Source organism: Oscarella lobularis, chromosome 1 (assembly GCF_947507565.1).
Source record: "Oscarella lobularis chromosome 1, ooOscLobu1.1, whole genome shotgun sequence".
In the NCBI taxonomy this organism is placed as follows: domain Eukaryota; kingdom Metazoa; phylum Porifera; class Homoscleromorpha; order Homosclerophorida; family Oscarellidae; genus Oscarella; species Oscarella lobularis.
The window spans coordinates 5,275,850-5,399,526 of NC_089175.1; the positions used below are offsets into that span (position 1 = coordinate 5,275,850).

A 123,677-nucleotide genomic window follows, 5' to 3' on the forward strand; every position below is an offset into this window, starting at 1 on the left:
GCGTGGTGCCGTATGACGTCATAATGAAGACAAAAGCACCAGACATTGTGCACCCCATAAGGGAGCGCCCGATGTCGTCTGAGAAAAAAGAGATGGCCAGTCATCTCCGCGCGGATCGTCGGAGATGTTTGCGCCGCAAGAGAGTGCGGTAGAAGGCGCAGCGAATAAGCCTTAGTGTTTTTAACGAAAGGTTCTGACGTCATCCAAGATGGCCGCCGCTCTTAGTAGTATAGATGTGACTGGATACTTTTGATTGTGACGTCAGAGCGTGACAATAAAAACTGTTGTTTCGGTTTCTCAGCGCATTTATAACACGGAAAATAGCACAGATCAATTGGAAATAAGGGTTTCTAAGCATTTTTTCGTTTCTGAAAGAAAAAACGCTTTATTCGCGCCGTAAATCGCCTTTTTCGGGTCACCGTTTTCGGCCCTATGTCACGCATGCGCTTTACAAAGTGAGGGTTTTTCTTATGTGACGTCACAATGCCGAGCGTGACGAACAGACAGACAGACAGACAGACAGACAGACAGACAGACAGACAGACATACAGACACTTCCGGCCCTAAGATCACGTTTGAAAGAGCCTCCCTCCGTCGTTATACGGGCTCCACCCGTACAACTGTGGTGGTCGGCTCCAATATACGTACAGGTTTATGGGATCAAGGGCAAGACAACATTATCTATTCTTGATTATTAATCGATTAGGTATGGGCTTAGGTTATGTAATTCAATACTAACTAGAGAATGATGGCCCGGTGTTCACCGTGTTGCCATCATGCAGAGCCTCCCATCGCTTACCGTACGCGAGTGCATAACATAGTGTGACGTCAAAAAGTATTACATCACACTATGTTATGACAACATAAGTTATGTTGTCACATATTCACGTGGTCATTACAGCCGTTTTAGCTACTACAGCTCAGTCCTACCTACAGACTGTAAATACTTGCAAGATTGCAATGTTTTCCTAATTAGGCGCTTTCCTGACGTACTGTATAGGGCTTGTGCACAGTGACGTCAGAGTCAACGTCACAGCTTTTTGCTTGGGCATGACGCGCGTTAGGCTTTCAGAAAATGTCCTCTATTTGCGCGATACTACCTTTCTACCGCGTAACCACCATAAGATATGTAGAAGCATGATTTAGACGTCGTTCGGCGCCTATTCCGTGACATTTCTCCGTGATATCGGCGAGTTATATCGATGAATGGGCGGGGACTTCCGACGAAATGGGCGTTTTCGATGTGCTCTCATTCCTCACCAAAGCATCCGATTGCACCGAGACTTTACCACGTTATAGGCACATCATTGATCTTCACATTCATGGCCAAGACCAGGGAAGAAGAGGTTTAGTTTCGCACTTTGGGCCCTGTTTGTAGCACCACTTAGCGCACGTGTTTCAACGCTTTTTTTCGCTTTTTTTTCGTTTCAGTGGTTCTAACTCCCTGTGCCATGGATTTCGTATGTCGCGCATGTCAAGAGAAGGCATAACTTTGTATCCCGCCGCGCAATCTCAAATGTTCGCACACAATTTCGCGCCGTATCACGCACCACAGCCCAAGGACGCACTGCACATTATGCAGAAAAGAACGCCGTTGGTTAATTATGTGCATGAATTAGCGTAGCTGCATTCTCAGCAGAAGCGCTGCGTCCTTGAGCTGTGGTGCCTGATTAGGGCGCGAAATAGTGTGTTCACATTCGCGATTTCGTGGCGAGGTACAAACTAATACCTTCTCTCAACATTCCATCGACGACACAGGGAGTTAGAACTACAGAAACGAGAAAGAAGGAGTTGAAGCGCGTGCGCTAAGTGGTGTTACAAACAGGACCCAAAGTGCGAAACTAAACCTCTTCTTGCCAGATCTTGGCCATGAATGTGAAGATCAATGATGTGCCTATAACGTGGTAAAGTCTCGGTGCAATCGGATGCTTTGGTGAGGAATGAGAGCACATCGAAAACGCCCATTTCGTCGGAAGTCCCCGCCCATTCATCGATATAACTCGCCGAAAACACGGAGAAATACCACGGAATAGGCGCCGAACGACGCCTATAGCATGCTTCTATATATCTTATGGTGGTTACGCGGAAGAAAGGTAGTATCGCGCAGATAGAGGACAATTTCTGAAACCCTAACGCGCGTCATGCCCAAACAAAAGACTGTGACGTCGCCTGTGACGTCACGTGCACAAGCCCTATTTGATAATGTGCTCTGTGTTATTGAGGAGGACCTATGCATGTGTACGGGTCATATTTCCTGTTACCCGTACGTACGTACCCACCCACATACTGTACATGAGAGGATACTTTTGATTGTGACGTCAGAGCGTAACAATCAAAACCGTCGTTTCGGTTTCTCAGAGCATTTATAACACGGAAAATAGCACAGATCAATTGGAAATAAGGGTTTCTAAGCATTTTTTTCGTTTATGAAAGAAAAAAGCTTTATCCGCGCCGTAAATCGCCTTTTTCGGGTCACCGTTTTGGGCCCTATGTCGCGCATGCGCTGTACGAAAAAACGGGTTTTTAAGTTACGTCACAATACCGAGCGTGACGCACAGACATACATACATACAGACAGACAGACAGACAGACAGACACTTCCGGCCCTAAGATCACGTTTGAGAGAGCCTCCCTCCGCCGTTATACGGGCTCCACCCGTACAACTCTGGTGGTCGGCTCCATTAAATATTTCTGACTATTTTTATGTCTAGACTGTTTGTATTGATTTTAAACTCATAGCAGAGAATTTGTTCACTGTAGCAGCTAATACGCTCTCAGGGAAATGTATAAATAAACTAGATAATGATGGCTTGGATAGCCATCATGAGGAGCCTCCCACCGCTGTTACCGTTTTAAATAAATAAATAAAACACGTGCTCACCCTTTTCATTGTTACGTCACTCACACACAGCGCGCAATGTCTTCGACAGCTGAGCAAGGAACGGGCGGCGCTGGCCGTGGCCGTGGCGGCGGCAAAAGCGATCGCGTCGACCGCGGTCGCGGCCGTGGCCGTGGCCAAGGTCGACGTGGTCGCAATCGCCGCGGAAGCGGTCGCGGTCGGCGTCGCTCCGAAAAGTAAGATCGCTCGCGAAAGAATTATTTTAATATTTTTTCTTTAGTGACTTTGTGATGCGATCGAGCAGCCATGGTGGATCACTTGAAGTAGTGATCGCACCATGGCGGTTTCTCCGCCCGAGCGGCGGAGGCGAAGAAATGCTGGCCGCCGCCCTCAATGTGATTCGGGGCGGCGGCCAGCGCAGTGGCCAGCGCAAGCCACCAGAGGAAAAGAAGGAGGAGGTACAGAAGCAGGAAGAGGAAGACAAGAAGGAAGAGAAGAAGGAGGAGGTGGAAGAGAAGAAGGAAGAGGAAAAGAAAGAGGAAGAGAAGAAGGAGGAGGTGGAGGAGGAAAAGATGGAGGAAGGGGAGAAGGAGGAGGAGGAGGAGATGGACGAAGTGAAACTTTTAGATAGGGATGACTAATTATCTATGTGTTTAGCAAGTATATATATATATATATACATTTCTTATTTGTCTTTTAATTTTATGTCTGTAATAATTATGTCTTGAATAGACATGCTGTAAACGGCTCACTTGGCTCACTTCGCTAATCTTTTCCCATAGGAGGTAACTTGCTATCGTCATGTCCCCAGCATGATGTAATACATTGATTGATTAATCGATTTTTGACTAATTGATTAATTGATTTTTTGAATGATATTTTGATTGATTGATTGATTTACTGTAAAAAAGATGTCTCATATTACTACGTATTTTATATATTTTCCTAACCTTGATTTGCAGTTTTAAAAAAGCTTTAGTCATTGACTTTGACTATTCTTTTTTCCTTTCATTTGTCGCAAAGATTTGTTGAAGTTTTTGAGGTATAAAAAATTTTCCAAAATTTTGTGTTATTGTAGGAGACATTCCATTGGAATGCCTCCAAGAAGGCATTTCATTGGAATGCCTTCTCTTACCTGCCGACGTAACTATTGTTCATTGGCCATCAGCAGGTCAGCTTCATTAGCTGCTAAAGAAGAGCACAACAGCTTTGGGTTGTCGCACGCTTTTGCACTTTTGCGTGGAGAAGCCAAAGCCAACTCACTTTGATCGATGGGTACAATCAGATCAAAGTGGTTTCTATAATGTTGTATCTCTATTCTATTGACGGGCAGCCTAATTAGCGCCGGAACAGTTATATCAAACCTCGGTTTGTATGTATTCCACGTCCACTCTTTACCCATCCATGTAAATATACTGACGTCAATTTGAAAAAGTGTTGCAGTTGCGTGGATTTCAGCTTGGGTTGCCCAAGCTCCTTCTTGTCGTAGTTTTGAAATGTGAGCTTCATATTCCGTGTTGCAGCAGAACATTTCAAAGACAGACTGGTATTCTGCCATGAAATTAACAATCTGTAACCGAAGTGCCAAATGGTGATCTTCGGTTCCAAATGCTGCTTTCGACACTGTTCGAAAGTAGCAGTTTCCGTCTCCTACTATCGATTCTCGCTTGCGCCCCATTTGAAGCAGAAACGGATTCGGAGACGGTGGAGTAGTGGTCCGGCGTTTCTTTGCAGCCGGTGGTAACGGCACACTTGTGCGGGCACGACTCGCACGTTTGCCTTTAGGTTTGGGAACAGGGGCTTTTTTAGCCGCTGTCTTAGTCACTTTGACCACACCAGTATCAATTTTTTCCGTGTCTTTGTCATTGTCTGCGATCATTTTTTTGCTGTATGTGTGATCGCTATGCTCTTCTTTGTCAATTACTGATTCTTCATTTTCCAGATGTTTAAAAAACTCTTTAATATCATCTGGAACAGTATCGTTGCTATTTCCGGCCAACGATTGAAACGTTTTTTCAGTGCGCCTAGCTAGACCGTCTAGGCGCTTGTCTTCGTTCAATCGCTGTTTATAGCTTTTTGATTTGCTCAAATTAGAAATTCGAGCGTAATCAAAGCCTTGAATTAGGCAATGATTAATATGACGCACTCTGGAAAATCCCACGTATGTTATTCCAGGTGCAAATTCGCGCTTGCCTATGTCAATAACCGCACGATCTAGTGTGAGACCTTGCGATTTGTGCACGGTGACAGCCCATGCCAATTGAATTGGTAGCTGTCGCCGCTTGCATGAACTCTTTCTATTGCCCGTTGAACTGGGCCATGTGCGCTCGATTGGGCATATGGGAACGCAGCGTTCTCCGCCCCATGTCGGGCCGTCGTATTTGTCCATTTGAACAACGACAGCTGTTGGAAGTGCTGGCGGTTTTGCACCGGGTTGGTACAAAATTGCCACTACATATCCCATCGATCCGTTGACCAAGCCCATCTCGGTCCAGAGATTCGATGTGAGCATAACACGCGCGCCTTCGCAAAGACGAACGCGTGCGTAAAGTCCGCCAGCGTCTTCTTCATTGGCATTTTTCGCCTCGGTGCAGTTGTGATCGGCGTTAATCACAGCCACCGGTTTGTTTGAATTCTTCAAGCAATTGAAGTTGAACTCAGCTACATTCTCTCTGCACGCAAATAGCCGAACTGCATCGCGGAAAGACGTCTTTACGTCTCCCAGCTGATCGTGCCGTGCAAAGTTACGTGACATATACAGATCGTTCCAGTCCTCGTACGACGGGCAACCGTCGCGAAGCCTTTGCAAGGCGTCGCGAAACTTTATCTGTAGCTCGTCGTTACCGGACTGGCGAATGATTTTCGTCAGCTGTACGACAACGTCAAACGTCATATACAGCTGACGGCCTTGATTAGTCGCGGATCCTTCGGTTGCCGCGCTTCGGTACAAAGGAGAGTCACCAACAGGTGGCAACTGTCCCATGTCTCCGAAAAATATTAGAGATATTCCACCGAACGACTCGCAAGCTCTCTGCGGCAGCGCTTGACAGAGGCGCCGGTGGATAAGTGACAGCTGATGCCGTCCCACCATCGACATTTCGTCGATGATCAAATATCGTACGTCTTCGAACCTCTCTTGCAGGTCTCTAAGAGAAGGTCCTTGAACGTCAGAAAATGACGTCTTCTGCGAAGGAATGCGTAGAAGCGAGTGGAGCGTTTGTCCACCAATATTAAATGCTGCAACACCAGTAGGTGCTGCAAGTATGCATTCGCTTCCGAGCATTTCCTTTATGCAATTTATTAGATATGACTTTCCGGTTCCAGCGGAACCGCAAACAATCATTCGAAGCGGCTTGCATTCGAAGCCGCTTTTTGTCAACTCGTTGTGGCTGCGAACAATATCGTACGCTAATTTCTGATTGCCTTGAAGAAGGCTTGAATCGGCAGCCGCAACGAGATCCTTTTTAGATGAAGTGCTTTTTTTACGCGCTTCCGTCACAAATTTTGGAGCCTCTGACAACGGTGGAAACTGCGCAAGTTTTTCCGACCAGTTGTAGTGAGCGAGATCTCCTTGATTAAACTCGGAATCTCTTGTGTCGTCCTCGTCAAAGTCATCGGCTGAATTGGGAGGACGGCACAATTTCATCCAGTCATCTTGATCTCGGATCTTTTTCTGCCCAAGATCTTTCTCTTCGTCTTTCTGTGCCTTATTTGGATCTTCCTCTGTCTCTTCAAAAGGCATTTGAATATTGACTATTGATTCAATATCTTCCATCAGTTCAATTCTATTGACCAACTTCTTGCTGGCCGTTCGAATGAACTTTTTGAAAGCTTTTGTGGAAGGCAGAGGAATGGTTTCACCGTCTGTATCGGTAATCTCATTCTCTGCTTCCTCTTCTTCAATAGTCAAATGGTCCAGCTTACGAAAAGGTTTGAATTTCATCAACTGATAGTAACAGTACTTTTCGTACTGTTCCTTGTTTGACTTATTGCAAAGGATTCGCGGGGCTACACGAACGACTACAGACTTGTGTCTGCGCACTGTTTTACCCTTTGCGTTTATATAGTAGTCAGAGACGTAGTCCAGTAGACAAACGTCTTCAATTTCTACCGGACGTCTCATGTACTCTTCTATTACTGTTGGAAGCGTTGCAGTTCGCCCTGGCTTTGCAGCCGGATCGACTTCCCGCTTATTCTCTAAAAAGAGCGTTTTGAATTCGCGAGTAGACGTCACCAGCTTTTCGCCCATAATTAGATGGCAAGTTTCCTGTGCTGAATAGTCGCGCTCGCCAACGGTTTTCATAAGCAATTTGGAAACGACCTTTCGAGCCGGATCAGCCGTTGACATTGTCTCTGTAATCATCTTAAACGTTTCCTTCAGCGTTGCTGATTGCGGCTCGCTTTTTGTTGCATATTTTGCGATATACTTACCGACAGCGTATGGGCTGACGATAACTTGCATGTCAACATTCGCTCGCCAACCTTCCAGCTGGAAGCGATTGTGACTGTTTACGCGAGGATCGTTGCGCTTGTGTTCTATCTCCGCCTCGGTATGTTGCTCCGGCTTTCCGAAAGGAGAAATTTCCAGTGTCGTTTCTTTTCTCAGCGTTTTTGGAAACCCGAAACGACACACGGACTCTCCAATTAAATTTGTTTTAAGGCAAGTCGTTTGCTTGCACTCTGTGTGGCGCTCAACAGTGGCTATCAGGCGCTTGTAATCAGCGTCATGATCGCTAATGTCGGCCCACTTTTCATGGCACGGATGATTGCCTTTCTTTGTTTGCGGCATTTCTCCTTTGCCTTCTTCGTCGAAAGAAGGATTCATTGTCGACACAAGCCAATCGGCAAAGTCGACAATTTCTTGGCCTTCTTCCCTTAGAATCTCTTTCATTCTCTCTTCGTTTGGTTCATCGTCTTTGCCAAGTTGAAACTCGGGGTAATCCTTTATGCGACGAGTTATCTCTTCGCAATCAGGAGCATCCCGAATCCAACCGACGCCGTGCATGTGAGCACTGCCACGATGCTGGTATTCTATGCGAGCCCAATAGTCTGTAAAGCAGTAGACGTTTGCCATAATATTATGCAAATAGTCAGTGGCTCGTTTAGTAAATAGCCAATCGGCTAGCATGGGATTGCTGTTCAGAGTTTCGTTTCGATCTCTATACTCTGCATGCAATTCCTCTGCCGTTTTATCCGGACTATAATGCGCTGCCAAATTGAAAAAGTCGGGCCAATGCAAATCAGCTGCGCTCAGAGTAAAAAAGCAGCTTGGCGAACCGAGCTTTTCCATCATAGCAAAAAGATTTTTCTTCTGCATGTTCCAATACTGTTTTGTACCGTGCAGACTTTTGCCAAAGTGGACAATTTTGTTAGCAAAATGAGGAATTTTCTCCGACGTTTTTGTCATCTCTCGGAGTTCCTCAACGGTGAGGGCTGCATCGCTCGGATTTTGTTTGACAAAAACCCGAGCTGTTTCTAAGGCCCGCCACCTCATCATGGTATTCAGAGCAAAATACCTGAAACGCGGATGCCGAGCAAAACGCCCGTCTTTATACCGCATTATGTGTTTCAGGTATTCGCCCAACGTAACAGACCTTAATCGGGGACTACGGAAGTCTCCTGCTCCCGTTGGAAATAACGCCGGAAAGGCTTGCGTAAAGTAGCCTTCCGTCGTAAACTCACTAATAGGATTACTACCGTATGTGGGCCAGCTCATATGGTCCTGCTGGTCACCATTTTCCTTGGAGCTATCTCCTTTCTCTTCCACCTGTTCATCGGCAGACTTGTTTCCAAGACTGTCGATAAACTTATCAAGCTTTTGTCTTTCTGTTAGGTTTAATGCTGCGGAAGGCAAGACAGAATGCGAAAAGTGGACTGCATCGTCCTCGTCTTCATTCGTGTCTTTTGCCTCGTCAGCATTAGCACCAACAGGAGAAATATCTTCAAAGGAGGCATCGTCATTATCCGCTCTAATCACATGGAGATCTTCAAGTTCTCCATCTTCAGGAAGAGCTTCTAATGCCTCGGAATCTATCTCTATGTTCTCGTAATACTTGTTGTTTCTTTTCAAGTTTACGAGTGCCTCGAGAACTCGTTGTCGCCTTACGCGGAAGTCATTGACCTTACCGGAAGTGCGCGTCTGGCGAACAACGACCATACCCAAATTACTCTTTGTTCTAGGCAGACGGGTCAAAACCGACTGCACATTTTGGGGCAAATTTAGCACGTGACCACGGTATCCAAATTGCCTTCCGGCCGGCAATCTGAAAATGTGCATCATTGGTGCTATTTGCGCTATGAGCATTTCTTCGACAACTGATAAATCCTTAAGAGGCGGTGGAACACGCCCAGGATTCATGTTGTTGTCGGATGTAAGAAGGCCTACACAACCGTTTCCTTGGTCAGTTGTGCACTGCTTGCACATTTGTGTGCTGTACCTTATGTCTAAAGTGGGCCACGACTCCTCGCACGAAACACACGTATGGAAGGTTAGACCTTCCATGCGTTTGTGAAATGTGTCTAGGCGAGGATAATGTGCAGATGCAAATTCATCTTGCGTCGCCCACTCTTTCCAAAAAGGGACCCTTTCCTCGCCCATTTCACCTGATTTTTCACGAAGAGCAGCTTCCTGCCTCTTTCGTCGCTTTCTTTGCGCTTCCATATCGTTTCGAAACTGCTTTTCATTCGCAGTCACTTCTCGTCTTTTAGCCGACTTGCGCTTTGAATCAGCTAAAAGACGCTTTTGGCGTTCTTCCGGCGTTTCATTTTCTCTTCGAAGAGACTTCACCATAGCGCCACGTGACAGACGCTCTTTGCGCTCTTCTGGCGTTTCATTATCTCTTTGAAGAGACTTGCTAATGACGTCACGTGACAGACGCTCTTTGCGTTCTTCTGGCGTTTCAATATCTCTTTGAAGAGACTTGCTAATGGCATCACGTGACAGACGCTCTTTGCGTTCTTCTGGCGTTTCAATATCTCTTTGAAGAGACTTGCTAATGGCGTCACGTGACAGACGCTCTTTGCGTTCTTCTGGCGTTTCAATATCTCTTTGAAGAGACTTGCTAATGGCATCACGTGACAGACGCTCTTTGCGTTCTTCTGGCGTTTCAATATCTCTTTGAAGAGACTTGCTAATGGCGTCACGTGACAGACGCTCTTTGCGTTCTTCTGGCGTTTCAATATCTCTCCGAAAAGACTTGCTCATAGCGTCACGTGACAGACGCTCTTTGCGTTCTTCCGGCGTTTCACTATCTCTTTGCACGGAATTTCTAGCCGCGTTACGCGACAGACGCTCTTTGCGTTCTTCTGGCGTTTCATTATCTCTTTGGAGGGAATTTCTAGCAGCGGTACGCGACAGACGCTCTTGACGTTCTTCTGGCGTTTCTGCTCTTCTTTCTGCCTGGTGGCTTTCGGCGTCCTTCCTTCTGCGATCCAATGTCTCCTCGGACCTTTCGGAAGACCTCTTGCGACGCATTCTAAAGAGAGAATTGCATTTTTCGGTCTCGTTCTGCGCGTCAGACTGATTTAGACGATTAGATCGCCTTCGTTCGCGAGCGAGTCGACTTTGTCTTGAAGAGGGGGATTCCCCTGAAGCGCCTTCGTATTTGTGCGACTTTTCATTCGTAAGCGGCAGCAAAGCCTGCCGCATTGAAAAGTCGCATGCATTATTTGCCGAATAGGGCAAAAAAATCGGCGCGTGCCCACTCAAAGTGGGCGCGACGACCGATATCCCGTGAGGTGATTCAACCGCAAACGCATCATCAACGCGGAGCGGGATCAAGCCCACGCGATCGTTCGCACTTCGCGAAGCGATCGATTTGATGGTATCTTCATCGGAGACAGGAGGAGAAAAGCTGGTGTCATTCATTGATAAGCTGCGTGACGTCACAATGTAGAGGAGTTCGATGTTGCAAATTACAACGGCCCATGCAGCCATCTCTATTATCTATCTATGGTGCAGCTACGGCTCTTTGATAATCGATCCTTCAGATCGCTTTTCGTTCGAGCGATCCTTCGGATCGTTTTTCGAGCGATCCTTCGGATCGCTTTTCCAGCGATCCTTTGGATCGCTCTTCGAGCGATCCTTTGGATCGCTTTTCCAGCGATCCTTCGAATCGCTTTTCGACCGCTTTTCGATCGCTTTTCGCATCGCTCCAGTGTGACAGGGCGTTGATCCGGGTGTTCGACAGTCCGCTTGCGTCACAGATGCGGTTTTGATTGTGACGTCAGAGCTGGACAATCAATACCTTCGTTTTGTTTTGCCAACGCATTTATAGAAATAAAAATAGCACAGTGCAATTTAAAATAAGGTTTTTTAAACATTTTTTCTGTTTGTCATAGAAAAAACGCTTTTTTCGCGCCGTAAATCGCCTTTTTCGGGTCACCGTTTCGAGCCCTATGTCGCGCATGCGCTGTACGAAAAAACGGGTTTTTATGTTACGTCACAATACCGAGCGTGACGAACAGACATACATACAGACGGCAGGACAGGACGGACTTCCAAACGCGCATGCTCTAAGAACAATCGAGTATTGGCCAATAGCAGCCGATCCATGTTACAACTCGCGTTCGACGACGCCCCTTTGAAAGAAAGGGGCGTCGGCTAAGGTGAGTTCGAGCGGGCTAAGCTCGAACTCCCACAAAATGAACACTTCTATGCATTAGCTTTCATATAGGCTTCACGCGTTTTTTTTTCGAGGGTACGCGTTTTGAGAAAAACGGGTTCGAAAATTATCGGTACGCGATCTTCAGCTGTCGAACTGAGAAACGCTAGAAATAAATGAAAACATTCAAATTTCGCGCCTGCCAACGGTCGAAAACTGCGTAAATAGCAGCTGAAACCGATCACACTGCGCATTTTTGCTCGTATCTCGCTCGCTTGCTCGATATTTTCTCGCTCGCTCGCTCGATCTCTCGCTATGGCTCAAAACAACACTTACTCGTGCTTTTACGACCTTCCGCTAACTCGCTCTCGCTCTCGCCGTGCTTGTTTCAGACGGATCACGTCTTTTTCAGGACGAAAAGCTCGAGAACGCGGCTTCTTCGACGACGTCACCCTATGCGTTGAACACGCCCGGGTTGCCCTCGATAAATCCTCGAAGTGCTGCGTACTTTTTGATTCTTCTAGGTGTGATGGAAGTCTGCGGACGTGTTCTGAGAGGCTACTGCCCGTTCTCGACGATATTAGCGGCATCCCGGCGGCGTTCATCTGTCGACGTCACCACGACTCCATTGACTCACTACCGGAAGTTTCAACACACCCCCTGTATCGACCTCCACCAAAGCGGCAATCTGGAACGATTCAGGTCTGTGGCATACCTATTCATTTTTAGCTCATTTTAAGTACAAATCCAGACTGATACCGAAAGTTCATCTGAAACCGCTGAGCTGCCGTGCGTTCAGGACCAGTTGTCAGCTGCGTGCCTCCAAGTACAGCAGCTGCTGTTTGAGAAAGAACAGCTGGCTCTAGAGGCGGCTGCAGAGAACGCACTTTCAGGTCAGAAAAAATCATGTATTTTGTACTCGAGGCATCTAATAAATACTATTTTATATAGAAACAACTAGCCTGCAGCTCAATGACGCCCGCTGTGATATAAAACGACTTGAAGCAGAAAACGGTATAACAAAAATTATTGCATATAACGTTAGTGCATGCATATGCACTAACTATATATGCAGTAGAAATAAATTATTTGCGGCTGTAAGCTAATTTTCACATTAGCTGTGCTTCGAAGTCAGATTGCTTCATCTGCTGCTATTAACAGCAGTTTGACAGCAGAACTACATGCCACGAAGGCAGACAGAGGTAAAGACATTAATAATTAATTATGTCGCATAAATTGAAGCAAAAGTGATCTAGATGAAAAGACTCGTCAAATCCAACGCTTGAAAGAAGAAAGTGAACGAATAAAAACCGGTAAACTTTGTTTGATTGTCTTTCTCCGTTCTTCACTGCACCCATTAGAGTCGTTCCTTGGCTTAGTCAAATCATTCCAGGAAGCTTTTCGTCAGCACGTACCTAAAGAAGGAAAACTCTACAGTGCAACGGAAATGGAAGCCTTTTGCGAAGAGCATTCCCCTGGATTGTTCAGCCTCCTTGAAAAAGCAATTACAAGCGACTATTCGCTTCAGATAGACTCCGAGAGACGAGCAGCTCTCCGGCAATCTCGAGTTGTTGGAGAGTTGCATCGCCTGGCGTATCTCGGCAACCAGGTATACCGAAAAATAAATGATTGTTAAAATGAAAATATTATTGATTTATTGGCAGCTTAATACAACCTTTGTAAACGACGTTGGTCTTCATTTGTCCCTATCTGGTTGCTCTGAAGCTGCTCTGGAATTCGGAAGGAGGCTTGGATTCTGTGGTCACCCTAAGACCATAAGAAGATTTCGAAGATCCCTAGCAGATGATAATAGGCGTCTTGTCAACGCTCGCTTGAAAACGGCCTTGGACAATGACCATCTAGCACTGCTTGTTGTGGACGACTTTCATAGTATCCACTCAGTGCAACGTCCAACATCGTCAGAAACGTCTCGGGCGTTCCACTTTGCTACAGCAATAACTGATATCCATTCAACTATACCCGGTCTTACTGTGCAAGGCAATGCTTCTGCTATCCATTATTGTCCTTCGGAAAATTTCCCAAGAGGGGGGATAGCAATCGCTCATGTCGGAGAACATTTTCTTGAAAATCTTCCTGACCTCATGGCAAGCACGTGGCTATCAGTATTGCCATCGTCATTCAGGCATCTAAACACAAGGGACATACAGTCATCGCTTGAAGACCAAAGGTTTTAAAACTGTTCAGGTTAAGAATTTGATTTGACTTCTTGTTCAGGTGCTATGTGACTCCTTCTCAGAGGGAGCTCGATAGCCTCAAAAGCTGCTGCTTGCTGAGCGAAACTGAGCAAAATCTCAAAAGTCTAGGTGACTACAAGGCGGCTGTAGAAAATGCTATCGATTTATACCCAGCATTAAAAAGGTATTACAGAATAGAACTAAATCAATAAATTAAAATGTTTATAGAGGATTTATAGGTACCTAGACAATAAGGTGATGCCATCTCTGGGAGACTATCCAACTTTCTATTTCCTAAAAAAGATGGTAGCTCAGGTAAGCTAAAGCAAACATTTAAATAATTTTTTACATGCTTGTAACTAATTAATTAAACCCGCATAATTTAATAACTATAATAAAAAGATCTGACAGCGTCTTACTTTAGTGCAAAGAAGAAGCTTCAATCCTTTCTCTTTTGCCAATGCTGGGTCCGTTCCATATTTATATCAATAGCATGGAAAATCTGATAAGCCTTTATCACCCTATATTTTCCGGTAAACCAATCATTAGCAAGGTAGAATATTGTAGAATTTAATGTGTCTCATAATATAGCACTTTATAAACATCTTTTTGGCGAAAGAAAAATACTTCCTCGCAAACCGCAATTTCACAGGATGACAACACTCATTGCATCTCTATTTGGCGGTTGGTTGATGGTGCGAGAGGATGTCATCGGTGTTTTCGGTATTTGCAAGGATATTGAGTACCTTTTACTGAGGTACTTGCTCGACGACCTGGTGCCTCTTGTTTTCTACTTCTACGCCACAATACACAAAGGATCGCGCTATGAATTGTGGCAGAAAGCTACATTACGGCTGGCTATAATGTTTATCGGACAACAGAGGCACAACTACAATAAGGCTATGCTAGCGACATTGAGTGATCATCTTTACCATGAAATGATCATACCTGAATACAAGAGCACCTTCTCGTCGTATATGAATATTTTTTCGGAAAAAAAGGTGGAAACCTTTCACTCGTTGTTGCGAATGCAATGTCCTTCTTGGACATCTGCAGAACAGATAACTGAAATCGCCAACGTCCTAGGCGCCAGGAGCTTCGATCACGAATTCACCTTAAATTTTCTGTCGGAACATCCTAAAAAGAGTCACAAGCACAATGTGGAATTGTTAGCAGGAAGAGCTGCTGAATTTCTTACTAACAAACTGATCAAGCTTTATAATCAGCCAGGGCAGTCAAAAGAAACAACTGGCAGTCGGCAACGACGAAGGAACTTTCAGTTAAATACGTTCAGCTGCACTTTAGACCAGCGAAGTCTTCCTCTCGGCTTCTCGACGCCAAAATTGCCTAATGCAGATCTCCTTTGTGACTTGGAAAGTTGCACTTCGGAAAACGATGACGTCATTCTACTTAGCTGCGGGCACTCTCTCCATTCGACATGCACAAAGGATGAATCATGCGTCTACTGCCAGCCGTTTTTGCTCGACTCTATAAAGAAACTCTCTGAAGCCTTCAACAAGAGCATCGCAAAAGACCATCATGATGCAGATGAAGGCCACGTCCAGGAAGAGGACGACGATGGAGAGGAAGACTTCGAAGACAGAGAGGAAGACTGGTATACTACGACGGAGTTCCAGCAGCATCTAAAGGCATCCTTCAGAAATCTTCCGCCTTCTGCAGTGAGACCGGAATACATTTCTGCACTACAGAAAGAAAAACGCCGCGAAACTGTACTCTGTGATCACAGCTATGCTGGCAATTAGAGCAGTGACGAGTACAAGCGACGTAAGGGCTTTCCACGAAAGAAATTCTACATCAAACGGCTAAGAAAAATCCACAAGCCACGTGGGAATTAAGCCCGGCTTTTTTAAAAGCCGAAAATCAAAGCAAAGAAAGAAGGCCCTTTTTATCATTTAGAGTGCTTCTTTCGCTTAAACAGTCAACTTCACAGGTAAGTATGACCGCAATGGCAATACACTATAGTGTATGCAGTGCACGCGACAGCGCGATTTTGCCATTGTGATGCAAGTTTCGTTCGAGAGGGTCCCGCTCTAAATCCGCCCATGACCTAGTGATTAATAACTTATCTTCTCGTTTTTATCAAAGAAAACAGTCGAAATCCTTCGCTAGAGGGCCAAATCGGCTCGATTTAGGAACATTCTACGCCGCGTAAAAGCCCTAGCGACGGAGCATGCGCGTTTGGAAGTCCGTCCTGCCCATACAGACAGACAGACAGACAGACAGACAGACAGACACTTCCGGCCCTAAGATCACGTTTGAGAGAGCCTCCCTCCGCCGTTATACGGGCTCCACCCGTACAACTCTTGTGGTCGGCTCCATAAAACCTAATTATACATATGTATATGGTGACGTTAATTTTCCCTTGAAGGTTTCTCACGAAAATTGGTCCTGATAACGTAGTAGTCCTTGCGGGACTCCGATTGACCTAAAACTGACAGAATGCCAAAAGGGCGAAAGACGGAATTTTTATGGAAAAAACCACGATCACGTCGAAGTGACGAAAACGACGGGAGGATTGTTCCCTGTTTCAATTTCTTATTGATTTTTATTAATCTCGTCGATTTGACCGGAAGTGAAAGAGTCGCGCATTTCGTTGCCCATTTCTCCGAAAGAAGCGACAATCTCTGAAGATGGCGCGGTGCATTGCTTACTACCGCATGTTTACGTATCGCGTCAGTCACCTTAGCTGAACTGGGCAGTAATGCAAAGAGCTGAAGACGTCTTGTACAAATACATACCATATAAAGATTTACCCAATTTCCTACAGTACATTGCAAAAATTTGGCGCTAATTGTTTTGGTGATCACTATAATCCTCCTCAATTCTCCGAACCTATTTTTACGCGCTAGAAGGAGGAAGAGCGGGCAAGGCGTGGGAGAGTGCTGGTAGTGAGTGCAAACTAGCTAGCATGGTGCAAAGTCGTGAGGAACACGTGGGGGATGAGTCGGAGCGTGATTGCTTTGCACGCGCGGAGGCTCAAAGCCACGTGTCTAGCACGGCTTTTTTCATGCTAGCCAGACTAACAATTGCGCGTACTGACGCCTTCGTAGCTTTCCCCATAAGGAAGGAGGTAAACCTCGAAAAATTACGTGAGAGAAGCGCTGGCGATCGAGAAGTTGCGTTTGCGACGCTACGCATTAAATATGACGGACTGAGCTTCCCGAGCGTTGAAAACTAAGTCGCTTCATCGCTAAAGCGCTTTTCGCAAGCCCTGAAATTAATCTGAAGCGCATTAAACAATCACGTGGCCTTCATTGTCTTCATAGCTATACGTATAAGAAGCAATGCATAATTGGCCGAAGTACGACAGAAATAGCAGATGGCCGCCGATAATCGTTGTCCTGGCCGGTGCAACATTGCATTTGACTTTTGGAACGTTGTATACCTTTGGTTAGAAATATGGAACAAAGTCTACACTTCTAGTTCTTCTAATACAGGAAACATGAGCCCATATATAGTTTCTTACATACGACAAAACGGTCACCCAACATCAACAACTGCTGAAGTAAAAATTGAATCTCCTTAATTCTGATTAAAAACGTGTTTATTTAGACTGTCACGTGGATTTTTGCTTTAGCAGTATTGGGTCAGAGCCTTTCAATGTATTTTGGCGGAGTGATTGAGCTTAAGTTGGGAACCCGGCTTACAGCACTCCTAGGATCATTGATGATGAGGTGAATGAAAGTGAATTCGCTATGAATACTGAACAACGATTTTTAGCGCGGGTGTTGCTCTGAGCTACTTTACAATAGCCTCATTCTGGTTCTTACTAATAACATACGGCTTTTTGTTTGGCTTTGGTGTGGGCATTGCTTATCCCATTCCAATGGCCTGTGCAATTCGGGTAGGGAGTGTTGAAAATGTGGTTCTAAAAAGCTGATAAATTTTATAGTGGCTTCCTAAGCAAAGAGGCTTTGCCACCGGCTTTATCGTAGCTGGTTTTGGTCTAGGTGCTTTTATTTTTAATCAGGTCCAAACGGCCTTTATTAATCCAAACGGCATAGAACCGGCAGGAGATGCTGATGAAACTGAAAGGTACCTCTAGAAAATTTGTGCTATCCTTCATGACTTTCTAACCCTTTAGATATTTTGAGGATCCCGAAGTTTTGAAGAAAACAAAGCAATGTTTTCTTTTCCTTGCGGCGCTTTATGCGATTTTGCAAGTGATCAGCGCTTTTTTCTTAGTTAATCCTAAGTCTCATAACGTGACGGAAGAATCGCATAGCAGTAGGGAGATGACATCGATTACCTTATCTAAGAATCCTCCCAAGGCCGACAAAGTTTCAAGCTTAGTTCTACAAAGTAAATCAAAAGCGTCGAACACGTCTATCAAGATTGAACGCGAAAAGCCAGTCCATTTTAAACCAAAGCAGCTATTATTTCAGAAAAATTTCTACCTATTATGGGTCATGTTTCTTTTCTCGGGACAAGGCGTTGTAACAGTATCAACTCTCTATAAAGCGTACGGATTCGGATTCATAACGAGCGACCGGTTCTTGGCTGTTACTGGGGCAATTGGTTCTCTTTCAAACGCTCTTGGCCGAATACTATGGAGCTCTCTGGCGGATAGACTTTCTTTTAGGGTTTGTTGTACCCGAGTAAAGCTATCAATCAAAAATTTATTGTTACCCCGTATTTAGTTAACAGCGATGGCTATGATGACTATGATGACGGCTTTGCTTTTGAGTTTCAGTGCCACGTCCTTAGTCGGAAAAGAAATGTTTCTTACTTGGATCATTTTGTTATTTTTTTGCATTGGTGGCGTCTATTCACTTTTTCCTATAGCGACCGTGAGGCACGTATTTTGCGCGTTTCTCCTAAGTATGGTCGCACCGATGTATAATTGTTTTTACAGAGCTTTCGGATCCAAGTACTTTGCCTCTAACTACGGTCTTGTCTTCAGTAGTCAGGTAGAGCGAGCAAACGATTTTTTCATCTGTTCTACGAGAATTTTCTGTAGGCTATTGGGGCTCTCGTAGGAGCTTTTGTGCCAACTATTTTAGCCAAATCTCTTGGCTACATTGGTGTATGGTATATCTCTGCTGGTCTCGTCTACATAGGTATAGTCTCTGTTGACTGTCAGCACGCACAAGATGTTTATCTGTGTTTCCGCATTAGCTGTTCTTGTGACTTACTGCTGCTCCATGCGAGTTCCTGAACAATCTTTAGAAAAGACAATAGACGCTGCTCATTTTCCGCGACAAGCCTCCTCTACGCGTCTCGGACTCACTGTTAGGGGCAGTCCGTCTCTTTTTGTCAAAACGTCCGTCTAACCGAGTGCCCTTATAATTCAGCTAAAACCTACAGTGTCAAGTTCTACTCTTATAAAACAAAACTGGTAAACTCACCGGTGCTTGCCCTCATGCGCACCCGGGTTGACTCAGTTACCGTACGCACATAAATCCTACTGTATGGCGTTTTAGTTTCTACATCACTTTGTAACACAAACTATTGAATATATATGGATTGTGCAAGATTCGGGGCGGGGTAGCCGCTTCGCAAAGTCCCGGCTAACAACTTCTGTAGAACTTTTCTGCTTTAGCTGTTCTTGTCTGTCCAGTTTCTATCGGCGACGAGTGATTGGAATGGCACACACGCCGACATCAACGTGTCACTTGTCCGTCGAAGGCATGACGTGCTCGTCGTGCACCAAGGCAATCGTTTCAGCTCTATCCGACGTCAAAGGGGTGACAAATGTGATAGTATCGCTCGAAACGGCAAGTGCTTCAATTTCACACGACCAAGCCGCTATCCAGCCGGAAAAAATTCGAGAAGTGATCGAAGACTGCGGTTTCGAGGTGCGAATCGTCGAAACAGTAACGAATCACCAATCGACGTACGACATCGACGGCATGGTTTGCGAATCGTGCGTGAAAAGCATAGCGGCGGCCCTCGACGACGAAGCAGGTGTCGTCGAGTGTCACGTGTCTCTCGCCAACAAATCAGCGCTTGTCGTCTTCGATCCCGGTCGAGTCGACTCCGATCGCATACGAAACGTAATCGAAGATGCCGGGTTCGAAGCGAAAGAGTCTTCGATTGTCGGTGACGTCAAGAGGAGCGCGGAGGCGTTGAATGACCACTCGGACTCCATGGTTACAGTTCCGGTCCGTGCTGCCACTAAACGCGTTCGCTTCGCCGATGTTTCTCTGAGTGAAATTGACGCCGATGACTGTCCAAGAGAGGCGGAGTCGTTGGAATTGACGGTACAGTTGAGTTTGGACGACGTCCATATGGCTCTAAGTACTGTATTGCTTTTCGTTAGATTATTGGCATGTCCTGTGCCTCTTGTGTAAATTTGATCGAGCGAACTTTGAAGAAGAAAAGTGGGGTGACTAAAGCTTCTGTTGCATTAGCAACGAGCACGGGAAAGTTTGAATTTGACTCAAACAAAATCAAGTCGAAAGAAATAGTATCTGCAATAAATGTGCGGGGGGGGGGGGGGGGGGGGGGATTTTAGGAGACGATGAGAATGAGCTCTTTTTAGGATTTAGGTTTTCGAGCGTCATTAGCAACAGAAGTCCTTCAGAAGTCAGCAAAAGAGCGCTTGACTCATTCAGCTGAAATAAAAAAGTCAGTCGTCTTTTTTTTCCAAACTAGTGATTTTATTTAATTAAATTATAGGTGGAAACGGGCCTTTTTTATGTCCTTTCTATTTACTCTTCCTACTCTACTCGTTTCTATCCTGTTAAAAAATCATTGCAAGCCTGTGCTCATCATCAATGGCTTATCTCTTCACAATTTCTTTTTATTTCTTTTGTGTACAACAGTTCAGGTCATGAAACGTGCCTCTTTTTTTCTCATGAAGTCATGGTTTTTTATAGATATTCTCTGGTCGATACTTTTACGTGTCCGCCTTCAAATCTCTGCGACACGGTGCGGCTAATATGGACGTGCTCATTGCAATGGCAACTACTACAGCATATGTTTACTCCGTAAATCGATTATTAATTAATTATTTAATGCATTTTCTTGATTGGAAATGGGACCCTTCCCTGCTGTGCCTGCTCAGACTCTTCGCTGCTGTAAAGCGTTTCTATCCAATCAAGAAAATGCCATGTTCTACTAATAAGAAAGCACTTGCTGTACTTTAGGTCGTTATTGTTTTGTACGCCATGAGCGTTCAGAAGCCACTTAGTCCTGTGACCTTTTTTGAAACGCCTGCAATGCTCTTCTCTTTTGTCTCATTTGGTCGATGGCTTGAACACATAGCGAAAGTAAGTTGTATGATCTCGCTTCTGGTGAATTGTCACAACACTTTCCTCATTTTCAAGAGCAAAACGTCGGCTGCTCTAACAAAGCTCATGGAATTGCAAGCTACTGAAGCAGCTGTTGTTACCATAAGTGCAGACAACGAAATACTAAGGTGATTGATTGATTGATTGATTGATTAATTAATTCTGACAAAATATGGCGCCAAACCTAAAGTAGTCTTTTGCATTTCTTTGAATAGTGATTGAGTTCCTCGAAAGTGCACGTTTATACGTAGAAGAATCTATGGGTTTTTTGTTTAGTGAAAAAGTGGTCAGTGTTGACCACCTGAGGGAAGACGACATCTTGAAAGTCATTCCAGGTGACAAGGTTCCCGTTGATGGAATTGTTATTCACGGTTCATCGAGCGTGGACGAATCTATGATAACCGGCGAGTCAATGCCTGTAGCAAAGGCGACAGGCAATCGCGTGATTGGAGCAACAATGAACCTTGACGGAATGTTTCTGATGAGAGCCACGCAGGTGGGCGGCAAGACGATGCTCTCGCAGATTTTTCGGCTTATTGAAGAAGCTCAGATATCAAAGGTTTGGTCATTTTTTTGCTCAACGTTACTCAGACTTTCTCCTTCCCCTAGGCGCCTATACAAAGGTATGCGGATAAAATTGCTGGATATTTTGTGCCAGGAATTGTCACGCTTTCTCTCATCGCATTTACTGTTTGGGTTCTTATTGGCAGAGCCAATCACGGCGTCATTAGCCACATGGTACGGTAGGACCTTTCTCTACGGCTTGTTGGCCACCCTAGGGTAAATTTGTAAGGCGTTGTCTTTATACAAAGCCCTAGGGCTCCGCATGCATAGAAAGTTTTCCCTGTTTGCCCGCTTTAATGAATTTTTACATGCACTTTCTTATAAACGCGCCTCCTTTTTAGGTACCGAACTGCACCAAGCAATTGTTCAATGGCACCTACCATTCGAGTGATGTCGCTTTTGTTCAAATTGCCTTTCTCGTCGCTATATCAGTTCTTTGCATGGCCTGCCCTTGCGCGCTCGGTCTCGCAACCCCGACTGCAGTTATGGTCGGCACAGGAGTGGGTGCTCAAAACGGAATTCTCATCAAGGGCGGCGAAGCGCTTGAAACGCTGCACAAAGTCAAAGCGATCGTTTTTGATAAAACGGGTACGTTGACTCTCGGCAAAGCGCGCGTCTCCCACTGTCGGATGTTTGTGGATGGCGTCGTTTGCTCGAAGAGCATTGCCGTGGCTGCGGCGGCGACGGCCGAGCAAAACAGCGAACATCCGGTTGCATCGGCCATAGTGGACTATGGCAAGGAGTTGTTGCGTTGCAATGCATTTGGAGTGGGAAGAGATTTTCGTGCGGAACCTGGACTGGGGATTAGTTGCTGTGTCAGCCAATTGAAACGCGTCGTCGTGATGAATCGGCGGAGTTCGTCGCCAGCGTCACCGGTAAATGGAAAACTCATAGAAGGTAAAGTTTACGGGGGGATAGAGTTCCAAGTGTACGAAGGAGAACGTTTTTTGTGTGTGAGTAGTTGCTGGAGATCATGATGTTTTTGTTGGAAATCGAACTTACATGACACGGAAGGGGGTGGAGGTTACTGCTGAAGTGAGCTCCATTATGAAAGGATTTGAAGAGGATGGAAATACCGTTGTCCTCATTGCAATTGACAGTACGTGCATCTTGCCTTTTTTTTCCGTTGAGAGAATTTTTGCTTAGATCTGCTTGTGGGAATGCTTGCTGTGAGTGATAGCGTGAAGCCGGAAGCGGGAGAAGTCGTCGACGTATTGCATTCCATGGGCATCAAAGTCGCAATGCTGACGGGCGATAACGAGAGAACGGCAAAAGCAATAGCAGAAGAGGTATGGCTATGGCCGCAAAGTAGAGCTAGTTTCGTGTGTGAAACCCTACCTACCTACCTACCTACATATGTATCTACTATACAATTTCTGTTACCCCCGTGTAGACTCTGCGCAGTTCTCTCGTGTCTTTTGCCCCAGTTTTGCTAGCACCGCCGGTATTCATTAATTCATTAGGTCGGGATTTCAAACGTTTATGCTGGCGTTCTTCCTGGCGAAAAAGCGTCTCGAATCAAGCATCTTCAACGCGCCCATGGCGTTGTAGCAATGGTTGGAGACGGAATCAACGACTCGCCCGCTCTCGCCCAGTCAGACGTCGGCATTGCGATAGGCAGAGGCTCGGACATCGCAATCGAAGCCGCCGGAGTCGTTTTAGTTCGAGTAAGATTCTGCACACGTTCCCAAATTTCGTATCCTCACTCATTGGCGCAGAACGATCTCATGGACGTCGTCGTAGCAATGGACTTATCACGGAAGACGGTCAAACGAATTTATTTCAACTTCATCTGGGCCACAATTTATAACATTGTTGGAATTCCAATAGCAGCAGGCGTATTAATTCCCGTAGGCGTGTCCCTCCAACCGTGGATGGCCTCCGCGGCAATGGCCGTCTCGTCCGTTTCTGTCGTCGCCTCGTCGCTTCTGCTAAAGCTGTGCGGTTACGTCACTATTTGATCTAATTTTCTATCTCTAATTTCTTGGTGTCATAGCTATAGAAGGCCAGATCCGTCACTGCGTTTGCGCATTGGTGACGGCATCAAAATGAAATTACGACGGCTTGCCGCCCCTCGGGGATACACCGCACTCACTCTCGAGGATTCCTTGTGATGCTAGAAAGCGGCAAGCTAAATTTGGACTGTACACGCTAAGATGACTATGTAAATTAAATTGTTACTGTAAGGGCCGGGGATTTCCGTCGGGAATTTCCGCCCTGCCCCAAAACACGGATATCAGAATAGACAAACATACGGGCTGTATTTGGCTCTAATTTGGCTTGGCTTTGTTCCCTCGTCATTTTCGTCCTTGCGCTTTGAATGGCGGTCGCATCGCGGAGCCAGTACGGTGCTCGACTCAAGGAGGGCCAAGTGATGAAGTTTCCGCCGATGGATCAAGCGAGGCGCCGGCGGGTACGTGAAAATTCTCACTCGCGCAAGAAGAAACCGCAGAGAGCACGCGCATTCGCTCTGCGTAGAACCTGAAGAAGCGCTGGATCATCTTGTGGGAATCCTGTCACGTGTCATACTACGCCGACAGCGGCGCCGAAACGTGCCGTGGCGTAATCAACTTGGCCCAGTGCGAGCGCGTCGAGCCTGATTTCAAGCACTTTCTCGTCACGTCGACGGAAAGCGCTTTCGCGCTCCACTGCAAGGATAGCAGCGGCAAGGAGCGCACCTACGCTTTCATCGTCGGCACAAACGCCGACGACGCGATGCATCAATGGGCCGATGAGATAGAACGCAAAAGAAAACGTAAGACTGCCTTCTGGTATGCGCCGGAAGTGGAATGCGAGGGCGTGGTTATTAAAATGATTTGTATCTTTTAGACGTCCAAGGCGAACCCGAATTCGTTCGACGCTACTCGCAACACGGCGAAGCTCTCTACGCGTCGATCAAAAGAACGAAGAAGAAAGTCGAGTCTCGTCCACTTCCGGAACTCCCGCCGCCTTTGAGTCCTCGCAAGGCAGCGATGACGATGGCCGGCGCCGATTTGCGTCCCGAGGTTTCTCATCGACCGACCGCATCGCCGATGCCTGCAAAGGGCTTCTCGCTGCCGCGACATCTTCCTTCGCGATCGTGGGCGGGATCGTTCGAAGAGGATGAGGACGCTCGCCGCTCGGCCAGTCCGCAGGTGCCCAAGCCGCATCGCAAATTGTCGAGAGGGTGGGAGAGCGCTCTGAACATGACCCCTCTTCTCTCGCCGCCGCCGGTCACGATGCCGAGAAGAACGAGCGGAGAGTTGACGGATGACGATCCTGAAAGGCTCCGCCGCACCTCGGCTACCGCCAACGAAGACAAGTCATTGTATGCGGATATGAGCGGCGTTCTGAGCACCAAGATCTGCGAAGAGGAAGGTCCGTATGCAGATATGGGTAGCAGGCGCAAGCTGTCATCGAGGGCGGCATCAGTGAATGACGAGGATCTTTATACGGATATGAGCGGCGGCGTTTTAAGTCAGCGCTCGCGTCGCGGTTCTCGTCTTCTTCTGCCGTCGGTTGCGTCCGGACGCGAGCTCTTTGACGGCGTTGGCGGATCGGTCAACGCCGGCAGCGTGTCGCTCTTCGTGCCGCCGAACACTGTCGCCAAAGAGACGACGTTCGCCATCGACATTTATTTTGATTCAAGTGTTATGCCGCCGATCCACTCTGCGGCAGACGATATCGACGACGTCAACGAAGTCATCTTGAGTCCCGTTGTCTTTGTGGAGCCCCACGATCAACAGTTAAACGGGACGGTATTTCTCCGTCTTCCCCACGCTGCGCCGTCGCTTGCCGGCTGGTCTCTTCACGTGCTTCGCTGCAACGCCAGTGCAAATGACTTCCCTTCAAAGTGGGAAGTGTTTGCGACGTATCCGGCGTCGAACAGCAGCGGCAGAGGAAGTTTCTCCGATCCCCAAAACGGTTTAATTGGTTTGAATCATTGCTGCTGGTTGTGCATCAAGGGACTAGCCGATCCTCGTCTCGATCCCGAGCTCGCTTTACGCGTCGTTCTCTATGGGAAACCGCTCGTAGCGAACGGCTCGAATTGGGTGGTGAACGTGCTTGCGTTTCGCGATAGCGGCGACGCCGACGGCAAGTTACGCGTTCAGGCAAAAGTCGGTAGCGACTCCTACATACTGGCGTCGAGTCGCGTACCACTTCCGCACGGTGCTCGCGTCGCATTCGTCCTGCACGATCCGAGTGGCACGTGGGCCTGCGGACGATCGGCGTCGACGACGCGTCGCGTTGTCGACGGATCAACATTTTGGACGGGATTGTTTGAGGAAGAGGTGTCGTACAAGTTCGATTTTGTCGCTCTCAACCGGGGCGACGACGTCAACGAATTCACTTGCCAGTGCGAAGTCGAAGTTAAAAAGGTCGGTGATGACGACGACGACGGCGAGGCGGATTTTTCCACGTCGTTGCAAGTGAGAGAGCCGCTCGGTGAAACGGGCCCGCTTACGCCGCCCGTGTCACCTCAGTCGTATTTCGTCTAAGGCGGAAGGTCAGCGAGCGAACGATGCGCACTCTCTTTTGCGTTTGCAATATCTCGGACTTTAGCTTTAGCATGCAGGAGCTTGTACAAACTGGACTTGCGTTTTAGGACTGCAGCAGGTGTGCAGTTGATTTAGTGACCGGTCTGTCTTCCGCAGTCCATGCGTTACCCCCGTGCATTAGACTTTTTAGACTTGACGTGGGCGGTAAGTGCTCGCTGGTGCATTTACTCGAGCTGTAGGCTATTTATATGAGCCTGTGCAAACACATCTACCCCTGGCACGATGACTCTGCATGAACGCCTCCGCGGTAGAATGGCGTTTCATCGAGGTCAACGAAAGAGGCGGTGCATGCGCTGATTAATGGAAATGCAGTGGTGCAGTCATTAGCCACAAACAACTAAGACATACCGGCAGAGTTTAGTCAGCTATGGCCATGTCGACGTCGTCGGTTGACGAATCCGCGTTTCCTGATTCGCGAATTCCTCTTAAACAGGGCTACATCCGGAAACTTCCTCCTCTCCACAAAGCAAAAAAAGTTCACGAAAACGTGAGCACACGACATGCTCGTGACAGCGGTGTATATGCCAGAGAAAAAAATAGCCCTTCTAATTTTAGGCCTTCCGCAAGCGCTTTCTCGTTCTCTGGACAGACAGCTTCGACTACTACACGGACTCGTCGCGTCGAACGCGAAAAAAAGGGATAAAGCTGACCGATTGCCAGCAAATCGACTCCTCATTCAGGCACAAGCTGATAGGTGAAACAGACCATGCGTTCGCAGTTATCACTGCCAAACGCACTTTCCTGTTTTTCGTTGACAACGAACAAGAAAAGGCGTCTTGGTGCCAGCAATTAGAAAGGGCCATCAAACGTAAGCAGAACCGAAAAAGACTTAGGCGCGGGGAACGGTAAAGGTTTCCCCCGGGCCCTGTGTGAGTTCGATTCGATTACTGTAGCTAATATCAATATTTTTCCAGACGCAAAGGATCCCGTTTACGCAGAAATCGGCGGAATTAGCGATATCCCTCCCGCCCTCCGAAAAACCCGCTCTTTGACGTCGTTGGCGGTTTCCGAATTCAGCTCGGTGACCGCGGTCATTCAGCAAAAGCATCACGCCGTCAAGAGTGCAGGCGAAGAACGAGGCTCACTGACAGATCTACCGAGCCAACGCCAATCACTCGACACGAATCGCGACCGCCATGCCGCCTCTAGAAGAACGGTGGCAGGCGGCATTCGCGGGGACAGAGATTCCGGTCTATCGGTCGAGTCGACTTCCAGTCGCCGTCACACGTCGCTCCTTCTGGATCCGGTCGCTCGTCGATCCGACCTGATAAAACCAATTAGCGGAGGCAGCATAGCCGCCGGCAATGCAAACACGACGCTTTGGCTCACGCCTAACGCCGTCAAGGAGCCGCGTCTTTGTTCGTTGAGTGTTTACGTCGACTCGGGTCTCATGCCCGTCGTCGACGAAAACGAACGCGTTCTCAGTCCCGTCGTCTACATCGACACGGACGATCGACCGCTTGAGGGACCCGGCTTTCTCTACCTGCCCCACTGCGGTTCCGTCGGCGACGGATGGACACTGAAAGCGATGACGTGCGGGATCGACGAGCGGCACATTCCTCTAGATTGGAACTGTCACGGGCAGCAATCGGCGTCGCAAGGACAGGCGATGATATCGGTGTTGGACAGCGGATGGTACTGCCTTGTCGGTCAAGAAGCGATGGCTAAAAATCAACGTACTCTGCGACGACGACAAGTTGTCGGCGAAGCGAAACTCAACGTGCGAGTCGTCGTGTTCGGACGTCGGGTTATTCCGACGGGCACGCGCTGGAGCGTCGTCGTTGTAGCGCTTGCCGATTCCGACGACTTGTTTGCGAAAGTGAAACGGCAGTACGTAGCCATGCAGCTGCTCGGCGATGCAAGGGGAATCCCAGTGGGTAAGTCAAGCGCTGTGGCGGTGAATGTCGTCGATCCGAACGGTGTCTGGGAGTCGACGGGTTCGATCAAACTCAGAGGCAGCACTCCGTCCAAACCGTTGTGGGACGCGCTCGAATCGTTCGATTCGAAGCAGGTGTTCAAGTTCACGCTGCAGATGCGGGAGGACGTCGAAGCGGAGTCGTTTTCCGTAGGATGCGAAATTCGAATTGTCGATCTCGAATCGGAGAAAAGCGAGAACGAGCTGTTCTCGTGTCGACACGAAGTGACGGACAGAACTCTTTGGAACGTTATCGAAATCGATCGACCTTTGGCGGAAGGAAGTCCGAAAAGAAATAAGCGACTTTCTTGGATTGTTTAGTTACACCTTAGCTTAGCCTCTACACTTTTAGTAGACTTGATGTACCCTTCGCTCCTTGTCTGAAATAAATGCCTCAACGTATCAGGCTCGCCGAAAGTCCGCGATTCAGCCGATTCAGCCGATTCAGAAACGGGATTTTGATCTTAGCGCGCGCTAGAGCAAAAATTGTTTATTCGCAGTCCGTTTTACTGTATTTATGCTTCGCTCTAGATGTAGCGGCCAGTGGAATGCAGTCGAGGTCGTCTTCGCCAACGTAATTCCTTTTTCCTTCCGCTCCCTAACTGGTTCTAACAGACGGAAAGAAGTTGCAGCATCTACTTTAAAGTGCGTCACTCATGCATACTGTACGAATTCAGTTTGCAGGCTGAGTGATGTTACTTTGGCTTCAGGATTTGCATGCATTGAAAGTATAATCAGATTGCCGCCATCGCTACTTGCTGACGCACCCCGGGTTGTAAGCCATAAATTATAAAGAGGGGCGACCCGTCAGACTCGTCACTTTCGGTAAGAAGCCTCGGAGAGACTGATCGACATTATGAGCTCCGACGAGACTTTGCCGGACAGCGAAACGTCGTTGACGGAAAGCTTTTTTCCTATCAAAGAAGGCTACATAAGGAAGCTGCCACCGCTTTCGAAAAATCCCTCTCACAAAGTAAAGAAAGAACGCGCGATCGCGAGGGTAAATCGTCATTTCGTGTGTCTTAGGATTTTCGCTTGAGATACCTCGTCTTGCTTGCCGCACCGCTGCGACTCGAATACTACACTGATAAGACGCGCAAGCATCGTCGAGGAGTGATTCATCTGGGCGAAGGAGATACCCTTATACGGTCGTACCATGAGCATCCTGTTGGCACAAATGAGAACGCATTTGCATTGGATCACCTGGATTCGAAGCGCCTTTACGTTTTCGCTACCGAGAGCGACGAGGAAGCTTTCTCTTGGTACATGAACATTAAATCAAGTAAGAAGCGGTTTTCGTCCTTCGCGCGCATGCACCTGCCCGACTCACGCTCTCCTAATCTAATTTTCTTAACTAAACCCGGTGGAAAGAAAGCAATTTCCACGTGATGGCTTCCCTATTGTAAATGACATATTTGTTTGCAGGCATGGGCGGTTTCCCTCGAGTCACCCGACGGCCTTCGCTCAAACTCTGTCGATCACGATCACTGCCGCCTATTCCCGAAAATCCGCCTCATGACTACTACCCTGGGAGAAACAGTGTAACATCACTGGCCGACTACAACAAAGACTCAGAGCCGTTCAACTCTTTTGATTCCGGCTTGGGGACAGACTCAACAGAGTCGCTCTTGGTAAAGCCAGAATGTTCAAATGAATCCGACATTGATTGCTTGCGCGGCGGAATGATTAGCGCGGGTAGCGCATGCGTTTTTGTGCCGCCGAATTCGGTGCGTCATCGCTGCATCGCTCACGTTCGCCTGTATCTCAGTTCGTTGCTGATGCCGCAGCTCAAATACGACGAACGCATACTCGCTCCGATCGTCTCATTTCACGTGACCGGAAAAGATCGGCTGAATCTTACGGGACCCTCGTTTCTTTACGCGCCCAATTTCGCTCACTGGCATGACGGTCCCGGCTGCGAATGGAAGATACGGGTCATGACGAGCGAGTCAAAACCGAATGAAATTCCGGAAGATTGGAAAGTGCACTCATACATTCGTCGTGGCGAAGCGTCGAGCGCGATCGCGATCAATCCCGACACGCATTGGATCGCGCTGTGCGGAGAAGCGGAGTCGGGCTCGCTCATTCGTGCGCGCCTCCTCGTTTTCGGGCAGCGCAGCGTGAGAGCGGGCACCGCCTGGGACGTCGTCGTGAAAGTGTGCCTCAATTGCGACGAAATCGCCCGTCGCATCAAAATGGAAATGAAACGCGAGGGAAAAGAGGTTCTGAAGGAGTTGCCCAACGTGCCGGTGGAACGAAATGCCTGCGTCGAGATATCGGCTTTCGATCCGGAGCAGAAGTGGGTTGCGCGGGCGGGTTCGTTCTGCACGAATCCCTTTTGGGGCAATAACGACATGGAAAATTTGGAAAATGAAACGTACGCCAAGTTCAAATTTCAAATCAGTCCTGACGTTGACCTCAGTTCGTTGACGAAATTTTCGATGGTGTGTGAAATGAGAGTTGGCATGATCAATTCGAAGCCTGATCAGAAAGAGTTGCGGGCCATTGTTGAAGTTCATACTCCCAGGCTGATGAGACTTCAATCCAGCCAATCATTTTGTGACAAAATTAGCAGTTTTATTTGAAAACATTATACTTGTGTATTACTGAAATTTAGTTTGAACAGTTTTAGATACTTTATGCTGAAGGCAGAGAGTTTTATCAGTATTTTTGAGTAGCATTTATGATTAGGATTAGTAAATTGCGCATGACAGGCAGAATATTTGCAGGCAGAGTTTTTGAAGGCAAAAAATTATTATGTACTTGCTGCATTTTTGTTTCTCTCAAATTTATTATAAAAAAGTTCAATCACTTACTCAGTGCTGTGTTGGACGGCAGAAGAAGCGGGCGAAGAAGCGATCATGTATTATTGATCGGAAAGCGTACGGGAGTTTTCGTGACCTTGCTCTGTCCCGTATTAACGCTTGGCATCATGGCCGTCGGTAAGAACAAGCGCCTTACGAAAGGCAAGAAAGGATCGAAGAAGAAGATGTAAGTGCATGCGAGCGGTACAGTAGGCATCTGTACTACAACCTGGACATGCGAAAACGCATGGAAACGAACGGATTGCTAAGATTTACGCGGATTCCCTCCCTCACAGAGTCGATCCCTTCTCGAAGAAAGACTGGTACGACGTGAAGGCACCGTCTATGTTCAACCAACGCAACGTTGGCAAGACTCTCGTAACGCGAACACAAGGCACAAGTAAGAACGAAAGAAACGAATCGCGTGCGATAAGATAATCGTTTCGCGTGCGATAGAAATCGCCTCTGACGGCCTAAAGGGTCGCGTATTCGAAGTAGCGCAGGCCGACCTCCAAAACGACGAAGTGCCGTTTCGCAAATTTCGGCTCGTCGTCGAAGACGTGCAAGGACGCTTCTGCCTGACGAACTTTCACGGCATGCTCTTCACAACGGACAAGTTGAAATCCCTAGTGAAAAAGTGGCAGGTAAATCTCAGTCATTTCGCCGGAACGCTCATGTCCCCGAATGTCGAAGGGGGACCGCCTCCTCGATCGAAATCGTCGCGCGACGCGAATTGTCTTTCATCGATCTCTTTTTCGCAGACCTTGATCGAGACGCACGTTGACGTGCGAACGACCGACGGCTATCTGTTGCGCGTTTTCGTGATCGGTTTCACGAAAAAACGTCCGAATCAGGTGAAGAAGACGTGCTACGCCCAGTCGTCGCAGTGCCGGCAGATTCGTCGACGCATGACCGAAATTGTGCAGCGAGAAATATCAAATTCCGACATACGAGAAGTTGTCAATAAATTGTGAGTGCCTTGTTTTTTTTTTGAATTGGTTTGCAACTACTGAGTTTTCCTGTCGCGTTTCTCTAGGATTCCGGATAGTATTGGAAAAGATATTGAAAAATCGTGTCATTCGATTCATCCCTTGCACGATGTGTTCGTTCGAAAGGTGAAGGTGTTGAGAAAACCAAAATTCGAGTGTAAGTTCACGCGGTTGTTTTTTTCGCTACCTGCCTAATGTTTTGTTGGGAAAGTGGGTAGGTTAATGCTTTTGCATGGAGAAGGCGGAGGCAGCAGCAGTGCGGCCCCAACAAGTGACGAAGCTGGTGAAGCTGGGGCCAAGGTGGAAAGGCCTGAAGGATATGAACCACCTATTCAAGACTCTGTTTGAATGAGGAGATCTCAATTTCTTCAATAAATGATTTCTGTACCCTCCCTTCAACGGAGATCTCCCACGCTTTTTTTCGCGTTGTAGTGCGCGTTGCGATGACGCTGAAGTTCCCGTATACGTGTACATAACAACGAACGTTTGCAAGCCGAAATGGCCGCAGCGAACGTGTTATCCGGCACGCGTCTTCTCGATCAACGCTACGAAGCGTCTTTACGAAAGGATCGTCAGCGTCACGGCCATTCTTCGGCTCGCAGTAAGATTTCTCAGGCGGGCGATCATCGTAGCGCGCATCGTCTCGAAGCGACGCGAGCGCCGCTTGTTCTGGACACGTCGTCGGTCGACATTGCCGGCTATCGGAATACGTACAAGCACAACGTGTGCGTCGACATGCTCAAGGACGGCTTTCACGAGTCGTTTCGCGAATTGTGGTCGCTCATCGAACGACAGAAAGCCGAACGCGAGGCAGCCGGCAAAGAGTCGGGATTCTATTACGATCCCTATATCGAAGACGAAGAAGAAAAGTTGGACCGCTTCAAAGTAATGAAAATCAATACATCGAAATAATAATTAATTCGGTAACGATTTTTATTTAGATGCATCTGACTGATGCTGAAGATGCGAAGCGGAGAGGTAGACAAATACGATTAATTTAGGCACAAGTATTGGTACTGTACGTAACTTATAAATCTAAATTTATATTAGATAATTAGCTAGACACATATTGTCATTTTCTTTTGTTATAAGGTGACTTGAATAACGTCTATGATTCTCTTCATTCGCTTGCTGAATATTTCGACGAGATGGGGGACAATTGGTTAGCGGATCATTTCTATCAGCGTTGCTTAGAAACGAGTTTGGAAATTCGCGACGACGGACGGCGAAAGGAAGGCGAGGCTCACTGCAACATGGGATTGAGTCAGGAGAATAAGGGACATTATGAAGAGGCAGCCAAACATTTTGAGCACTTCTATGCGTTGGCTGAATTGAATGAAGGATGGTACACAAGTGGGGGTCAGAGCCTTCGTTCTTTGGCTGCTGATTCCGTAAGAAGAATATATACAACTATAGCTGAGGAGGTACTATGTGTAGGACTGGGACGAACATAATTAGAACTTGAGTGTGAATTCTAGAACAGTGAGATACGAGAGTCTATTGAGTACCTAAAGAAAGCGTATGAGATGGCTAAAGAAGGTGCTTCTATCTTTCTTGCATAGACTGCCACTGGTATCATTTCTGAAACTATTTCTTTTCATAGTTGATAGTGAGGCTGAGGCTTTGGCGAGTTATCGTCTTGGAAATGCTTATGAAGAAGCGAATGAATCTGAAACAGCTATTAAGGTAATAGAACTCGCTGATTAATTAATAAAATGACATACATGTATTCTGCTCTAGCATCAAAAGACTTATCTGGAGAAGTGCAAAGTCAATAAAGACGACGTTGGCATTGGGTTGGCTTGTCAGGCTCTAGCAAGATCATATGAAAAGTGTTACATATTGGTAGAACGTAGGTTCGATAACGTGATTGCGTTTTCCCCTTGCAGCTTGGGAGATTTGGAAAACGCGGTGAGATTCTTGGAAATGTTCGTCGAAGTGGCAGGAAAAACTGGACAGGACGAACAAGTGTACAAGGCCTGCAGTTCCCTTGGTGCCATGTACAATACACTGGTAAGAAAAAGATGCTGTCAGTGTGCATGGTACATACCATCATATTCAACTTCAATAAACCGTAATTATTTATAACAAAAAGTTTATTGAAGTTATAGAGTTGATTCTATTTAAAAATTGTTTTTTTCATAGGGTCAGTTTGACAAAGCTGTGACGCAATTTTCCAAGTCTTACGACTTAGCTCGTCGTCTCAATGAATCTCTCTTGCTATCGGCGTGCCGCGTGCGCTACGGCATCGTCTCCGCGCACAATATCTACGCTCGCTTTTCTCAAGCCATAACAGCGAGCCAAACGGCAAACCTTCTGGGTTGGAAAGATAGACGAGAACAAGATCAGGATCAGGACAATAGCGAAGCACCGAACTCGCAGCAAGAAGAATCAGAAGAAGGAAAAAGTGAAACAGAAACTGCAAATGATGACGACTAGACCCCAAACCCAATATCGACTTAACAAATGAGGTACAGTAGACTTTTTATCAAGAGGTTGATAAAGACGGGCACTACACAACTCTGCCTATGATCCCTTTATTAATCGAATTTTGAGCTTATAATGTTATGCTCAAAAGGTAGCCAAGTAAATTTTTCCCCGCTAAACAACTGCTTATCTGGAATAGAGTCCAGATGTCCCACTTGCATACGAACGTAATTGACCATCTTGGCTAACGCTATGGGATCACTGGCATCTTTATCTGGAAACAGGTTTCTCCATAGTCCCGCTGCTAGCATCGTATCTGGGCCAACCAGGCCTTCATCATAGGCAAGCGTCAGTCCGTAGAATTCATAAGCGAGATGCTGCAAATTTCGTCGAATATCTGTAATTGACGTCATTCCCATCACGTGCATTCGCTGTTGGACGTCACTCCAAAATACGCCGACGAGTTGCTTGTAGGCGAATCTTCCGTCTTTTTCGGGAGACGCCGCTTTGAGTCGGACGAGGCACATCCACACGTGCAAGTGACAAACGAGGAACCACGACTGAAACGTGTCCGGCATGCGACACGTCTCGTAGAACGTCTCGTAGCTGGGATCGTGTACGCAGCTCTCGTACGTCGCGACGGCGCTGCGAATCAGCTGCGGACGACGCGCAAAAAGGTCGACGATGTACGACGTCACGCTTCGCTTACGCAAAGCAAAAGGAGAAGGAGTGGTGTGAAGATTTCGAACGATTCGCCACAGCGACATTTGCGAACGCGTGCGCATGCTCAGACCACTGCCGACAACATTTTTGGTGTCCAACTTTTAGGCAATGCAAAAGTTTCTTTTTTGATGCCGTCAGAGGAGGAGGCCGGCCTTCTCTAAAATTTTGCGTGCGGCAAAAATCAATAACGAAATTTATTGCTCGCAGGGTTGCAGTAAATGAACACTGCATGGGCTCGCCCTGCGGCCACCTAACACCGATCGTAGACTTCCATAACTTCCATAACTTCCGTTTCCATCACAGACTTTCTACGCGTGCGCGCGCTAGAGTCTGATGCAATCAAGGGATTCCTCCTTGCTCCTCTTCTCGCACGTGGAAATAATAAGGAGTCTGTTGTGAGAACTGCAACATGGCCGAATCGACGTCTCAGCTACCGAAGCAAGACTTAGATACACTAGTAAGTGTCTTCCACGAAGATAGCGAACGAAAAGCCAATGTTGATGTCTTACAAAGGACGTCGGGTCGCTGACGCCTCTCTCGCCTGAAGCGATAGCTCGTCAAGCAACGATAAACATAGGTACATGCTAGTAGAATGCCCGCGTTGTGCTGTTCGCTATTGTTACGGGCTGTCGTAATTTGCGACATCAGCGTACAGTTCCTTTGTGTGCGTGTGTAGCTGCCATATAATTCTCTTCTACCTCTTTTAGGGACAATTGGTCACGTGGCTCATGGAAAGTCAACGGTAGTAAAAGCCATATCTGGTGTTCAGGTAATGGACTTACTTTCAGAGGAAATAGCTTGACGTTTTGTCCTATGTAGACTGTGCGTTTTAAGAATGAGAAGCAGCGCAATATTACCATCAAGCTAGGCTATGCTAATGCAAAAGTAACTTACTCTGTTACTGGTGTGCAATAATTTATAATTTACCTTAGATTTACAAATTTGATGACGACAGAGTGCCTCGACCTGATTGCTATTGTTCACGAGGAAGCCAGACGGCGGAGTCATTTCCAGCTGAAGTAAAGGGAATCAAAGGAACGTTTAAGCTTGTCAGGTAAGCATATCATCTCATAGGTACAATTTATCTAGTAGGACGTCTGTGCAGTGCATGAAAGCGTGTTTAAATTTCCGCGCATTGATTAAATAATTGGTTTTGCAGACACGTCTCGTTTGTGGATTGTCCTGGCCACGACATTCTTATGGCAACGATGTTGAATGGAGCTGCTGTCATGGACGCAGCACTGCTTCTAATAGGTACATCGTCGAAATAGCAAAATCTAATATGAATTCTTTTAACACAAAAAACGGTTAGCTGGAAATGAGTCATGTCCACAGCCGCAAACGTCCGAACATTTGGCTGCAATTGAAATTATGAAACTAAAGCACATCATTATACTTCAGAATAAGATCGATTTGGTGAAAGACAAGCAGGCGAATGACAACTATCAGCAGATACTGAAATTCGTCCAAGGCACCGTTGCCGAGGGAGCGCCCGTTGTTCCCGTATCAGCTCAACTCAAATACAATATCGACGTTGTGTGTGAGTATATCGTGAAGAAGATTCCCATTCCTTTGAGAGATTTCACGTCGGAACCAAGACTCATCGGTACGTGACTTTACGGGTGGAATATCAATATTTTTAATGTATCTTTTTAACTAAGTAATTCGTTCTTTTGACGTAAATCGTCCCGGATGCGAAGTGGATGATTTGCGAGGAGGCGTTGCAGGCGGAAGTATACTAAAGGGTGTACTAAAAGTACTGGAAATAGTTTGAATAAGTATTATTAGCACACGTAAGTCATTGCTTCAGGTTGGTCAAGAAATTGAAGTTCGACCTGGCATCGTTACCAAGGACGCCGACGGCATGATTTCATGCCGCCCCATTCGTTCGAAGGTGTGCGGAATGTTTGCAGAAGGCAACGAGCTTCAATTTGCAGTTCCGGGTGGCTTGATAGGTAATAATGCTTAATGCATTGTTGACGAGGATTAATAAAATGTCTTTCTGTTAGGAGTTGGAACGAAAATTGATCCGACTCTATGTCGCGCTGATCGCTTGGTCGGTCAGGTAAAGCAATTTTCTTACATATCTTCAAGGCCTTGATTAATTAATTGTATTTCCGTGGAGGTTTTGGGTGCTGTTGGCTCTTTGCCGGACATTTTTACCGAACTCGAAATCAGCTATTTTCTTCTTCGACGCTTATTGGGCGTAAGGATGGAAGAAAACAAGAAAGGAGCCAAGGTGACTTCAACAACTGTTTTTTTCTCGTGACGTGCTCCTAACGAGAGTGCCAATCTTCCAGGTGCAAAAGTTGAGCAAGACTGAGTTTTTGATGGTGAACATTGGATCACTGTCAACGGGCTGTCGAGTCACGGCCGTTCGAGCGGATTTGGCTAAAATTGTCCTGACTCAACCTGTCTGCACAGAAATTGGAGAAAAGATTGCTTTGAGTCGTCGTGTCGAACGTCATTGGCGGTAAATGCGTGATATTTCATTTTATTTCTTTTGACTTGGTGCTGTAGATTGATTGGATGGGGGCAGATTCGCAAGGGGGTTACTGCAAGAGCGGATGCGACTTAGAACTCTCTTTGGAACGTGTAGCTAGGCGTTATCGTTTTTGTGTGGGAGAGATCTTCTTTTATTGTGAAGGAAACGGTGCGAATGGGTCTGCGAACTCTGCCTGCTACAGTTTCGAACGCACTTAGTCGTAATTCGGCCTTCTAAAACGCAAAATGTAGCGATTACGCTCAAGCGCCAGCGTTGTTGCGAGTAGGATGATATAAAACGTAAAACTTTAGCAATTCGTACATGTGGCCCTGTAGCTCAATTGGTAGAGCGGTCGACTCCAGATCGGCAGGTTGCGTGTTCAAGTCACGTCGGGGTCAACTTTTTTTTCCCCTTTACTTAGCTTTCCTTTCTTTTTTTTTTCAAAGCTGCAAAATTTATTTCGACATTTTCACGAAGAATTCAGGCTTAATTTTACATGTTCTTTCAGCCACACCCTCTCCCCGCTGGCGTTAGCGCACTTAGTATCACGACCGTCGCCGCAATGCGTGTGCCGTTAGTTGATCTACGAGCTTCGGTAAGCGTACAAATGCACAATGATATCTCACACTGACCAGACACGTGAATAAACCCTTTGCGTACTGTTAACAACTAGGTGGAGAATCCACCGACACGTACGGACTGTACAGACACGCAACGGAACCCAATCTCTCCCAGGTGTGTAGCTACCACAACACAGCGAATACTAAAGCGATGAAGGTCAAAACGGACGAACTGAGGCACGTCGCGCGACCCTTGGGACTAGGGAAGCACAATTCAGTCAGATTTCTCATGTCCTGCTTGCAGTAGGCATCTCCCTCATTGATGCACCCGCAGTCAACCAGCTGGTGACCAAACGGACCCACGTAGACTCGAAGATAGTCGGTTCTGCACTGCGACGAACATTCCAACACGCGTCTCCCCGACAAGTGACAACTCTTCCTGTACGCCTCGTACGCGACAAGACACGACGAGTCTGCGGCCAAGCATCTCATCTGCGCCCTCGTGCACGCCTGAAAGGAACCGCTACCTCTACCGCCGCCGTCGCCGTTAAAGCAGGCGGAGACGACGTTCATATTCGTTTCGGCGGTGATTGCGCAGATCGTGTTGTCGGTGAAACACGCGCAGTTGAATAGATCGGGCGCCGCCGATACGAAACGGGAGAGACTCTTGCCGCACGAGGGCGTGCAGTGAGTCGGGCGTCCGATGAAACTGAAACGCGCTGCCGCGCACTCCGTCGTAAAGTTCGAGTGAGCCGCTTGACACGCGGCGTCGGCCAAGCACGTCTGTAGGGCGCTTCTGCATGATATCGTCGTTGCGGAGCTACTTGTAGTCGAACTCGTTTGAAGAGAGACAAGGGCGAGAACAAGACATACGGCGGTCCGCATTTGGTACGTACACTCTACTCTAAGGTGTTTCGAGGCTGTGATTGATAGATTTCCGTCAGATAAGAAAAGCGCAAATTGACGTGATTTAATTTAGTCAAAGAGTGTCCGTACTGTGCATAGTCAGTGCCATTAGCCAGCCCTACTGTACAGAGGAAGCGTGGTGACGTCACTCCATATATAGAATGATCTTTTAGGTGTACTGACTCCATTTCTGTTTGCTTCTAGTATCTCATGAAAGGCAAAACAACTCCGGCAAGAAGACAAAGAGTTAGACAACACCAACCGAAAAAAAATTTTACTGTCTATAGCTCAGCACACAACAAACACCGTCTCCAAGCAACCGAAATGCCATGCCACGACACGTTAAAACCACGAGCGCGTCGTCAGCGTGAAGAATGCTAGTGCGCCGCTCCAAATCGTCACGTGTAGAACTTTTCCGCGAGAAGGAGTAGAAGGCGTCGACGGAGGCGTTGTGGTCTGTCCAAGCATGCGCTGGACGCCGCACGACTGAAAGAGATTATTTAATTGTCATTTGCTCGCACTTCTGGGCACTGTAGAAGACATCGCATCCGCAGTTGATCAACTGACGACCGACGTGATTGGCGGTAGAGCTCAACGAGCCCCTTCTTGCACGATTGCGGACAGTCGGACGTATTTCCTGTCGCGGCAGCGGACTCGCAGTCGTCATACGCCTTATATGCAATTTTGCAGGTGGAGTTTGCTTCGCACTGCTCATCGGCGCTAGTGCACATCTCATAGGCGTCAAGCAAAGGCGAATCGCCTGTCTCGCCGAGACAGGACTGACCAAAATATGTCGTCGCCGCTCTGCAGGCCAACATTCCCGGTAAACCGGACGCTTGAGAGCATTGGAAGCAATTCATGGATTCGCGACCTACGAGCGTCGCATTGAGTAACTTGCCATACACTCCGGCGAGCAGTCAGATGGTTTTCTCCCTATGAAAGCCGACTGGCAAGCGTTTAAGTAACGTGCAATTTCCGTAAAACACGACGCTTCTCGTAAGCACTGAGACAGAGTGTTTTCACATGCCTCACTGAACCCATAGTCAAAGTTCGGAGTGCTGATGTTGAAGTCGCTGTAGTTGAAGTTCGGAATGCTGAAGTTGAAGTCCGGGATGCTGAAGTTGAAGTCCGGAATGTTGGAATCTCCGAGGCAGGCGTTGAGAATTATATTATTTTCTTGCATTTCCAAGGTGCAGTTGAAGTCGCCTGCCGGACAATCGCAGTTAGAGAGGATGTTTGGCGACAAGAGAACGAGTTGAGCGACGCTAGCATGCACGGCTGCGAGCAGCCGAAGACTAACGTAGACCCAGCGCTGAAGCGAATCTTGTAGTTGATGAAAGCGCTGGTGCACGTTCGGTTTGACTGACACCGGCTTTTGGCGTCTACACACGACTCCTTAGCACCGTTACTTGGCGATAGAAGTGCGAGGACGATCAGAGCGACAAAACCGTTCATCGTACTGCGTGAAACGTAGTCGATTTGTGGAATGCGGATCTGGAAGTAATTAACGGCGCAACGAAAATATTATCGCAAATAAAACATACAAAAGCATCGCCTCCCGATGATGGCCTCGCCTTCTTCTAGTTTCTTTCAAAGAACGGCGAAAATTTGTAGATTTTGCCCAAAATATGGTTCTCGGCTAGGCGACGAACGTGCTGTAGGCAGCACGGCACTTGCACGTGACGATCGAAGCGACGGAATTGACAATCGGCGCAACGTGCAGCGAAGCTCGCATCGCGTAGTGCGCCGCGGACGAGAAGCTCAAGGACTCAAAAGAGACGAAAACTGGGAGGAAAAACAACAACCGACAACGACACCAAACAAAAAAAACAGACCACGTCAATAGAATCACGCAACAACAAATACCGTCTTCAAGTGTCTACTGACATATCACGACACGCCCTAATGATCTAAGCGTCGTTCGCCAGTGCATCAAGAACGTTAGAGCCACGAGCGCATCGTCAACGTGAAGAATGCCAGCAAGCCGCTCCAAATCGTCACACCGAGAACATTTCCGCTAGACGTCGTAGACGTCGTGGGCTGTCCAAGCATACGCTGAACGCCGCACGACTGAAAGAGATTGTTCGTCATTTGCTCGCACTTCTGTGCACCGTAAAAGACATCGCATCCGCAGTTGATCAACTGCCGACCGACTTCATCGGCGTAGAGCTCAATGAGCCCCGTCTTACATGATTTCGGACAGTCGGAAGGATTTCCCGTCGTAGCCGCTGACTCGCAGTTGTCGTCATACGCCTTATATGCATTTTTGCAAGTGGAGTCTGCACTGCACTGCTCATCGGCCCTAGTGCACCTTGCATGGGTGTCAAGTAAAGGCGAATCAAAATCGCTCTTCTCTTCGAGACAAGACCGACGAAAATTTGTCGTCGTCGCTTTGCAGGCCAACATTGCCAATAAGTCCGACGTGTTTCCGGCGCATTGGACGCAGTTCATTGACAGCGTTGCATTGCTGTAACTTGCCCTGCACCCCAGCGAGCAGTCCGATGGTTTTCCCCCTATGAAGGCCGGCTGGCAAACGCTTGGGTAACGTGCAATTTCCGTAAAACACGACCCTTCTCGTAAGCACTGGGACAGAGTGTTGCCACATGCCTCACTGGACCCATAGTCAATGTTCGGAGTGCTGATGTTGAAGTCGCTGTAGTTGAAGTTGATGTTCGGAATGCTGCTGTTGAAGTGGATGCTGAAGTTGAAGTTGATGCTGTCCGGGATGCTGAAATTGAAGTCCGGGATGCTGAAGTTGAAGTCCGGGATGCTGAAGTTGAAGTTAAAATCCCCAAAGTTGAAATCCCCGAAGTTGAAGTCGTTTCCGCCGCCGATGCAGGCGCTAATAATTTCATTATTTTCCAGCAGTTCAAAGATGCAGCTGAAGTCGTCATTCGAACAAGTGCAGTTAGAAAGGACGTTCGGCGACGAAAGTAGGAGTTGAGTGACGCTAGCGTTGCACGGCTGCGAGCAGCCCAGGACGGACGCAGTGCTGCAGTGAAACCGGGAGCTGTTGAAAGCGGCGGCGCACGCTGTGTTTGACAGACACCGGCTCTTGGCGTCTGCACACGACACAACAGCACCGGTACCCTCAGCGAGTGGCAACAGAAGTGCAACGACGATTAGAGCGAGAAACCCGTTCATCGTTATCGAGAAGAACGGCGTGGTCAGTGGAATACGGATCTAAGGCGAACTTAATTCGATCCCCACACTTGCTGAGATCAACGAACCAGAATTAATTAGCGTCACGCTAAACAAAAACGACAGAAACGATCGTCAACGAAGCAACTACTCCTCCACAAAGTAGACTGACGGAACTTAATTGAGACTCACTTCTCGGCTGGGAGACAAATGTAGAACTGTATTCGGGGAATTCGGGATGCCCGGCCTCATTTCCATTTCCAAGACACGCCTTTCCGAGCAATGACGTGCACTGCTTCGTTATGCTCTCTTACATCTCTGGTTATGGCGCGGCACCTGCACGTGACGAAGCGACGCCCGAAGGAATTTCTAATCAGTTCAGCGTAGATTGCATTGCACGCCGGCGAATTAACACGAAGTCCCATGAAATGTTGGGCAATTCCTCAGAAAGGATTCTTTCAACACTTTGCACTCGGCGTCAGCAGTGCATGCAAGATCGACGCTACCCATGCAATCTTCAGAAGGGAGGGTAGTCGTCGGGTCACGGGGGAAACAGGAGAGATCGAAGTTTGCCTTCGCGATCGCGCAGGAGACGTCAGCTGGGTTGCACGTGCAGCGAAGCGCGTCACGACCGACACGCGTAGCGTTGAGCGCCGCGTGACTGGCGCGACACGCATTCGCGCAAGTGGACGTATTTCCCGTCTTCAAGGCGAGCGCGCAGCTGTTCGTGTACGCAGTATAGGCGGATTGACAGACCGAGTCGAACCCGCACTGAAGTCGCGCGTAATCACAGTCTCCGACACAGGCAGCGTCCATGTTCGTACGCTTCGTGGTGACGCAAACGATGTCCGCGCTGCCGCACGTGCACTCGACGAAACGGCGACCGAGATTCGTTGACGTGGCTAGATGCGCGAGAGCGACGATGCAAGCCGGAGTGCATTCTGACAAAAGGAAAACGCTTGCGCACTGCGTCGTGTAGTTTAGGAGCGACGTAAAGCACGTTTGATCGGCTTTGCATTGCGTTTCGGCGACGCTGCAGAGCGCGGCGTCGACGTTCGCTCGAACGAGAAGAGCAAGGAGAGCGAGGAGAACGAAATTGAGTGCCATTCCTTCCTGATGGACGAGCGGAGACCGGAGTTTGTATCTGACACCTTCCAGGCGTGGTTTGACGCGTATCCCGTTGAACAGGTCATCGCACGTGTCAACGGAAGTTCTCGTGAGCATCAACAGGGAACTGGATGCAGAGACGAGCGCGGTCTAATCGCGACTTTCTCGGAACATCGAAAGACAGAAATACCATGGCACTACACAAACACGCAACCAAGCGAATTGGCTACAAGTACAGAAACGCCGATACAGCAGTCATTATGGAAATGACTGTGACAGACAGACGAAAGCTCGTCTCTTGACCGGACGTGGGATCTGTCTCGGTGCTGCGAGCTGGACTGCATGGACGCGGCATCTGTCTCCGTGTCGCGAGCTGAAGTCGGCGTAGGACAACCGATCGAGGCCGGCGGCGTCTTTCCAAGGCATGTCTTCAAGACGCCGTTCCTCCACGACACGCAAGTTGCCGCGAACGCTCCGACGCACGTACGCGCACGTAACGTGAGGAGTAGCTGAAGGCGTCGACGAAGGCGTCGTGGTCTGTCCAAGCATCCGCTGGACGCCGCACGACTGAAAGAGATTATTTAATTGTCATTTGCTCGCACTTCTGGGCACTGTAGAAGACATCGCATCCGCAGTTGATCAACTGACGACCGACGTGATTGGCGGTAGAGCTCAACGAGCCCCTTTTTGCATGATTGCGGACAGTCGGACGTATTTCCTGTCGCGGCAGCGGACTCGCAGTCGTCATACGCCTTATATGCAATTTTGCAGGTGGAGTTTGCTTCGCACTGCTCATCGGCGCTAGTGCACATCGGCGAATCGCCTGTCTCGCCGAGACAGGACTGACCAAAATATGTCGTCGCCGCTCTGCAGGCCGACATTCCCGATGAACCGGACGCTTGACTGCATTGGAAGCAGTTCATGGATTCGCGACCTACGAGCGTTGCATTGAGTATTCTATAACTTGCCATACACTCCGGCGAGCAGTCAATGGTTTTCTCCCTATGAAGGCCGACTGGCAAGCGTTTGAGTAACGTGCAATTTCCATTGAACATGACGCGTCTTGTAGGCACTGGGACACTGTGCTACGGCATGGCTCACTGAAGTTCAGTCCCCCATAGTCAAAGCCCGGAATGCAAATGTTGAAGTTGAAGTCCGGAATGTTGGAATCTCCGAGGCAGGCGTTGAGAATTATATCATTTTCTTGCATTTCCAAGGAGCATTTGAAGTCGTCTGTCGGACAGTCGCAGTTAGAGAGGATGTTTGGCGACAAGAGAACGAGTTGAGCGACGCTAGCATTGCACGGCTGCGAGCAGCCCAAGATTAACGTAGACCCAGCGCTGCAGCAAATCTCGTAATTGATTAAAGCGCTGGTGCACGTTTGGTTTGACTGACACCGTCTACACACGACAAATTAGCACCGTTACTTGGCCGGGTACGATTAGTGGAATGCGGATCTGGAAGTAAACGGCGCGACGCGAATTAAATTTCCGCACTTCATGCAATGAGCCATGAAAACATACGAAAACATCGCCTCCCAATTCATCATTCACAAAATGGCAGGCAAAAAACTCGCGCTAAAGAAAGAACGACAGGGACGATCGTCAACGAAGCAACTACTCCTTCGTCCAAAACATGGAATCGCTTAATTCTAGGCTACAGTGTAGGAGACGAACGTGCTGTAGGCGGAGAAGTCGGCAGCACCAGAGCCTTATATATACAGTATATATAAGGCTCTGGGCAGCACGGCACTTGCACGTGACGATCGAAGCGACGACCGACAATCAGCGCAACGTGCAGCGAAGCACGCGTAGCGTTGTGCGCCGCGGACGAGAAGCTCAAGGACTGGCGAGCGCCTACAGAGAAAAAGAAAAGAGACGAAAACTGGGAGGCGAAACAACAACCGACAACGACACCCCAAACAAAAAAAACAGACCACGTCTATAGAATTACGCAACAACAAATACCGTCTTCAAGTATCTACTGACATATCACGACACGTCCTAATGATCTAAGCGTCGTTCGCCAGTGCATCAAGAACGTTAATTAAAACCACGAGCGCATCGTCAACGTGAAGAATGCCAGCAAGCCGCTCCAAATCGTCACATCGAGAACGTTTCCGCCAGACGTCGGAGACGTCGTCGTGGACGTCGTGGGCTGTACAAGCATACGCTGAACGCCGCACGACTGAAAGAGATTGTTTGTCATTTGCTCGCACTTCTGTGCACCGTAAAAGACATCGCATCCGCAGTTGATCAACTGCCGACCGACTTCATCGGCGTAGAGCTCACTGAGCCCCGTCTTACATGATTGCGAACAGTTGGAAGGATTTCCCGTCGTAGCCGCTGACTCGCAGTTGTCGTCATACGCCTTATATGCATTTTTGCAAGTGGAGTCTGCACTGCACTGCTCATCGGCCCTAGTGCACCTTGCATAGGTGTCAAGTAAAGGCGAGTCGAAATCGCTCTTCTCGTCGAGACAAGACCGACGAAAATTTGCCGTCGTCGCTCTGCAGGCCAACATTGCCAATAAGTCCGACGTGTTTCCGGCGCATTGGACGCAGTTCATTGATTCTCGACCTATGAGCGTTGCATTGAGTTTTCTGTAACTTGCCATGCACTCCGGCGAGCAGTCCGATGGTTTTCCCCCTATGAAGGCCGGCTGGCAAACGCTTGGGTAACGTGCAATTTCCGTAAAACACGACGCTTCTCGTAAGCACTGGGACAGAGTGTTTCTACATGCCTCACTGAACCCATAGTCAATGTTCGGAGTGCTGATGTTGAAGTCGCTGTAGTTGAAGTTCGGAATGCTGAAGTTGAAGTTGAAGTCCGGGATGCTGAAGTTGAAGTCCGGGATGCTGAAGTTAAAGTCCGGGATGCTGAAGTTGAAGTCTGGAATGCTGAAGTTGTAATCCCCCCAGTTGATGCCGTTTCCGCCAACGACGCAGGCTCTGATAATTCCATTATTTTCCAGCAGTTCAAAGATGCAGCTGAAGTCGTCATTCGAACAAGTGCAGTTAGAAAGGACGTTCGGCGACGAAAGTAGGAGTTGAGTGACGCTAGCGTTGCACGACTGCGAGCAGCCCAGGAAGGACGCAGTGCTGCAGTGAAACCGGGAGCTGTTGAAAGCGGCGGCGCACGCTGTGTTTGACAGACACCGGCTCTTGGCGTCTGCACACGACACAACAGCACCGGTACCCTCAGCGAGTGGCAATAGAAGTGCAACGACGATTAGAGCGAGAAACCCGTTCATCGTTATCGAGAAAAGCGGCGTGGTCAGTGGCATGCGGATCTAACGCGAACTTCGATCCCCCACACTGTTGAGATCAACGAACCAGAATTAATTAATTAATTAACGTCACGCTAAACAAAAACGACAAAAACGATCGTCAACGAAGCAAATACTCCTCCACCCAAAATGGACTGACGGAGCTTGAGACTCACTTCTCGGCTGGGAGACGAATTTAGAACTGTATTCGTATTCGGAGAAGTCGGCGTGCCCGGCTCATTTCCATTTCCAAGACACGCCTTTCCGAGCAATGACGTGCACTGGCTCGTTATAGTGCGGCACCTGCACGTGATGAAGCGACGACCGACGGAATTTCTAATCAGCGCCGCGTAGCTTGCATTGCACGCCGGCGAACACGAAGTCCCATGAAATGTTGGGCAATTCCTCAGAAATGATTCTTTTAACACTTTGCACTCGGCGTCAGCAGTGCATGCAGGATCGACGCTGCCCGTGCAATCTTCAGAGGGGAGGGGAGTCGTCGTCGGGTCAACGGGGAAACAGGAGAGATCGAAGTTTGCCTTCGCGATCGCGCAGGAGACGTCAGCTGGGTTGCACGTGCAGCGAAGCGCGTCACGACCGACACGCGTAGCGTTGAGCGCCGCGTGACTGGCGCGACACGCATTCGCGCAAACGGACGAGTTTCCCGTCTTCAAGGCGAGCGCGCAGCTGTTCGTGTACGCAGTATAGGCGGATTGACAGACCGAGTCGAACCCGCACTGAAGTCGCGCGTAATCGCAGTCGCTGACACAGGCAGCGTCCATGTTCGTACGCCTCGTGACGCAAACGATGTCCGCGCCGCCGCACGTGCACGCGACGAAACGGCGACCGAGATTCGTTGACGTGGCGAGATGCGCGAGAGCGGCGATGCAAGCCGGAGTGCATTCTGACAAAAGGAAAACGCTTGCGCACTGCGTTGTGTAGTTTAGGAGCGACGTAAAGCACGTTTGATTGGCTTTGCATTGCGTTTCGGCGACGCTGCAGAGCGCGGCGTCGACGTTCGCTCGCACGAGAAGAGCAAGGAGAGCGAGGAGAAGAAAATTGAGTGCCATTCCTTCCTTATGGACGAGCGAAGACTGTGGTTGAGCCGGAGTTTGTATCTGACACCTTCCAGGCGTGGCTTGACGCGTATCCCGTTGCACACCGACGCCGGTTGAACAGGTCATCGCACGGGTCAACGGAAGTTCTCGTGAGCATCAACAGGGAACTGGATGCAGAGACAAGCGCGGTCTAATCGCGACTTTCTCGGAACATCGAAAGACAGAAATGCAATGGATTGCACTACACAAACACGCAACAAAAACAAATAACCAATAACGACGCGAATTGGCTACAAGTACAGAAAAGCCGACACAGCAGTCATTATGGCAATGACTGTGACAGACAGACGAAAGCTCGTCTCTTGACCGGACGAGGGATCTGTCTCGGTGCCGCGAGCTGGACTGGACGCGGCATCTGTCTCCGTGTCGCGAGCTGAAGTCGGCGTAGGACAACCGATCGAGGACGGCGGCGTCCTTCCAAGGCACGTCTTCAAGACGCCGTTCCTCCACGACACGCAAGTTGCCGCGAACACTCCGACGCACGCGCACGTAACGTAACGTCCACCGACCGAGTCGCCAATCAGTGCGAAGTAACTCGAATTGCACGCCGACGAGCACGCGAGCCCCTGGAACGCCGAGCCGCATTGATTGATGTACTCATTGCGCAGCGGCCTACACGTGGGATCCGCATTACAGTCGACATCGACGTCGTCCACGCACGAATCGCATCCCGGCGGTATCGTCGGTTCAGTCACCCTGCCGGGATAACACGATCGAAGAAAATTTCCCGTCGTCAGCGCGCACAATTCCTCGGTTAGATTGCCGCTGCTGCACGCGCAACTAAGCGCACCGCGACCAACGACCGTTGCATTCAGCTGCTCGAAACCTGAGCGGCACGCGTTCGAACAATCGGACGGGATTCCCGTCTCGAATGCGAGCGAGCAGTTTTCCGAGTAGGCGAAAAACGATTGCGCGCACGTCGCGTCCGCAACGCACTGAGTCAGCGCTCCGGCGCAGTCAGAACTGTTGGTGGAAGCGCCGAAACACGCGGCGGCGAAATTCTTACTCGTGAGGACGCACCCGGTGTTGTTCGCGGCGCATGTGCAATTCGCAAGGAGACGACCGACGTCCGTAGAGGCGACGAGATGAGCGAGAGCTGCCCGGCACGCCGATGTGCAATCGGACGCTTGGCCGGAGACCAAAGCTTTTCCGCACTCGCTTGAGTAGTTCATGAACGACGCGAGGCACGTCGAATTCGAAAAGCATTGTCTCTGGGCGACGGCGCAACTTGTCGCGTCGACGCTTATCCGCGGAACGAGAACGACGATCGCGAGGAGAACAAACCGCATCCTTGATTCTTGCGAAATGGAATGCGCAATCTCCTTTGATGTGGAGTGGCGCAGCCGGAGGTTGTATTTATAGGTCTTTAGAAATGACGTATGCCAGGTGTGGTCAAGGACAACGTTCAGAGATCCCTCAGAAGTTTTTTTTGGACGAAAGACGGACGACACCACCGCCGAGTCGTGTCTGGCTCTCCGTTCTCCAGCATTTTGTTCTCCGAGACGACGATTAGGTTCGTGGACAAGCACGTGCCACAACATCCCGTATTATTTGTGTTCCCCTACACGGTAGCTCTCTTTCGTTTTCGACGAGCCATGTCGGCGGTAAAAGACGCGCGAGCGTTGCTGGCGTCGTCGGCGTCGTCGAGACGAACGTTCCTAACGGCAAATTTCACCGAGTCGTTCAAATCGCGACCAAATTCGACAGCGCCTTCTTTATCAAAGGGGTCCCGCTCGGCTATCGACTTCGATTCGGCTCGTCGAATAGCGAACCCTTTGTCTCACTTGAGCACTCGTTCTACGGCCGTTGCCGGGGCAACAAAACAGAGTACCGGTTGGGAAGCCGTCGCCGGAAGGCCCGGATCGTCGACGAGTGGACTCTCTTCGTCGGCAACGAATCACGCGAAGGCACTCGTTGACGATACTTTCACAGAATTTTCGAAATACACAGTTCTTTAGAAAATCGAAGAATATTTGAATTTGGAACATATGCAGAGATTGCGATTGCAATTCGATGTACTACAGCAGAGTCTCTCAGTTTTGCGTCGTTCAATCTATATAATAATTTTAGGGTGCAGACAGCGATGGCAGTGGGACGTTGGATATGGATGAATTCAAAGCTGTCTTTCATTCTCTATTGGGAAAGAAGTCACACGTACGTACGGTGACAAAGACGTGGGATTCCTAAGTCGTTTCAAATTTTAGAAGATTACAAGTGAAGAACAGATGACGGCACTGTTTATGAAAATCGATTCCAATTCGGACGGTCACATCGACTGGGTAGAGACCCCAAACTCATTTTTTAAAATTTGTTTACTAATAAAATGTTGGCGTTCAGGATGAATTCTGCACCTACATGATGCTCGAGTTTCGAGAGAAAGACGACGCTTATGCTCGCTCGATTCAAGTGAACAATACGAGACGTTTCAGAAATGCATCATAAAATTTTAAAAAGGTTTTATTCGACTGTCCCGCCTCGTGCATTCAAACGCCGCACCATGAGCCGATCATGCGAATAACGAGCTTGGGAGAGAATTCGATTGTGACTGCGAGCCAAGTAAGACACGCTAAGCCTATCGGATCCACGTGCCGGATTTCCTCTCTACGTAGGATGGAACGATCTGCTTCTGGAATTCAAATCAAGAACTAAAGAAAACATTCAAAGTAATAGCCAATGCGACTGTCACTCACGCTCTTTTTCATCCCTTGTTCAGCGTTGCGTTGTTTTTGTATGCGTGTTTGCTGATGATAGGGCGTGCCTCAATAAGTAGAGGCGCCTGCATGTTCACCCAGACGCTAGAACGTGTGGTAGTTAAGCTTCTCCCGTCTGTAATGTTAATTTTCTCTTATATATATATTAGCCTGAGCTGACAGGTCGCTCGAAGTCAAAGTGGATTACTGACGTCATAATATTGAATAATTTAAACAAATTTGCTCTTTCGACTGGGTATTACTCGACAGTTACGCCGTAACGTAGAATTGCTTCTTATTGCTTCTATTAATTAAAGGGATCGAGAGCTTCAAATCTATGAAGTGTCGAGTTTTGATCCTCATTGTCAAATCAGCGGTCTTCTTAGCGTTCCACTTCGACTTGACTTCTGGTGAGAAAGAAACGAATCTGTTAGGATTTTTTAGAAATTTCTTCTCCAAATAGGTGCAATTCGAAAAGTATTAAGGAATGTCTGCTAAGTTTTGGAGACGCAGACGTACGAAAACTTCTACATTGTGCATTTTTTTTGCGTAATTCACTCCTTTAGGGATGTCTAAACTGTTTTCTATTTTCAAACCTAATGAGCTGTCTTCGGTGTGACTGGATTCTTCCACTACGTTTAAATTGCTCTTATATTGATTGACTTTTTAGTCTTTGGAAAAAGTTTCCTAAAGTGGATCGCATTCCTAATGTCACCTTAGAATCCGTCATCACGTCTGATGACGTCAAATTCATTCGATGGAAAGTTCACAATGATTGGGTCACTGAGGTTGAATATGAATCATTTGTCTCTCATTTCTTTTTCTTTATACCTCTTTCTAGTTAAAATACTTTCAATCGCTTCGCTCCATCATTTCCTGCTCTCATGACTCTAATTCTGCTCTCGTTATTGGTACATACCACACAGCGCATTTACACATATCTTATCAGAAGTACACGTCTCTTAGGATCCGTTGAAGGGAGCACTCATGTGGAGACTCTTCTTCGAGAGCTTGGCCAATCGGCGCTGAGAAAACAGGCGGCGAGCTATTCTGTGCCCAAGAGACGATACGCGGCTGATCAGACAGTATTTCGCATCTATAAGGGAGTCAAGACATTTGATTTTTCCTATGAGCACAACATGCTTGCCACAGGAGGTAAAAAAGGATATAAAAGCGATTTATTCTTCTATCGTTATTTCTCAAGGCATGGATCGGGCTCTTCGCTTGTGGAATCCCTACATGCCAGCGTCAGTGATTGTTTTCATTAATATAATTATTTATGTAATTCGTATTGAATATTAGCAAACCAACTGCTATGATTCGTCAAGCACACAACAGTCCGATTGCCAAACTGATTATTTGCACTGGCGAGGGACGTATTTATACAATAGCAACCGATAAGAGTGTCAAGGTATGCCTCTGAGACGCATCAGAAATACAGTAAACTGCAACAGTCTATAACAAACATAATTTGTGTTAAGGTTTGGCACATGAAAGACCACAGCTGCCTTGTGGCAATTCCGGCCAAGGGACACCGAATCAAAGGAGATTTGCAAGGTTAGACAAACGACAGGCAAATCAGCGCGCGAATTTTTCTATTGCAGCTGCCTACTACAATCCACTGAATCGCCTACTGGCCATCTGTACGGATCAACTGGCTTTTTTGTATCAAAGAGGCAGGTATGGACGTGGGAACGGCGTCACCTCTCAAAGATAGACAATTGGATTGAGTATTTTTGCAGGCCGGCGATTAGAGACAAGGTGCTGAGCCACCGAGACCCAGTTCAACGCGTTCTTTTCAACACGAGTTTCAAACAGGTCGTAACAGCCTGTGAAGGATCGGTAGATATTTTCAATTTATATTGCTGTTGAGCAAAGGAGAGTTATTCTATTTCTAGGTTGTCAAAGTTTGGGACATTGAGACGGGTCATTTAGTTTTCGAATTTTCGAACGTTCACGAAACGGACGCAATATCTGACATGACGTTTGATTGGTCTGAACGAAGGCAAGAAATGAAGAGAAGCCTGTGGGGTTTTTGTTTCACGTCGTGTATAGGCTGATAACGAGCGGAAGAGACGGAACGTTGCGAGTGTGGAATTTCAATAATGGACACTGCAGGAGGATTTATAAGAAAGGTAGGGAGCCGCGCCGGTTACAAAGGCTGACACTGTCATTTTTATTAGCAAACAAAAAGGAAATTACTTCAATTACTTATATGAACATCAACAGGAATTGTCACGTTGTTGCTGTTGGATGGGACAGACGGATTAATATATTTCCTGTAAAGCGCATTTATTGCCTAATGATTGACGTGATAGTTTTTTCGTAGGATGTAATTGATGATCTCCATTTTGTTCACTATCCTCTCAAGTACATGCCAGATGATATCGTACAGCTTATTCAATTTGAAGAAATTTTCGAAATAGTTATTTCTTTCATTTAGCATCACGGCCATCAAGAAGACATACTGGTGGTGAAATTTTGTCCACCTAGTTTTCTCGCTACAGCGTCATTTGATGGAGAAGTGAATAAATAAATAAATAATTGGGATAAATACTTTATCAAGCTATCATAGATCATTATTTGGAACATGATATCATACCACATATTTTCACGACTCACTCCGCCTGCTCCCGGAAAAAATTGTGCTACGTACAATCCACGTAATTGCCTATCATCCACAGATACTTATGGTTTGAGATGTTTAATTTTTTAGTTGAAGGTGACGCTGCTGTCACGCAGCTGGTGTACTTGAGCAGTCGAGCTGGAAACAAAACGTCAGCAAGTCTTATAGCTAATGGACCTCGAGGTGATATCAACAGGATTTAGTTTATGTTACTATTGGAGTTCAATATAAGGTCTTGTTTTTAGGACATATTCATTTTTGGTGTTTGTATGAAAAGAAAGTCATGGCTTGTTTTAGTGCTGTAAGTAGTAGAGCACCATAGCTACGCTTGGTGACGTCATATTGTGATATTTCGTACTTTGATAGGGTCGCCACAATGCTGTGAGTGCAATGACTCAAACTCAGGACGACTCTGTTTTGTTCACAGCAGATCGACAGGGTGAGAGATATGGACTGGATGGCGTGTAATAAATGTGATCACGTGACTGTACAGGATTTATTGTTTTGTGGGATATCAAATCGTACTGCTTGCTGAAGTCAGCTTCAGTTCCGCCCCCAGGTACATACATTTATGTACTGCATCCACTACTGCATTTTCTCGTTTTTAGAAATACTCAGGTGGCGTGGACACGTCGAAGCAATAACAAGGTACAGTGTAAACTCGTTTACCATTAGATTATGACAGTAAAAGTCTTCTGTTAGCATCGAGTATGCAAAACTTTACAACGTTTTGCTAAGTAGCGCTCGCGATTGCTGTGTTCGAATGTGGACATTAAATGGACACCTAATTGGTTAGTATATATGAGAGCAAAATTAGTTATTTGTTTTTCATTTCTTCTCGAAATTCCTCTAATTGAAATATTTTTAATAGGTACTTTTGGACAGGCAAGTCTGTGGGACATTGGATCGTCGTCGACGTATGAGTATCCGATGATGCCGAAAGACGTTGTTTTTGAACCTCTTACGGATGATGACGTCGGGTCACGAGATCCCGATGCAGAAATGTTTGACCGCGTCGCCGAGACGAAATCGGAAGAAAGCAGCGAAGAAAGAGACGGAGATGAGGAGGAAACGAATTTGGAGTTCGATTTGGAAATTGACGACGTATTTGCACGCGAAAACGTATTGTTTCTATTTTAGTGAATAATTTTGAATGATTTAGGTTCTTTCAGTTGGTACTGCTACACCAGCCCCGTCTTCTCGGATATCTAAGTAAAATCTCAATGCATTTATTTTTTCTTTCTTTTTAATTAGTTTTAAAAATTCCAGGATTGGATTCACGATTCATGGTCGCGACGATTCTGGCTGCGGCAAGCGTTTGCGACAAGCGAAAGAAACGCCAAAGCTATGGAGTCGCGTGACGGCGTCGAATCACTATCAGGTACTTTCGACGCATAATCTGGCACCTGAACCAGATATTTCCTGTCCAAACACGCTGACTAACAGGACAAATCAATTTGACTTAGAGGATTTTTAGCCCTACTGTAGATTACTCTGTTGATTAGGAGGCTAATTGACTGTATTTTAAGAATTTTTTATCCGGGAGGTGGAGCGCTTAAAGACCATGTGACCACCTTCTGTTGAGAATTCGGCGTCTCATTCAATCGGGCTGGCAAGGGCTCAGAGAAACAGGAAGTACAGCGCCCTCTTCTTCAGTTTGGTCGTAATCGAAGCGATTACGGGGTCCGAACGTATCTGTAGATATAGAGCGAGCGAAACCGGTTTCAGCTGCGTGGATGCCGAGGACGAAAGCGACACAATCGAGGAAACCTGTCTGGATGCTAAAATTTATGGTAATTTATTGTCAACGTTCGGTTTAGATGGGCAGTAGCTCTAGATGGGACCCCATATCCCCCAATATCTGACCAAGGACTTATAACCATCGCTTCACACCTTTTAGCGTTCCAAAGTAGCGCAGCAGACTTTCATCTCAGAGAGGCCGTAACAATGAATCTCGTCAAAAAGTATCTAATTAACTGAACGGTTGCAAAGCGCCGTGTTTGCACGCCAAAAAGAATTAGTGAAGTTCCGTGCGGTGCAGTCAATATTGTACAGTATGTTGTACATGATACTCTGCTAGCCGTTAGCCACTGCAGTACTCGATGTCCTTCGCCCGCGTTGCTCGTTTTTCTTTCTTCTTTTCTTAGTCAATCTGACGTCAGTGGAAATGCAGTTTATCTGGCAAAGCAGATGGCAGATCTTCAAGGAGCTTTCCGATGTCGTCATTCACCTCCGGGCCCCGAGGTGACTAAATAAAACCGGCCCAACTCGAGCCAGAGAGGTTAAACGCGGCGCAAACGCAGGGGATTCAATCCCCTACTCCAGTGGCATGAGTGATAAACTGCCACCCCACTTGGGCAAGACGCGGTGGGTACAATAGCGGTCCACCTGTGCCTTGGTATATAAAGGCACCCCCGGGACAGATGGGTCACTGTCTCCCCGAAAGAGGGCCTGGGTGAAGGGCCCTTCACCTGAAGACGCCGGGAGGACGTTCGTTTTCTTTTTGAGCTACTTCCGGGTTACTTCCGGGTTTATTAAAAAAAATAACATGGTTTCTTTACTGAAGCGCCGCGCGCGAACACTTTTTGATCGCGGGGTCTTGCCCAAGACCCCGGAGCAGTTCTCGAGTCATGCTCAAGACCGCCCGGACGCGAGAAGGACATTCTACTTGCACGCATGCACTGGCTACTATCGCATCAGTTCAGACTAAACAAGTCTCTTGTCTTGCTCGTGATGTCTTCACTCGTTTTTTGCAGCCAAGCCTTCCCAGCAATGCTCAAAAGCATGAGTGTGCAAAATTTGAACTTGCATACAGTATGACCGGGAAAGGCGATCTATTGCGCAAAAAATCAATGTCACACCTCACTTGCAGAATCGCTTACATACAATTTTCAATAATTGGAGAAACGAATCTTTAGCTGTCAAACGATGAAACGAGGCGAAGCCGTGTCTCTCTCTTCCCAGTAAGGTGCGCACAAAAAAGTTCTGCTAATTAATTCAACGACACGGAATCACGGGGCGGGGCTTCAGCTAGACTAGGACTGTGTAACCCTCAAATATTGAAAAAGAACATCACACTGCATGTTGTAGGAAAGTTGCTAGGGGAGGATTTTCTAGCTAGTTTAAGAGAGAGCCACAAAAGGGAGCCTCCCGATTTTCGGTCCTTGTTTCGTGCAGTCGTTGCACTGCTTTTCTAGCATTTCTGCCGTAATTTCGCTAGTACTGTGTAGTGTGTACGTGGCTGCAGCATAGGAACGTCATGCACGTGCAAGAACCGGCTCGCGCTCAGCAAGCAAGAGACAAGCTACGCAGCGATCCCATTCTCCCTGTCAGCTTGGCTGTATTTCGGCACTTGCCCAGTGTGTGGATCCCGAACTTTTCGCTGCATATAGTTCGATAGCGCTTTATCGGGCCCTAGCCCTACATCGAACGTCGAACACCTTCACGCTGTTCTAAAACTATCGCGACGCCCAAGCCAACTTTGTAAACGTGCCTACCGTGCAGCTCTACCGTGCTTCAGAAAAGGGCAACGTGAAATCGCTCGATTCCCGGATAAAATCACGTATCCTCTGCTCCTCCCCGTCACAAACTACTCCACAAACTAATATAGAGTGATAATATAGACGACAAGGTGACACCACAAACAGTATATACGCCCGAGACAACGTAAAACACACAAGAAAGAGACATCCAAATTATAGTTCCTGACCGTTTTACCTCAGTTAAGGGCAGGCAGCGTTGTTCGACGGAAAAGCAGGTGAAGTCGCATCATTCGTCGCACCGCGCTAAATAAATATAAAATAATAGAAATAACATTTCTGAAAATCTTACATCTGTCCAAAATGTGGCATCTAAGAGGTTGGCCGGTCCGCACAGTTTCGAGTTGCTTCCGATCATTACAGAGCCAACAACGGACGTGACGTTAGACGGAAAGTCAGACGTACTTTCCAGAAGTGCGTGTCTAAATATGACAACGGAAAATCCTTGATATGCCCCCTTTCCGGTGAATGTCGTCAAAGCACCGAGCCCATTACCAAAATTCAACAATTCCTATTAACGAATGCATTAAAATCTAATTCCGAATAGTTTAATTAATACGCCTCACATCGTTAAAACGAAAGTCAATTGATCCAACGCTTGTAATAACGTCTAGTCCTCCCAGAGAAGCTAACAGTTCAACGCTCTCGACTGTAAGCGATCCTCCAACGGTAGTCAGGTCGCCAAGAGGACTCAATATTAAACTAGTAACCGCCAAGTTACGAATATAAGACTGCCGCCAACGCTGGTCAAACTTCCCAATCCGTCGACGTTCAATGTCTGCGGCGAATCTTCGATCGTAACGTCGCCTACAAATAACAAGTGACGTATTGAGACATTGACATGACGTATACTGCGGTACCCGTAACATTGGAATTTGGAAATTCCCTTCAGTCCGTGCAAATCAGTAAGCCTTCGTTGATTAATGACGCTGACGCTTTCCACGTTTTCCAGCAAATAAGCAGCGTTCGTATTCTTTCGCAGATGGTCGGTCGTCGTCAACTCGCTGTTTCCAGTGATTTCCAACGCTTTGAAAGTCTTCACGTTTTCAAGACCGGCTAAATTGGAAAATGGATTATCGGTGATCTTCAGCGCTCCAGAGATAAACTAGAAATGCAAAAATCAATTCATAATACGCTGTATCAGGAAACCTTTTGCACCTGTATATTCGAGAGGCCAGTCAATTCAAAATCTTCAAAACAGTCTTCTTTAGAGCGATCGCAAGAAATCACCAAATCTCCAGTAATATTGGAGCACTTCTCAGCTTCTAAGCTGTCCTCTTCGGTTTGCGTCGTCAAAGGGCCAACTGAACCGCAATCTTTCAGTGGAACAGGGGTAGTCGGAGGTATTGTTGTAATCTCAGGAACTGTCGGAGGAGCTGACGTCGTTTCAGGAGTCGTCGGAGACCCTGACGTCGTTTCAGGAGTCGTCGGAAGAGCTGACGTCGTTTCAGGAGTCGTCGGAGACGCTGAAGTCGTCCCAGGAGTCGTCGGAGACGCTGACGTCGTCTCAGGAGTCGTCGGAGACGCTGATGTCGTTTCAGGAGTCGTCACAAGCTCTGTTTCCATCTCAGGAGTCGTTGGAGCTTCCGTTGTCGCTTCGGGAGTCGTCGGTTTTGCTGTGGTTGGCGACTCGGTCGTAGGATTGAATGTGCACCTCGGGTCTTCCGCGCCGTTGCCGCCTGTGCCGTTATCACGTTACTCATCCGCTTCAACGGCGAGTCCCACACGACGACGGTGATGCGACGATCGCAATTCTTCTGCGTATCGAATGAATCGAATTTCACTCTGCAAAGAATGGCCTCGAATTGAGCGGCGTCGATGTTTGATACAGGACCGTCGTATTCGAGTATGAGCTCGGGACCAATTCGATCTGGAGATATCGTAACACCTTGTGAGGTCACCCAGGCTACGTCATCAGGATCAATAAAGACGAGATCGTTAAAATTGTCTGAAACGGAGCTTTGAATTGCATTTGTAATCGTTATTTGAGCCTTGTGCATAAAGTGAACGTCTCCTGCTATCAGACCGAAGGATGAATAGTCCAAAAGACTAAATTCAGTCGTCCAACTGGCAAGTCAATAATTTACTAAACAATAGAAATCTTAGAATAGGTCAATAAAATGAGGTGTTTTGAACATACCCATCTCCGTTTAGTGTTGGCCCAACCGGATTTCGCTGATAGTAGATGATAGCCATTCCTTCCCCGTATCTTCACTGTTGCTTATAGTCACGATAATCTTTCTCATCGCTTCGTACGGACATTCGGCTTCGTTCATGTAATAGAGACTGCGAATCAATAGAGACTGCGAATCAACATCACAAAATACATAATCGGAGCGGTGCCGTTCGGATGGTAGATGGCATAGCGAACGACGTGTTCATGACTTTGACCTCTTTGACATGCAGTCCGGTCATGTTTATTACAGTTTCATTGAAATAGATTCTTTCGTCGGGAAAATCGGGCGCGTCCTTGATGGTAACGTTGATTTTCGCCAAATGTCCTTGTATCGGTCCGTCGCAGTCGTCCACTTCGAAATAGGGAAAGACGTGCAAGGGAGACGGATTCGCATTGGCTACACCTTCCACGACGTACGTGTGTCAAATGAACTGCTTTGATCTCAATCGAGGAAAAACGATAGGCAGATCGTTGTTGCGGCAAATGTTAATCGTCACCGTTCCAATATTTGTCCATGCGCCGCAATCGTCGAGAAGACGAATCGTCACCGTACGTGGATTGATGATTCGGCATTCGTACTCATTACGAAATTGAATCAGCGTTGTGATATTCCCGGCTTCCGTGATCGTAAACATGCCGGTGATCCGATATCAATAGTAAAAAGTGACGTCAAATGCTAGTGTGCGTAAATAAGTAATTTGAGCAAATTGAGACTTTTCCGTAGCGTATTTAGATTTCCAAAAGCGCTGCATTTCACCTAATGCTTTTTATCGCACTGGTACTACTATGCAACAGAGTGAGTAATCAATTTGCTAGAAAAAAGAGTATGTTGACAGCCATTAGAGCACAGCATGTACCTACGTAAAGACTGAACCGTTCTCCTAAAACAAAACAAAATAGATAATTAATTAGATCTACAAGTCCGTTCTCTGCACTAAAACGTTCCTAGTAGTCTAAAGTGCCTTGATAAGTACCAATTTGTACATTGAAGGGTGAATTTGGTCTACCCAGTTTTGTGTCGATCGAGAAGCGATGGAGCGACTCCATGGTCGTAGGTGTACGTGCAGATAAGCAAAAACACGACGACGAGCATGCTCTGAAAGTCGAACAGAGCAGACTAGACAAGAAAAGAGCTGTAGTTAGGAGGAGTAACGACGAAAGAACAAACCATGACGAAACCGTAGCGCACGCTAAAATTGTCGAAAATCGTAATGCGATTCAGAATTGAGCGTGGGAGCGCTTTTTCCTGGTCGACTTGCCATGAAGAAGATGAGAATGGACGATACCATAACCCATGTAGCGCTCGCGTCCGTGTAACGATCTGCATAAACATGCTGCCGCCAATCCGGCGACTAAATACACGATAGGCTTCAATGTTGGAAGCTGATCGCCTTCGCGACAATCATACGGTGAGAACGCGGTTTCGCTGCTCTTCAGACGTGCAGAAAGGATAAATAGCGTCTGCCATACGTGGGGACTCGACCGGGGACTCGTCGGGGTGGGGGGAGTATGCGATTCCTGTATATTCATCACAGGAAGCATCTAGGCTTTTGCTTTTCTCTCAGAGATTACCCCAGAAATTAAAGAGGAGAACAAAGCCATCAATTAAAGAAATATTGATGATATGAAAATCCGAGAAAATACTCGCAAGCCCAATTTACTCTTCTCGACCAGGGATATATCTAGCGGTAGATCGCTGCTTCGACACACCTATGGACATACGCACATTGTAGTTCACACAGTCTAGCACGCTATCATCACGCAGAGTAAAACGAAATGAACAAAAACTGGCTAACAACAAAAGACGAAAACACAAAAAGTTTGCGAGCACGTATTCTTCTTTACGGCTAGCAATTCTGGTTGTTTCCTCCGATAGAAGGAAAACCGCCGATCTAAAAGAAATCGAACGAGACATTTGATTTGAAGCTTAGCAGTGGAAAAGACTTACGCCAGTCCAGAATGACTTAGTCACAATTTGGGAAGGATCGCACAGCAACGGATTGGCAGAAATTATTACCTTCCGGACCTGCGCTGGCCCTGTAATGGCGGTGAGGCTGAGAGGAAACCCGGACGTATTCTCTAGCAGGTCGTTTCCATACACCACCACAGAATATTCCTTGTTGAAAGCAGCTGTTCCTGTGACGTTCACCAAAGAACCGAGCCCACCGTCAAAATTCACCAAGTCCTAAACAACGAACAAGTTATACATCCAAGTATCATTTACACGAGAACAGCCTACGTTGTTATTTTGGATGCGAATAGAACCCACGCTAGTGACAGCACCGAGTCCTTCCAAACTGGACAACGATTCAATGTTGAGAATTGTTATCGACCCTCCGACGGTCATGAGACTACTGAGCGAACTCAAAGAAGTTACAGGCATAGCCTCAAGTTTGAAACTTCCGCCGATACTCTTCAAAGATCCTAGTCCTGCGGTGTCCAAGTCTTGCAGCCCATTTATCTCGACGTCACCTACAGAGAGACAATGTACAAACTCTTATGGCGTGCTCGCGCTCTCAGCCTCGTACCAGTGACTGTCATGATTCCTTTGAGTCCGTCCACGTCTTCGAGCCTCTGCTGATTGACCACAGTGACACTTTCTACGTTTTTGAGTAGATACTCGGCAGTCGTGTTCATTCTCAGGTGACTGGTCGTCATCAATTCCGTGTTGTCGCGAATTTCCAGCGATCTAAAACTCTTGACGTTCTCGAGGCCGGTCAAGTACGACAGACGATTGTTGTCGATTATCAGCGCTCCCGTGATAATCTAAAACCAAAAGAAAAATTTTCGAAAATTGCATAAACAAAAGCATGCCGCACCTGTATATTTGTAAGACCCGTGAGCACAAAATTTCCGAAGCAATCCTCGGCCGAAAGGTCGCAAGAAATCACGAGATCTCCATCTACAACCTCACACGATCCAGCTGCCAGAGTGTTCACTTCAGCTTGAGTTGTAAGAGGACTAACTGAACCGCAGGAAGTCATGTCCGTAGTGTCAGGCGCTGTAACGTCAATCACAGTAGCTGATCCATTGGTCGGAGCTTCAGTTGTCAACTCAGGAGACGTCGGACCTGCGGTTGTCGTTAAAATCTCAGTCGTCACTTCGGGAGTCGTCGGAGACGCTGACGTCGTCTCAGGAGTCGTCGGAGACGCTGACGTCGTTTCAGGAGTCGTCGGAGAAGCCGATGTCGTTTCAGGAGTCGTCGGAGACGCTGATGTCGTCTCAGGAGTCGTCGCAGGTTCTGTTGCCATCTCAGGAGTCGTTGGAGATTCGGTGGTCGGGGTGATAGGACACTTGGAATCCTCGGTGCCGCTACCTACAACTACTTGAACAGTAATCACGTTGCTCATCCGTTTCAACGGTGAATCCCATACGGTGACTGTGATACGACGATCACAATTCTTATGTGGATCAAGAGAATCGAACTTCACTTTGCGAAGAATTGACTCGAATTGAGCGGCGTCAACATTCGACACAGGACCGTTGTATTCGAGTACGATCTGGGGACCTTTGCGGTCCTGCAAAATTTGAATACCGAGCGCTGTTACCGAGTCTTCGTCTGCCTCGTCAATGAAGACGTGATCAAAAAAGTTGCCTGGATTAGTCGCACTTTCGATGGGATTCGTAATTGTTATTTGTGCCTTGTGCATGAAGTGAACGTCTCCGGGAATGACATCAAAATCTGGACGATCCAACAGATTGAATGCGGCCGACCAAGTCTCATGATCGCTGCACAAAAACAAATCAAAATAAGACACAAAAAAAGAGAAATTTTCATTTAATCAGAACCTACCTTTCATTCCATTTCAGGGTTGGTCCAACGGGATTTCGCTGATAGTAAATAATAGCCAATCCTTCTCCCGTATCTTCACCGTCGCTCACAGTCACAATAATCTTTCTCATCACTTCGAAAGGACATTCGGCTTCGTTGATGTAGTAGAGACTGCGAATCAACCGCACAAAATACATAATCGGAGCGGTGCCGTTCGGATGGTAGATGACATAGCGAACGACGTGTTCATCGACGTCGACCACTTTGTAATGCAGTCCGGTCATGTTCAATACCGTTTCATTGAAATAGATTCTTTCGTGAGGAGAATCGGGCGCGTCCATGATGGTAACGTTGATTTGCGCCAAATGTCCTTGTATCGGTCCGTCGCAGTCGTCCACTTCGAAATAGGGAAAGACGTGCAAGGAAGACGGATTCGTATTGGCTACGCCTTCCACGACGTACGTGTGTCGAATGGAGTGCCTCGATCCCGAACGAGGAAAAACGATAGGCGGATCGTTGTTGCGACGAAGGGTAATCGCCACCGTCCCAATATTTGTCCATGCGCCGCAGTCGTCGCGAAGACGAATCGTCACCGTGCGCGGATCAACGATGCGACATTCGTAAGTATTACGAAATTGGATGTTCATTGTGAGATTCTGGGCATGGACGATAGCGAACATGCCGGTGATCCGTATACCCATCGGAATGTTCACGACGGTCACGCCGCCGCCATCTACTCTCAGTTCATCGTTGCCTTGGTCGAAATTATTTGTGATAATGACTTCGATTTCTGTGAATATTTCACTGTCATTGTTTCGAATAATGACGGGTCCTTCCACCAGATTAACCCAAGTCGTTGGACTGAATTCGTCAAAAACGGCCGCTGCCGTCGTCGACATGTCGGTCGCGTTCAGATATAATCGTCCCGGATCGCAGATATGAATGACTGTGACCGTTGCGTAAGAGATCCCGACGAGTCCATCTCTGTCCGTAAGGTTGAACATGACGCGAACTTCGTCCGCTATTTTAGGTGGTTCACGACGATGGATGGCAAAGGTCACGTTACGAGCCAATGCGGCGACCTCGTCTGCGGACCACGAACAAGTCGTAGGCATCACATCAATTTTTTGCGGTGATACATTTACTCCAGAGATGTTATCGCAACTTTGGCAACCAGGGCAATCAATGACAGCGCCTGAAACTCATGTAGTAAAGCAATTTGAAAACCACGGAATGATCAACACGTACCTGTTTCATTTCCCATAACGGTTATTTCCAAATTACGAATTGAAACATTGACCGGTTGCAAGTCTTCGTCGATCGGCATCGCATAAGGAGCCAGTCGAATAGGTGGCGATCTTTCGGTGTAGTTGACCGGTGCTGAGACGTCAAGCCGCGTCGGGCTGTCATTTACTCCGAAAACGTCAACGTAGATGGTCTCTGTCACCTCGTTGGCATTTCCAAGAGCGTTGCTCGTAATCTAAATAATTTTAAAAATCAAGAGCTATGTTTTTGCGATCTCGTCGTACTTTAAAGAGAATTTTGCGACGCCCAGGTTCCGGCTCGGGGTTGCTGTTTGAATACGACAACGTCCGCAATACTTGGTTGAACTTCGAAAGAGTATCACCCGTGGATTTTCCGGCAATTTTCACGCACGACGAAGACGAAGAGGGAGAGACTGTCGGGGTAATACCATCCGGCAGGACAGAATCGTTCGTTTCCAAGGAGAGACGCTAAAAAATAAAAGTCTCACTGCTGCAAACAAAGACAAGCAACATAGAAGAAGAACCTCGTCCAATCCATTGAGCTGATCCAAGATGCACACTTCAACAATATTTGCTTTTTGGTCCTCCTCGTCCGAATCGGCGTCCGTCAAATAAATTCCGTCAAACAAAACTGGAGGATCGTTCTCGGAGAAATTGTAGACCGTGTGAGGTGAATTAAGCACTGGCGGCTGATCGTTGCGAGTGTCTAATTTGACGGTTATCTCTAACGGATCGCTGTAGAATTTTCCATCAAATACGCTTATCTACACAGACGGTGCTAGAAGTAAATCAGAGACGACGCACAACAGCGTTTGTTACCCAGACATGACGTTGGCCCAACGTAGGTTCGTCTTTACTATTACGATAACGTATTGATTTCAGTACATTCTAAAAATGAAACAGTAAGTATTTTCTTTAGTGACAAATTATTCAGACAATCTTACAGCGTATACGCGAGCATCGACATTGCCCGTTAGTTCAATGGTAGCCGTTGCATTTGCATTGGTAGTGTTACTGGCCACAGTTACGCCTGTGCCGGTCTACATAAGAAAGCGTAGCATTCATCGTTATTATATGAAGCGCTCATCTTTACCAGATCGAATAGTATTCTGTCGCGTGCTCCATCAGGAGCTGTCACATTCACTTGTGCTCCCTGCATTACGAGGGTATTGCATATCATATCCCTGTCTGACACTCGAGCACTCGACAAAAGACTTATAGCTGGCCCGTCCTCTTTAAAAGAATGGCCCGTGCGAGTAATAGAGAGTACGGGTCTGAACTGATTATTGGGTTCAATGACGACCGGAACGTCTTTTTCCTTCATAAACCTGCCAAATGCGAGTCACGAGATACTTAATTACTAAGTCCGCGTCTAAAGCCAGAGGATTCTTCTTACTTTCCATCCCAAGCCTTGAGCTTTATGATGCGTCTCACTGGACAGCTGATGTTCTCGTTTCTGTTATCGTATGTCAATGTGCGTAGCACTCCTTCAAAGTCTTCGATAGGAGCGTAGGGTCGTCCATCGCTGGGAATCAATATAACGCGCTGCTGAAATGATTCGTTGCTTTTGGCAATAGAGTCAATAAACGAACCGGTATTGACTTCCTAAAAATATAGAAACGGTTTAGTTCTTACTGCTGAAGCGCTACGATGGTCATACGAGAAATTCGTCCACAAAATCGGACGTTCGAATGGAGATATTAGCCTCGACTTTAGTCCACATGTGTACACTGTAGAAACCAAATATATAATCGGCGTTCCTACATTTCTTCTTCTACACGTACCTATTGTCGTCACAATCTTCTAAATCAACCAAGTCGGTGACTAAAACGGGGCCTTTGTCCGGAATGAAAACGGGTTCACTCAGCGGTATTCCCTCAATCTAAAAGGGCAATAGAGACGTCATTTTACATTGCTTTCTCCATTGCCAATACTCACTCGTGGCGGACTATCATTGAACGTTTCAATGCGCAACGTAGCGTTTGCTTCGCCCGTAAACTTCCCATCGTTGATCTTCACTTTGATCGTCACCGAGCCTCGAGGAGGTTCCGGACCAGTAGAATTGAATGTCGCTGTTTGAAATATGTGTTGATATACGTCAATGCTGGCATTTCCCTTCAAATGAATCATTCCAGCCGGGTTATCAGAAACGAGCGTGACGTCGTCGGAATACGATCCAAGATCAACGTGGATTAGCTGCTCACCGAAACACGAACCAGGAAAAGTGCCAACAACCCAAATCTACACGCATAAGACATAGCAGGAAAAAAAGATTTTCTTCAGCTCTCTTCTTGACCATGGCTTCCTCCATCAGAAATTGGTCAGGATGATCGTCGTCACTGATGGTAACGCTGGAAAACACGTTGATAGGGCCGCCGTGCTCCATGTACGTCTTTGTAAATAAACGATCGAATGAAGAAACGAAACCCTAACAAGTCGCTACCTCGTTGTTAGCAACCACGTCTATAGACGGCGGATGATTGTTGACAAAGACAACCCGGACTCTGATCACGTACTCGAGACTCCAGAAGTCCCCGTCAAAGATGCTGAACGCAATACTACAAAAAGCAAACAAGAATGACGAACAAAAGCCGAAAACTCAGCCAGCGATAACAAACGCACAGACGACTTTCTGATGACGGGGTGGGAGCCGTGCTTTTAAAAGCAATCGTTGCAATAACCTAACACCGGTAGTTTAGCGGAAGAGGCGGGTATGAGACGAGACGACTTGCCTGGTCGTACTTGGAGGCGTAATCCACGCCCATTAGAACCAACTCTGTCAATCAAAAGATCATTAGTCAATCACGCTGGAGACAGTCTGTCTAGGGCGGCACTCCTTACTTCCTTCATCTTGATCATAATGTTGCGTTATGTTGGTTCCCGTCACATTCGCTGTGAGAGAGACATAGTCGCCGTCCATATATTCATCTATGTCGTCGATGTAAAATTCGGCTTTCTGTAAACAAAAACGTATGATAGTGATGAAGAATGCCCTAAAGGTCGAACCTCCATCTTGTGAAGCTGGTTGTGATCACCGTCAATGACCGAGACGCCGTCTCGAAATAGGATAACCGGTTCTCCGCCCTAAGGGGAAACAGAACAGAAGCCCTCACGCAACGATAAAGAGTTTCGAAATTAGAAAAGCGGCTCCGCTAAACGTCGCTGTTTCCAAAACAAATAGGTAAAATCGTCTGGAGATCGTCTCCGCGCTTTGCTCGCCAACCCGCCCATTTTATATGCGGTAGTCGACTCCGGTCGATTATTGCGCTTGCATTCGTTTCTCACCTCGATGAATTTGGGACAGCCGGGGCAAGTCGCATCTACGGTGCATTTTCGTAGAGAAAGGACGGTAGAGAAACAACGACCGGGCCACTTCCGCGTTCTTACCGGGGCACGGATTGTGCATGTCAGCAGCCACGAGTGCCAATAGAGAGAAGAAGAGAAGAGCTTCTTTGCCCGCCATTTCCTTCTGCACTTGACGGGCTTTGGATTGCAAGTGAGACGTCACGCCTGAAGCGTTTCAAATACGTAGGCACAGGGCGAACGTGATTGGTTGGCTATCTAAACTGATTGACGTCATGATGACATGATGTCATCGCATCATAGAACTCTCTTACATCTATGATCGCATCATCGAGCAGGGAGGAGGCCTCCGTCAAAGAATGACCTCGGTACAAAAAAAGCAAGAACGTGTCTAATCACTTTCTTCGTTCCGTTTCCCCAGACCGCATTTTGACGATGAACTCCAGTCCTTCCGTCTTCGAAAGTACCTCGAGAAACATTTCGTACGCTTTGGACTCCTTTTGTCAAATGATCGAGGCGCTAGCGCCAAACGTTCACTAGATTCGGCGGCCGCCGAACGGCGACGAGGATCTATCCGGGACTTCAAAATGACGTCGAAAACATCTCACAATAATTTTTTTAAAAATTAAAGAGCTAAAATTACGATTCAAATGTATCGTCTTAGTCAAAAGAAGGTGAGCACCTAAACACTTTTTTCGCCGCTGCTTTTAGACTCACCGAATCTAGAGCTTTGCACAATTCTTCGACTGTTGCAGCATCGCCTTTGCACTCCTTCCAAATAGACAGCATTTTATACGCTTGTTCTCTGACGTCTCCCTTTGCGTCTACTGAAGCTGCAACGACGTCTTTTTCATCCACGTCAAGGTACCTAGCAACGAATTTCCATCTATCTAGGATTTCCAGTGATACGTCAAGGAGCTCTTTTTTGGTCGGACATCGGTTCAGGTCAGCATCTGCTTAATGGTGCAATCAGCGTCGCTCTCATGAAGATTGACATGCCTACCTTGTCTGGAGGGGTCCGTTGAAGAACGCCCTATAGAAATCAAAAATTGAAATACAAAAAACTACTAATACAAAAAACTACTAATAAATAATCTACTCACCTCTTTTACTTGAAGATACTGAAGATGAAGGAGCCTAGGTAAGCAAAAAGGTCATTTACTTCACAACTCAAGAACTCTTATTTAGTCTTACATGGAGTGAAGGATATTCGTCTAATAAGAGTGTACAGTCTGTTTTTTCGTCATCTGTCAGACAAATTTCTAGCCAAGGCTTTTCTGCGTTCATCTTGACTTTTTTCAACTTGAAAAAACGCGTACAGAACTTGGACGGCTGCTTCTTTGCTCGGATCAGTTCTTGCTCAGCAATAGACACTGGAGACGAAGATTGAAGTTCCCAGCCGTAGCTAGTCCTATTGACTGAAAGAGTGAATTTGCCTTTCTTTGAAAAGTAGATTGTCGCATTAGTATCCTTCAAAAGTGCGGGCATTCCTCTGTTGCACCTTTCGACGACGTCGACATGCGTCCGTCTGGTAGACGTGAAATGAAGATCGATCGTCGCCGTTTCCAATTGCGAAGATTCTCCCTTTGTCCACCTACCAAACGCCAGGGTGCGATAGCAGTGTCCAATGCAACCACGCAAGCACGCAAAGAATTTGCAGAAGTGTTTCGTATCAATATCAAGAGAAGAAAATGGATGAAGGCTGGCCGTCATTTTATCAAACACCGTGGACTTGAGTGCTCCCACAGAAGAGGACCGAAACAAGCCTGTGTCTTGCTCTTCATATAGAAGGGTAGCTCTTTGATCATCGGAAAATACGGCGGCTTTCATGATAAAACTGATTGTGACGTTTCTTGCGAAGCGTGTGCCACAAGGATGTAGGGCAAGAATGTCTGTTATATATAAATCATTTTCAACCCCTTCTGATGCCTCTGGCTGATACTCATAGACAGTGAATCCTATTCTGACAGCGTTGCCCGTCACTGCTCCACGAGGAATAGTCAACGAGAAAAAATCAGAGTCTAGTTTTCCGCCCGATTCACCAACGTCTTCTTCTACAGTTTGCGTTCTTGTGAAGCTCAGCGTCATGCCTTCGAAGTGAAGAGAGAAGGTAGTAGAAGATTCTTCGTCTTGAAGCAATAAAGCCTACACATTAAAATTATATGTAGTTGAGCATCATATACATTGCTAGACCTTTGCAGCAGCCGGCGCAGTAGGCGTAGCATCATCTGCTTCCGTCCTTGAAGCATAATAAGCTGATGAGAAAACAGAAGATTTCAAAATGCCCCATGCTTTCGCATTGAAGCGTTCCAGTAGGCTGAGGAACCAGTCAAAAGACGAAGGACCGCTTTTTGGTAGAATTTCAAGAAGCAGCTTTTGGCACTCGCGTTCTCGATACTTTCTCTCTCGCAAATTGTGTGTGAGGGCACTATCCAAAAGTCTGCAACTAATTAGTCTATTTTCACAAAGAGCTAAAAGGAAGCACTCATAATCAGCTGGGATGAAATTCCAAGTTTCCACCAGTTCTGAAAAAAGCGGCTCGCGGATTACCAACCAACGTCTGTCCATTGGTATAAAGTCAAGAGTCGTCGCTTCTTCCTCTTGAAAAATATAACGAGCTACTTCCGGTGCAGCAGACCTCAAAATGGTCGACACGGCAGGTTGATAATCTGATATGACGCTGAGAAATTCGTCAAAAGAGAACGAACCTTTCTTTGGTAGAAGATCGATGAGCAGTTTTCGACAATCGCTTTCTCGAATTCTGATGAGCACATACTCTGGAGAAAAACGCTGATCGCATTCTTTCCGTACGTTTCTTCTTTCACTCAAAACCAAGTCATACTCTTCGGAAGTGAGTAGTCCTTTCACCCACAAATCTTGTATAGTGAAGCTGGCGTATTGCCATGCGGCTGTTATGTTTGAAAAGAGAGGCTCGCGGATTAAAAGCCAACGTTTATCCTTTGGCTCCGAAGATAATTTAACTCTAACCAGACATCACTAATTAATTAATAGTTTCTACCGCGTTTTTCTCCAGCTTTACGTACCTTCGCACTTTCTCGAGCATCCTAAACATTTTTACGACATCGGACTCTTCTCCTTCTGTGTTCAAAAGAACGCGAAAAAACTCATTGTAAGATTGTCGTCCCTTATGTGGAAGGATTTCAACGAGTAGCTTTTCGCACTGTTCAGCTCGAGGAAGAGAGCACAGCAGTTTGCATTCTCCCTCACTCAGAAGCTGCGCGGCGTGGAGGTCATCGAGCTGAGGACGCCAAATTTTGACTAAATTCCTCACGAACGGTTGAACGGCGTACATCCATCGAGGATCCATTCCGCTGACCCTTTTCCTCCAAAGGAATTTTTCGAAACGACCCTGAGTCGGAAACCACTTCATTTCCCAATCCTCAAGCATCTTAACTGTGGACTCCAGCTTCTCTTTCTTCGCCAGCACTGCGAGCAACGTGTCGTACGCTTCTAGACCCTTCTGTGGTAAGATTTCGACGAGCAGCGTCTCGCATTGCTGAGATCGAGAACGATAGCGCAACGCTTTGTATTCCTTGTCACTGACTAGATACAATTTGAGTAGCTCGTCGAGATCGGGATGCCAAAGGTCGATCAACTCTGGCAAGTGCAACTGAACGATTAATTCCCACCTGGGGTCTTCATTATCGAGACTAACATCCGAATACGACGGCATTTGTTTAGAGAGTTGGCAGAAAGCGTACGGGGTCTTGAGTAGCCGATTCGTGACGTCACCTTACAAAAAAAGCTTTTCGTGCCGCGATCGCAAAAGTTTCTTTTATCTAGCTAGGCAACAGAACGTCATTTCGAAGTTACGAAACGACAAAATGGCCGAAGCTGAGACACCTGGACCTCGAACTTACCCCGAAAGCGCGTTGATCGGCGATGAATTGTATCTCTTCGGTGGAATGGAAGCAATCCTTCCCCACGCTGTCATATGTTACCCCCGCAACGAAATCTGGACTTGCAATGTCCGAGAAGAGAAGAAATGGATTCGCCATTTCGCCGAAGGATCTATTCCTCCGCCTTGCTGGGGAGCACAATGCGTGGTCATCAATGGGATCGTGTATTCGTACGGGGGAGAGACGGAAGACGGTGAGGGTCTGGAAGAGGTGTTTGCTTTGAATCCGAAGAAAATGAAATGGATCCAAGTAGCCACGCCCGCTCATAGAAAGAAACCATGGCATCGCTCCTGCTGCTGTTTGTGGGCTATTGGAGGGAGAATGATCATGTTTGGGGGAGAGAGTGATGACGATTTTCGAAATGACGATCTCAATCATCGAGATTATCTCCAATCAGGAGCACAACGCAAAGGGTATGTGAATAATGAGATTTATGAATTTGTATTCGAGGAGGGAAGAGAAAAAGGTAAATTGCATGAATTATAATCTGAGAATAATTCATATGTTGTTGATTAGGATATTGGTTGGACGTTGAATTAAGCGGAGAAAGGCCTCAACCACGTAGCGGTGCTGCCGTGGAAATGATTGATCAACATCGAGGATTACTTCATGGAGGGTACGCTGGTGGGGAACCACTTGATGATGCATTTGTGATTGATTTGATAGAAAAGGTAAAATCTAATTATGTTTGTCCTCAATATTTAATAAATTCTTTTAGAAGTGGATTTGTATCAATTTTCTTCCAAAACCATCTGCTCGGTCTGATCACAAAATCTGTCAATTATCAAAAACAGGATTTGTTAAAAATTGTTTTCTACTTATTGGCGGGTTTAACAGAAGAAAATTTTCAGACTATGCTTGCATTCTTGACTTTGAACAACGAAAATCTTACGCGGTACAAAATTATCACTATTGATAACAAATTTGATCATTTTTATTAGTTTGAGCTAACCCGGGAAATGGAGGATATTTTTCGTCATTCTCTCCATTGCGTGGAGAATCGAGATGGATCCGCTCAGATCATTGTCACAGGAGGAGAAGACCCGAAAAACGAATCTAAAAAAATTCTGACCGAATTTACTCTTGGTAATGGAATAATGCTAAAATTGTGAATCTAATTTCTTTCTCTAGGTCCGTCGAATGATTCGTACATGCAGATTGAGACTAAGATATTAAAAGAATTGAGAGAAAAGAGGTGCGAAATTTGCGTGAAAAGATAATAACACGATTTTCCTTAGAATGGATTCCATCAAGTCATAGAAGAAAGTTGACAAAAAGGAACTCGTCTCAGAGCATAAATTAGTCGTAAGTGTCATGTGACCATTGCGCTGGCTTTTACTTTTACTTTTAGTATTTCGGTATCTCCTCCTTGAATTGAATTTTGGAGAATCTGTTTTTGTATTCTGACTTTTTTGTAAGCTATTACAACGATCTCTTTTTTTACGTCTATGGTTCATGCAATTGCCCTTTCAAAGTTTAAATGTATATTGACTTTATAGAATGAAATTGTTTTGCGATCTTATAGTATTGGCAATTTGCACGGTCAAATTGGGGAACGTGTAAAATCACAGCAATAGTAGTCTAATACTCTTTCATGACAGAGATATGAAGAAGAATTGTCACACGAGAAAGTGTGCATTTGATATAACCCTAACCTTAACCCATAAAGCTAACAGTGCTGAATGACGTGCCATAGCTCTGACAGCAATTGATCCGAGTCTCGCCTGCGTTTTCTGACTGGCAGGGGGTTGGAATCAATTATTCAATAAATTGGTTCAATTAAGTGTGATGTGTTGTAGATTACGGAAGAATTAGGAACGTGAAGAAGTCGTCAAATAATTTTATTTCGATAGGAACGGGCCATTTGACATCTTTCGCCTTCGAGTCGGGCCGAGAGCATCCGTTCATATCTAGCACGAGCGGAGGAACTGCATGGATCGAGGCGAAAACTGCAGAAGATCAACTCGGAGCAGAACGTTTTTGGTGCGCTTTTCGAACGTGGATCGCTGTTTGGGAAGCGAAAATCGACGTTTTTCTCAGCTGCGGGTCTTCAGAGTCGGCTGGTTCGATCTGTACACGAGCGAAATCAAAATTCTGATTTTAGCGAGGAAAAAGACCGCCGAGGCCAATGATGCTGATCTCATACAGCCTTTATTAATTACGTTTACCTTCTTCTAAAGCGAGGAAAGAGATCGATCATGACGATCGCAGAAAGAACGCATTTGTGTGGCGACAATCCGGGTCTTCAGGGCATAGCAGAGTGAGCAGACTTGCAGAGCGTACAGAGTCTGAGACTAATAACAGTGTACGTTCGTGCCGTGGGCAAGATGCGGTGATTCCGGCTTCCCGGAATCCGACGCGGCAATTGTGCCTCCGTGGTGACTAAGCCCGTGTTACGCACACAAATAAAAAGCCTCGCAAGCCTTGGTAAGACTTGAACTATGGAGTCTGCTATCCTCCTATCTCTATTTCTACACCTGGTGCCGTGCGATCATAGATACTGGAGGAATATCCTCCGGCACAAATTGGACAGATGAAAGAAAAGACGTTCTGTTGAAAAGCATCGTTTTTGTAACGCATAAGACTCTAATAGCTTCTAGGCTAAGAAAAGAGTTTACAGCAATATTCTGTAGTTAGAACCTTGTCTATTCAAGGCCACTCGATATATTGATCATATGCCAACGCAATATCAGAGTTTCTATGAAAGATTCCGATGTCTAAGACAGAACAAAATTGAAAGTAGTAGCTACGAAAACAGAAAAGAGAATGTACGTTCAACGGTATCTGCTTATGATATCTGGGCGTAATCAGGAACGCTAGGCTGTTTCGAGTCTCCTTTGAATAGGCTCTTTGCTGATTCATAGAGATGATTTGATTGCATCATCATTTCCCTGCTTGTTTTGCTAGCCGAGCCACCTGAAGTGGAATGATCCTTTTGATTCTGCTTCTTAGACCTACAGGGGGGATCAGGCAATGAAAATTTACAATGCCAAATCATATCCAACCTTTTATTGTAGCAGAGCAAGTATATAGAAACGAGTCCTAAAGCTACAAACAGGGTACTGAGAACGGAAATTCCCGCTATTAGGCCTGTATTTTCTGGGCTTGCTTTGGCAGTGATCGTTTTACTGATTGATACAGACAAAATGTTGGACTTCCTCAGTGCTCCATTCTGAGCGACTGCTGTCACCGATAAATTGTACGTTGCGTTGAAAAGCAGTTCGCAAAAACTGTATTCAGTGACGACCTTTTCCACACTAAATCGACGATAGTCTGTAGAGCTCTCGTAAACAATAACATACGAAGTGATCTCTTTTAGCATTCGGCTTCCTTCACAAATATATGACCATTTTATCATAGGCGGCTGAGCGTGAACCTGTTGAAGAGTCGGTCGACAGTCGTTTTCCTTCAAGGTAGCAAAGACGTGGTCAGCTGGTCGACTGTAATATGGCTCATTTCTTGCCACCACTCGTACGTTGTAGGGTGCCATTTGATTCAGGTCAATGAGACGGACATTGGTTTGAGCACTGTGATCTCTTTTTATTGTTAGGTTTTTCACTGAACTAATAGATTGCCAGTACGTAATGAAGTACTCAGTTGCTTGCAAACGAGAATTGTCTAGTGAATTAGAGATTTGAAGAGACAATGAAGACTCTGTCCTATCACGAAGTTCTACATGAGGTGGATCAATGTCACCTGAATCGTCAATTAGTACAACGTCAAAATACTTGGTACTGCGCTTAATTCTTACATGTGATGTTCAATCTGACGCACCTCTGAAGAGATGGAGACGCGCCATTGTCTGCTTTCATGCAAATGTTACTGTCACCTCTATGTACGTTTTGAATTTCTAGAGCAAACATCACAACGGAAGTGATTTCGTCAGAATAAATTGAGTTGATGTGACTGCTGATGGTTATTTTCTCTGACAATAGAGTACTCCAACTCCATGTTATGTTTGGAGCGGGTATTCCTTTGACTGTAAAATTGATGCGTACGTTATGCAGACAAACGATAGGATCACTAATAAGAAAGCTTACGACCACAGGCGCCCCTATAGAAAAGTTTAGGGAGCATCACGACTAAAAGAATTACACTAAACTCACAGCAGATATCTTCTTCAGCTCTAACACTGATATCTTCTCTAATCTCTTGCAAAACGTTTTCAGCTGCTAGTCTATATGTTCCTCTGTCGGTTAGTGTTACGTCACTAAAAGTCAGACCAGACCGATTCGCCAAAGGAAGTCTTGTTGCTAAAGCTCTTCCGCTAATTTTAGAAACAGTCACATTTGGCTCCGGCAACCCGGTAACGACGCAATGCTTATTCAAGGTCTCTCCAATATTGACACAAGATGTTGCTCTTCTTGTACAGCTGACCCTGATCTCTTCTGCACAACAAAGTTATATAGGCTACAGCAATTAACAATGCGGCTCGGCTAGAGCCTTAATTAATTGGGGTATAGCTACCTCCGAGGAGAAGCATATTCCACCCACTTTCAAAAACGCGATTTGCCTGGAAATCTTGAAGGATGCATTTGTACGACGTTCCGTTCAGTGATGGAGACATCAATACAGTGAATGTCGATCCGACGGTTGCGGTACGCACAGCAGGCGGCGCGGGCGACTCTTTTCCATTTGCCGCTCTTTGACTCCATGTATCACCACTCGTAGCCGGATGACTACAATTGAGCAACACAGTGTCGCCGTTCAAAGCCCAAACGAAATCATTTACGTTTGCCTCGACCTCTTTCTCGCGCGTGCTTCCTACACACAGTGAGACAATAGAAACAATTTTTCGTCCTACCTGTGACAAGAACAAGTATCCTAAGTAGTACCAAGCAGGAACTAAGAGAAGGCATGAATTAAGGAAAATCCGGGACGTGTACCCAATTCGGACAGAAACTTTCTTCCTTTCAGTTTGCCTATAAAAGGTGGGATTGCTAGCTATGACAACCGCCTATACCATCAGTCATCGCCTCGGTTAATTAATTCTGCCCCCGTTGGCCTCGCCTCGACCGAATTCTCCAAATTCGAAAGCATCGCTTGTAAACAAATAATTATAATTAACGACCATACAGTAGTCCATTTCAATAAACCTCGTAAAGTTCCTCCTAAAGGTGCTTTCGGTTTTGAATACGTACGAAATTGACGTTTCTAATAAATTCTGTTCTTTCGACAGGATTATAGGGCCCCAATGCAGCCTTATTCGAACCGTAAACTGAAGACGTCAAAGTGCAACAGTCTCACTCAACATCAGAGAAAATCTTCAATCGTGCGGCGCAGGGTGTGATAGAACCGCGTCGGCCATAAAGGAATTATACTAATTACTCTATTCGAATTGTAGATGATGACGTCATTGCTGAAATCGTAGTGGTTCAATCGAACCCCTCCCCCGAGTCCCCCGAACCCCCATCCCCCCGGGGGAGTCCCCAGCCTATATACAGTACGCACGGTCGAGTGGTATTGAAATGGCCGGTATACATGTAAACTTTGTCTGGATCTTCCTAATAGCGATGGAAGCTTATTTAACAGGTAAGAAACACCTTGGTCCAGGAATCTTTTGAACTCACAAATCTTCAGTAGAGGCGACCGCTCGTGTGAAAGTGGTCGTGGCTGATGTGAACGATGCTGTCTGGGCTTTCAACGGAGACACTATAGTACTCAACTGCAGTCATCCGGCTACGAGTGGAGATGTATGGAGCCAAAGAACGCCAGACGGAACAGAGTCCCCCGGTCCGCCAACTGTACGCACTCCTAAAGTCGGATCGACATTCACTGTCACTGCATCGCCATCTCTGAACGGAAATTCATATAAGTGCATTCTCCAAGATTTCAGGGGTATTCGCATTTTCGAAAGTGGGTGGATAACGATTCTCTCCTAATTAATTTGTACATACGTAACAGACGACGTACGCGTGATCGAACATATATTTTTCCGTTCTCTCAGATAAAATGAATGTGACTTGCACCAGTCAAGCGACGGTTTGCGCGACGGTGAGTCAATCCCTAACGAAGCGTTGCACCGTCAGCGGAATCCCAATGCCAAATATCACTGTGCAAAAACTAAGTGGGCCGGCATCATCACTTCCTTCGGCAAATCAGTTTGGCTTGACTTTCAGTGCCGTGGCACTAGAAGACAGAGGAATTTACGCGGTGACCGCTAAAAATGTTTTGGAAGAGAAAACGTCAGGCGTTTCAATACAACTTGGAGTCGATATCTGTGGTAATTACCTACGTACTGAAGGTGTATTCAGGTATCTAACGTCTGTTATAGTGGCACCCACGTTGGTTAATGCCTCTATTCCTGAATGCATTATTTGTCGCAGTGCGGCTCTTATTCGCTACACGGTGAAAGGAATGCCTACTCCACATATTACGTGGGCTTCATCCTTTGGAGGGCGTGCTACTGTTCACAGACCCGTTGAATCAAAAGATGCGGATGGCGTCACTTCAGTTGTAACATCAACGCTAGAGATTCGAACACGACGAACTGATAGCGATAGTTCGATTTGCGCGGAAGCAAAAAATGGAATGAATCCAATTACTAGCACTAAGCGGTGCTTTGCAATTAATATTACATGTAAGAACTCCGTTATATATTATTTATTGTTTTGATTTCAATTAATTAAGGCACTCCTGGTGCTCCAGGTGTGAAAACAAAGCCAGAGACAAATACGTCTGTTAATTTGATTATCACTGAGCCTACATTTGGTGGTGGAAGTAACATAATTTTTTACTTCATTAATGTGTCTGATCCGAACGGGCAGAAGCGTTTGCCAGACATGAATGTATCAAAAACCGGCGGGGCAACAAAAGTGCTTTTGTCATCTCTATTACCAGGCACTAACTACACTATTGCTGTTGCTGCGGTAAACAGCATTGGTCAGGGACCCTCTTCCCTCGTCAGTGTTTCAATTGCAGGTTTATCTGATAAAATTATTAATATTGAAAATCATTTTTTCGTGCTTATAGGCATTCGGAGGAAAGGATCGGGTGATACTGTTACAATAGGTCTCAAACCTGGAGTGATTGTTGGAATTTCATTGGGTTCTGCAGGTTCTGTTGTAGCTGCAATTATCGTTATCATTGTGAAAAAGAAAATCAGCTCAAGAAAGAAAAAGAGCCGTGACAGCGCAGACAGTTGTGCAAATGGTGGTCAATATACTGGCTCATCTGGTCCTATTACCTATTCAGATGTGACCAAGGCGAAATACTACGAGACCTCGCTGTAGGTCGCCGATTCACACTTATTTATGACGTCAGGGACTTTAAGGCTGAATGTTGTAGAAAATTAGAAATTAGATTTTTCGTCCATAGTAGATGGTTTTCTTTTCGTTCCTGTGTAGTAAGGAATTGTTGATTTGTAGCCACTTAGAAAAGGTGTGGTTGACTTGATTAATTAATTAAAAATCGACGTGATTTGACACGACGATGCGTCCCTTTACTACGCCACTGAATCGACGGAATCGATAAGAAGTCCGAGCTCAATTGATCCGAGTGCAAACCGTTTTCTGACTGGCAGAGGGTTGGGATCAACTATATAAATTGAAGGAGTCGTCAATTTTGCTTAGAGTCTGCATGAGGAACCGTACGTTAGATCTGATGCATTTGGAGCCGTTTATCCATCTACGATCGAGTCTTGCCAAGATGAAAGACAGCGATTCGTACTGAATATTAAGTAGGCTTCTGCGGGCCATTTGACTTCGACCGCGCCTTCGGGTCCGATCGAGACCATCCGCTCATGGGGATCAAGGCGATAATAGGTCTTACTTGCGCTCTGCGCGTTTCTTCCTCTCTTCCAACTCGCGGATCGACTCTAATTGAGAGCAGAACGTTTTTGATGCGCTTATCGAACGTGGATCCGCTGTCCGGGAGGCGAAAATCGACGTTTTCTCAAGCTGCTTGAAGCTGCGCATACGGGTCTTCAGCGATGCCACTCCATGGATTCTGTTTGGCCATGGTTTGGCTTCTCTCAAGCGAAATTAGAGCTGCCTTAGTTCGATTCGTGTCTAACGTGTGCAAATGGGTGTGCGATGTTTGAGTGACTCACGACGATCGATCAATCGATCCAATCATAGACGACGTTTCGCTTTCGACACACCTTTCCGCTTTCTGCTATGGCAGGCAGATTCCCTTCGCGAGGAAAAAGACCGCCGAGACCACTCTACGACGCTCAAAAGCATCGCAAACCTTGCAAATTCTTCCAGCAGGGAACGTGCAGGAAGGGCGTCGATTGCAATTTTCTGCACGACGCCAGCAGGAAACGGCTACAAGAAGTGCTCTCCAGTGGTGATTCTGGACGACGTCCAGGCGAAGAAGAGATTCCCGTACCCTTGTATCTTGGATACGTAGCTGGAAGAGGTGTTAGAGACCGCAGACTTTTGGATCTTTAGCCTCTAAGAGATATAGGGGGGTGGTGGCTGGATCCGGAAGCCGAAAAGCACAACGTCAAAGCTAGAATCGAAAAGAAAATGATCTACGTCAAAGGATCTTCAGCAGACGTCAGCGCCTTCAAGGAAGCGGTCCATGCCAGAATGGTTCGATCAGATGTTCTTCAAAGGAATCGATGCATTTATTTGTCGCTTTTATAGGAGAGCGTGGTCATTGATTACTTGCCCGTGCCTGATCAAATTTCGATGCATTACGTTGTGGGTCGGCAAGGATCCACGATGAAGCTCATAGTCGACGAAGACAGGGAAGACAAGGAAACGTTCTGCTGGCCGTCAATAGACCGCGAGAAAAAGGTTCATCGCGTTTGTCCACCTGAATCAATAGTGACGTGAGCTTTTCTAGGAAATAAAGCTCGTCTCCTCGTCTCAGTCCAAAATAGACGCGGTTGCAAATCGATTAAAATCGAGAGTGTTTTCCATGGTATAGAGCTTACTCAAAGAAATGATGATTTAAATTGAATTATTGATTGTCTTTAGTCGCCAGTTCTGAGCAGTGTGACATGTTATGATACCAAAAAGTCCTCTTCTGTCCGACTGTGCTTTCAACCGCACAAAGGCTATCATTCTCGTTCCTTGGCTCGTAGACAAAAGCATACACTTCATTTGGCAGTAACAACTGATTATAGAAAAACGCAATCACGTGAAAAATAGAACTTTATAGACACAAGCTCAAGACTTGAGTTGTGCCGATGAGGATGCCGAAAGCGTACTGCGAAAAGGCCTAAATAGCCTCAAATTAGAGCCCTCAAAGTCTTTTGATCCTACATCAACAGCCACGCCCAGTTGGAGTAAAACAAGGTGCCTACTAGTTAGTGATTCCTTTTCGAGAATAGCTTAGCCTTTACTAACGGTTTTGTGTAGAAAACCACCTAGTGGTCTCATTCACTCCGAGAACCTTCTCTTCGTACGCCATTGCCTGATGAATCAGCTCAACGAACTGAAAGACTATAAAGGCCAAATTAGACTTGAAGCGAGGTCAGCGCTGTTCATTCCGATTGTCGCAGATTTACGACGTCGTTTGCGTGCGCAGGATCGGCAAGGTATTGTGGACCGACGTCCCACCAGAAATTGCTTCCTCCGAGCACGACATACTGGACTTCGAAGAGAATATCTTTCCCGCGCTGAAGACTTCCTTTTCGACATTGTGCGACTGAAATAGAATTTCACCGCTTGATCTGTTTATAGTGTACGGTTTTCTTAGCATATCGACGCCCCTTACCGAGCTCGTTGACGATTTGGGCAAACCACACGTCGTGGAGACGTACGACTTCAAACTGTGGTCACCGCAATATCGACGTCTGGATTTGCGCGTGGCTAAAGTTGACGGCGGAAGCCTCGAATTGTACGCTGCCTACAAAAACGAAATGAAGAGATTCGTGGCAAATTGGGTCTTCTTGGAAGGGTGCTCGCACCATCGTCGATCACCCACTATAATTTATAATTGCATTCTCTGATTAGACGTCACGATGTGCGATTTGCACTTAACACTCGCGAACTGGTTCCACTCGACGATCCGACAGTTCAGAAATTTGCAAAGTCGTTGGAGATCAAGTAAGTTTCGTTCGTGTCATTATGAAGTTATTTTAATTATTTAATTATGTATTTATTTTTCACGAAGCGAACGAGGTCATTTGACCTTTGAAGTGGCACCAGATCGGCGTGTTGACTTTGTTAGGCACAAAGTTAAGTCCAGTTACGTCATAGAAAACTTTGCAGTTGAAACTGCTGACGTGGAAGACTTCAATGTCTCAAAGCCCAAATTCGAAAAAGCTAAACCTGGAACGAAGATTGCTTTAGACTTTGGAAGTGATTGTCATCATGAGGTTGAGGTTAGAAGAGAAATTATGTAGGAGAAGTTGAATGGATCGCATCTTTCTGTTACACAGCTTCTCAACTTATCCTGGCTGGTGGCATTCTCTTCAGTCATTCCGAAATCAGATATGGGGCAATTTTTCAATAAGCATCAGTGCCCGTTGCCATCGAAGATAACACCGCCTGAGAAATGGAGTCCTGAAGATATAGTGAAGGAACTTCCAGACTTCATAGAAACGCTCGAATGTGTGGTAGAGAGTCTAAAATCAGAAGAATAAGATAACCTTAGTGCCTGTCTAGGTCTGTCTACTCTTTGAGTCTTGTGTAATAAAGTTTGTCGAACGTACTGTACCTCTGATTGATACAAATTTGGTCGAGCTCTTTGTTCACTTTCAATCTCCCATTGGCTGCGGGAACGAGAACGTCAGATTTTCGTTTGTTTGACCGTCTTTCATCTGAAAAACGCTATCAAACTACTAGAAAATACGTACATTATACCAGTGATACCGCATTGAGCACCAAAAGAAACTACAAACTGTGTAACATTGACATAATAGCAAATATCGACTACCCAGTATTTTAAATTCAGTACAATAAGTTTGATCTCATATACTTCAAAAGTATAGAGATAGAACGATGATCTAAAAAAGGCCAAGCCTTTTCTAATTACAGTCATTTTAATTACTTAGGGGGTTATTATCTTCTTTTTTGAAGCTCGCGGCACAAGTATTCTGCAGCCAAAGTAGCTGCTCTTTTGCTGTCTGCTCTCAAAACGTCGCTGCTGACGTCTTTCCCAATTATTTGGCTCACGTTCCTAAAAAGCCTCTCTCTGCAGTGAGGCAAAAAGTATGTATCAGATCGTTCGGAAAAATAGTCTGGAGAAAGAGACTGAAAAATTGGGATGACTCTACCAAACTCATAATGAACACGCACGGCCGCGGTTGCAGCAGCCGCGAAAAAATCGCAAGCAGCACTCTTTTCTCCCAAGATTAGCACAACGTATTTTGATTTTGCTAGAGAATCCAGCGCAGAGATGTCGTCCTTCTTGCCTAAACAAACGTCAGTAATACCTTTCTCAGCAATGATATTGCAGATGTTTTGACAAAACATCTCGCTATCCTCTCCGGCAAAACAAAAATAGATTTCGTAGTCCCACTCGGAGATCTTTCTTCGATATTCGTGCACAGCTCGGATACGGGGAAGTAGAAATTGGAGCGTTTCTCTTGTAAGAACTTCTTGAGAACCTCGAAGTGGCAACTCAATAATATTCTACGATAACGGGTTTATGCAACTTACCGAGATAAAGTTCCTTTCGGTTTCCTGTTATTGTAAAATGTTCACTTAATTTAAGGTAGGATATTAGGCATAATGCGACAAGAGAAACAACTGTAATGATGAGTGGAAACATTTGCAACGGCCGCGTGCATATTCCTTCAGAATCGTAATGAAAGTCAGCAAAGCAGCTGCAGCGCCATTGCCGACCAGACAGACCGACGGGAGAAACCACTTCGCAAACACCGTGCACGCAAACGCTGTCATTCTTGCACCTCATGCAATTTTGCAGAGATGCCGAACCATTCAGAGGTGTCGTTGTGCCTTCTGGACACAGCGAACATTCTCTCTGGCCAACTTGAGCAGAGTAACTTCCAGCAGGACAAAGAAGACAGGGTTTTGAAGGAAAATCAGACGAGTACATGCCTCTTGGACAGCGCAACTCAACGATGTGCAATTGATCGCCAAGAAAAGCGACAAGGCTTTGTTCGTTGGCAGGTAACATGGTCAGTATCGTGCGTGGAGTGACAATGTCTTCATACACAATCCAATTTTCAGTCGTCAAGATGTAAATTCGCAAAAAAACTTCCTCAAAAGGTGATAGGTGATCTGCAGCCATAACGTTATTGTAAAATTCGATTTCTTTTAACCCGTATCCAAAAACGATTACTTCAGGACTGAGTAGAGATATGTGAGAAAAACATAGGCCAAAATCTTTCTGGAAGCCTGAGTGCAACAGTGTCCACAGAAATGTCTTTAGACTGAAAGCCCAGATTTCGTCATTGCAGTTGAAGATACTGCGATTACCAACTTTAAGACAATCCTTTTCTAAAGCTCCTCCATAAAATATTAATCTCGAATTCACCTGTAAGGCTGAATGACCAAACCTGGCCGTCGGCCAAGTGTTGTTGGATACTGGACTTTGGATCTGAACACAAGAAAACGACGACAAATTGAAAAAGGTGACTATCCACAAATCGTCCATCAAAACTGTGCCGTGGTTCGTCTCTGTTATCCCACCAAACACAACAAGAGACGTCTTGTTGATTGATACAGAAGAATGATAATACCGTGAACCCAAAAGTAGGCACTCGTCGGTCTTGTTCAGCTGTAGCAGCACGCTGTTCTTAAACAGATATATTCTGTCGTTCAAACTCCAATTTTTCTGTCTAAATCTCCCGCCAAAAATTACCAGAGCAAAGACGTGCTCAATCCAAGTTATAGTGTGACCCTCAAGCAAGAGGATCGGTACTTTAGATTCTGCTCTGATAGCAGTCCATTTTCGTAGGTGCATATAGAAGATACCCATGGTATTACACACTGACTGGTTGTCTGCCAAAAGTTCCTGTTGTAGCGTAAATACTTTGCCGGAAGCAGCGTCGCTAGTGTAAACAACTGCACCTCCCGCTTTGCTAAAAATTGTCTGCTCGAGAAACAGTGATTTTTCTACGTCCGTGGCTTGCCAACTGTTGCTCGAAAATGTCACGTTAGTCACACGAATGCTTTGGCCTGAAGGATTTGTAAATATAAAAAGCGAATTATTATTATACATTGCCGAACTTGAATGAAACTCGGTCCTCGAATGAAGGTCAGGAAGCATGTCTGTAATCCAGACCTGATTCTGCATGTCGAATGCAAGAAAAGGAAAATTGGCGGAAATAAAGAAGAAGAATCGATCTACTACATTGTGCCCTGTAAGAAAGAAAAACTGCAACGCCATCTCGTGAAAAAGGCTAGGCAATTTTTCAGAGACCCGACGCCAAAGACGTGTCAACATGGAGAACTGCCAAACGTTCGTTGTAGATCCTGAGCCAGTTTCTGTAGGATTATTGCCTCCGGCGACGTACATCAAGTTGCCATTTGTTGAAGAAATTGCTGCGTGACGAGTTCTCGGAGCTGGCTTTACCTCGCTATCATCTGTCTCTAGCAGTCTCCACTCATACCGTTTGCCGTCCTCAAGGCAGTGTAACTCCCACAAATCATTGTAACAGACACGTTTAAAGAGAACATCTACGCCACTACATCCTCCAAAAAGAATCACTGATTCTTTGCAAGAGCAATTTGTATTAGCTTGCTTTAATGCTACTACTGTATATCCGTCTAGCCGCACTGAATGACCAGGAAAAGTAAGCCCAGCCGATACAACAGGTAACTCGTTCCATGACAACTGTTCTTTGTCGAGAAGCCAAAGGTCATTCTTGAGGTCAAAGAAAATATGTGTATCATGGCACAACTTTACAGTACTTAGGTGATATATCTCAAAGTCGAGAGTATTTTGTGGCTTGTACCAGGAACCGAGATCTGCCTGATAAACATAAAGTGTCTGATAAAAAACTAATTTGGAGGAATTGGAATGAACTTTGGAATGAATGTAGAGAAAATGCTTCTCGTTCAAAAATGAAACCGGAATAAGATAAGAATCATGATCAATTTTATCCGGTTGAAGTAGGTGGAAGTGGCAGCTGTTGTAAGCATAAGAAAATACCTCGTTTGATTTCTGCACATCGCACGAGGTTCCATTTGGCTGCGAGGAACCATTATGATGAGAGAATCCAAAGACAGCTACAGTAAATGCCCAAAAGATCCTTTTCGAAGCACCGAGAGCAAGCTGGCGCCAAAGAAACATGCCCATGTCTGTAAAATGACAGCAGTTATGCTTGACCCTTCATCTAGCTGATTTACGTGCACCCGCCTTACCTTCGGTGCCTAGAACAGGGTTCAGAGAGACAGCAGTGAGTGAGTGAGAGGAGCAGTCAGGAGAAAAAGGGAAAAAGGACAGGAGAAAAGAGCTCCCGGATGAAGAGAATAAAAGTATTTGCAAAAAATTTATTGCAATGTGCATTTAGCTGTTTTAGAAATGATACTGATACTTTCACACAATTTCCGTTTCTCAAACTATTGTACTAGACAATGCCTCGTGCGGCGTCCTTTTGCGGTTCTGCGATCTTTCTTTAAAATATTACACAAAAAATCTGCAACGTGACGTTCTGAAGACTCCAAGTCTTTCAAAGATATATCAATGCCTGTTGACAATTTTCCTATACTTTGGTAGAGCCTAGTACTTGGAGAGTTGGGCAAAAAATAGGTATTTGGAAGCGTACTACACGCGGCTTGAGAAAATGTCTGAAAAACTGGTAACAGTCTGCCATATTTAGCGTGAACGTGCAAGGCAACGGTTGCCTCAGCTTCGGGATGTTCACAACCAATTATTTCCTTTGTCAAGAACACGGCAACGTATTTAGATTTAGCAAGAGCGTCCAGTAGTGCCGACACAACAGCTTTGCCTCCAGAAATACTCACTTCGTCAAAAAAAACAGTGAAATTATTCTTCGTGATAAACTTGTGCACATCTCGGCAAAACAATCTGCTGCCGTCTCCGGAGAAGCATAAGAAAATATCGTAAAGCCAGTTGCCAGAATTATTTTGACTGTTGTACACGCTTACGATTTCAGGCAACTCCTCTTCTATTAGGTTTCTGCTGAGGCTTTCTATAGCAGAATTATTATCTAAACAAGAAAATACAAGTATTGATTGCTATTAAAGTGAGTAAAGCTAATCTCACTCCTTTGTCTAATCAAGTATAAGGTGACTAATAGGATGACTCCAATTACGACTGCCGAGTACTCTCGCAAGCGCGATGGAACAGTGCACTTTCCTTCAATGTCATGGTAGAAATTGCGATAGCAAATACAGAACCATTTCCGGCTGCTTGAATTGGCTGCCAAGGCAACTAAACATTTACCGTGAACGCAAATGCTGGCATTTCTGCATTTGTTGCAGTGACGTTCAAGTGTTGATCCACTAAAAGTAGTCGTCGTGCCTTCAGGGCACCCAAAACAACTCTTCTGTCCAACTTGGTCAGAATAGGTACCCACAGGACAGAATGAACAGAACTGTGTAGGAAAATCCGGTGAGTACATGCCTTTAGGACATCCTATAACAATAACAAGAAAATGAATGCCAAGTAGAGCAACTGACGATTTGGAGAGAAAGTCTTGCACAAGTATTAATCCTGAAGGCACTATAGTTTCTTCTAATTTCAGCCACACATTGCTTATTAAATCGTAAATCCACAGCCGATTATTAGGCAGTGACGAGGGCTCGTCAAATACAGATTGATTTGCTACGTAAACTTTTTTGTACCCCTGTCCAAAAACCAGTACGCCAGAACCCAATAAGGTTGCTTGACCAAAACAAGATTCAAAATTTTTTGACTCCAATGCTTTCCAAGTGAATGTTTTTAGACTAAATGCCCACATTTGATTGCTGCACTGCCGAAGAGAAACGATCTTGAACTGATTGCTCACTATTCCTCCATGAAAGAGTACATCCGAGTTTACACGCAGTGCCAAATGACCAAAACGACCTGATGGCCACACGCTGTTGTCATTTATTGATCGAGCAATTCTACTACAAGTACATGTTGATCCATTGAAAAAGTTCAGAACCCACAAATCAGCTAAAGCCAAAATTTCTTTACCAATTTGCGCCAAACCGCCAAACACAAGCAGCGAGGTACTATTAATCGATATTGAAGAATGATAGAATCTGGAAGCAAGAAAGCAAGTTTCCTGCATATTTACTTGAGAAATCCAAGCATTCCTAAATACAAAGGTTCTATCATTCATTTGCCAGCTATTTAATTTTTCTCGTCCGCCATAAATAATCAAACCATTAACATTTTCTACCCAAGTTGCAGTATGTCCCTCGAGAAGAGGAAGATCACCAAGGCTCGCCAAAGCTCCGATTACAGTCCAAAATCTTTGACGACTGTCAAAGACTCCCATGATTGTTGTAACGGATCTGTTCTTGCCTTCTTTAAACTGCTGCCTTACTGTGAAAGTGAAATCTGAGTTTGTTTCACAGGAGTGGACAGGACTGGCTTCATGCAGAAGCGGCAAATACGGATGTGACGGCTTCCTTATGTCAACTACATGCAAGCCATTTTCCTCTAGCAACACCTTTCTAACACTCACACCGCCGGCTTCCCTAGAAAATACGAGAAGAGAAGTGCTTTCATACTCCACTGCAACTGAAAAGGTTTGCGTGTAAGACGTATTAAGTAGTAAAGTGTCTGCAATCCAAAGTTGCTTTTCTAAATCAAACATAGCAAACTGAAAGTTACCGGAGTGGAAAACAAAGTAACGCTCCCCTACATTGTGACCCGTAACATAAAACGATTTAAAAATGCTAAACATGAAGATCGGAGAGCTTTCCGAAATGCATTTCCATTCTCGCATGAGCATAGAAAACTGCCAAACTTTGGTTAACTCCGAAACAGAACTCAAAGCGGGATTCGCTCCGCCTGCAATGTACATCAGCGTTTTACCCTGAGCAGAAATTGCCACATGACCGGCCCTTTTCATCGGCTTTTTCTGCTCTTTATTTATATCCAAAAGTCGCCATTCGTACAGTTCTTCATCTACGTGACAGTGCAGTTCCCACAGGTCGTTATAGCACATACTCTCCTTGGCTGGGTCCAAGGACAAGCAACCTCCAAACGCAATTGCAGATTCCTTACAAGAACACTGCGTTTCGTTTTGCTTCAGAGCAACCACGCTAAATTTGGTAGAGACAAAGCCTCTAGCCGGATCGGAAGGAAGAGATGATAGCAGTTTTAGTTTCTTCAATTGAATTTGCTTCGTGTCTAGCACCCACGCGTCGTTCGTGTCGTAATCAAATACAATGGTTATCTTTTTACACAATGACACAGCTCTCGACAGATCATTCCAAATATCAAACTCGATATTGACAGCACGAAACGGCTTGTACCAATGGTTATATTCTGGCTGATATATAAGGCTGTTGGATGCGTTTGAATGAAGAGAAAGGTAATGCTCGTCACTGGAATAGTGTAAGGGTAGGAAAAGAGATCTATAGTCCATCGGCTTGGGTTCCAGATGTTGGAAATAACTGTTACTGTAGGAATAAGAATAAACGGTGTTCTGCTTTTTCAACGTCCATGCCACGCCGTTTGATTCCAAGCAAGAGTAGAGGAAGAGTAGTGAAGTTGCAGCAGCCACAAAACGTAGCATATTTTACACCCTAGCCACTGGTAGGTAAGGTAGACTAGGCCTACGTGGCCAGCAGTTGGTAAATCTCGGAACTGCGCCTCCGGCTTTTCTCTTCCTTGTAGTCAAAGTCTCTCTAACGTACGGTAGTCGATGAAATTCGCTGCAATACGTCGCTGCAATAGGTTTCCAAGCTTTTGAAGAGTAGGCTTAGCGCAGCGCTGTCGCTTGTCCGGGGCTCGGTCAGTCTCCTTTTTTGTACGCGTTGGTGCTTGATTTTGGCTCACGTATTTACGGCGTGAGCGAAGACGTCTTTCTTGCAAGGCATTTTTTTGGCAGAAATCGTCTGGGTAACAGCACCACGGACTCGGACAATCTGACAGCACTGCCTCCTTCTGTCAATCGGCCCCTTGAATTCCATGCTGAGACGTCAATAACGGAGCCGATCCCACGGCGCTGGACGGCGGCGCTGGCGAGAGCGAATGGTCACGTGACGTGCGACGATTGGGATTGGAGCTGACGTTGGTTGGGGGAAGGGGAGACGAGCCAGATGTACTGTTCTTGTTTGGAGTCGATGGGGGACGATGACGAGGAGGAAGTGGAGGAAATTCCCAAGTCGTATTTTATTTCTTGATCCGGGAGAGCTGAGGAGAAGAAGGGTTGAATTGAATTTTCAGCCTGGTCCGATTGGACTGGATACCGAGATGCTGTATAAGCGTCATTTGACTCGATTAGAAGCAAATGGGGGCCAAAGGAAGAAAGACGAGCCAAAACGTAAAATATATGTCCTTTGTTTGCTTGTTAATTAGTATGTTTGTTTGTAGGTTTCTCTTATGCGTTGTGCCAGCATTTGGCTGGCATCAGGCCATTATTGGACGTGGAGAAAGAAGAAGAGGAGAAGGAAACTCAAACGTTTTTAATTATATTCTTATTGATCCACGTAAATGGGGAAGACGAGGGGGAGGAGGGATGTCTTGAATTTGTTTAGGGTTACGTAGTTTGGCAAATATAAAGAGAGGGCAACTACATGGGTTGGCTTGCTGTTGGCCTCCACAGAAGCGGCTCGATTATGGTATTTATCATCTGTAGAGAAGTTTTAGAATATTTGAAGTAGAACGGCCAGTAGAAATTCGTGTTGGTGATATTTGTTTTTAGAGAATCTGTTTATAATACATTTATTATCCAAAAGCATCGCAATCAACCAGACATCCCGTATAATTTAAGTGGGAGTATGGTCCTGACGTCGGAGTCCTCGTGACGGTGTTGAGGGGACGTGAGTAACCGTGTTCTAACATCCCATGCTATAGTCTAGTTCAATACAACCTTTTATGGTCATGCTAGGAACCGGCAAATGTATTAGAAAGCGGGTTTAATTAAAGTAGTTAGCACTTCAGAAAGACCGAAAAGACGTCACCCATTCAATACATTTGGTTACATCATACCCGTTTCTTTTTACTCAATAAAAACGGGCAAGTTTGGATGAAAAGGGATAGAAAGCATCAGTGAGCAAGACAACAGAATGATTGCAAGTTCAACTCTTCAGTGCTTGTTTGCAGCACTCATTCTATTCCTGAACGCTGTCGACAGCAATAACCCCAAATCAGATCAGGTATCTGGGTTCAGTACACTTCTCTATCTCTTCCGAAAAATATTGTTTTTCTAAGGGTTCTGTAGGAGCCTGTTCAGGAGTACCAGGAATTCCTGGGACTCCAGGAGACAATGGATTGCCAGGAAGAGATGGATTGCCAGGAAGAGATGGAGGAATGAAGGGCGCTAAGGGAGATAGAGGTGATAAGGGAGCCACTGGAAAGACTGGTCCTAAAGGAAGTTTGGGACAAAGAGGATCAATGGGGCCAATAGGAATCAAAGGAGAAAAGGGAATCAAGGGAAATTTGGGAGAACGAGGAGAGCCCGGACCTCAAGGAAAAAACGGCATTGCCAATTCTATCAACTGGAAGCAATGTGTTTGGAATACACATGATGACAAAGATACAGGTCTCATCAAGGTAATTTTCAAAGGTAAATTTTACACACTCTAAATTGATTTCCATTAGGAATGTCTCTTCAGAAAACGTCACTCTTCTACCGCTCTCAAAGTAGCGTATGCTGCCAGTATAAGAGCCCTTTGTCCTGGTAAAGCTTGCTGTGGACGTTGGTACATCACTTTTGATGGAGCGGAATGCTCACCAATGACAATTGAAGGACTTGTGTATTCGCCAGATAACAATGGTGAACCTCTTCAACATCGCCAAATAGAAGGATTCTGCAAGAGCATTCAATCTGGATCAATAAGGGTAGCTGTTCGCGTGGGAAACTGTCCGGGCTTTGGATCATCTGATCGTTACTCTGGATGGAGATCTGTTTCTCGCATAATGATTGAAGAATATCCCCAGTCGCAAAACTGACTGGACTCAAGCCAACGACTTTTGATTGACCAATTCTTTTGATGTCTGCATGATGCTGAGTTGTATGTTCTGTATGCTTGTGAACTATTAGTGCTGCATTTTCCCTATACTAATGATGCTTTCCGCTTGATGCGTCTGGCTTACTGTACTTGCCCCATTCCAACCATGATTCCCCAGAGGTAGCTTAAGGCAATGTTGTCAATGCAAGAGAAAGACGGAGTCTTCCCTTTCGTGTCCGTTATATATTCCACACCTGATGATTATCATAAGCCACTGCATCACATTATTTAATTCGTTGCCTTGATGGGAAGATCAAGTGATAATGTGAGCAACTGGGAAAATTATGCCTTTTTTCTAATTGTAAACCGAAAGGAGCCTCACCTAAAGAGAAGTCGTCTATTGAACGTCTTCGCCGAGAACTGGTCAAAGTGAAGAGTAGACACACGGTGAAAATTCCTGAGAATGAGAGAAAAGCCAGCAGTAATTCATGAAAATGTTAATATTGTTGATTGTGGATTCAGTGATGTACTGAAAGCGCTGAATGATCGAAAGGTTGTTGAAGGAAAGTCCAATCGGTGTAAGATTTAAATCCATATGGGCGGACGGCAGGGGCGTCATACTCCTGCACGTTTTTCAAGCTGCACCTTTTATTCAAGAAGCACGCTGAAGCAATAGGTAATAATACATATACTTTATTATATTGACTTTGTTTAGGGTTGCATTGTCTGGCAAACGTAAAGAGAGGGCAACTACATGGGTTGGCTTGCTGTTCGCCTCAACAGAAGCGGCTCGATTATGGTATTTATCTTCTGTAGAAAAGTTTTAGAATATTTTAAGTAGAATGACCAGTAGAAATAGTGTTAGTGATAATTGTTTTTAGAGAATCTGTTTATACATTTATTATCCAGCAGCATTGGAATCAACCAGAAATGCCACATAATTTAAGTGGGAGGAGTATGGTCCTTACGTCGTAGTCCTCGTGACGGTGTTGGGGGGGGGGACATGAGTGACCGTGTTCTAACATCCTACGCTTTAGTTCAATCGTTTGGTAAATCTACGCAATCGTGTCATGCGTCCTATTTCAAAAAAGTGGGCCTGTCTGCCTTACGTCGTTACACAAGACGTCGTTTTGTGTCACTTGTGTGTGAAGACGTTAAAAAAAGAAGATGACTTGCATGGTCATGCTAAGAACCGGCAATTGTATTATTTAAAGTAGTTAGAACTTCAGAAAGACGGAAAAGACGTCATTCATTCAATACAATTTAAAGGAAGTGACATCATACCCGCTTCTTTTTGATCAATATAAACGGGCAAGTTTGGATAAAAAAGGATGAAAAGCCTCAGTGAGCAAGACAACACGATGATTGCTAGTTCAACTTGAAGGTGCTTGTTTGCAGCACTCATACTATTTCTAAACGCTGTCGAGAGCAATAACCCCAAATCAGATCAGGTATCTCAGTTCAGTTGACTCTTCAATCCCCTCTAAAAAGAAATATTGTCTTGCTAAGGGCTCTGTTGGAGGGTGTTCAGGAGTACCAGGAATTCCTGGATCTCCAGGCCACAATGGATTGCCAGGAAGAGATGGATTGAAAGGAAGTGATGGAATGAAGGGCGGTAAGGGAGACAGAGGTGATAAAGGAGGCACTGGAAAGACGGGTCCTAAAGGAAGTTTGGGACAAAGAGGATCAATGGGGCCAATAGGAATCAAAGGAGAAAAGGGGATCAAAGGAAATTTGGGAGAACGAGGAGAGCCCGGACCTCAAGGAGAAAACGGCACTGCCAATTCTATAAACTGGAAGCAGTGTGTCTGGAATAGATCTGATAGCAAAGATACAGGTCTCATACAGGTAATTTTCAAAGGCAAATTTTACACACACTAAATTGATTTCCATTAGGAATGCGTCTTCAAAAAACGTAATTCTGCTACCGCTCTCAAAGTAGCGTATGCTGCCAATATGAGAGTCTATTGCCCTGGTGGTACTTGCTGTGGACGTTGGTACATCACTTTTAATGGAGCGGAATGCTCTGGACCAATGACAATTGAAGGAGTTCTGCGCATATCCAACTCCAGAGATGATCCTCTTCGACATGGCCAAATAGAAGGACTCTGTGAAAACATTCCAACTGGATCAATAAGAGTAGCTGTTCATGTAGGAAACTGTCAGGGCTATGGATCATCTGATCGTCACTCTGGATGGAATTCTGTTTCTCGGATAATGATTGAAGAATATCCCCAGTCGCGAAACTGACTGGACTCAAGCCAACGACTTTTAATTGACTAATTCTACTGATGTCTGCATGACGCTGAGTTGTATGTTCTGTATGCTTGTGAATTATTACTTGTAGTGGTACTCTTTCCCGAGACAGAAGTTCTTTTGCTTCTGCTACGACTTTATGAACGCTGCTGGTAGACTTCGGTGCTGACGCAGTTTTGTGTATAGTAGAGCCAAACAAGCCTTTGGAAGCCGAGAAAAAGGAAACAGGTGAAGAAGCAGAAGCCGCTGGGTTGAAGCTGGAACCCAAAGCGGCATAAAGGCGTAAGGCATTCACGGCGCTAAATGTAGTGCTGTTCAGACCTGCAGGAGAAAAACGATTTAAAAAAGAATTACAAGACGCGTTGCTGTTTGAAATTACACAGATTAGTTTTTCTGATTTCGCTGAGGCTTGGACAGTTCAGGCCGGAAACGGTGGCATTTCTCTTCGCGCTCGGCTCGGCTGGTAGGAGGTGTCGATCTCAAGCTTGGTCGGCGATTGGGCCCACTGAGACCACTCGGACACTTCACAGGGAAGCAAATATGGATTGCAACGACTGCCTAAACAATTTTGTCCGAATTTTGTCCGGCACAGGGTGTGAAGGCTGATAGCGTTGTTGGTGATGCCAAGAACAGCAAAAAGAGCAATAAAACCCAACTTCAACTTCACATTGAGTTGATCTTCTTTGACAAACTTTTTAGAAGGGCTGTACGTTTTGCTGCAAAGGAAACTAGAGCTTGCTTATACCTGTGCGGTGATGGAGGACGGTTATGTCATTCGCGTGATCGTGAAGACAGTGCTCCGGGGCTAAACGCAGTCTCCATCATCCGCCGTCATTTACCTACTAGAACCGTGACGTTGTGCCTACCTCTGCGGCTAATTGTTATGCGTCTCCTCTCAATAAAAGCCGGCGCTTGCCATTCCAAGGTTCTGCCGACAAGAGAACTTCTGCACTTCAAATAACTAAACGTGAGAACGTGTTGTTGTCGTCACCACGTGAGATATCTGGTGGTCCTCGTCTCTCCAACGCAGAGCCAAATTTCTTTTGACTCAATCAAGTGCGGAAGCGCGTGCTTCCTGTTTGAACGACATTCATTGCACTGCATGAATCGACGATTCATTTTTCAGCAAGTGCGTAGAACAGTGCTGTCGGAGCTTAAGGCACTAGAATGGCCACGTCACTGAAATGTTGTCAATGCAAGAGAAAGACGGAGTCTCCCCTTTTGTGTCCGTTATATATTCCACAACTTATGATTATCATAAGCCACTGCACCACATTATTTCATTCGTTGCCTTGATGGGTGAGCTACTGGGAAAATTATGCCTTTTTTCAATCGCCTCTCAATTGTAAACTGAAAGGGGCCTCACCTAAAGAGAAGTCGCAGACGTTTACGGCAAGGCTATCGGTTTCTTTTATATGGCAGAAAACGGACTCGTCTTTGATGGAAATTTACGCTCTGGACGAGAAAGCCTGCAGATCTTCAGAAAAAAATCCTCGCCGGGCTCAGGTAGACCGATGTGGCTACATTAAGCCTTTGCAGCAGGCTGTAAACCCGCCGACTGCGTGGTTGCCAGTACGCAACTTGACAAGAGAGAACTGCAAAAGAGCGAGGATTTCTTTATCCGGGAGCACAAACGCACGGACGTCGTTTTTATGCTTTTTTACGCCGTTGGGCGTTGCTGCGTGATTTTGGCTCACATACTTATCGCGTGAGCCAAAGGCGTCTTTCTTGGCATTTTTCTGCCAGTCATCGCCTCTTCCGTGGGGTAACGGACAATCCGTGGATCGACAGCATTGCCTAGCTCCCATCGGTCCTTGAATTCCAAGCGTCTAGTTGCCTGAAGCTGTACTCAGACGCGGTGCGGGTAGGTCTGCTTATTGCCAACTTGTAGGGGGCCCGAACAAATTTTCCGGTTTGCGTGCAGAATTATTGGCACAGTAGCTTTAGTGTTTGCCTTTACCACTGCACGTAGAGCCATAAAAATAGCTCTTTACCCTTGGCATTTAAAAAAAATTGTTTAGTACTGTACTGCATAGCAAAAAACGAGATGAACTGCGGAAATTTTCTCCGAAAAATACTGAATCAGTGCTGTTCATCCCCGGGACAAATGCGCAGTCTCTATGAATCAACGAAAGATATACAGACGACCTTTAATGATAAGCATGTAGATTGCAGGTAAGTGGATTATAACAACGGGTCATTGCTAACGTTTTTTACAGCGTTGTTAATATTCTTAATCGAATATTGAAAGTAAGAGAAGGAGACGTGAATTCCGTCAAGCCATGTATGTTAACATATAGACAGGGGTCACCTTATTTTATTGATTAATAAATGAACGTTGGCAGTGTTCTCTCTGGTGGAATCTTTAGAACGGCGTCAACGAAGGTCCGGTGTTGGTAATGCAATGAAGCCCGTTTGTGATTCGAATTACTTTCGATTCTCTTGCAGACAAAAGAGCCGTCGATTTGTATCATTTTGCTTTCGAAGAGGTCGGTCACTTTTGGAAAGAGCTCGGCGCCGCTCTCGGCTTTCTGAAACGCGAACTGGACGGCATGGAGGAATTCCACGCCAATCATCGACAGGGCGTGAAATACATGGCATGGGCAATGCTTGAGGAATATCGGGCAGCAAAAGGTTTTCGACTGTCGTCTATTGAACGTCTTCGCCGAGAACTGGCCAAAGTAAAGGGTAGACACACGGTGAAAATTCCTGAGAATGAGAGAAAAGCCAGCAGTAATTCATGAAAATGTTAATATTGTTTATTGTGGATTCATTGATGTACTGTAGTTCTTTTGCCCAGCTGCATTATTGACGATAGGAGGTTCTACGGTCGAGAAGAGGAGCTTCTGCAGATTGCTCAGTACCTATGGAACGGCAAAACAAGGCAAAGTAGAGTCGAGCCAATCGAAGTCCAACGCATCCAGGCAGACTGCGCGCACGATTAATTAATTAATGATCATTGATTTATGACCTTTCTATAGATTATCGCTGGAGTTGGAGGTGTCGGTAAAACGACTCTCGGTTTCAAGTACGCTCTTCAATTTGCAAAATCCTATTCCGACGGCATTTTCTACTTCAACGCCGAATCATACCCCTCATTCTTAGTGTGGCTACGCGAGAACGTACGCTGAGGAGACAGCAGATATTACGTAGAATTATGTAAATACATACAGTATTATTTAGGCCGCAAGAGCCGCGGATCTCGCCGGTTCAACTGACGGCGTTACCATGACTTCCCATGCCGACGCCTTGCGCGTTTTTTTCAACTATCTCGCTCGACGTCCACGATCGTTGCTCTTCCTCGACAACGCCGACGATTTCGAATTTCTCAAGAGCTGCCTACCAGGCCACTCGGTCGCTTGCCACGTCGTCATAACGACGCGCAGAACGCAAACGCACGACATTTTTCACCAACGAAACGTCGACCGTCTGACGTTGAACGTTCTTCAAAAAGAAAAAGCGATCGCCGCTCTCTATCGCTTGTCCGGAAAGCGTTCGTATTCGCAGACGACGTCGGACTACAACGAGCGAAAATACGCAGAAAAAGTCGCCGTCGAACCGCCCGTTGAGGGCCTGCCTCTCGCTCTATCCCACGCCGGTTCGTTCATCGAGCAGCATCGCATCACCTTTCGTCAGTACTGGACGAAATTGGAAGCGGAGGCGAAGCGCTTGGAAGCGGCTGCGTTGAACTTGGATAGCTTCTTGCGCTACTTTCACCTGTCTCACCTGAAGGCGGGTCTCGATCGCTGCGGAATTCACAGCGTTAGAAATTTCGTCAAATTGAATCCCACGACAGTCGGCTTGAACGCGTTTGATCAGAAGTCGGTGTTGCGCGCTCAGACGGCGTACGAAGAACGTCAGCGCGTTTTTCTCACGTGGGAAATGGATCTCGATGACGTTCGCGACGACGAGACGCCGGACGGCTATCTCTTCCTCAAGTGCTGCTCAGTGATGTCGTCCCAAGGCATACCGCTCGACGTCGTAGCCGATGCCGCTTTTCCGGAGACCGTGGCGTCGGGAAAGGACTATAGAGTATCGAGGGCCCTGAAAGCGTTGAACGAGCGCTCGTTGGTCCAGCAGATGAGCGAACCAGACAACGAGGCGTCCGTTTTGTTTGTCGTTCATCATCTCATACAGGTGAGTATACTGTATGTGGCAGCTGGTATCTCATATGATGGGGGAGTGGGGGAGAAGTATTCCTTGCACTTCTACATGCATGTATGTGAAAAGAACATGTGACAGTATTCCATAAAAGTACACAGTATACTCCTGTATGTGCTACAGTATCCCATATGTATGAGACAGTATACGATATATACAACCTCATACAAGAAAGTATACTATTATCTCATTTGGCGTTTCATAGGCGAGCGTGCTCCAGCGTCTGGGCGAGAACGTCGACGACTTGCGACGCGTTTTGAAGTCAACCGGTGCCGCTCTATTCAAACGTCTACCCTCTCCGGACGACATCCACGTCTATTTCAGCAGTCCGTCTCTGCTCGGTCTTGTTCCCCACGTCTATTCGGTCGCCGAAAAGATACTCGAAGCGGGCCTGCTCGACGAATCGCATCGGGGGCTGATCGACTACAGCTGCGCTTTGGCGTTGGGCTACTTTCACTACGACTACGCTGGGCGACTCTGCTCTTTGCGCGTTGAAGTTTTCGAAGCGATGTCGACGACGTTTTCGGCTGAGGAGAGCCGATTGAGGAGACGAGATTGTAAGCTGACGTCTCTTGTCTCTTCCCCAAGTGACCTGTTATGACAGATTATTTCAATTTGGCGAGATATAATTACATTTCGGGAAATTGGCACGAAGGCGACGCGAACGTTTCGAAAGCTCTGGGGGGAAGACGTCTGGACGAATTTAGCGAGAGCGAAATGAGATTTTATAGACAAGGTTAGTGCATTATAGCTACACGCGCTCGCGTTTTGGAACGAGATGGCATGCATGGCGTTTTGCAGTCCTGTGGCTACTCGTCGAAAGTCAAGTGAAGCAGCGAATGCTCGAGGACGCCGAAGAGACGCTACTTCGTCTTCTCAGCGCTTACCCGTCTGAAATCGAGACCCCGGAAGCGGCGGAAAACGCGTTTATAGGTACGTGACACTCCCTTTTGGAGGGTTGTTCTACGTCATCGTGAATGCATGCTCTGGTAGTTTTTCTTCGGCTCGCGTCTGTCTATCGCAAATCGGGCCGATTCGACGAGGAGCAATCGATTTTGAACGAAGCTCTTCTCTTGGGTGAGTGTGGTCTATTCGATCCCGGAATCAACCTTGCCGCTTGTAAGATGACGACCGCTGCACTCGCTCGTTTTATGCTATTTCAGCTGTCTGATTTGCAGGTTACCAAGATCTGGCTAAGTGTCAAATGGAGTGCGGCTTGCTAGACGAAGCGCTGAAAAATTTCTTTCAAGCGCTTAAAGCCTACCAAAGAATAATTCCGGACGCTCACGAAGACATGGGATTTCGTGAGGGCGCTCCTTAACTATGTCTATTCTCTCGCCGACGCATTCCTTTGTTTAGTTCGTCTTCAGATGGCCGAATGCTTCAGAGAGAATGGCATGGTTTCTAAAGCCTGCGAGTTTTCGTACGAAGGCCTTTCGATTGTAAGATCTGTGTGTCCTCCTGAGCACCCACTCGTGTCTCGAGGTCAGTTTCGCAACGGTTGATGTACACGATGAAAGATTTATTAATTGATTGATGTCGTAGCCCTTCTTTCACACGGACACTGTCTTCTTGAGGCGAAACGATACGCGGAGTCCGTCAAGACTCTGAAAGAGTGCTTGGGGTGCTTTGACGTTGGAGCGCAGGAACGCGCTTCTCTCGCCGCAACGGCTACTTGTACGATTGCTTTTTAAGAGAAGAGGGCCTCACGGTGACGTATTTTTGTACTAATAGGTCTGACGATGTTGGGAGAAGCTTTGCGCGGGGAGAAATCCATCGCCGAGTGCACTGCAGATAAGAATGACGAGGCTATTCGATGCTACGAGAAGTCGATTACAATTTATCGCCAGCTCTATCCCGACGGGCATCCCGACATGATTCATGGTAAAATCGTCGTCAGATGGTTTTATATATGTTCATCGTAATCATTTTATATTTTTTTGGCGAAGCTTGTACGGCTCTCAGCTCCGCATGCATCCAGACGGGAAAGATAAACGAGGCGCTCGATTTGGCAAAATTAGCCTGGAATTCGTCGGAATTTCTACCTGAGGGAGACGAGAATCGAATCGCCAGTATCTGCCAGCAGTATTAGTCACGCTTCAATTAACTAAGGTCTGCTTTCTTTAGTTCTTGCAGTCTATGTCAAATGTTTGGGTCTCCGAGGAAAGTTTCCAGAAGCGGAGCAGCTGCTCGCACTAGGTCGAGCAGAATGCAATCATCTACCTCGTGGTCATCAAATTCACGACCTACGTGAGTTAATTTAATACGTTAGAAGCTATGTAGAGTATATTCGTGTCTGATGTTTAGTGCTGAGAACCGAGTCTGCACTTAGAGACAGCAGCGCACCTGTGGAAAGAGAGACGGCAGCACACTAGGCAAACACATAGATAAACGTGCATGCAACAACTATGTACAGACGAAATGAAGTTGAACGCTGAGCTGCCGCTAACACGATCAGCTTATTACCATATTTGCTGCTTACTTAGATAAAGAGCATGCGCATATCTCCACCGACTGCGTGTTGCCAGTACACAACTTGACCAACTGATTGACAAAGAGCGAGGATTTCTTTATCCGGGAGCACAAACGCACGGGCGTCGTTTTAACGCCGGGCGTTGCTGGCTCGCGTACTTACAGCGTGAGCCAAAGGCGTCTTTCATTTTGCTGCCAGTCATCGCCTCTTCTGCGAGGTAACGGACAATCCGTGGACAGCACTGCCTCCCTTGAATTCCAAGCGTCTAGTTGCCTGAAGCGGTACTCAGACGCGGTGCGAGTAGGTCTGCTTATTGCCAACTTGAAGGAGCTAGGGAGCCCGAACAAATTTTCCTGTTTGCGTGCGCGCCAACTCGTAAATGTTTCAGAATTATTGTCACAGTAGCTTTAGTGTTTGCCTTGACCACTGCACGTAGAGCCATAAAACTAGAGAATGTTGGCCCGGTGTTCACCGTGTTGCCATCATGCAGAGCCTCCCACCGCTTACCGTACGAGAGTGCATACCATAGTGTGACGTCATAATTTTTTATGTTGTCACATATTCACGTGGTCCTTACAGCCGTTAGCTACTACAGCTCACTCCTACGTACATACTGTAAATACTTGCATGATTGCAATGTTTTCCTAATTAGGCGCTTTTCTGACGTAGTGTATTTGATAATGTGCTCTGTATTCTGTATTTGAGGGGGACCTATGCATGTGTACGGGTCATATTTCCTGTTACCCGTACACGCGTACATACCCACGCACATACGGCATGAGTGGATACTTTTGATTGTGACGTCAGAGCGTGACAATCAAAACTGTCGTTTCGGTTTCTCAGGGCATTTATAACACGGAAAATAGTACAGATCAATTGGAAATAAGGGTTTCTAAGCATTTTTTCCGTTTATGAAAGAAAAAACGCTTTATTCGGGTCGTAAATCGCCTTTTTTGGGGCACCGTTTTGAGCCCTTTGTCGCGCATGCGCTGTACGAAAAAACGGGCTTTTAAGTTACGTCACAATACCGAGCGTGACGAACAGACATACATACAGACAGACAGACAGACAGACAGACAGACAGACAGACACTTCAGGTCCTAAGACTAGAGAATGATGGCCCGGTGTTCACCGTGTTGCCATCATGCAGAGCCTCCCACCGCTTACCGTACGCGAGTGCATAACATAGTGTGACGTCATAGTTTTTATGCTGTCACATATTCACGTTGTCATTACAGCCGTTAGCTACTACTAGTACAGCTCAGTCCTACCTACATACTGTAAATACAGTACTTGCATGATTGCTGTGTTTTCCTAATTAGGCGCTTTTCTGACGTACAGTACAGTGCGTGCCAGCATAAATGGCCACAAAACGCGCGCTAAGATCACTGTAGATCACTCGCTGCAAGACATACAGTGTCACTGTGTGTCAACGAAAATCACTCTAATGCCTATTTTAAACAGGGATGTCAGTTTGATTTTTGTGGGACGTACTCCCAAAGATTTAAATTTTTTGCAAGTTTAGCGCGCGCTAATAAAAAAGTTTCTGAAATGGCAAATTTTGTAAAGGAAAGAACATTTTCAAATTCGCCGATAATAAATTTCTAAACAATGCACGTGAGAAGCCATTTATAGAGTGAGTTTCTTTCTAACTTGATCCCTAACGGAAAAAATGCATTTCTATTTACGTCACGTGACATCCGTTTCTTTCCACCGAATTACTGTATTGAAAATCAAAGATAATGAAGTTTTAGAAAATGGTATAAAGTGACAGACGAGTTTATGAAAGCCGTCATATGTTGTTTGAAACTGGAAAAAAACGAACTTTTCTGTGTTCTTAGCAAAACGTATAGAAACGTTGTCTGCGGTGAAATCAAAACCGTTTTCTTACAAAATAGACGTAAATAGAAATGCTAGACTTCATTGGAAATCCTTGATGTGACGATCAAACGTCAAAACTACGCCAAATGTAAACTACGCTCTGAATTCCTCGCGCGCTACTAAAAGTCCCGTTTGGCCATTTATGCTGGCACGAGCTGCTGGCACGCACTGTACTGTATTTGATAATGTGCTCTGTATTTGAGGAGGACCTATGCATGTGTACGGGTCATATTTCCTGTTACCCGTGCGTACATACCCACCCATATACTGTACATGTGACTGGATACTTTTGATTGTGACGTCAGAGCGTGACAATCAAAACTGTCGTTTCGGTTTCTCAGCGCATTTATAACACGGAAAATAGCACAGATCAATTGGAAATAAGGGTTTCTAAGCATTTTTTTCGTTTCTGAAAGAAAAAACGCTTTATTCGCACCGTAAATCGCCTTTTTCGGGTCACCGTTTTGGGCCCCATTTCACGCATGCGCTTTACAAAGTAAGGGTTTTTCCTATGTGACGTCACAATACTGTACCGAACAGACGTACATACATACATACATACAGACACTTCCGGCCCTAAGATCACGTTTGAGAGAGCCTCCCTCCTTCGTTATACGGGCTCCACCCGTACAACTGCGGTGGTCGGCTCCAAAAATAGCACAGTGCAATTTAAAATAAGGTTTTTTAAACATTTTTTCTGTTTGTCATAGAAAAAAGGCTTTATTCGCGCCGTAAATCGCATTTTTCGGGTCACCGTTTCGAGCCCTATGTCGCGCATGCGCTGTACGAAAAAACGGGTTTTTCATTTACGTCACAATACCGAGCGTGACGAACAGACATACAGACAGACAGACAGACAGACAGACACTTCCGGCCTTGAGATCACGTTTGAGAGAGCCTCCCACCGCCGTTATACGGGCTCCACCCGTACAACTCTGGTGGTCGGCTCCATCACGTTTGAGAGAGCCTCCCTCCTTCGTTATACGGGCTCCACCCGTACAACTGCGGTGGTCGGCTCCAATAGCTATTTTTACCCTTGGCATTTAAAAATTTTTAGTACTGGCTGCATAGCAAAAAACGAGATGAACTGCGGAAATTTTCTCCGAAAAATACTGAATCTGTGCTGTTCATTCCCGGGAGACATGCGCAGTCTCATGAATCAACGAAAGATATACAGACGACCTTCAATGATAAGCATGTAGATTGCAGGTACGGATCGCCAAATAAATAACAACGGATCATTGCCAACGTTTTTACAGCGTTGCTAATATTCTTAATCGAATATTGAAAATAAGAGAAGGAGACGTGAATTCTGTCAAGTCATGTATGTTAATTAACATATAGACAGATGTCACCTTATTTTATTAATAAATGAACGTTGGCAGTGTTCTCTCTGGTGGAATCTTTAGAACGGCGTCAGCGAAGGTCCGGTGTTGGTAAGGCAACGAAGCCCGTTCGTCATTCGAATTACTTTCGATTCTCTTGCAGACAAAAGAGGCGTCGATTTGCTTTCGAAGTGGTCGGTCACTTCTGGAAAGAGCTCGGCGCCGCTCTCGGCTTTCTGAAACGCGAACTGGACGGCCATGGAGGAATTCCACGCCAATCATCGACAGGTGAAATACATGGCATGGGCAATGCTTGAGGAATATCGGGCAGCAAAAGGCTTTTTACTGTCGTCTATTGAACGTCTTCGCCGAGAACTGGTCAAAGTGAAGAGTAGACGCACGGTGAAAATTCCTGAGAATGAGAGAAAGCCAGCAGTAATTCATGAAAATGTTAATATTGTTGATTGTGGATTCGGTGCTGTACTGAAAGCGTTGAATGATCGAAAGGTTGTTGAAGGAAAGTCCAATCGATGTAAGAATTTTAACACCGGTCAGCTAATTATCTTATTCGGGCATTAGTAGATACATCCCGTTTCATCACTCCGTCCCGGATAATCCACACACGTGCTCCACGTGCGTGCTCGTTCCTGCTCGTTCTTGCTCGTCGCTTTGCCGTTACGGTGTACTTAGTATGGCAGAAGCTGAGCCTCAAAAAACGCAAGACGTCATCGCAGAGATACAAGGCGAGGACGTCGACGAGAACGTTCAGAAACTGCTCAAGGCGACGGCTGATTCTCTCCAAAAGGCCAAGGAGTTCGATTGCAATGAGGCTTTGATAGACGAAGCTCTCGAGTTGATTCGTTGTCAATCGTCGCTCTCGGAGATAGTTAGAGCTGTTCAGCTGTGTTTCGATTTGCTTATCGAAGAGCTGTCTGATTCGGAAAGAGAAATTTCGAGGCTGGGAGAGACTCTGAGCACGGAAGAGAAGAGAAACGAAGTTCAGAACGGGGTTATCACTGTGCTTCGTTCCGGCGATCCGACGGCCAAATCGAAATCATATGAGGCTCAGCTCGCAAATGTGCGCGCAAATGTGACTCTATCGAATGTCAGGGCTACGAGAGCAAAGAGAGAAGCGGACGACGTGCGCAAGGAGCTACGGAAGAAGCGAAGGGACTGTAGAGAGCAAGCAGAATTGGTGGTGAAACTGGAGAAAACAATCGATCAGCTTAAGGAAAAGGCAGAGAGTCAAAGGAAAGCAATCGTTAACATCTCAGAAACGCGTGACGACGTCTTGGACAATTTAGTTAGAAAGAGAATAGGGGCAGTATTGACGAAAGTTGAAAAATTGGAGAAAGATCTAGCGGCGTTGAACACGAAATTGGAGAAACAGAGGGAGGAAGATCTAGCGGCGGCGAACACGAAATTTGAAAAATTGGAGAAAGATCTAGCGGCGGCGAACACGAAATTAGAACAAATTGAGAAAAGGCTGATTCCCCTAGAGGCAAATTACGAAGTCGTGAAGGCTGCCGAAATCATCAGATCTCTTGAAAATAAAATCGTTCCGTTTCGCGCCAACGGATTTCTTCTAAGGCATCTTACAGCGCCGAAGGGGTACAACGAGAGCGTGCCGGTTAGCAAGCAAGAGTTTGACTCTGCCGTCTCCGAGTGGCAAGGAAAGTCATACAGCGCCAGCTGGGATGCATCATACGGCGACATTTTTTCTACCCTGATTTACGCTCACCGCGAAGTGGATCTCAAAAACTTGGACTTTTCTCTTCTCCATTCGACGATTGTTCGAAAGATTAGAAAACCCGTTAGTGAAGATGACGTGAAGGCTGCCTTTGAATGGATTGCAATGACTCTAGAGCAAGTTAAATGACTGTCATAGCTTAGCTACAGTACTGTCAAAAAAAATTGTGTTCTTGTTTACAGTGCTATAGGAGAGTTGTCTGTCGAATGCTGTTAATTGAAACGTTGAAATCCTCGTAGCTTAAACGCGTACGCTAATACCTCGTCATCTCATCCCAAGAATTCTTTTTCCTTTTTCCTTTTGGATCTATGATAGAGTCATAGTACATTAAATTCTGTGTATTGATCCTTCTACGCGAGATGGCGGCGTCCAACCGTCTTTTACTCGTCAGACTACCTACGAAACGTTTGTTCTTGTTTTGCGTAAGAGTGAATTGCTCGGCTCATGCACGCCTCCGACTTTCATGCACACGGCAGTCGTATCAAAGATAAATCAGTACAAGCACTCTCAGGGTAAATGAGAACGTTCATTTCATTCAACTTTTCGAAGTACATTTTATCTGCATGCAACTGAGTGTAAGTAAACTTTAAAAGCAATTGATGTCATTTTACTAGCGCTTATCAAAAATATCAACAGGCTGTAATTTGCAGTCACCCGACAGCGCAATGATGACTTCCACAATTTCAACAAAATTTTCAAAGCCTGCTAAAAGAATATTCTGGTCTTTGTTGCCGTGTTCGGTTATACACTTCAGCTCCGCAACGTTGACGTTTTGCCCAATGCCAAGTCCGATGATGTTAGTACCAGGAAAATGATCTACAATTTGCTTTGCCACGGGGCAAGGAGTAGGTGAGCCGTTGCTTTTGCCGTCCGTTAAGACAAGAACAGTTTTCTTGCTATTCAGACGCATTCCGGCAGACACCGAAAAAATTTCGTTTTTCACTTTTTCGAGAGCCAGTCCAGTTCTTGTTCCACTTCGAAAATGAGGTATGCTTTGAATAAGAGTTTTAAGTTTGCTTGGCGTCGAATGTTCATTAGCAAATGTTTTGAAATTCGTTACCACATGTACGTGAGAAGAATAAGCTACCAACGCCAACCTCGTGATGTCTCTACCAATGCAGCTGCTACTGAAGTGGCACTGATTTGTGAGAAGTTTATCCAACGCGTCTTTAGCTTTGTTGAAATCGGTCGAACTTATACTTCCAGACGAGTCAACGACGACGACCAAGTCGCGCTGCAGCTGCGGTCGTCCTGATGCGCACGGACAGCTACAAGATCTACGCTTGACAACGCCTCCCCTAGACGGAGACAAAAGTTTCTCCGCTTCTTTCGCGATTTCTTGAACGCTGCTTGTAGACGTTGGCTTTCTGCTTTTAGTACTGCCGGGTGTGCCGGACGGGCCGGGTGTGCCGGACGGGCCGGGTGTGCCGGACGGGCCGGGTGTGCCGGACGGGCCGGGTGTGCCGGACGGGCCGGGTGTGCCGGACGGGCCGGGTGTGCCGGACGGGCCGGGTGTGCCGGACGGGCCGGGTGTGCCGGACGGGCCGGGTGTGCCGGACGGGCCGGGTGTGCCGGACGGGCCGGGTGTGCCGGACGGGCCGGGTGTGCCGGACGGGCCGGGTGTGCCGGACGGGCCGGGTGTGCCGGACGGGCCGGGTGTGCCGGACGGGCCGGGTGTGCCGGACGGGCCGGGTGTGCCGGACGGGCCGGGTGTGCCGGACGAGCCAGGTGTGCCGAACGAGACGAGTGTGCCGGACGAGCCGGGTGTGCCGGACGCGCCGAGTGTGCCGGACGAGCCGGGTTTGCCCGGTGTGCCGGGTCTGCCCGGTGTGCCGGGTCCGCGCGGGCCGAACTGTGGGAGGGTATGCACAGCAGGTCTTCTGAGTAAGCCGTGTATGATGAGTGAGCCGGTTCCGCGTGTGCCGAATAGGCCAGGTAGTGAGAAGACTCGTTGGTTTCTGAGTGAGGTGACAAATAGACCAGGTCTGAAACTAGTGAAAACAGGTGCAGCAGAAGTCTCTGGGTTGAAAATGGAGGCCAAAGCGACGTAAAGGCGTAAGGCATTGACGGCGCTAGCAGTAGTGCTGTTCAAGCCTGCCAGAGAGAGGTAAATTTAACAAAATCACAAGACTCACTGCTGCCAAAATTACAGTTCGCTTTTCTGGTTTCAATGAGACTCGAACAATTCAGGCCGAAGACCGTGACAGTTCTCTTGCGCTCTTGGATTCCTCGCGATCGGCTCGGCTGGCAGGAGGTGTCTATCTCAAGCTTGGTTGGCGATTGGGCCCACTGAGACCAGGCGGACACTTGACAGCGAGGCCAATATGAATTGCATTGACTGCCTAAACGCTTTCGTCCGAACGTTGTCCGGCACAGCGCTTGTAAGCTGAGAGCGTTGGTGATGCTGAGAACAGCAAAGGGAGCAATGAAACCGCTCAACTTCATACTGAATTGATCTTCTTTGGTGAATTCTTCGGAAGGGCTGCTGTATGTTTTGATGCAAAGGAAACGAGCGCTCACTTTATATACGTGCGGCGATTGGAGTCTAATTGAATTACCGGAAGTTAGGATCGACGTCATTCGCGTGATGTGAAGTCACTATATTAGATCGGGACTATTCTAGAACAGCAACGCCCAATGATGTAAGGTGCTTGCGCAGTAGCAAACTAGGTTAAGATAGGTAACAACCCCTGACAACGGCCCCGTAACTCAATTAGCGATTTTCAGCAAAGGTTTACGACGTTTTACACCAGCATACATCAGTACAGTACAGTGATGAACGTTTGTTCAGTGTGTTCTAAAATAGACCCTGTTCTAAAATAGTGCCATCTTAGAAGGAACTATATTAGAACAGACTCGGTCCCAACGTGCACCCATGCAGGCCATGCAGGCCATGCGCGGTAGCTACCAGGCGATTTCTGCATGGCATGAGTCTTCATCTCAGCAAGGCCGGCTCACGAGGGGGGGCGGGGGGCCATGGCCCCCCCAACTTTTTGGCCAACGGTAATATATAATTACTATTACTTTTCTTGCTTCACCGTCGTGCGTAGGAAAGCTTTCTCAGCGTGTTGATCGGTTAATCGCATCATGCAAAAGCGATGTCTCGAGTGGGCGTGGCCTTAAAATTTTTTTCGCGCGCAGAGTGGCCCGCCCAACCTCACTTGGCGTCAGCCGGCCTTGAATCTGCTTCTGCACTGAAAAGAGGTTGTTCTAAAATAGACCCTGTTCTAAAATAGCGCCATCTTAGAAGGAACTATATTAGAAAAGGACTATATTAGAACAGAAAGTTATTGTTCCATTTTCACCCTCTTGGTATGACAAGGCGTCCCAATCAATAAAAAATAAATTTCATCACTGTACAGTATGTATGCTGGTGTAAAACGTCGTAAACCTTTGCTGAAAATCGCTAATTGAGTTACGGGGCAGTTGTCAGGGATGGTTACCTATCTTAACCTAGTTTGCTACTGCGCAAGCACCTTACATCATTGGGCGTTGCTGTTCTAGAATAGTCCCAATACTTCACAACCACGCTCACGGCGCGCCGGCCTAGCGTAAAGCGCAGCCAGCTCTTACTGTCACTAGGAAAATATTGGCCTCTAAAACTAACGTAGCTGGCCGAAGACTGAAACAGGTGACTTTAGAAGCGACAAAGAGCTGCGTCGCAAACGGAGCTTTTATCCGGGAAATTCTGAGGCAGTTCTCTGATGAAGTTAGTAAAGCAGCTCGACCAAAGTGTTTCGCCGACGTCCCAATTGTCGATGTCTTCGAGAAACGATTCCTTCTTGTCAAGTCGCTCAAGACGAGCATGCGACGGTCGAAAAATCGTGTGATAGGCGACGATTTGCTTCCCGTTGGCATCGAACCGCTCCCTAATCGCCGGATCAGAGATGAGCTTACATGTTTTTGATTCCCGAGTCTCAGTTCGCTCCGCTTTATGGCGTCGGCAGCTAGGACCAATTTTGACTTCACAGCGAGCCGAAGCCGCGACGAAAATCGCTTCAAAAAATGGCCAAAGAAATAGGCGAGCGTCAAGCAAAGGAAAGGTGAAGAAACGCGAACAAGGTTACTAGGCACGGAACGTTTAGAGATCGGTTTGCAGAAGCCCCCTGGGACCAATTTGGGAGACTTCGCGAAAGTCGTCGCGCAAGTGTACTTTACCTCTCCGAAAAGCTGCTACACCTCTTCGGGGCCCTCTTTCGGAGCAGAGTCTGCGCGCGCAAATCCGTCATTTCCGGGATACCCGAAGTTCCTTTGCTTTTTTTCGCAACGTCGCTTCGTTCGCTCATTTGCTCTGTTTGAAATGGATCAAAGATGGAAAACGCATGTGCACTCCATTCTTTCCGCTCTGGTGGAGATTCTCATTCCCCTTTCTCTCATCGATCGTCTTCTCGAAGTCTCTCATCACCGTTTCAGAATATGAGGAGCTCTTTTCTGATTCCATTGATGACAAGAAAAGATCACAATTGCTTCTCGTTTTCATTCTACCGCGAAAAGGACCCGATTCGGTTGACCGATTTTTGAACGTTTTGAAGGAAACCGAAGGACAGAAACACGTTGCACAGAAAATAATTGAGACCGCTGAAAAAGAGAGAAAGCACGTTGAGAGTGCGGATCTCTGTTCGGGAATTAGAGAAAAAATCGGACAATTGGAAAGAGAATCGATGAAAGGAAAAGCGACCAATATTGCCGTGAGAAAAAAAAGTAAGGGTGCGTTTGCTAGAATAATGTGGTTTGTAATTGGATGCATTTAGATTAGACCTTCGAAGCATACGGGAAGTCGTCTGAAATGGAAAAGACTGCCGCAGTTGAAGGAGGAAACGTGGGAGAGACAGAATCATTCCCCGCTGGGTATGTGCATAACGTAGGTAGTGTCGTTGAATGCGAAGGAAAAGGGGTCACCCTGTCAAAAGAAACTTTGATTCCGGAAGAGAGTGCGGCTTTTCTTCGTTGACACGGCGTAAATCTAGAATTGAAACTGCAGTTGCGAGTAATGGTCTTATGGGACTTGGTAACTTGGGAAACATGGTAAGCCAAATTTCTTATTCGTGGATTCTTTAGTTATTATTTGTGCGGTTTTTCAGGGCTTTATGAATTCCATGCTTCAGTGTTTGAGTAGCACGCGACTTCTTGCTGACTTCTTTGTCTCGGATGAGTACGAGACAAATCTAAATAGAAAGAGTCACATGAAAGGGCGGTTAGTGAGAGGCAAGAAACTCTTATTGTACTAAAGTACGTCCTCGTGATTTTGAATTTATTAGCCTTTGCTGATCTTTTGAAACGCATGCGGAATAAGAAAGAGAGCAGTCCCTTGTTACCAACAGAAGTCGGAGGTCAAATTCGAGGATTTTTACCCGGATATAGGTATGAAGACACAATGATACATGATAGATATAAAAAATAGAAATATTGGCCACTAAAAGTTATTTTGTACAGTAAACAAGATGCTCATGAGTTTCTGCGATTTTTACTTGATGGTCTCCATGAAGATTTGAGAATTGATTCTCCAAAATCAGCAAGCAATTTTGCTACGTCAGTAATAATAATCCTATTGAATCCTATATAAAATTAGTATTTTTAGAAGATTTACGAGTGAGTCTGATTTGGCTTCAGAAAAATATCGTGCATGTGAAAATAGCAAAATAGCTGGTAAGGAAAGAAAAGAACTAAAATATGAATTTATAGATTTTTCATCGTTTGTTGTCTGAAGATCTTTTTGTCGGTCAGTTGATGAGTACACTCACTTTTGAATCCTGTTCTCATCAGTCGATTACTTATGATACCTTTTGGGATTTGTCTCTTCCTATTCCACGTAGGGTAAGACGGGAGGGAACGGATATGAAAGATATACAGCAGGTATATAGACTATCGCTTTCATAGAAGCAATCTTTCTTCTCTTCGTATGATCGCTTGTCCACTTCAGTCGATTCTACCCTAACGGATTGTTTTGATTTCTTCACGGAACCGGAAACAATGGACGGAGACAACAGTCCGGTACAACTGCGTATCTATATAAATATCCTAAATGAATTCTTTCCTTTTCTAGTTTTGTAGTAAATGTAATAGGAAGCGTAGGTGTACAAAGCGTCTTACATTAAGCAAACTTCCTCCGATACTTGTTATACGTAAGTCATTTTATTATTATATATGTACTTAAAATAACTCATATCATATAAGTTTTAATTTAGATCTAAAAAGATTTGGTGTGTCAACTAAAATATCCGACGTCATAAAATTTCCCGTGGAACGTAATGTAAATTTGGAACCTTATCTTGATTCGAATTCACCCAGCAAAGGTCATTTAATTAATAATCAAAAACAATTCTGTTTAGATTTATATACTTAGGTGGTCAATGTCTCTACAAATTATATGCAGTTTCTAATCATATGGAAAGTACATTCAGTGGTCATTACACAGCCTCGTGCAAGCATAGCGTCACAGATGAATGGTATCTTTTTGATGACTCTAGGTAAATACCTTAAACACTTACTTATTCACATCAATCTCAACTGAGAGATGTTCTAGTGTTAGGTTAGTGGACTCAAGTTCCGTAAGAGGATTGCAGTGCTATGTTCTTTTCTATGAGAAATGCAAGTCCTAAAATGAATTTGCGCGGCTAGGGACATCGCTGCAGAACACAACAGCATTTGCAAAATTTTCAACTACAATACATGATACGTAATTTATTGACTACGTATCACGCCTGCATTTTTACTGCTGTAGTATTATGAGAGCACTGTGCTGTAGATAGTCAATTTGCTTGAAAAAAGAGTATGTTGACAGCCATCAGAGCACAGCAAAAGAAATTACAAATTCGTTTACCATGTGTTACCAACTTGAATTCTCGCGAACTTTCAGAACGTCGTCATATATATGGTCAAACCATATCTATGGTCAAACCACGGATTGTATGATCAAAGTGAATCAGACGTACGCTTTCCGGTGCTGCTTTAGTCCGAGAATGAAAAAAGACATAGAAGAGGTGAGACTTTTTTTGCGTCATCCTGCCCACGTCACGTGTGTGAAACAGGTGAGACAAACGTTGACGGAACCAACTCTGACGCACCTACGGTCTTTGCACTCTCGACATCGGCAGGCAGCGGTTTCTCTTATAAATGTTTCGCCATTATTGTAGCTATTATTATTATTACGGAGTTGGAGAGTTTTGGCTAGTCCGAAACAAAAAAGAAATTTTGCGGTAAGCCAGCTGTAAAACCTGACTGATTTAAAATTAGGCAGCAGCCTATGCTGTAATTTATCTTGATTACAATATTATTTTCAACTTTGCATAAACCCTACAGCTTAGAAACGACTGATTTTTTTTTTCTTTTACAGATACGGTCTCGAATGTGGAAGTGCCGTCAAATTTATAGAATGTACAGTTGTCATTGCGGAGTGTCTATACGAGAAGGCAACGACGTGGTGTCCGTGGATCAGTGTCCTTGGCAAATAAGAGATCCTGCAGAGAAATTAGAAAACGTACCAAAATTAAATTGAGCTTGAAATCTTATTCCTAAATACAAAGGTTCTATCATTCATTTGCCAGATATTTATTTAATTTTTCTCCTCCGCCATAAATAATCAAAGCTCTAGACAGACATCACCTCTTTTATTTAATTAATGAATGAACGTTGGAAGTGTTCTCTCTGGTGGAATCTTTAGAAAGGCGTCAACGAAGGTCCAGTGTTGGTAATGCAAGGAATCGCGTCCGTGAGTCGAATTATTTTCGATTCTCTTGCAGACAAAGGAGCTGTCGATTTGTATCGTTTTGCTTTTGAAGAGGTCGGCCACTTTTGGAAAGAGCTCGGCGTCGCTCTCGGCTTTCTGAAACGTGAACTGGATGGCGCATGGAGGAATTCCACGCTCATCATTGACAGGGCGTGAAATACATGGCATGGGCAATGCTTGAATATCGGGCAGCAAGAGGTTTTACGCACGCACGCACGCACGCACGCACGCACGCAACAACGCCGGCGACTGTAGCTACAGTGTAGTTTATCGAAGTGGATCTCGATATTCAGAAAAAGGAGAGAGATTCTAAAGAAACGTACATTATCGATGAACTCTTATCTTAAAAGAGCTACAGTAGCTGCACGTCTTTCTTGTGTACCAGCGATTCACCCGATCGAACTTCTTGCTCCTTTGACTCTGAGCGTATTGTCTCGTTAATTCTGCGTAAGAGTGGTTAGTCGTATCAGAGATCAATCAGTACTCGAGCACTAGCACTCTTATAGGGTTGAGAAAGATTTTGAAGTTTCATCTGCATGCAACGGAGAGTAAGTAAAGCTACCACTGTCATTTCACCTGCACTTATCAAAATATCACTAGCTGCAGATTAATTTGCAGTCACCCGACAGCTCAATGATGGCTTCTATGATGTCAAGTAAATTTTCAAAGCCTGCTACGAGAATAGTATTTTTTACGAGACAATTTCTATGGTGGGTTGTTTTCTCCAACTCCAGAACGCTGACGTTCTGTCTAATAACAAGTCCAATGGTGTTTACACCAGGATAGTGATGTAGAAATTGCTTTGACACGGCGCCGCCATACGTCAAGACGAGAATAGTTTTCTTGCTATTCAGACGCATTCCGGCAGATACATTGAAAATTTCGTCTTTCACTTTTAGGAGAGCCTCTTCAGTTCTTGTTTCACCTCCTAAATAAGGTATACTTAGGATAAGAGTTTTAAGTTTGTTCGGTGTCGTATGATTGTTAGCAAAGGTTTTGAAGTTCGTTACCACATGCACGTGAGAAGAATACGCTATCAACGCCAACCTGGTGATATCTCTACCAATACAGCTGCTACTGAAGTGGCACTGATTTGTGAGAAGGTTATCCAACGCATATTTAACTTTGCCGAAGTCGGTTCGACTTATGCTTGCGGAAGAGTCGACGACGACGACGAAGTCGCGAGGCATGCAGTTGCAGATTTCCTGATGCACACGGACAGCTGCACTGAGGGTAGCTACGCTTGACAACGCATCCCGCAAGTTTCTCCGCTTCTTTCACGATTTTTTTAATGCTGCTTAAAAAGGGATTGGGTCCGGCAAAACCCGGAGCTGGTTTGTGGAAGTTGGAACCCATAGCGGCATAAAGACGTAAGACATTAACGGCGCTAGCAGTAGTGCTGTCCAAACCTGCCAGAGAGAGAGAGAGAGAGAGAGAAAAACAATCACAAGACGCGCTGCCGCGGAAATTACAGTTTGCTTTTCTGGTTTCACAGAGACTCGGACAATTCGAACCGGGAACGGTTACAGTTCTCTTGCGCTCTTGGATTCCTCGCGATCGGCTCGACCGGCAGAAGGTGTCTATCTCAAGCTTGGTCGGCGACTGGGCCCACTGAGACCACGGAGACACTTGACAGGGAGGCAAAAAGGGATTGCATCGACTGCCTAAACGCTTTCGTCCGAACGTTGTCCGGCACAGGGTTTGTAAGCTGAGAGCGTTGGTGATGCTGAGAACAGCAAAGAGAGCAACGAAGCCGCTCAACTTCATACTGAATTGATCTTCGGTGAATTCTTCGAAAGGGCTGTACGTTTTGCTGCAAAGAGGAAACGAGCGCTCACTTATATGCGGGAGGCGAATGGAGCCAATCGCAAGTTAGAGTTGGCGTGATCTTGAACACAGTGTACACGTACACGGTAATCCTATCCGGGAAATCACTCTGAGGCAGATGCCTCGTTTCTCTTACGAATTTAGTAAAGCAACTCGACCAAAAGTGTTTCGCCGACGTCCCAATTGTCGATGAAGGTTTACTGAGAGCAAGAGACTTCTCCGAGAAGCGATTCCTTCTTGTCAAGTGTCGATCTATTTTGTACGCCCCCACACAAGTCGCTCGAAGCCTCCCAAGACGAGCATGCGACGGTCGAAAATCGTGTGATAGGCGACGATTTGCTTCCCGTTGGCATCGAACCTATCCCTAATCGCGGATCAGAAATGAGCCTACATAGGTCTAGCTTTGATTCCCGAGTCTCAGTTCGCTCCGCTTTATGGCGTTCAGTCGGCTACGCAGTGGCTTTGGTGCCGCGCTCTGCACGAAGATCTTCGCAGACGGGTGTACACGAGCATGGTATCCACTGTATATACACAAGTTGGTCAACTCAAAAGTTCAAACTGGCTGGCTTTATCTAAGGACCGAATCAGATGACACTCTATCTTACCTTACTATGGGAAGGCCGAGTCCATGAAGAAGTGATCTTGTTTGGGGGAGGCTTGCACGTTCGCAGTCTCTCCTTTAAAGGTTACGGTCCTTTTCACGACAGGGCAAGATTCACTCAATGTTACTCTGACATTGAAGAATGGAATGGAAGAGTATGTCACGGAAGAATAAGTTTTATTGCTAGAGAACATTCTGGCGGCTAAAGTTACTTTGAAGAGTTGCTTTCAACAAAATCGCTAAATATCGATCAATTCGTGATTTGACAGGAAATTGCGAGAATTTAAGAACGTTAGATCTATATAGGGCAAGCTCCTACCGTCTGTTTCTTGTCGGCCAGAATTGCCGCGACCTCGAAGAGATCGACGTGCATGCATATGGGCTGGGCGTAAGCTTTATCTTTGCGTCTTATTCGTCTTTGCGCACGTTTGTTTTAATAGAAGCGGGTTTGACTCATCGCCTGATTGCCTTCAAGCCTTCTTTCAAAATTGCAGAAAAAGTTTTTCTCACAGTCGTCCGGTATCAATGTTAGATATACTGTATGTATCTCAACGCACATTGCGATACTAGTCGCGTTTGATGATGAGAATCATGTCGAATGACGATTTGCTCGCTTCGGCCAAATACTTCCCTCTACTTGAACAGGTTGACGTTCTAGAAGATGATGAAGTTACGGTTGAATCGAGTCAATGAACCTAGTAGACTCAAGGTATAAGTAGGAGTCTGGTCTCAGTAGGTCTTACTCTCGATTGTCCAGACTGCATGTTGTCGTTGGGCGTAGCTCGTCTGTAAAGTAGGTCTCAGAAAGGGTTCACATGGTCTCGGTAGATATCAGTGGGGGTCTCATCAGTTAATTGGGGTCTCAGGGGTATCTGTCAGTAGGTATCAGTTAGGGTATCGAACTCCCTGTATGAACACCATGCACGGCGCACCAGTAGTACGGAGTCTGTTCTAATGCCTGTATTAGTACCCTAGAAGGCGACGTGCATCATGTAGTATTTATGCGTGCATGTTTCCGTGCGAATGTTTTCTGTTTACCATCGGTTGTTTGCTTAAATAGCGAATGCACACGCGCCACTATCTCTCATCGGCGTCATTCTGTGAGAACATTTCCTGTGTACTTCCTTGTTGAATTCGGCTAAAAGGTGAGTATTTGCCAGATTGGTTTACAGGTCCACCCACTTCCCGCGCGACCGAGACACTTGAGACGATCTTAAAATATTCAACAGTGATCTCTATCTATAATGACGCGTTGCAACACAAGCGCGCTGCTATAACCCAGAGAAATAGAGCAACGAAGTCAGTTGACTTCGGCGACTGCTGGCGAGCGCACTTCAGTAAAAATCGAAAGCTATACCAATCATGGCATGCTCCGTTCTTCTTCTCGTTGCCATCATTTCAGTTGTTCAAGGTAGGCATCATTCTTACTAATTAAACTAACAGCAGCATACGGATCTTCTAGTATGCGTGCCAAAGTTATATTAGTAACTGCATGACGGTTCGCTGCGCCCTCATCGTGGATACTGTATAAGGAAAAAACGAAGAGTTTTTTCCTTCTAGCGGGTAAAAGGATTCGCATGAACGATACTTGGTTGGTAACTTTAATCGGAAATACAGAACATATCGAAACGAATAAATTAATAGTGTGACGCACATCGCAAACGCGAATCACCAAAGATCTCCTAAGCCATAATGTCATGCACCATCCATGGTTATATGATTGTTTCTAGGGAATGTTTTGGATGAAAAGAAAGTGGAATTCGAAATGACAGACACTGACGTTCATAAAGAAATATCTCCAGAAACGTTGATCAAATTGAAAGAGATTGGTTTCAATGTGACCGTCATCGTCGCCGCGTATTTGGCAAGCGACGGAACGAGACAGGACGTCAAAAAACTAATCTACGAAAGAGAGAGCACGCACGATTTGTTTATAGAACATCTCACCGAAGTTCACAATGACGTTCCAGAAATCATCACCGAAGCGGAAGTGGACAGGATGGTACAAAAACAAGAAGAAAATCCACTGTCTTTTACCGATGAAAACGCCCTTGTTGCGCCCACAAGCCTTATTCTAAAAATCGAAGTTGATCTTGAACCCTCGCAAGATTTGGCGTTCATTTTTGACAAGAGCAGTACGAAGAGCGGAGAACGACAAAAAAGATGGGGTTGGGCCAAAAGAACGTACAAGAAAGCCAGAGACACCTACGTCGTCGTCAGAGAAGGTTGGAGAAAGGTGAAGAAGATTTGGGGAAGGAAGTAACCGCGGTAACTATCGCGAGACCACTGCACGGCTAACTGAGTTGTTGCTCAGTCTGTTCTTCTGCCTGCATGCATGTCTGTCTGCCTGCCTGCCTGCCTGCCTGCCTGCCTGCCTGTTGTAGATTAAAAGATTATCTCCGTCTGCAAAAGACCGTAACTGGCTCGCCCGTTGCTCTCACTCTCTGCAGAAATTTATTAATCCTGAAATAACTGTTTTAACGTTTCGTTTTTCGTGATGATGCAGATAGTAGCATCGGTGAAATTGACGTTGACATTTTCTTAGGCTTCTACTTTAAAGAGCGAATTGCTGCTCCTCGCAATAATGGAGCGTTTATGCCAATTTCGTGTCATTCCCCGAACACAAGGGCGCGCGCGGGCGAAGCCCGCGCGCGCCCTGGTGGGAGGGGCTCTCAAACGTGATCGGCCAAAATCGGAAAGTGTCTGTCTGTCTGTCTGTCTGTCTGTCTGTCGGTAACGCTCACGTCACAATCGCTCTTAGGCCAATCACACACAAAGGTGCCTTTATGACATCACATTCATTGTGATGTCATAGTCTCCCGTATTTTGAACAAATGCAACCAGAAAGGTGACGTCACAGTAGATAGATAGTAACCCCGGATTGTGTACAAAGTTTTCAGGAACGAGTGCGTAGGTAGGCATACATAGGCTACTATTCAACACAACTGGCACATACAAATGAGCTTTATTAGTAACGTTATTAGTCGAGGGAACACAGTAAAGGAGCACGGTTTGTCGTGCTGCGAGCAGAGCTTGCAGCACGCAAACCCAACTGCAAGCTGATAACGTGCCCCTAAGACGATCATGGCCAGGAAGCTCTGTGCCACCTTTACTCTACAGGTGAATCGCTCTTTTGATATATAAATGGAACACCCTAAATCTGTTGAGTAAAGGCATTGCCACTAGGTGTCCCATTCCCATTTTTACAGAAGTATATATTTTCGGGCAGATAAATGTAAGCACGCCGTGTTAGGCAATGAGGCCCATGATGCACATACAGGGACTAATAGAGATTGGACACCGTGCTAAGGGCAGAGATATAAAAGTGCACATCTTCTAAGGGTGTTCGGGGATCACATGACGGCCAACAACGGGCCATCATTATCTAGTTGTAGAGCAGACCAGATTATTCTAGAATCGGTGATTATAGTGTGGCTAGTAGAGCTAGTCTCTCTCCGACGATATGAAATCGCGGTACCAAAAAAGGTTTCATTCATTCATGGCTGTACGCACGTAAAAAAGGTGGTTACTTATCAGCGTTTGCCTTGCAGAAATACGAGTACGTGGGCTTTGTGACGTCAAACGCAAGTGTATGGTAGGCCTAAGAGAGCATGCGCACATCTACGCGGTAGTCAACCGACTAGACCAAGCCTCACACCAAGTAGCTAGCAAAGTAGCTAGCCATGGAGAGCCACTCCGAGGGCCACTCCGAGTCGGAAGACGAACAATGGGAAGATGACGACTCGATTCGTAGCTCCATAAGTACTGCGAACGACGACAGCTCCTCTTCCAGCGACGAAACGCCGACTCGCCCCACCTTCGACCTCATCTACCATCACCTCAACATTCGGTAGGTGACGCATCGACTTTTTCTGTCACATCGCCCTGTATTTGTCTCAGGTACGAAAACGTGTTGAGGGATTACGAAGAAGACCAAGTCGTCCTCGTCGACGGCGACTGCCTTCTATTAGAAGCGTTCACCGATCGCACGTTGGACTGGGACCACGGAGGACAATATCTTCATCTGACATATCTCGTCGAAAAGACGCTGAACGGCTTCCGACGAAAGAACGCTCGGGTGCACGTCGTCTTCTTTCGACTCATGGAATCCGCGTGGTCGTCGTCGACGGGAGGCGACCTATCCTGCCTTCTCGCGCGCAAAGCCGTTATTCGACATCTAAAGCAGAGTACCGACCTTTCGATTGTTGATCGGTTCGAGAGCTTTATGAGCGAAGACTGGGAAGAGTTCGTTAGACGAGACCCGCCTTGTTTTGTCGTCACGTCGGATAAGCCGTTCGGTGACGTGTCGTCGTCGGAACGCGACTGGTGTCGTTTGCTCCTCGAAAATTTCAAACTTCCGCTCTCCGCGTTTCTTGTCGACTGCCAGCGCATGGAAGTCGACTGCGTGTTTTTGGCGGGGCTCCAGTTCAAAGTGAATCAGACGTACGCCTTCCGGTGCTGCTTTAGTCCGAGCATGAAAAAAGACATAGAAGAGGTGAGACTTTTTTGCGTCATCCTGCCCACGTCACGTGTGTGAAACAGGTGAGACAAACGTTGACGGAACCAACTCTGACGCACCTACGGTCTTTGCACTCTCGAGATCAGCAGGCAGAGGTTTCTTATAAATGTTTCTCCATTATTATTTGAAGGGGTTTTTTTTTTTTGAAACGGCAAGAGTCAAGCGGCGTTTGAGAAATTTTTCTCTGCAAACGTCAAGCGATTCATCGAGTCAGTAGGTAGCGATTTCCGATTGATTCTTTTTGGAATTGCATCCGCGTACATTCTTCACGTAAACTTCAGCGAGAAATGAGACGAATTACTGAAGCTTGTGTCTGTATAGACCACGCCCGAGCAGATCAGTCTAGTCCAACTCTTCATCTTGCACGCTGGTCTCATAGATCTTCTCCCATTGCGAGATCGATGCCAAGTGCTTAGACGCGGATTTGATCAAAGTTCGGACATTAGGAAAGAAACGGCTCAATTTCTTGAAAAAGTGACGTCTCTACTGCATTGCTCTGATGTTGTACACTTCAGTTTCGTTTTAGATGATAGAGCTTATTTGCTTTGGCGAGGGCCACGTCACAGCGCTAAAAATGGATTTTCCTAAATCCCGGAAGCAGTTTGCTGACTTGATGGACGGGAGGCTTTTCTGCCAATTGGTCTGGCGCTTTAGAACGTCTCCAGTGTTGATATCAGATGCAATATCACGCGTTTTTCAAGGTTGCTTGTGTCTCACCTTTGTCTGGTGCATTCTCACTAACACGCATTGAATCTATAGGCTCTGATTTGGCCTTGACATCGAAGCGCCTCTTGGCCTTGTGGGACGTCGTGTGCGCAGTGTCCTCGTCCCAAGGCCTTGATCTTCCTCTTTGGCCTCTCGTCTCATCGTCGAAGAACGACTGCACAGGCATTTCGATGAGTGAGCCCAGACACAGCATCTCCCCACGTTCAGGTACCAACTAGCCAGTAGATGCATGCATACATAGACGTGCACTGCATAGAATTTTTGTTGCACGAAATCAGCTTTATGTCATATGACATTTACGTTGGAGAAATGAAGCGGACTCTGAACTACGGAAGAGACGACTGTTTCACACAAAGCGACGTCAGGTGGAGGAGTACTTTTGTTGATGGTCATGCGCAAGCCTCTCAATTAAACCGTTTAGTCCCATAGCTCAAGACGACTCCTCGGAGGAAACCAAGGGTCTCTATCGTCCAGAATTTCACTGGCATTCTGGAAAAGTCATACAAGGCGGTATACGCGTGCACGAGACATAGGATATGTCTAGAGTACGGAAACGGTTATTGATTAGGAATGGGAGCGCTTCCGACTTTCTTAAAGAAAACGACCTATTCTCAAGATCAAACGAAGTACAAACGGTTTTTGCAGGATTATTCTACGTCGTTAGTGGGAGGAGCAATTCTGAACGCGGATCCTCTCTTGTACAGAGACCAAAGCAAGCAAAGCGTCAAGCCTGTTGTATGCAACTGCAGTGTTTTATTTTTACATCACTAAAAGTATTTACCTTCTGTATATAGAAACAATCTGCTAAAATCAGAAAAATCATAGCGGAAAATGAAGAAAGAAAGAAAAGTATTCTATGATTTACTTTTGTTTCTTTAGTAAACAACAACTTATTCTTTGCCTTGAAGAAGAGAAAGTTGATCGTGAACTGGAAAAATTTGACACGCTTTTCGGAAGACGGTCGTCGTCTTCTGCAAAAGGACAACTGAGCGAACTCGATGCTTTCATAAAAAAGACACATCCGGACGTTCAATTTAAAGCGAGAGAAAGAAAATTTGATTTATGTCGAAGAGAACTAGGTAAGGTGTTTTGTCTTCGCGCGCGTTCATTAGTGACTGGCAATAATTTTATATAAAGAAAGCTGTCTTTCTTCGAATGAACAGCGTATTTTTTGGAAAGTTCGTCTTTTAATGGCAATTCATTCTCTCGTGGATGAGCATCGCTTAATCATTGATAAGAAGTTAAGGCGAAGCATCGTAAAGGAGCTAAAGCAACTCGGATTTCCATCCAATGCTGCTATGATCGAAAAAGAACTAGCAGATAAACAATCAGTTCTCAAAGTTTGTCGATTGTATTTATCTTAAGACTGTGGCTCTTTGGACAAAAGAACCGCTTCTTATTACAGTTATTTATTTATTTAGGAGAGCAATGAAGAGGTGTCTGCTGATGAAGGCTACTTTCGATTTCAGCTTTTGAACATGGGCCATCTGATGCAAAGTGAAGCGAAACTTCTGCCTGATCCTAGAGTCAAAGAGTTCATACCAGATAATTGGCAGGTATGCGGTCGTTCCGTGGAAATTTAATTTTTAGCTGTACACGTACGTGTTTTGTGTGTAGAGAGAAGTCATGGATGTTGTCGACAAGAACGAATCGGTGATCGTTTCGGCTCCGACGTCATCTGGAAAAACTTTCATATCCTTCTACTGCATGGAGAAGGTCACTCGATCATGTTTCTTTCGTTGCAGATGTGATGCTTCGCTGCATGTATACAGGTCCTTCGTTCTGGTCCCGATGGCATTCTTGTTTACGTTTCGCCGACGAAAGCTCTCGTGAATCAAGTGGCAGCAACCATTTACGCTCAATTCGCTCACAGGAAAACAGACCTGCCCACGGGAAGAACCCTTTGCGGGGTCTTCACTCGAGACTATCGCTTGCAGCCGTATAATTGTCAGGTATGGAAACTGGTATTGTTCTGCGTGTGCGTATTTGTTTATATTTAGATACTTGTTACTGTTCCTGAGGTATTCGACATCTTCCTGCTTTCCACGAGTTCTCAAAAATGGGTCCGTAACTTAAAATACGTCATCTTCGACGAGGTATAATTGAATCGACTCGTGGCTGCATTGAAATGGCTTGGCACTTGGCAGATTCACTGTTTGAGCCAAGAGGGTCGCGGTAAGGTTTGGGAGCGTCTGCTCTTGCTTGTTCCCTGTCCTTTTCTTGCACTATCCGCGACCATCGGCAATCCGGAAGGATTTCAGCGGTCAGCTCTTTTCTGATTTGTTAATTCATGCAATCGATACATTTTCATGATCTTAAGATGGATTCAAATTGTTCAGCGTGCGAAAAGAGGCGTGTCGTCTAGAGTTCGTCTTGGTTAGGAATTTCGCGTATTTGATGCACACAAAGCGCAAGTGACATTCTCCTCCTTTCTGTGACAGTGATTCACAAAGCGTCCGATCGATACTCGTACTTGCAGAAGCATATTGCTGTGCCGGAGAAGAGCAAGTCGTTCTCCACCGACCTAATTCCGATTCATCCGGCATCGGGTGTTGCCTTTGGCCGAGTATGCATGCGACGGCATGCATGTGCCCAGAATTGACTCCTAAGAGTCTTTCACGCTTTTTTTGTTTTTTCAGATAGTTCAGTCCGGTTTTCCCGAAGATTACACGATGTCAACTGCCGAGTCACTGCGTCTTTACGACGAATTGCGAAAATTGTTTCCCGACAATCCTTCTCTCGCGGTGTGATGCGCGTGCATGTCGCTCGTGAATCGCTTTTTAACCAATGCGTATAGGCAAACGATCCTGAATTGTTCTTTCGCGGTGAACAAATCGTTCGTCGAAGTGGTGCCAAGAAATTCGAGGAAGAACTGAAACACTTCGTCGAAGAGATGTCAAGACTGTCGCCTGAGAGGGAAAAGGTGCATGATATCATGCCTTTGCATGCATGCCAGCCATGCATTTATTGTTGTTTGCCTATGTGTACACAGATTCAGGAGCTATTGCACTCCTTGCATCCTTCTAGCGAGCAGCGCGAAGCAGCGGAGGAAAATTGCTCATTCCAAGTTCTCGATGACAATATTAGCAAGCTACTTATGAAGCTGAACGAAGAAGACAAGCTTCCTGTTATTGTTTTCTGGTACTCCAGCGCGCGTTGCGTATATAGTCATGCATGCAACGACGCGTTTCGTTTCAGCCTCGACAGGGTCGGTTGCGAGATTTAATTTAGTGGAAACGATTGTCGACTACTTGTCTTTCATGGAAGAAATGTCAGAACCAGCTGGCGCAAGATCGCTCAAAGCAGAAAATCGACGCCGCAAGGAGGAGAAAAAGAAGCGAAAGAGAGAAGAAAAGCAGAAGTGCACTAAACCTATTTTTCTGCATGCATGCTATACTGTAATATACGTTTCTGTCATACAGTCGTCTCCTTCGAGGCAAGAAGAAGAGAGAGGAACGCGACGATCCCGACGAATCGGCTTCAAGTTCTACGCCGGATGCCTTAGATGAATACGATCCGCGCCGGTGCAAAAAGGAGTTCTCCTTTTTCAATTGGACGAAAGCGTTTACCTCAAGGGTACAGGCAGGCGTACGCTTTGAATCGTATTTTACTTCATTTCGTTGTTTTTTTGGGCATGCGTGAATAAGGATTTTGCTAATCTTCAGAGAAAATATTTGCGCTACTCTCGGAACACGTGGTTCAAAGAGGCGATACAGCGAGGCGTCGGTTGTCATCACGCCGGAATGGCTACAAAA

General features: G+C 46.2%; 31 protein-coding genes and 1 non-coding gene across 41 annotated transcripts in view; 21 read left to right on the forward strand and 11 right to left on the reverse strand.

Moving 5' to 3' along the window:
• Positions 1-3,521: 3,521 nt before the first annotated feature.
• Positions 3,522-10,896, reverse strand: LOC136195402 (uncharacterized). Its single transcript, XM_065984724.1, has 2 exons — positions 3,790-10,896; positions 3,522-3,739 (listed from the first exon to the last, which is right to left on the reverse strand). Exon 1 carries the CDS (start codon positions 10,773-10,775, stop codon positions 3,987-3,989), a length of 6,789 nt encoding a protein of 2,262 aa, XP_065840796.1. The 5' UTR covers positions 10,776-10,896; the 3' UTR covers positions 3,522-3,739; positions 3,790-3,986.
• A 753-nt stretch (positions 10,897-11,649) lies between these two features.
• On the forward strand, positions 11,650-16,620 carry LOC136195431 (uncharacterized). 2 transcript variants are annotated; one of them, XM_065984765.1, is made up of 13 exons: positions 11,650-12,144; positions 12,194-12,335; positions 12,394-12,456; positions 12,561-12,644; positions 12,699-12,755; positions 12,804-13,051; positions 13,107-13,630; positions 13,678-13,821; positions 13,877-13,952; positions 14,062-14,170; positions 14,229-15,588; positions 16,027-16,457; positions 16,508-16,620. In XM_065984765.1, exons 1-11 carry the CDS (start codon positions 11,758-11,760, stop codon positions 15,398-15,400), a joined length of 3,006 nt encoding a protein of 1,001 aa, XP_065840837.1. In that variant the 5' UTR covers positions 11,650-11,757; the 3' UTR covers positions 15,401-15,588; positions 16,027-16,457; positions 16,508-16,620. The 2 variants fall into 2 exon arrangements, with proteins under 2 accessions (XP_065840837.1, XP_065840829.1); XM_065984757.1 differs by having other exon boundaries at positions 16,027-16,620.
• A 4-nt stretch (positions 16,621-16,624) lies between these two features.
• Positions 16,625-19,134, forward strand: LOC136195479 (oxalate:formate antiporter-like). Its single transcript, XM_065984807.1, has 9 exons — positions 16,625-17,163; positions 17,211-17,332; positions 17,379-17,502; positions 17,551-17,693; positions 17,743-18,241; positions 18,299-18,453; positions 18,514-18,568; positions 18,619-18,718; positions 18,777-19,134. Exons 1-9 carry the CDS (start codon positions 16,978-16,980, stop codon positions 18,929-18,931), a joined length of 1,539 nt encoding a protein of 512 aa, XP_065840879.1. The 5' UTR covers positions 16,625-16,977; the 3' UTR covers positions 18,932-19,134.
• Positions 19,135-19,167: 33 nt separating this feature from the next.
• On the forward strand, positions 19,168-23,731 carry LOC136195422 (copper-transporting ATPase 1-like). The gene is made up of 15 exons (XM_065984747.1): positions 19,168-19,861; positions 19,921-20,082; positions 20,143-20,228; positions 20,280-20,430; positions 20,480-20,590; positions 20,750-20,872; positions 20,930-21,021; positions 21,170-21,452; positions 21,503-21,631; positions 21,799-22,354; positions 22,419-22,556; positions 22,604-22,746; positions 22,921-23,124; positions 23,176-23,396; positions 23,454-23,731. Exons 1-15 carry the CDS (start codon positions 19,244-19,246, stop codon positions 23,569-23,571), a joined length of 3,135 nt encoding a protein of 1,044 aa, XP_065840819.1. The 5' UTR covers positions 19,168-19,243; the 3' UTR covers positions 23,572-23,731.
• Positions 23,732-23,738: 7 nt separating this feature from the next.
• On the forward strand, positions 23,739-26,065 carry LOC136195458 (uncharacterized). The gene is made up of 3 exons (XM_065984787.1): positions 23,739-23,870; positions 23,936-24,212; positions 24,287-26,065. The coding sequence occupies exons 1-3, from the start codon at positions 23,778-23,780 to the stop codon at positions 25,933-25,935; spliced, it is 2,019 nt and encodes a 672-aa protein (XP_065840859.1). The 5' UTR covers positions 23,739-23,777; the 3' UTR covers positions 25,936-26,065.
• A 279-nt stretch (positions 26,066-26,344) lies between these two features.
• LOC136195468 (uncharacterized) lies at positions 26,345-28,312 on the forward strand. Its single transcript, XM_065984797.1, has 3 exons — positions 26,345-26,482; positions 26,551-26,803; positions 26,910-28,312. The coding sequence occupies exons 1-3, from the start codon at positions 26,363-26,365 to the stop codon at positions 28,229-28,231; spliced, it is 1,695 nt and encodes a 564-aa protein (XP_065840869.1). The 5' UTR covers positions 26,345-26,362; the 3' UTR covers positions 28,232-28,312.
• Positions 28,313-28,421: 109 nt separating this feature from the next.
• Positions 28,422-30,630, forward strand: LOC136195490 (uncharacterized). The gene is made up of 4 exons (XM_065984818.1): positions 28,422-28,555; positions 28,621-28,883; positions 28,937-29,192; positions 29,336-30,630. Exons 2-4 carry the CDS (start codon positions 28,767-28,769, stop codon positions 30,493-30,495), a joined length of 1,533 nt encoding a protein of 510 aa, XP_065840890.1. The 5' UTR covers positions 28,422-28,555; positions 28,621-28,766; the 3' UTR covers positions 30,496-30,630.
• Positions 30,631-30,825: 195 nt separating this feature from the next.
• LOC136195510 (small ribosomal subunit protein eS1-like) lies at positions 30,826-32,102 on the forward strand. The gene is made up of 6 exons (XM_065984841.1): positions 30,826-30,901; positions 31,011-31,114; positions 31,171-31,358; positions 31,476-31,684; positions 31,751-31,860; positions 31,915-32,102. The coding sequence occupies exons 1-6, from the start codon at positions 30,843-30,845 to the stop codon at positions 32,049-32,051; spliced, it is 807 nt and encodes a 268-aa protein (XP_065840913.1). The 5' UTR covers positions 30,826-30,842; the 3' UTR covers positions 32,052-32,102.
• A 64-nt stretch (positions 32,103-32,166) lies between these two features.
• Positions 32,167-34,320, forward strand: LOC136195501 (tetratricopeptide repeat protein 29-like). Its single transcript, XM_065984829.1, has 8 exons — positions 32,167-32,588; positions 32,645-32,681; positions 32,796-33,127; positions 33,182-33,242; positions 33,307-33,389; positions 33,444-33,535; positions 33,593-33,716; positions 33,849-34,320. The coding sequence occupies exons 1-8, from the start codon at positions 32,202-32,204 to the stop codon at positions 34,140-34,142; spliced, it is 1,410 nt and encodes a 469-aa protein (XP_065840901.1). The 5' UTR covers positions 32,167-32,201; the 3' UTR covers positions 34,143-34,320.
• On the reverse strand, positions 34,151-34,916 carry LOC136195519 (ubiquinol-cytochrome-c reductase complex assembly factor 1-like). The gene has a single exon (XM_065984853.1). The coding sequence runs from the start codon at positions 34,913-34,915 to the stop codon at positions 34,244-34,246; it is 672 nt and encodes a 223-aa protein (XP_065840925.1). The 5' UTR covers position 34,916; the 3' UTR covers positions 34,151-34,243.
• A 255-nt stretch (positions 34,917-35,171) lies between these two features.
• Positions 35,172-37,525, forward strand: LOC136199455 (eukaryotic translation initiation factor 2 subunit 3, Y-linked-like). The gene is made up of 13 exons (XM_065989648.1): positions 35,172-35,310; positions 35,367-35,430; positions 35,561-35,622; positions 35,673-35,738; positions 35,786-35,907; positions 36,013-36,107; positions 36,166-36,459; positions 36,515-36,609; positions 36,664-36,808; positions 36,863-36,918; positions 36,979-37,092; positions 37,154-37,326; positions 37,374-37,525. Exons 1-13 carry the CDS (start codon positions 35,263-35,265, stop codon positions 37,429-37,431), a joined length of 1,392 nt encoding a protein of 463 aa, XP_065845720.1. The 5' UTR covers positions 35,172-35,262; the 3' UTR covers positions 37,432-37,525.
• Positions 37,526-37,663: 138 nt separating this feature from the next.
• Positions 37,664-37,736, forward strand: Trnaw-cca (transfer RNA tryptophan (anticodon CCA)). Its single transcript has one exon. It is a non-coding gene; the product is annotated as a tRNA-Trp (tRNA).
• A 7,217-nt stretch (positions 37,737-44,953) lies between these two features.
• On the reverse strand, positions 44,954-46,396 carry LOC136199456 (uncharacterized). Its single transcript, XM_065989649.1, has one exon. It carries the CDS (start codon positions 46,335-46,337, stop codon positions 45,099-45,101), a length of 1,239 nt encoding a protein of 412 aa, XP_065845721.1. The 5' UTR covers positions 46,338-46,396; the 3' UTR covers positions 44,954-45,098.
• A 1,194-nt stretch (positions 46,397-47,590) lies between these two features.
• On the reverse strand, positions 47,591-48,939 carry LOC136199458 (uncharacterized). Its single transcript, XM_065989650.1, has one exon. The coding sequence runs from the start codon at positions 48,724-48,726 to the stop codon at positions 47,668-47,670; it is 1,059 nt and encodes a 352-aa protein (XP_065845722.1). The 5' UTR covers positions 48,727-48,939; the 3' UTR covers positions 47,591-47,667.
• LOC136199454 (cilia- and flagella-associated protein 337-like) lies at positions 47,853-54,438 on the forward strand. 2 transcript variants are annotated; one of them, XM_065989646.1, is made up of 35 exons: positions 47,853-48,950; positions 49,010-49,344; positions 49,396-49,452; positions 49,508-49,591; positions 49,642-49,716; positions 49,775-49,843; positions 49,892-49,993; positions 50,047-50,100; positions 50,298-50,383; positions 50,445-50,537; positions 50,591-50,642; positions 50,694-50,740; positions 50,798-50,915; positions 50,969-51,038; positions 51,094-51,282; positions 51,332-51,374; positions 51,430-51,538; positions 51,609-51,684; positions 51,732-51,807; positions 51,870-51,969; positions 52,026-52,132; positions 52,183-52,262; positions 52,311-52,408; positions 52,457-52,516; positions 52,571-52,651; positions 52,703-52,790; positions 52,844-52,936; positions 52,999-53,054; positions 53,120-53,192; positions 53,247-53,312; positions 53,362-53,401; positions 53,456-53,544; positions 53,625-53,857; positions 53,916-53,965; positions 54,023-54,438. In XM_065989646.1, exons 2-35 carry the CDS (start codon positions 49,033-49,035, stop codon positions 54,228-54,230), a joined length of 3,234 nt encoding a protein of 1,077 aa, XP_065845718.1. In that variant the 5' UTR covers positions 47,853-48,950; positions 49,010-49,032; the 3' UTR covers positions 54,231-54,438. The 2 variants fall into 2 exon arrangements, with proteins under 2 accessions (XP_065845718.1, XP_065845719.1); XM_065989647.1 differs by lacking the exon at positions 47,853-48,950 and having other exon boundaries at positions 48,988-49,344.
• Positions 54,439-56,377: 1,939 nt separating this feature from the next.
• On the reverse strand, positions 56,378-58,908 carry LOC136199784 (uncharacterized). Its single transcript, XM_065990079.1, has 6 exons — positions 58,433-58,908; positions 57,451-58,378; positions 57,153-57,397; positions 56,859-57,099; positions 56,585-56,803; positions 56,378-56,538 (listed from the first exon to the last, which is right to left on the reverse strand). Exons 2-6 carry the CDS (start codon positions 57,856-57,858, stop codon positions 56,476-56,478), a joined length of 1,176 nt encoding a protein of 391 aa, XP_065846151.1. The 5' UTR covers positions 57,859-58,378; positions 58,433-58,908; the 3' UTR covers positions 56,378-56,475.
• A 1,271-nt stretch (positions 58,909-60,179) lies between these two features.
• Positions 60,180-67,342, reverse strand: LOC136195410 (uncharacterized). The gene is made up of 25 exons (XM_065984736.1): positions 67,123-67,342; positions 66,893-67,071; positions 66,791-66,825; positions 66,512-66,589; positions 66,347-66,461; positions 66,238-66,281; positions 66,128-66,186; positions 65,949-66,063; positions 65,802-65,897; positions 65,444-65,746; positions 65,290-65,387; positions 65,166-65,235; positions 64,902-65,110; positions 64,599-64,833; positions 64,450-64,545; positions 64,325-64,393; positions 64,030-64,269; positions 63,770-63,973; positions 63,489-63,720; positions 62,262-63,435; positions 61,288-62,197; positions 60,997-61,234; positions 60,708-60,940; positions 60,417-60,653; positions 60,180-60,360 (listed from the first exon to the last, which is right to left on the reverse strand). The coding sequence occupies exons 2-25, from the start codon at positions 66,966-66,968 to the stop codon at positions 60,316-60,318; spliced, it is 5,211 nt and encodes a 1,736-aa protein (XP_065840808.1). The 5' UTR covers positions 66,969-67,071; positions 67,123-67,342; the 3' UTR covers positions 60,180-60,315.
• Positions 67,343-67,396: 54 nt separating this feature from the next.
• Positions 67,397-70,504, reverse strand: LOC136195447 (uncharacterized). Its single transcript, XM_065984778.1, has 6 exons — positions 69,853-70,504; positions 69,002-69,791; positions 68,003-68,953; positions 67,912-67,945; positions 67,812-67,841; positions 67,397-67,761 (listed from the first exon to the last, which is right to left on the reverse strand). Exons 1-6 carry the CDS (start codon positions 70,500-70,502, stop codon positions 67,469-67,471), a joined length of 2,748 nt encoding a protein of 915 aa, XP_065840850.1. The 5' UTR covers positions 70,503-70,504; the 3' UTR covers positions 67,397-67,468.
• A 68-nt stretch (positions 70,505-70,572) lies between these two features.
• Positions 70,573-72,277, forward strand: LOC136199720 (actin-fragmin kinase-like). Of its 3 annotated transcripts, XM_065990010.1 has the most exons (7): positions 70,573-71,194; positions 71,245-71,399; positions 71,447-71,623; positions 71,670-71,814; positions 71,860-71,923; positions 71,967-72,033; positions 72,080-72,276. In XM_065990010.1, the coding sequence occupies exons 1-6, from the start codon at positions 70,654-70,656 to the stop codon at positions 71,986-71,988; spliced, it is 1,104 nt and encodes a 367-aa protein (XP_065846082.1). In that variant the 5' UTR covers positions 70,573-70,653; the 3' UTR covers positions 71,989-72,033; positions 72,080-72,276. The 3 variants fall into 3 exon arrangements, 2 of the variants coding, with proteins under 2 accessions (XP_065846082.1, XP_065846081.1); XR_010673156.1 differs by having other exon boundaries at positions 71,860-72,033; XM_065990009.1 differs by having other exon boundaries at positions 71,860-72,277.
• Positions 72,278-73,364: 1,087 nt separating this feature from the next.
• Positions 73,365-76,027, reverse strand: LOC136185290 (uncharacterized). Its single transcript, XM_065972397.1, has 9 exons — positions 75,941-76,027; positions 75,825-75,882; positions 75,692-75,770; positions 75,533-75,650; positions 75,196-75,492; positions 74,835-75,116; positions 74,480-74,782; positions 73,734-74,424; positions 73,365-73,682 (listed from the first exon to the last, which is right to left on the reverse strand). Exons 4-9 carry the CDS (start codon positions 75,585-75,587, stop codon positions 73,517-73,519), a joined length of 1,794 nt encoding a protein of 597 aa, XP_065828469.1. The 5' UTR covers positions 75,588-75,650; positions 75,692-75,770; positions 75,825-75,882; positions 75,941-76,027; the 3' UTR covers positions 73,365-73,516.
• A 169-nt stretch (positions 76,028-76,196) lies between these two features.
• LOC136190140 (neural cell adhesion molecule 2-like) lies at positions 76,197-78,154 on the forward strand. The gene is made up of 6 exons (XM_065978222.1): positions 76,197-76,260; positions 76,312-76,584; positions 76,676-76,951; positions 77,003-77,308; positions 77,359-77,649; positions 77,701-78,154. The coding sequence occupies exons 1-6, from the start codon at positions 76,197-76,199 to the stop codon at positions 77,958-77,960; spliced, it is 1,470 nt and encodes a 489-aa protein (XP_065834294.1). The 3' UTR covers positions 77,961-78,154.
• A 490-nt stretch (positions 78,155-78,644) lies between these two features.
• On the forward strand, positions 78,645-81,328 carry LOC136190129 (uncharacterized). The gene is made up of 12 exons (XM_065978210.1): positions 78,645-79,089; positions 79,138-79,265; positions 79,320-79,472; positions 79,522-79,599; positions 79,656-79,787; positions 79,840-79,976; positions 80,040-80,153; positions 80,209-80,322; positions 80,380-80,580; positions 80,637-80,729; positions 80,797-81,007; positions 81,065-81,328. Exons 1-12 carry the CDS (start codon positions 78,846-78,848, stop codon positions 81,266-81,268), a joined length of 1,809 nt encoding a protein of 602 aa, XP_065834282.1. The 5' UTR covers positions 78,645-78,845; the 3' UTR covers positions 81,269-81,328.
• A 231-nt stretch (positions 81,329-81,559) lies between these two features.
• LOC136199749 (uncharacterized) lies at positions 81,560-85,014 on the reverse strand. Its single transcript, XM_065990044.1, has 3 exons — positions 84,960-85,014; positions 82,287-84,896; positions 81,560-82,234 (listed from the first exon to the last, which is right to left on the reverse strand). The coding sequence occupies exons 2-3, from the start codon at positions 84,892-84,894 to the stop codon at positions 81,687-81,689; spliced, it is 3,156 nt and encodes a 1,051-aa protein (XP_065846116.1). The 5' UTR covers positions 84,895-84,896; positions 84,960-85,014; the 3' UTR covers positions 81,560-81,686.
• A 143-nt stretch (positions 85,015-85,157) lies between these two features.
• On the reverse strand, positions 85,158-88,440 carry LOC136193655 (uncharacterized). Its single transcript, XM_065982624.1, has 2 exons — positions 85,825-88,440; positions 85,158-85,768 (listed from the first exon to the last, which is right to left on the reverse strand). The coding sequence occupies exons 1-2, from the start codon at positions 88,295-88,297 to the stop codon at positions 85,158-85,160; spliced, it is 3,084 nt and encodes a 1,027-aa protein (XP_065838696.1). The 5' UTR covers positions 88,298-88,440.
• A 1,262-nt stretch (positions 88,441-89,702) lies between these two features.
• On the forward strand, positions 89,703-90,713 carry LOC136185246 (collagen triple helix repeat-containing protein 1-like). Its single transcript, XM_065972339.1, has 3 exons — positions 89,703-89,882; positions 89,938-90,279; positions 90,328-90,713. Exons 1-3 carry the CDS (start codon positions 89,793-89,795, stop codon positions 90,676-90,678), a joined length of 783 nt encoding a protein of 260 aa, XP_065828411.1. The 5' UTR covers positions 89,703-89,792; the 3' UTR covers positions 90,679-90,713.
• A 1,295-nt stretch (positions 90,714-92,008) lies between these two features.
• Positions 92,009-93,018, forward strand: LOC136193743 (collagen triple helix repeat-containing protein 1-like). The gene is made up of 4 exons (XM_065982735.1): positions 92,009-92,021; positions 92,076-92,128; positions 92,187-92,525; positions 92,574-93,018. The coding sequence occupies exons 1-4, from the start codon at positions 92,009-92,011 to the stop codon at positions 92,925-92,927; spliced, it is 759 nt and encodes a 252-aa protein (XP_065838807.1). The 3' UTR covers positions 92,928-93,018.
• Positions 93,019-94,579: 1,561 nt separating this feature from the next.
• On the forward strand, positions 94,580-99,546 carry LOC136199668 (uncharacterized). Of its 2 annotated transcripts, none has more exons than XM_065989922.1 (19): positions 94,580-94,797; positions 94,955-95,108; positions 95,153-95,217; positions 95,279-95,329; positions 95,382-95,666; positions 95,721-95,857; positions 95,915-96,055; positions 96,117-97,070; positions 97,300-97,651; positions 97,699-97,830; positions 97,896-98,027; positions 98,088-98,213; positions 98,273-98,398; positions 98,454-98,579; positions 98,640-98,771; positions 98,829-98,978; positions 99,044-99,166; positions 99,222-99,344; positions 99,402-99,546. In XM_065989922.1, exons 2-19 carry the CDS (start codon positions 94,981-94,983, stop codon positions 99,467-99,469), a joined length of 3,351 nt encoding a protein of 1,116 aa, XP_065845994.1. In that variant the 5' UTR covers positions 94,580-94,797; positions 94,955-94,980; the 3' UTR covers positions 99,470-99,546. The 2 variants fall into 2 exon arrangements, with proteins under 2 accessions (XP_065845994.1, XP_065845993.1); XM_065989921.1 differs by having other exon boundaries at positions 94,970-95,108.
• A 3,014-nt stretch (positions 99,547-102,560) lies between these two features.
• On the forward strand, positions 102,561-104,722 carry LOC136185044 (tropomyosin alpha-1 chain-like). Of its 2 annotated transcripts, none has more exons than XM_065972086.1 (5): positions 102,561-102,657; positions 102,708-102,772; positions 102,834-102,884; positions 102,937-103,305; positions 103,353-104,722. In XM_065972086.1, exon 5 carries the CDS (start codon positions 103,465-103,467, stop codon positions 104,650-104,652), a length of 1,188 nt encoding a protein of 395 aa, XP_065828158.1. In that variant the 5' UTR covers positions 102,561-102,657; positions 102,708-102,772; positions 102,834-102,884; positions 102,937-103,305; positions 103,353-103,464; the 3' UTR covers positions 104,653-104,722. The 2 variants fall into 2 exon arrangements, with proteins under 2 accessions (XP_065828158.1, XP_065828167.1); XM_065972095.1 differs by having other exon boundaries at positions 103,356-104,722.
• Positions 104,723-105,030: 308 nt separating this feature from the next.
• LOC136199888 (collagen alpha-1(VI) chain-like) lies at positions 105,031-107,125 on the reverse strand. Its single transcript, XM_065990185.1, has 2 exons — positions 106,674-107,125; positions 105,031-106,617 (listed from the first exon to the last, which is right to left on the reverse strand). Exons 1-2 carry the CDS (start codon positions 107,101-107,103, stop codon positions 105,134-105,136), a joined length of 1,914 nt encoding a protein of 637 aa, XP_065846257.1. The 5' UTR covers positions 107,104-107,125; the 3' UTR covers positions 105,031-105,133.
• Positions 107,126-108,032: 907 nt separating this feature from the next.
• LOC136199806 (ubiquitin carboxyl-terminal hydrolase 2-like) lies at positions 108,033-111,302 on the forward strand. 4 transcript variants are annotated; one of them, XM_065990108.1, is made up of 14 exons: positions 108,033-108,566; positions 108,623-109,224; positions 109,275-109,371; positions 109,434-109,548; positions 109,605-109,728; positions 109,782-109,884; positions 109,957-110,052; positions 110,102-110,169; positions 110,231-110,337; positions 110,401-110,514; positions 110,567-110,645; positions 110,709-110,816; positions 110,867-110,990; positions 111,047-111,302. In XM_065990108.1, exons 3-14 carry the CDS (start codon positions 109,310-109,312, stop codon positions 111,120-111,122), a joined length of 1,176 nt encoding a protein of 391 aa, XP_065846180.1. In that variant the 5' UTR covers positions 108,033-108,566; positions 108,623-109,224; positions 109,275-109,309; the 3' UTR covers positions 111,123-111,302. The 4 variants fall into 4 exon arrangements, 3 of the variants coding, with proteins under 3 accessions (XP_065846180.1, XP_065846182.1, XP_065846181.1); XM_065990110.1 differs by having other exon boundaries at positions 108,033-109,224; positions 111,053-111,302; XM_065990109.1 differs by having other exon boundaries at positions 108,033-109,224; positions 110,105-110,169.
• Positions 111,303-114,225: 2,923 nt separating this feature from the next.
• On the forward strand, positions 114,226-117,084 carry LOC136199554 (uncharacterized). The gene is made up of 3 exons (XM_065989778.1): positions 114,226-115,065; positions 115,118-116,088; positions 116,408-117,084. The coding sequence occupies exons 2-3, from the start codon at positions 116,040-116,042 to the stop codon at positions 116,938-116,940; spliced, it is 582 nt and encodes a 193-aa protein (XP_065845850.1). The 5' UTR covers positions 114,226-115,065; positions 115,118-116,039; the 3' UTR covers positions 116,941-117,084.
• A 1,249-nt stretch (positions 117,085-118,333) lies between these two features.
• LOC136193814 (probable ATP-dependent RNA helicase DDX60) overlaps positions 118,334-123,677 on the forward strand; it is a 7,377-nt gene continuing 2,033 nt past the window's right edge. Inside the window, exons 1-26 of the mRNA XM_065982838.1 lie at positions 118,334-118,527; positions 118,578-119,172; positions 119,220-119,291; positions 119,353-119,466; positions 119,518-119,670; positions 119,723-119,897; positions 119,956-120,129; positions 120,179-120,287; positions 120,344-120,432; positions 120,491-120,657; positions 120,717-120,771; positions 120,831-121,001; positions 121,060-121,262; positions 121,344-121,478; positions 121,540-121,638; positions 121,695-121,874; positions 121,923-122,018; positions 122,070-122,185; positions 122,243-122,298; positions 122,364-122,488; positions 122,562-122,666; positions 122,720-122,845; positions 122,915-123,071; positions 123,154-123,283; positions 123,345-123,498; positions 123,570-123,677. The exon at positions 123,570-123,677 is cut by the window's right edge and continues 45 nt beyond it. Of these exons, the coding sequence (XP_065838910.1) occupies positions 118,361-118,527; positions 118,578-119,172; positions 119,220-119,291; positions 119,353-119,466; positions 119,518-119,670; positions 119,723-119,897; positions 119,956-120,129; positions 120,179-120,287; positions 120,344-120,432; positions 120,491-120,657; positions 120,717-120,771; positions 120,831-121,001; positions 121,060-121,262; positions 121,344-121,478; positions 121,540-121,638; positions 121,695-121,874; positions 121,923-122,018; positions 122,070-122,185; positions 122,243-122,298; positions 122,364-122,488; positions 122,562-122,666; positions 122,720-122,845; positions 122,915-123,071; positions 123,154-123,283; positions 123,345-123,498; positions 123,570-123,677 (3,831 nt within the window). The 5' untranslated portion in view covers positions 118,334-118,360. The remainder of the gene's footprint in view (positions 118,528-118,577; positions 119,173-119,219; positions 119,292-119,352; positions 119,467-119,517; positions 119,671-119,722; positions 119,898-119,955; positions 120,130-120,178; positions 120,288-120,343; positions 120,433-120,490; positions 120,658-120,716; positions 120,772-120,830; positions 121,002-121,059; positions 121,263-121,343; positions 121,479-121,539; positions 121,639-121,694; positions 121,875-121,922; positions 122,019-122,069; positions 122,186-122,242; positions 122,299-122,363; positions 122,489-122,561; positions 122,667-122,719; positions 122,846-122,914; positions 123,072-123,153; positions 123,284-123,344; positions 123,499-123,569) is intronic.

What these genes read in the sequence shown, in the direction of transcription:
- LOC136195402 (XM_065984724.1), bottom strand. Translation starts at nt 10,775, where the DNA reads ATGGCTGCATGGGCCGTTGTAATTTGCAACATCGAACTCCTCTACATT.
- LOC136195431 (XM_065984757.1), top strand. Translation starts at nt 11,758, where the DNA reads ATGGCTCAAAACAACACTTACTCGTGCTTTTACGACCTTCCGCTAACT. An exon ending in GGCAATCTGGAACGATTCAG is followed by an intron (nt 12,145 to 12,193) that starts GTCTGTGGCATA and finishes GTACAAATCCAG; the next exon opens with ACTGATACCGAAAGTTCATC. An exon ending in TTATCACCCTATATTTTCCG is followed by an intron (nt 14,171 to 14,228) that starts GTAAACCAATCA and finishes CTCATAATATAG; the next exon opens with CACTTTATAAACATCTTTTT.
- LOC136195479 (XM_065984807.1), top strand. Translation starts at nt 16,978, where the DNA reads ATGGCCGCCGATAATCGTTGTCCTGGCCGGTGCAACATTGCATTTGAC. An exon ending in CAACATCAACAACTGCTGAA is followed by an intron (nt 17,164 to 17,210) that starts GTAAAAATTGAA and finishes GTGTTTATTTAG; the next exon opens with ACTGTCACGTGGATTTTTGC. An exon ending in CGGATAGACTTTCTTTTAGG is followed by an intron (nt 18,242 to 18,298) that starts GTTTGTTGTACC and finishes CCCCGTATTTAG; the next exon opens with TTAACAGCGATGGCTATGAT.
- LOC136195422 (XM_065984747.1), top strand. Translation starts at nt 19,244, where the DNA reads ATGGCACACACGCCGACATCAACGTGTCACTTGTCCGTCGAAGGCATG. An exon ending in TTTTGTGTACAACAGTTCAG is followed by an intron (nt 20,431 to 20,479) that starts GTCATGAAACGT and finishes GGTTTTTTATAG; the next exon opens with ATATTCTCTGGTCGATACTT. An exon ending in ACGGCGTCATTAGCCACATG is followed by an intron (nt 21,632 to 21,798) that starts GTACGGTAGGAC and finishes CCTCCTTTTTAG; the next exon opens with GTACCGAACTGCACCAAGCA.
- LOC136195458 (XM_065984787.1), top strand. Translation starts at nt 23,778, where the DNA reads ATGGCGGTCGCATCGCGGAGCCAGTACGGTGCTCGACTCAAGGAGGGC. An exon ending in ATCAAGCGAGGCGCCGGCGG is followed by an intron (nt 23,871 to 23,935) that starts GTACGTGAAAAT and finishes CGCTCTGCGTAG; the next exon opens with AACCTGAAGAAGCGCTGGAT. An exon ending in GATAGAACGCAAAAGAAAAC is followed by an intron (nt 24,213 to 24,286) that starts GTAAGACTGCCT and finishes TGTATCTTTTAG; the next exon opens with ACGTCCAAGGCGAACCCGAA.
- LOC136195468 (XM_065984797.1), top strand. Translation starts at nt 26,363, where the DNA reads ATGGCCATGTCGACGTCGTCGGTTGACGAATCCGCGTTTCCTGATTCG. An exon ending in CAAAAAAAGTTCACGAAAAC is followed by an intron (nt 26,483 to 26,550) that starts GTGAGCACACGA and finishes TTCTAATTTTAG; the next exon opens with GCCTTCCGCAAGCGCTTTCT. An exon ending in ATTAGAAAGGGCCATCAAAC is followed by an intron (nt 26,804 to 26,909) that starts GTAAGCAGAACC and finishes ATATTTTTCCAG; the next exon opens with ACGCAAAGGATCCCGTTTAC.
- LOC136195490 (XM_065984818.1), top strand. Translation starts at nt 28,767, where the DNA reads ATGAGCTCCGACGAGACTTTGCCGGACAGCGAAACGTCGTTGACGGAA. An exon ending in CGAAAAATCCCTCTCACAAA is followed by an intron (nt 28,884 to 28,936) that starts GTAAAGAAAGAA and finishes CGTGTGTCTTAG; the next exon opens with GATTTTCGCTTGAGATACCT. An exon ending in GTACATGAACATTAAATCAA is followed by an intron (nt 29,193 to 29,335) that starts GTAAGAAGCGGT and finishes ATTTGTTTGCAG; the next exon opens with GCATGGGCGGTTTCCCTCGA.
- LOC136195510 (XM_065984841.1), top strand. Translation starts at nt 30,843, where the DNA reads ATGGCCGTCGGTAAGAACAAGCGCCTTACGAAAGGCAAGAAAGGATCG. An exon ending in CGAGAAGTTGTCAATAAATT is followed by an intron (nt 31,685 to 31,750) that starts GTGAGTGCCTTG and finishes GCGTTTCTCTAG; the next exon opens with GATTCCGGATAGTATTGGAA. An exon ending in GAGAAAACCAAAATTCGAGT is followed by an intron (nt 31,861 to 31,914) that starts GTAAGTTCACGC and finishes TTGTTGGGAAAG; the next exon opens with TGGGTAGGTTAATGCTTTTG.
- LOC136195501 (XM_065984829.1), top strand. Translation starts at nt 32,202, where the DNA reads ATGGCCGCAGCGAACGTGTTATCCGGCACGCGTCTTCTCGATCAACGC. An exon ending in GTATGAGATGGCTAAAGAAG is followed by an intron (nt 33,243 to 33,306) that starts GTGCTTCTATCT and finishes TTCTTTTCATAG; the next exon opens with TTGATAGTGAGGCTGAGGCT. An exon ending in CTAGCAAGATCATATGAAAA is followed by an intron (nt 33,536 to 33,592) that starts GTGTTACATATT and finishes TTCCCCTTGCAG; the next exon opens with CTTGGGAGATTTGGAAAACG.
- LOC136195519 (XM_065984853.1), bottom strand. Translation starts at nt 34,915, where the DNA reads ATGCGCACGCGTTCGCAAATGTCGCTGTGGCGAATCGTTCGAAATCTT.
- LOC136199455 (XM_065989648.1), top strand. Translation starts at nt 35,263, where the DNA reads ATGGCCGAATCGACGTCTCAGCTACCGAAGCAAGACTTAGATACACTA. An exon ending in AGTTCCGGGTGGCTTGATAG is followed by an intron (nt 36,809 to 36,862) that starts GTAATAATGCTT and finishes TCTTTCTGTTAG; the next exon opens with GAGTTGGAACGAAAATTGAT. An exon ending in AAAACAAGAAAGGAGCCAAG is followed by an intron (nt 37,093 to 37,153) that starts GTGACTTCAACA and finishes CCAATCTTCCAG; the next exon opens with GTGCAAAAGTTGAGCAAGAC.
- LOC136199456 (XM_065989649.1), bottom strand. Translation starts at nt 46,337, where the DNA reads ATGCCACTGACCACGCCGCTTTTCTCGATAACGATGAACGGGTTTCTC.
- LOC136199458 (XM_065989650.1), bottom strand. Translation starts at nt 48,726, where the DNA reads ATGCGGTTTGTTCTCCTCGCGATCGTCGTTCTCGTTCCGCGGATAAGC.
- LOC136199454 (XM_065989646.1), top strand. Translation starts at nt 49,033, where the DNA reads ATGTCGGCGGTAAAAGACGCGCGAGCGTTGCTGGCGTCGTCGGCGTCG. An exon ending in GATTGCGATTGCAATTCGAT is followed by an intron (nt 49,453 to 49,507) that starts GTACTACAGCAG and finishes TAATAATTTTAG; the next exon opens with GGTGCAGACAGCGATGGCAG. An exon ending in CACGTCGAAGCAATAACAAG is followed by an intron (nt 53,402 to 53,455) that starts GTACAGTGTAAA and finishes GTCTTCTGTTAG; the next exon opens with CATCGAGTATGCAAAACTTT.
- LOC136199784 (XM_065990079.1), bottom strand. Translation starts at nt 57,858, where the DNA reads ATGGAAACAGAGCTTGTGACGACTCCTGAAACGACATCAGCGTCTCCG. An exon ending in CTGGCCTCTCGAATATACAG is followed by an intron (nt 57,398 to 57,450) that starts GTGCAAAAGGTT and finishes TTGCATTTCTAG; the next exon opens with TTTATCTCTGGAGCGCTGAA. An exon ending in TTGACTTTCGTTTTAACGAT is followed by an intron (nt 56,804 to 56,858) that starts GTGAGGCGTATT and finishes ATTCGTTAATAG; the next exon opens with GAATTGTTGAATTTTGGTAA.
- LOC136195410 (XM_065984736.1), bottom strand. Translation starts at nt 66,968, where the DNA reads ATGGCGGGCAAAGAAGCTCTTCTCTTCTTCTCTCTATTGGCACTCGTG. An exon ending in ACAGAATACTATTCGATCTG is followed by an intron (nt 64,546 to 64,598) that starts GTAAAGATGAGC and finishes TTTCTTATGTAG; the next exon opens with ACCGGCACAGGCGTAACTGT. An exon ending in CTAAGTCATTCTGGACTGGC is followed by an intron (nt 60,361 to 60,416) that starts GTAAGTCTTTTC and finishes GATTTCTTTTAG; the next exon opens with ATCGGCGGTTTTCCTTCTAT.
- LOC136195447 (XM_065984778.1), bottom strand. Translation starts at nt 70,502, where the DNA reads ATGCCGTCGTATTCGGATGTTAGTCTCGATAATGAAGACCCCAGGTGG. An exon ending in ATGCTCGAGAAAGTGCGAAG is followed by an intron (nt 69,792 to 69,852) that starts GTACGTAAAGCT and finishes ATGTCTGGTTAG; the next exon opens with AGTTAAATTATCTTCGGAGC. An exon ending in AGTATCTTCAAGTAAAAGAG is followed by an intron (nt 67,842 to 67,911) that starts GTGAGTAGATTA and finishes TGATTTCTATAG; the next exon opens with GGCGTTCTTCAACGGACCCC.
- LOC136199720 (XM_065990009.1), top strand. Translation starts at nt 70,654, where the DNA reads ATGGCCGAAGCTGAGACACCTGGACCTCGAACTTACCCCGAAAGCGCG. An exon ending in TGATTGATTTGATAGAAAAG is followed by an intron (nt 71,400 to 71,446) that starts GTAAAATCTAAT and finishes AAATTCTTTTAG; the next exon opens with AAGTGGATTTGTATCAATTT. An exon ending in AACAACGAAAATCTTACGCG is followed by an intron (nt 71,624 to 71,669) that starts GTACAAAATTAT and finishes CATTTTTATTAG; the next exon opens with TTTGAGCTAACCCGGGAAAT.
- LOC136185290 (XM_065972397.1), bottom strand. Translation starts at nt 75,587, where the DNA reads ATGCCTTCTCTTAGTTCCTGCTTGGTACTACTTAGGATACTTGTTCTT. An exon ending in GAATATGCTTCTCCTCGGAG is followed by an intron (nt 75,117 to 75,195) that starts GTAGCTATACCC and finishes TTTGTTGTGCAG; the next exon opens with AAGAGATCAGGGTCAGCTGT. An exon ending in AGCTGAAGAAGATATCTGCT is followed by an intron (nt 74,783 to 74,834) that starts GTGAGTTTAGTG and finishes ACTTTTCTATAG; the next exon opens with GGGCGCCTGTGGTCGTAAGC.
- LOC136190140 (XM_065978222.1), top strand. Translation starts at nt 76,197, where the DNA reads ATGGCCGGTATACATGTAAACTTTGTCTGGATCTTCCTAATAGCGATG. An exon ending in GGGTATTCGCATTTTCGAAA is followed by an intron (nt 76,585 to 76,675) that starts GTGGGTGGATAA and finishes CCGTTCTCTCAG; the next exon opens with ATAAAATGAATGTGACTTGC. An exon ending in CTTTGCAATTAATATTACAT is followed by an intron (nt 77,309 to 77,358) that starts GTAAGAACTCCG and finishes CAATTAATTAAG; the next exon opens with GCACTCCTGGTGCTCCAGGT.
- LOC136190129 (XM_065978210.1), top strand. Translation starts at nt 78,846, where the DNA reads ATGGCAGGCAGATTCCCTTCGCGAGGAAAAAGACCGCCGAGACCACTC. An exon ending in GCAAAGTCGTTGGAGATCAA is followed by an intron (nt 80,730 to 80,796) that starts GTAAGTTTCGTT and finishes TTTTTCACGAAG; the next exon opens with CGAACGAGGTCATTTGACCT. An exon ending in ATTGTCATCATGAGGTTGAG is followed by an intron (nt 81,008 to 81,064) that starts GTTAGAAGAGAA and finishes TCTGTTACACAG; the next exon opens with CTTCTCAACTTATCCTGGCT.
- LOC136199749 (XM_065990044.1), bottom strand. Translation starts at nt 84,894, where the DNA reads ATGGGCATGTTTCTTTGGCGCCAGCTTGCTCTCGGTGCTTCGAAAAGG. An exon ending in CCGAAAGGAACTTTATCTCG is followed by an intron (nt 82,235 to 82,286) that starts GTAAGTTGCATA and finishes TGCCACTTCGAG; the next exon opens with GTTCTCAAGAAGTTCTTACA.
- LOC136193655 (XM_065982624.1), bottom strand. Translation starts at nt 88,297, where the DNA reads ATGCTACGTTTTGTGGCTGCTGCAACTTCACTACTCTTCCTCTACTCT. An exon ending in ATACTTGATTAGACAAAGGA is followed by an intron (nt 85,769 to 85,824) that starts GTGAGATTAGCT and finishes TTTCTTGTTTAG; the next exon opens with ATAATAATTCTGCTATAGAA.
- LOC136185246 (XM_065972339.1), top strand. Translation starts at nt 89,793, where the DNA reads ATGATTGCAAGTTCAACTCTTCAGTGCTTGTTTGCAGCACTCATTCTA. An exon ending in ATAACCCCAAATCAGATCAG is followed by an intron (nt 89,883 to 89,937) that starts GTATCTGGGTTC and finishes TGTTTTTCTAAG; the next exon opens with GGTTCTGTAGGAGCCTGTTC. An exon ending in AAGATACAGGTCTCATCAAG is followed by an intron (nt 90,280 to 90,327) that starts GTAATTTTCAAA and finishes GATTTCCATTAG; the next exon opens with GAATGTCTCTTCAGAAAACG.
- LOC136193743 (XM_065982735.1), top strand. An exon ending in ATAACCCCAAATCAGATCAG is followed by an intron (nt 92,129 to 92,186) that starts GTATCTCAGTTC and finishes TGTCTTGCTAAG; the next exon opens with GGCTCTGTTGGAGGGTGTTC. An exon ending in AAGATACAGGTCTCATACAG is followed by an intron (nt 92,526 to 92,573) that starts GTAATTTTCAAA and finishes GATTTCCATTAG; the next exon opens with GAATGCGTCTTCAAAAAACG.
- LOC136199668 (XM_065989922.1), top strand. Translation starts at nt 94,981, where the DNA reads ATGAACTGCGGAAATTTTCTCCGAAAAATACTGAATCAGTGCTGTTCA. An exon ending in TCAACGAAGGTCCGGTGTTG is followed by an intron (nt 95,330 to 95,381) that starts GTAATGCAATGA and finishes ATTCTCTTGCAG; the next exon opens with ACAAAAGAGCCGTCGATTTG. An exon ending in CCGATTGAGGAGACGAGATT is followed by an intron (nt 97,652 to 97,698) that starts GTAAGCTGACGT and finishes CTGTTATGACAG; the next exon opens with ATTATTTCAATTTGGCGAGA.
- LOC136185044 (XM_065972086.1), top strand. Translation starts at nt 103,465, where the DNA reads ATGGCAGAAGCTGAGCCTCAAAAAACGCAAGACGTCATCGCAGAGATA.
- LOC136199888 (XM_065990185.1), bottom strand. Translation starts at nt 107,103, where the DNA reads ATGACGTCGATCCTAACTTCCGGTAATTCAATTAGACTCCAATCGCCG. An exon ending in TGAAACCAGAAAAGCGAACT is followed by an intron (nt 106,618 to 106,673) that starts GTAATTTTGGCA and finishes TCTCTCTGGCAG; the next exon opens with GCTTGAACAGCACTACTGCT.
- LOC136199806 (XM_065990108.1), top strand. Translation starts at nt 109,310, where the DNA reads ATGGAAAAGACTGCCGCAGTTGAAGGAGGAAACGTGGGAGAGACAGAA. An exon ending in TTGGTAACTTGGGAAACATG is followed by an intron (nt 109,549 to 109,604) that starts GTAAGCCAAATT and finishes GCGGTTTTTCAG; the next exon opens with GGCTTTATGAATTCCATGCT. An exon ending in GAAAGGGCGGTTAGTGAGAG is followed by an intron (nt 109,729 to 109,781) that starts GCAAGAAACTCT and finishes TGAATTTATTAG; the next exon opens with CCTTTGCTGATCTTTTGAAA.
- LOC136199554 (XM_065989778.1), top strand. Translation starts at nt 116,040, where the DNA reads ATGGCATGCTCCGTTCTTCTTCTCGTTGCCATCATTTCAGTTGTTCAA. An exon ending in CATCATTTCAGTTGTTCAAG is followed by an intron (nt 116,089 to 116,407) that starts GTAGGCATCATT and finishes GATTGTTTCTAG; the next exon opens with GGAATGTTTTGGATGAAAAG.